The 132,047-nt window shown below is 33.3% G+C and overlaps 2 protein-coding genes across 3 annotated transcripts; one reads left to right on the top strand and one right to left on the bottom strand.

Moving 5' to 3' along the window:
- Nucleotides 1-11,149: 11,149 nt before the first annotated feature.
- LOC129222222 (sialin-like) lies at nucleotides 11,150-81,570 on the top strand. Its single transcript, XM_054856701.1, has 10 exons — nucleotides 11,150-11,387; nucleotides 37,710-37,891; nucleotides 40,508-40,741; nucleotides 48,713-48,896; nucleotides 70,354-70,484; nucleotides 72,819-72,968; nucleotides 74,031-74,163; nucleotides 78,590-78,745; nucleotides 80,223-80,308; nucleotides 81,229-81,570. The coding sequence occupies exons 1-10, from the start codon at nucleotides 11,285-11,287 to the stop codon at nucleotides 81,460-81,462; spliced, it is 1,593 nt and encodes a 530-aa protein (XP_054712676.1). The 5' UTR covers nucleotides 11,150-11,284; the 3' UTR covers nucleotides 81,463-81,570.
- Nucleotides 81,571-81,697: 127 nt separating this feature from the next.
- On the bottom strand, nucleotides 81,698-113,976 carry LOC129222221 (speckle targeted PIP5K1A-regulated poly(A) polymerase-like). Of its 2 annotated transcripts, XM_054856698.1 has the most exons (8): nucleotides 113,766-113,976; nucleotides 107,081-107,281; nucleotides 98,366-98,578; nucleotides 96,104-96,342; nucleotides 91,424-91,644; nucleotides 88,666-88,752; nucleotides 84,387-84,511; nucleotides 81,698-82,960 (listed from the first exon to the last, which is right to left on the bottom strand). In XM_054856698.1, the coding sequence occupies exons 1-8, from the start codon at nucleotides 113,901-113,903 to the stop codon at nucleotides 82,055-82,057; spliced, it is 2,130 nt and encodes a 709-aa protein (XP_054712673.1). In that variant the 5' UTR covers nucleotides 113,904-113,976; the 3' UTR covers nucleotides 81,698-82,054. The 2 variants fall into 2 exon arrangements, with proteins under 2 accessions (XP_054712673.1, XP_054712674.1); XM_054856699.1 differs by lacking the exon at nucleotides 88,666-88,752.
- Between the last annotated feature and the right edge of the window lie 18,071 nt (nucleotides 113,977-132,047).

Here is a 132,047-nt window from a genome sequence, read left to right as displayed (position 1 = left end):
AGCTAGAGGATTATTTGAATAGAACTTTTTAGGTTCTTTAATGACTTTTCGTTACTTAGCGACTTGTTTCACATTTTAATGAGTTTATTTAACTGTTTGGGGAGCTTTTTCCCCAGTTAAATGAAACTTTTAGTCTAGTTCTGTTTGAAAGTATATTAAAAAGGCGAATCTGCACTTTTTTTTTATCGAAATTGAGTTACGGTCACCTAGTGGTTTCTTGTCACACATTTCACCTAAATACAACGTTTTATGGTAATTTGTCAACGGGAAATATTTTTTTTCAAAAATCTGAAATAGTTGCATCTCAATCAAATACATAGAGACGCAAAACTTTAAAGGCAATTTCATATTTTGTAATTGGCTGCAGATACGACTTTTGCGCTTAGCACGGCAGTATATCATCGAACAAGTAATATCTATGCAACTTCGACCAAACGTGACGGCAATGAACAAAATGAAAAATGATCGCAAAGATCTAAAACGAGCCAAGTGAAGTACCGCGGAAAAGTTCCCAATTCTCTATGTTTACCATAATTTTATGTGTGTAGAAAAATGTCTAAAAAGCTATTCTTTTAAGAAGTGCTGCTTCTAACGCGCAAACATGAGTACGCTCACCCATTTTTTTGAGTTACTAAAAACGTCTATTATTTAATAGTCGTAAAAGGAGACAGTGTGGTGCCAACATCAGATTTTTTTAAATTGTGTTGATGCTTCCGGGTATTCTGTTTTCCCTAGACTGCAGAATCTCATTGAAATATTCATACATAATTTTTATCATTGTTAACTTGGATTTTCAGCGAAGTTTAGGTCTTTAAGGTCAAAATGTTTCAACTTCTCTTTCGATTTCAATTTATACAGGATTTTTACAAAATACGGGTGTGCTCATTTCTATAGAAAAAGAGTCAACGTTTTTACAAAAATATTAAAAAAAAGTAAGAATACAAAAAAGAAAAACAAGAAAGAGAAAAAAAAAGGCCTCCTCTAAAAATTCAACGGGTTCAAGTTGCAGCATATCCCCCCCCCCCCTGAGAAATATGTGACAAGAAGACGGGGTGCCCCTAGGAGCAAGGGCGTACCCCCTAAATATTGCGAAAGCCCCTAAAAAGCAAGAGCCCCCCCCAAGTAAAAAATACCTCTCAAAACACCCCGTAAAAATTTCAATGGCACAATCTGTGCCATGACCCCCCCCCCCCCACCCCCTTCCTAGGTGGGAACTCCTGAAGAAGGTATCTCGAATATGCACCCATTTTGAAAAAAAAAAATGCATCAAATGACCTCGATGGAGGTATATATGGCCCGTGGGTTGTGCAGTGAATGTCAATGGTTTTGGACTTTAAACTGGTTCTAGACTGAAACTTCCAACGTTTATTTTACATAAGTTTAAAATTCTATACTCATTTTGGGGAAGAAGAAGAAGAGAAAAAAAAAAACGTAGTAATGCCAATTCATAAAAAAAAAAAAAAAAAAAAAAAAAAAAAAAAAAACTGCCAACAAGAGTCAAGTAGTATTCTGCATAATAGAAGCATTGGATTTTTTAATCAATGAAGTAATTATTAAAAATGAATAAAAATGGATTATAACGAATGTAATATCCCCATTACCATGCCTTTCGAATGGTAAACTTATGATTAGTCCAGATTTCTTAAACTCCGTTTTTCAATAAACTGAGGAATGAAACTATTTCCGTTTTTATCTTAGCCGAAGAAGAAAATGTCAAAAACCTTGAAATTGTACGATTCAGTTGAGCTGCGTTATTGCTTCTAAAGACGTATCGTAAAACATAGTTGTTCATTTTATTCTCGTTTTATTGTACTTAAGTGTTATGGAAATATTTTGTTATTTTTTGCCACCTATTCTGATGCAAAAGACGTTTTGATAAAACGAACAAAGAAGTCATCTTTATAAACAATATTTTGTCGAATAATAGATGGTGCGTCAAATGTTTTCTACGTGATTCCAGCCTATCTGGAACCATGTAGAAAACTGTATAGAACGGGATCAATCGCTGATTCTCGTCTATTAAATTTTCGATTGAGTAAGTTATTTGTAATTTGTCAAACTCTAAAACTTTTAGAGCGTTTTCCAACCATATTTTTTCCCTTTGGGTTCCCATCAAATTGTCAATTACATACAAATTGTTATTTTTCTAAAGTTCAGTTTTTTTTTTTTTTTTTAAATTAACAGCTTAAGTTTCTTACTTTGATGCAACCGATTTTAACGCCTTAACACACCTGATTTTTAATTATTTCAGCACAGCTTATGTTTCTAATTTCCTTCTTTTTTGGACATAAACTATTTCAAATTTTTTAATATGGCTGTATTTTTATAGTTTCTTATTTTGATGCAAACGATTTCTAATATTTAACTAAATCGAACTAAAATGATTATCAGTGCTTCAGCTCAGATTTAAAATCATATTAATTTTATTTTTCTTCGCTTGGAACAGATGATAATTTTTACGAGTCGTAGACGATAAGAATGAAAGTAATTTTTAATGCTCAGCTAAAAATTTCAGAGTTAAAATATGCGGGTTTGCTTTTGCTGTGTTACTAACGATGGTATCTTCATTATTTTTGTTTTGGCGTTCCTACATACTCTTTCATTTCAATCCATGATGACACTTCCAGAGTAGGCGAGGGTATACGTTTCCAGCTCTTGTTGCATTGTAATGGATCATCGATCTTCAGTAAAAGAAAAATGAATGAATGAATGGGGTCGTTTCCGAAATTTTAGAAGTATTTTTTTCTGAAAGAGCATGCTTAAAAACATAGGATATGGCCATTTTTAACCGACTTCAAAAAGGAGGCGGTTATCAGTTCATCTCTACATAGTATAAAATGAAGTGTCCAAAAAGCGTCTGTGTGTCTGAACTCGCAAAACTCGAGAACTACCCGGTCGATTTTGCTGAAATTTTCACAGTCTGTTCCTTTAAGTCCTGAGAAGGTTTGCAGACCAGTTCGAAAATAACTCGATCAATACTTAAAATACTTAAAATACACCGCCACCGCCAGCTCAGTTATTCCATCCCAGGACTGCAGTTTCGTGCTTTTTAGCACTCATCAACCCAGAATAGGAATCACATGAGCTGGAGGCGAAAAATCTCTTAAGGGAGCCAACTTACTTACCAACTTACTCTAGGGAGCTGTAACTTACTACAAAAAAAAATTCGATCAATAGCTCTTTTTTTATTAAAATTTTGGCCCAATTTTCGCATAAATTCCCGAATATGGGGGTGAAAAATTACTCGCAAATAGTAATATTACATATCGTTGGAAAGGGAAGAATTTTCCGCGTTCTACGCAATTTGTCCCAATGCTCTAACTTAATTGTGGCGGGAGTTTTTTACGTTTTTAGCTCGAATTTTTTTAGGCTTAGCTGAAATTTAGGCACTACTTTCTTCATTAAATCCTCAATAAAAAGTGAAGGAATTGTCCCACAGTTTTTTTTTTTTTTTTTTTTTGACAGCATTGGAAAGAGCAGGTTTTTTTTACTCCAGATCTAACTCGACCTAAGGTCGAAAATTTAACCGTCTATCTCCGTTAGAAAAAAATTACAAGCAAATTAAATGAAGTTCAAAAATCTGTTCTCTATTCAAGCTTTTAACCATTTTATTTTGCGTTTCCACGGTAACGCTTTTTAAATCCATTGTTTATTTCAATCTTTCTCATTTTCAATTCTTAAACCTATTTTATTTTGTGTTTCCATGGTTACGCCTTTTAAATCCATCTTTCTCATTTTATTTTAATTTCTTAAAAGTATTTTAGTATCTGTCGCCATTGTTTGGCGAGAAAATTTTGCATGATGGTTTTTTTTTCTTCCATTTAATCCTGGTTATTGAAGATACTTCACTTGATGCAATGTTTTTTTTTTTTTTTTCAAAGTAGACCGGGCACAGCCGGACAACGCAGCTAGTACCGTATGTATGTTCTTTTTTTGTTTTTTTTTGTCCACTCACAGCGTCTTACCTAGTGAACCGATTTTGATGATTATTTTTTCAATGGAAATGGGATGGCTCAACTTAGTTTGACCATATTTGTTCTTTAGAAAAAAAGTTATGGTCAAAAAACAATAAATTTCATGCAATTTCCCTATTAAATGATTAAATATAAAACCCATTGTTACAAAAATTTGGTGCCATACAACAGTAATATTAATAGTAATTGCAGTAATAATTTTGAATGAAGGCTTCTCTGAAGCAAGCATCAAATTTTTTCAGTGTCATTGAGGTTAGGTTTGCCTCAACTATAGTAGTATTTTTATCGTTATCATCTATGTAAATAACAGATGATCTGGGCTAAGTAAGGAGATACAGGATTGCATCACAAGCAACTTGTATGCTGTGAAATATAAATTAGTAAGGGAAAAAATTTATTTAAATCGTTATAATTAAATTAACACACAAATAAATTCCAGAGATGAACAAAGATAAATTCTTAGTGCCAATCGCTTAAAGTTTAAGGCGTGTTTATATATATATATATATATATATATATATATATATATATATATATATATATATATATATATATATATATATATATATATATATATATATATATATATATATATATATATATATATATATATATATATATATATATATATATATATATATATTTTTGAATTTCATTCTTTTTAGTGTAAATGTATTTCAGAAATAGTAAGACGAACCTTCACCTTATTTTTGTCATAAAAATGCTTTATATATATATATATTCAAAATTTTGAAAAAAAAAAAAAAAAAAGAACCGACTTTACAAAATTGCTCTAAAAAGTGAAAAATAATTTTATTCTTTAAACACCATCGCTAATACTTTTAAACATAATTTTTGAAGTTGGCGCAAAAACGATAGATAAAATCATTCACAGTCATAACTCAATGTTTCGTTCGTAACTTTGGATGATTTTCTTAAAAAAAAAAAAAAGAAACAAAGTATGGTTACACTGGATTTTACTTTTTGTTTTTGCACCAACTTCAAAAATTATGTTTTAAAAGTATTAGTGATGGTGTTTAAAGAATAAAATTATTTTTCACTTTTTAGAGCAATTTTGAAAAGTCGGCTCTATTTTTTTTCCAAATTTTTTTTATTTAAATAATTTGTTTAAGTTTAATATTTTTAAAAAAATACTTAAATCGGTGCGCTTTCGTTGTTTATGTTTCTGCCCGATGACATCACAAATGATGAAATGCCATTCAGTGTTGCCATTCACAGACCATAAAATTTAATTCGCACCTTTACTCACGTGCATTGGCAACTATATGGTTGACAGCAAGCGTAGAGCGCAATTTTAAATTCGCTTGTTGATTATCATAACGTAGAACCGCGGTAGAAAGATGCGCCAAAATGCATCATTTGTGACGTTATCAAGACCACGCCTTGTTTGAAAAATCGGACATTTAAAAAAATTAATTAAAAAACAACTGTTGGGAAAATAAAAATATTTTCTGGGTCTATGTTTTTTTTTTTGCTTATTCTATCAATTTCAGTGATTAAAAGTGGTACTTTTGACTGAAGGAAACAACACCATTATATTCCAACCTAGCGGTACCCGCACGGCTTTTCCAGTAGTAAAAAATTAAAAGGTCACTTGTTTCGCCTGTATATTTACAAATGGATGATGAATTTCCGGCCAATATGCTATCTTAATTTGGTCGTCCAGAAAAATTTGCGCGTCCATGTTAGGGTAATTAGCTCGTCCATATTATAGTAATTTGCTCATCCATGTTGTACTAAATTACTGTCCATGTTGTAGTAATTCTCTCGGTGAAATGGGCTTAAAATTGGAATAGAAAAAGAACAGAACCGAAGTTTCCAAAAATCGCTTTGAGATGCTCACCCCTATGCTACAAACTAATTTTGTGCCTAATTTCTTGAAAATCGACCCAACGGTCTAGGCGCTATGCGCGTAACAGACATCCAGAGATTCAGATATCCAGAGATCTAAACATAGACTTTCAGTTTTATTATTAGTAAAGATGAACATTTGGAATGTATTCATTTTTTTTAAATACCTGTTCAGAAACCTTAGTGTCCTATTAAACGGGGCTAAGTTCGTACTGGTAATCTTTGCCCCAATCACGGTTTTAAGGCTAGAAAACACAAACACCCACAAAACAGAATGTCTTCATTTCAAAGCACTTGAAAATACATAAGCTGCAGTTTGAAAACACATCCTTAGGCTCTTTGGAATAGACTATGGAACAGTACTCCAAAATGAATCTGAGTATTTTTCTTTTTCTCATTGTGTATTTAGATAACTGAACTGGTTCTAATGTCTTATAACCATTTTTAAAATCCTGCCTGCAAGATTTAACATGTGCATCGGTTTTATAAGTCACTAGCAGTACCCGCACAGCGATGACAGTGCTAAAAATTTAATGGAAGTCCGTTGAATAAAAAAAAATTGACGCCCCCTCCCCCTCTCTTTTCAAAAAAAAAAAAAAAAAAAACCTATTAAAATTTCTTTGGAATTTAAAACTTTTCTTCAAATTATTAAATTAGATTTACAGTTGGCTTAAATCTCTATTTAACGTGTGAAGCGGTTTTTACTGCAATTTAAAATGTTTCGCCAAATAAAAAAAAGACATCAAATAGTATCTTTCAAATGTAAAAATAGTTCCGCAACTCCATTGTTTATCGCCAAACTCACCCAGCAGCCACGCCATCACAATCCATCCGTCTAACGAAAAAAAAAAAAAAACATCCAGTGGAACATTTAAAAATCTTCGTCAGAAAAAAGAAAAAAAAATGTAGTACATTTCACTCGGATAAAAACAAATCAAAAGTTTCTTCTCTTTCTAAACAAATCGCCAAAACAATGAACTACATTTACGGTTGCTTTAAAACAATAATCCTAGGCTGAACTGCTCAGCGCCTAACGCGCCAAGCGACCACGCTACCGGAACCCAGCCCTTTTGCGAGTGAAGCGGATGTTTTTTCTTTGAAAATAATAAATGTTTCGTCAAACAAACAAAAAATTATAAAATCACATTAACAGTAGCTTTCAAATCTTTATGTATTAAGAGCTGCGTTGCCCAGCTTTGCCCGGTCTGCCTTGAGAATAAAAACTGTGTCATGTGAAGTATATTCAACAATCAGCCTTAAATAAAAGAAAAAAATTAAAAAAGACACCATGAAAAATTACCCTTCCAAACAATGACGACAGATATTAAAATACTTTTAAGACATTAAAATGCGAAAGATGGATTCAAAAAGCGTAATCGTAGAAACGCGAAAATAAAATGGTTGACAACCTGTCAACCATTTTATTGAATCAAAATGACATTTCTCGAATTTGATTTAAAAACGCTTGTAACTTTTTTCGTTTGAAGATAGAAGCTAGGTTTTTCGACCATAAGTCGAGAGAGATCTGAGTAAAAAATGTCACTTTTTCCAGTGTGTCAAAAAGAAAACTCCGGGACAATTCCTTCAGTTTTTATTGATAGATTTAATGAAGAAAGTAGTGCCTAAATTTCAGCTAAGCCTAAAAAAATTCGAGCCAAAAACGCAAATAACTCCCGCCGTAATTACGTTAGAGCATTGAAACAAATTGTTTAGAACGCAGAAAATTCTACCATTTTCAACGATATATAATATTAATATGTGCAAAAAAATTTTCACTCCCATATTCGGGATTTTATGAGAAATTTGGGCCTCAGTTGGAATAAAAAAAGAACTATTTATCAGATTTTTTTTTTTCGAATTATAGCCTATGTCACTCAGTAAGAAAACACCTTTCATATCGTGAAGGAATTTTTCAAATAGGTGCAGTGGTTCCGGAGATTACCTCGAACATATAACCACACAAAAATCCGCCCTCTTCCTTTATAATATTAGTATAGATATCAGCTGTTTTCATTTTACACTCAAAATCTTTAAATGCGTTATTTGTATTTTTTATCACTTACATGTAGTAAGAAATGCCTATGTTTTATTTATTAATTTATATTTAACACTGGGGGGGGGGGGGTCTCCGCCCCGAGCTCGCTAACGCTCACTAACCCCTTTGCAGGTTTATTTGCTACGCGAAGACTTAAATCTTATGGTGAGAAGAATCAAATTTAAAACTCGTTATGTTTAGAAAAAGAATGGAAATCCGCCGCCCCCTCCCCCCCCACACAGAATTTAATAACAGCGCTCATTATAATTAGAACAGTACGAAAATTCCGCTCTCACCCGAAGAAAAAATAAAAGAACTTGATTCCGTGCTTAAATTGCGTCCTTCCTAGGATTTTCGCTTAGTTCGAAACCCCTTTTGTCCCGCTCTAATAACTTGAGAAAGTTGGAACAAACTTTATCTTGTGAGGAAAAAAAGCTCTTTCGAGTGACACAGAATGTTCAGAGGTGTAGAAAATCTTTCATCTCTTAATGTGAAATTTTAGCGAAACGTATTAATTAGAAAAAACAATTTCTGAATTAAAAAAAAAACACGCTCTAAGTGCAAACTTCTATAGTTCGAATCAATTTTGTACCAAATTTCATGACATTTGGTGCTATGGGGTTTGCTGGACGATGGAAGCCACAGACCCAGTTCTTTGACAAATTATTTTTTTAATAATTAGAGACAATCTTGAAACATTGAACAAACTTGAACAAACAACAAGGCAAGCTTCACAGAAATTAGCATGGATTTATATTCCTGAAGCCTGTAGAACTTTTTTCTTTGTGTTAATTGAAGAATTTTTATCCTTTTTTCTGGCACTACAATAAAGATATTTATTCAAGTATCTAAATTTTCAAACTTTTTGTTCGTTAGTGACTTTTATTCTTCATTGCTTAGAAAGCTTTAATCGGAAAATCTCTTTTTTTTTTGAAAAAGCTAATTGAGAAAACAATGTTTTTTTTAAAAGGAAAAAAAACCGTTTTAAGAACTTAAAACTAAAAACTTATTTCAAGAATGTTCCGGCTTCCTAATTTTTCCAAATCGCAATTGGAGTTGGAAAACTATGGTGTGTGGATAAAATTTTGCGCCTGACCACTATGAGTAAGGCAAGTGGAAATCTTAGATAACGCGTTGAAAATTGTTTCCATATTTTAGATTACTTCAGTTTAGTTGCAGTTTTCGTCATCTTACGCCCCTGGTGCGATGTCAAATTCTCAATTTCCTCCATGACTTTCCGGGTCTTTTCAAAACGCAAATACAAACTTTTCTCTCATCAGCTACCTGTTGCACTGCTATGGATGCTTTACACCTCAGGTGCCCGTAAGTGTTCGAATACATACGTGACAGATACTGAAAGGTCAGAAAAAAGCTATAGGGAATACAGACTGATTGGCCTTATTAACCTCTCCCTTGTTTCAACATTTTATTTTATTTTTTTGCCTTTTATATATTTACAATTTTTACAATTTTACCTTTTAACATTTTATATTTGTACCTTTTTACATGTTACTCTTTTACATTTTATATTTGTACCTTTTTACATGTTACTCTTTTACATTTTATATTTGTACCTTTTTACATGTTACTCTTTTACATTTAATAGTTGTACCTTTTCACGTGGTACTCTTTTACATTTCATATTTGTACTCTTTTACATGTTACCTTTTTACATTTTATATTCGTGTCTTTTCACATTTTACCTTTTTATATTTCACCTTGTTACATTTTACGTGTTAGTGCTTCATGTGCTTCTGCTGAGTTCACTACCTATGTGCACTCTAGTCAATGATTTTTTCGATGTTCAAGAGCAACTGCTAAAATTAAAAAAAAAAAAAAAAGAATATAATAATAATAGTTTCATTAATAGGTACAAATGTTTACCTTTTTTGAAATTTAATGACATTTTTTTAACTTAAGTGCTTTTTTTTGTTCAAATTATAAGCATATCTATCTTCTTTAATTAATATAAGAAATATCTTTTTTGGTAAATAAGTGCATAAGAGTTGCATCTTGATTCTGGTGTAAAAAAAATACTGAATGTGTTTTGTACACTTTGAAGTCATTAATTTATATTTTGATGTGGCAGTTGGCTGGCAAAAGAACAGAGCACATTTTTAATCACCCCTTTTTGTTTTTGTTTCGTCATTTTGTCTTCCTATGGCCATTATGGCCACTCATTTTGCTTTTTGGTAAACTACATCCACTAAAGAAGGAGAACTGAATAAAAACACATAACCTGAAACGTGTGAGGAAAGCACAAGTGATTCACGAAACACATTTATTGTAAATAGTTAATGCAAATGAGCGTTCTAGGTGAAAAGAGGTTTTAATGTTGCTTGAAGTATCGCATTAGACATCTACAAACAGACTAAATTTATTCGACCGTGTTCTGCAATCAGTGCTCCGTCGGTATCGCATACACATCGTGCCTGATGTGGAAACCTCCAATTTCCTTAGGGGCCACCTTATTCTAAATTTTTGAGAATAAAAAAGCTCTAAATTCAAGTGAAATTTCGAATTTTATCTCGTGATAAAATACGATCGTGCACGCGAAATATGCCTACATTTCATCTATTGAAAAAGGACATTAGACATTATTGCAAAAAAATAACGAAAAAAAATAAAATAAAAATAAAGATGATAATAATAATAACAACCACAATGGTTGCAATTAAAAGATATTTATCTATTGTATTTTAGATATAGTCGCCTCTTGATAACTAGAAGCCCTGTAACACGAATGTTCCTTTGTCTTGAAGTTTTTATTGGGTTTCAAATTTTAAAAAGGTTGCGTGAACTTCCCATAGTTCGAACCATGGGTTCCCACCTAGGGCGGTATTGAAATTTTTAGGGGTGGGGTGGTTTTAAGGGGTATTTTCTCTTTGGAGGAGGGCTCTTGCTCTTGAGGGTGTTCTCAATATTTAAGGGGGGCGCGCCCTTGCTCATGGGGGGGGGGGGGGTCGGTAGGGGTGCAAGTGTACTCAAGTAAAAGTTTCTGATGACAGTCTCAAATTTTCAGAAATTATGAGGGAGCTCGAACCTCCCCCCCTTCACCTTAAAAACTCTTCAAATACGTATACAAAAATCATTGAAATCATGAAAAAAACATTTAAAAAGAATTAAGTTCTGGAATGTGTTGTCAACCGAAAATTTTCGGAAACAGCAAACAAAAATTTTCGGAATTTTCTGAAATTTCGGATCACACACACTTCTAGGTGGGGGAGGGGGGGGGGGCACCTCCGGCTTGAACTACCAATAACTCGAAGGTTTCATTCGGTCCCTCGTGACTTCAAGTTGTCGAGAGTTGACCGTATTAGAAATTATTTGTTTGAGACTTATTTCTTCTTCTGATAATAATCCCGTTTAATGCAAAACTATTGCTACAGATCAGTCTTCGAACATGGCTCCTGGTTATGGTTCTTGTGAAACGCGGAACAGCCAAGTGCGGAAGATTTCAAGGGCAGAAGAAGAGCCGCCATTGACACCGCTACTCAACAGGACAGGTATGAAGGTTCGGTTTTTTCTTGAACAATGTTATTCATAAGTATATTTTTTAACTGAATGATTTATTCAAGGACGCCCAGATCATTCTTTTGTGTCATTAATAAATCATAATGAAGGTAATGCCGGAAGGAAGGTAAGTTAAAACTACGGAGGTTGAACAGGTAAAAGAAAAGAAAAACTAATTACGGTTTGATTTTTATTATTTACGGGACTAATTAGCGTCCCAAAGTAAAACAATTAAAAAAACTGCAGTTATTAACCGGTCGATACCGGTTAGTAGTTGGATTTCGCGCATGGAGAACGAGCGTGAAATGAGACATCCTGCATGTCATTTTTTCTGTAAGTTTTTTTTTTTTTTTTTTTTGTTAGGCATTAAGATGTTACTGATAAAAAAATATTCAAACCTAGCGATTGCAATACCAGACCAAAAATTCAATACCGATATTCGGTATTGTTAAAACGTGCTACCAGAATATCGATATTTGAAATTTCTCAAAAACTGTTTGCAAACTTATTGTTACATTTGCTATATTTAGTAATTTTGCGCAAAAATTGTATAAAACGTATTGTAAGCATATATAAAATGAAGGAAAAAATGTCATAAAAAACTCAATAATAAAGAAAAATAATGCAACTATTGAAATGTCAAAAAGTCTGGAACTCAATTTGGTGCACAAATTTCCAGCACTTGAAAATACTTTTTCTGATTTCACGCTGGTCAGTGGTACTGTTTACAATGCACGATGCTACTTCTCTAAATGTCTAGAAGTCCTTTACCTACAAATAATTCGGTTTTTTGAGTGTTAATTTGAGAAAAAAAAATCCTTTTTGTATGTGTGTGTGTGTGTGATTCTTTTGTATTGTGTAAATTTTGATTACTATTATTGTTTTTTTTTTTTTAATTTATTCTTAGTTGTAATTTCTCTTCGACAGACGATACTTTTTCAATTTTTATGATTTTGTCTTGATTAAAATAGATTTGTGCTTGCTTTTTATTTGCTTTTTGGCTTGAAATTCACGATGAACTTAATTAAATTTGATCTTGTAAGTTTCTTTTATTCGTTTTCGTTTCCTTTTCAAAATTCTTTACAACTCAAATGATGTAAATTGATCCAGCTGATTATGTCCTTCCTATATGCAAATTTTCAACGCACTATATAATTTCTAAATATTATCTTGCTAAGTATAAAGCTAAATAGTGAGACAGGATAACATACCAATACCGGTGAGAACAAATTACCATTTGTTATACTAACAAAAACCTTTGAGAAAATTCAGTACAGTTGAGACAAATATTTAAAAACTATCACAAAGTATTACTTCAATAGATGGTTTTAATGAATTATTCATAAGACAAATGCATTCAACATTGCACCTCAAATTAACTTTTACAAACGGTAACGTGAAATCAGGGAAATTGAAAAATAAAAACATGATAGGCGCACTAAATTGAGATTTATCTCACCATCTGGTAATAAAAATATCATTTTGCATTCTTTTCTTTCTGCTCCTTTTGTTTAATAATTTGCTATTAGTTCGTGCTTTTGAAGCCAAATTTTTTATCAACAGATTGATTTTGGTACTGCATCATGGAAAAGAAATGTACATTTAGAATCAAAATAGATATCGAATAAGTTAAATTGAAAACTTTTTAATTCAAACTATTTATTGTTTTCAGCTAGTACCGAAAATATCGGGATTCTATCTCAGTTAATACCGGTAATATGAAACTTCAGAATAGGTCAAAATACCGGCATTCGGTATACCGGTATCGCAGTCATTAGTTATCTCTCTTCATAAAGTATCGTAAATTTCGTTATCATAGTTATTTGTGGAAAAATGAGGAAACATTTTTCTACATATTCAAAAAGAATAATGGGTTTAGTTTTCATGTTTTTTTTTTTTTTTTTTTTTAATGTCGTCTGCCTTTTCTTCCACCCAAACAGCTTTTGAGGAACAGAATATGTTGGTAAAGTTCTGATAAGTTGATGTGCGTTAGTTTCAGGGGCGTAGCTAAGGGGTGGGGGGACAACTCCCCCCCCCCCCCCGAAATGTTAGTCTCAAAAAAAAGGAGAGAGGGAGAAAGAAAGAAAAGGTAAGAGAAGAAAAAGGAAAAAAGTCGAAACGATTTTTTTCTGAATAATAATGGTCAAAAATTCACTTCGCTCCCCCCCCCCCCCAAGTGCCTTTGAAAATCAGCTCCATGAGTGACCTTCAAGCGTAAAGACGCCTCACTCCTCACTCTGCTGCGACATTCTTTTAATAATTGAGTGAAATTTGACACTTCGCTTTAGAAATGAGATTGATTTTTTAAATCCACGTATATGTAGCCTTTTTTTTTTTTTTTTTGTCATAGATTCTGCAAATTGTTAAATATGTTTAATTTTATGAGCGGCGCTGTGGGAACATTACAAACAGTTGAATCTGTATATTTCGAATTTCACAGGAAGGAAAAAATCGAGATAAAGAGGTTTTAAGATACGGGGGCTTTAAGAAACTTTATAAAAATTTGGAATTAGATGGTGAAAATTTGAAATCGATACTAAAGACAATATGGGCTCTAGATCAAAATTACCCCGTATTAGTTTTGTTAGGTCTGTATTCTATTATTACATTATTAAGGGGAGTCAGAGCCCTCTATACTGTCAGTGTTAATTTACACAGGTTTTCTGAAAATCTATTAAAGATACAATTAAGAATTTTTTTCTGTACCTTAAGTAGACTCTTTTCTCTATACCGAAGTAAAATTTTACAGAAAGAAAGCTTAGTTTTTTTTTTTTTTTTTTTTTTGTTTTTTTTTTATTCTAATGTGTAAGTCAATGTTTTTTTTTTTTTTTTTTTTTTTTCAAAAATGCTTTTTTGCAACACAAAATCAGCTCTATAAAAAAAAATTTTGGAATATGAGAAATGAGAAATACAGTAAAACCTGTCTACAACGATAATGTTGGGACCTAAAAAATATCGTAATAGACAGATTATCGTTATAGTTTGATTATTCATGCTGACAATTTGCAGGGGCCAAAAAAAAAATATTGTTATAGACAGGTTATCGTTATAGACAGTATCGTTATACAGAGGCTTCACTGTATTTTACTTCAGTATATGCAATTAGATGTATGGAACAGTTGGTAAAAATTTCAAAGCCTAACGCAATTTAGTTTTTGAGAAAAAGGAACATTTAGTTTCAAAAATACCATTTCGAGATATTGTAATTTAAAGGGGAAAACCATACCTCATCAAAATAGGTTGATACTTTTTTAAACTTTATTTTAACTTACTTCTAATGTGAGCACAATCAAGAAGTTTGTTTTATTAAAGTATAAAAATAAGTACAACAGTTTTAAAAGTATTGAAATGGAGTTTCAAAATGTATAAAAATAAAAAAAAAATTGAAATTTTGAAAGTATTTAGGGTACTGACTCCCCTTAAGTGCATAATTGCGAGTATAAGGAATCATTTTGACAGTAAAAGAAACTTTAAGCATATCTTTTTCAAGAAAAAGTCTTTTATTGCTTATTGTGCCTGATTTTTTTTTTTTTTTATATTATTATTATTCATTATTTATCCTCTTGAGGTTAGCAATTGCTGCAAATCTAACCTGGCCAATATTCTAGGATTTTCCTTTTTTCATCACTTGAAAAAATATTAAACTTTCTTTTCACTTCTATCATCTCGGTATTCTATAAGGAATCACAATTTTAAGAAAGAGAGCGACCAAAGATCAGTACTAAACCAGATAACAGAACAAAATGGCTTTTAACTTGAATGACCTTTAACCATGAACTTGAAATACTCATCCATAATGCAACTAATACTCAACCTGTGAATTTCATCCCTTTACTCTTCTTCCAAGAAAGTGCTCGAAACGACTGTCCTTTTGTTAATCTTCCTAGAAAACCTATTCGTGGAACGCATTTCTCCCTTTTTTGCCCCCTCAGCCCCTTCTGTTTCGAGTTGAAGAAAATGCTTTTGCTTGCTGCTTTAAAGATCATTGGACTTCGAATCTGAAAATGATAGCATAGCCGGAATTCGAGACATAAGGTTTTTGTTGGCGTTGTGCAGTCATAGTCAAAACTTTGTTAATCAGAGTATCCACCGCAATCACATTGATCTGTCGAAAATGTCAGCCAGTAGTAATTTGAAAATGTGCAGTCTGAACTATTTAGAATAGTACATATTCCAAGTGAACGTTGTTGTATAATGAAGCAAGCAAAACCGATAACAAGATTTTTAAAACCCAAAGAAAAAATTGTAAGTGTCGAAAATGGTTGCTCTAAAAAGAGAAAGTTAACGTCGTCTGAACAAAACGGAGTACAGTCTGCTGAAGCAGCATTAGTCCCATCGAACCCTTCTGAACGAAATTTTATTTTAATTTAAAAGAAAAACTGCATAGCATTACAGGAATAAAATATTTAAAAACGAAATGAATCGTGACTGTTCTGTACTATTTCTGTTAGCTTGGTTCGCATTAAAAAGTAGAAAATAAACAAGACTTCTGATTATGACACTCGAAAATTGTCATTGCTCTCTCAAATAGATATTTATGTAAATTCTAAAGCAGCTAATAAAATTAAAAATAAAAACTCGAGAAGAGAACAGATGGTATGCAGCTTTGTGCAAATCACTTTCTACCGCCTATATTACTTTTTTATTCAAATTTTATTTTTTTATTCAAATTTATATAAAATTTAATAAAATGTAATATAAAATTAAATAAAATTTAGTATAAAATTAAAATAAAATTTATATAAATTTAATTATTTCTTTTATTCAAATTTTATTAACTGCTTTAGAATTACCATAAATGTAAATACATATAAAAAGCAACATATAAATATAACAATAAGAAAAGCCATTTCATTTTTTGCTGGTTATGATCAAGAAATCTTTTTTTATTTTATTTCGTGCTTTTAGTGTGAATCAAGTTAGTAAAAATAGTCTGACCAACAATGAGATTGAAAGTCAAACATCCAGTTTATAGGCAGAAATGGATGCTTTCAGGGATGCCAGCTTTTGTAGATGTGTGTTAGCCTCTAAATTAAGCAGTCACACAGAAATGAACGGAACACGCTCATCAGATATTTGATTTTCCCCCTGATTTGGATAGACTGGTTTTGACTAGACGTTGCTAGAAAGTTTCACTTTAAATTAAATGGAGGAAAAAGAAAAAAAAAAGTTAAATTTTCCAAAACATTAAAAAAAAATTAAATAAATAAATAAAAATTCTTTGCTTTTGTTTGACACAAGTATCGAACTTGGGACACCCCATTCCAAAGTATGTAAGATTCACGTCCCTCTTACTATTGTTTTTTTAATACTAAAAAAAGTTTACACACACACACACACATATATATGTATACATACAGTTGGGTCTCTGTTCAACGACTTTCAAGGGACCACAAAAAATCATTCTTAAGTAGAAAGCGTCCTTAAATAGAGCATCGTTAAACAGAGAGCCAACTGTATATATATATAATAAAAGAAGTAACCGCCCCCCCCCCCCCCCCGAAACTCGGGTCTAGCTACGCCTCTGGTTGGTTTTAGAACTCCTTTTAGTTTAAGACTTTAACTTTTTTTCGGAGATGTTCAGAACTTAGCTGTTGTTCACGTGGAAAGATCGTGTCGGTTGCTGGTTAAAAAGATCCAAAAAGATTTAAATTTTAGTAATAAAATTGCTTTTTTCTACACATTCACGGGAAATTTTACGCTTTTTTTTTTCCTGATTGCGGAACATGCATCAATTTTGATTTTTGAGCTAGACCGTGCAACGCCGGGCAATGCAGCTAGTATAATGGCTAGCATTTTTTTTGCGAACAAATTTGAAACATTTTGTTCAATAAATAAAACATTTTTTTTCTCTAAAAAAGGTTTGCCATAGGGGTTGTTCACAAACGATGTCATACTTTGAGGGGGCAGGAGGCCGGGCCACCGAGAGTCAATATCGGCCGCTTATCAGTTTGGTCGCCTGGCCCCATTCCCTCCATAAAGCGTATGCTGATTAAACTAATCTTATTCGATCCGGGCCCTCAGGTTCCGACTGCGCTGACATGGCCTCTCGTCGGCCCTAGGAGGGCACCTGCTCGCGAAATTGTGAATTTTGACAAGAAGAAGGTAGGGAGGAGTAACAAGAAGTGTGACGTCGCGCATTTTTTAAATGAGAATATGTTTATGAAAAATACTGACACTTTGTGGCAAAGGAGGAGGGGTCAAAAGTGTTAAAAACTAGTGTGACGTAATTAATGGATATCCCCCCATAGTTGCTTTAACTCTTTAAGTGATAAGTTTGAAATAGGGTCATTCCATATCAAATCGATCAAAAAAGTAAGATTTTTAAGTTGATCCCTTCCGATTTTTCTAAAACTTTATATAAAGGTAGTGTTTGGTAATAAAAGTAAAAACCCAAATTTTTAGATTTTTTATACAAATATTCTTTGATAGGGGGTCATCACAAAAAATCGAATTTTGGTAGACGGAGTTGCTTTTGAACTCACATAACTTTTGTTCTATTTGCACCACATGCAAAAACTTGATTCCACTTTAAAGCTCTTAAAACGCGCTTTAAGATGATATATTACAGGATACAAAAATGCAATTTTAAATTTTGGTCATTCTAAATTACTTTTGACTTTGAATATTTCCAAAAGTTATAATTTAAAAAATATGAAAATATATGTGTATTTTGTATACACTATTATTTTCTGAATTTGTGCCAAGTTTCATGTTGGGACAACACTGGGATCATGCATAATTTAACAATTTTTTCATTTTGAAGGTCATTTGAAATTGACCTTTGACCTTGAGTATTTTCAAAAGTTATAATTTTAAAAATCTGAAAAAAAATGTATATTATACACACTATTTTGTTTTTTATTTGTGCCAAGTTTCATTTTGGGACAATCCGGGGATCGGCTATAATTTAATGTTTCATGCAATGGATGTTTGACGATAAATTGAAAAATAATGATATAGCAACGTTTGGCAGACGATAAATTAGAAATGTAAAAATATTTTAAAATTATATTTGCTCTATTCTAAATATCGTCTGCAGACTGACTTACAGATGCTATTTTCCCTGCCTGCGATAGGATGGTTCCGGGTTCGAATCCCGGCTCGGGCATGGATGTACTTTCTCTCTCCTGTCCTTGTCCTTCCTTGGTGTGAATGTGTTGTTATGCTGTGAATGGTTGCCTACCCTATTACGGGTCCCTATGGCATGTGTGTATTGTGGAAGACGGACTTCACACCAAATTACGGCACAGTTGGAAAAGTGAAGCAGCGCACCCCAAATTGCCAGCCTTGCTGGAACAAGACAACAACAACAAGGTTCTCATCCCGATGAGTTGAATCAACTTTTTAGTTGATTCAACTCTTACGGAAATTGCCAAGCGTTCGCTTTACACACGAGTAAATTGGTTGAGTCAATTCGATTCCGTTTTAACAGCGTTGTGGGATATTTTTAGAAAAAAAATTGAATCTACGAAGTTGCCTCGCGTGAAGACAATGGAATACTCCAGTCAACGACTGCCATAACATTGTGTGCGTGAAGACTTAAGACCAGTTTTTACTCAAGTGCAGAAACTGGAAGGAGATATAAAATTGCAGAAGCAGAAAGCAACCTAGCAAAGAATTGTCAGGAAGAAGTATATAGCTGTTAAGTCAAGTTTGACTGCATGGATAATTTGTATAATTATTTTATGTAATTTACTCATTGTAGATCAAAACGAATGAATTTTTCTAATGTTGTATTATCAGCATGATTATGACACTTTTGGGCACACATATTTGACTTTCAATTGATGGCAATTGATTTTTGGCCACTCGATGTAACATTAATTTTAAATTATGCATGATCCCAGTGTTGTCCCAACATGAAACTTGGCACAAATAAAGAAAATAATAGTGTATACAAAACATATTTTTTTCAGATTTTTAAAATTATAACTTTTGGAAACACTCAAGATCAAAGGTCAATTCAAATGACCTTCAAAATGAAAAATTGTATTTTTGTATCAAGTAATATATCATTTTAACTACAACAGCTAGAGGCTCAAAATTTGGTTTTTAATACCATTTAGTAAATGGATATGAACCTGGAAAATATTGTTAAAATCTGTGAGCACTCACTTTTTAGGTGTGTGATTTGACATGGAATGACCCAAATGAAAACTTCTGCTTCATGAGTATGAGTGAAAGAGAAAACTAATGTTACAAATTTGATATTGGTAGTACACAGGCGCGTATGCTCGTTTAGCTCTGGATGAAATTCTTGTTTATGATTGTACAACACAATTTCGGTCTGCTTAAAAGAGAGAGTTTTTTTTTTTTTCAATTATTATTATTATTGCATTATTTCGCTCATTTTTTTCTCACTTTCGTTACGTAACACCCAATAAGCTATCTGACCTTGGTATCAACGTGCGAGGTCGTCTGGTACTAACAAATGCACCTTCAAATTTTCTTTTTTCAAGGTTTCAGCAGTCATTTCTCAGTTCTTATTCTCCATTCTATTAATCACAGAAAAGGCTTTGAAAAATTAAGTTTGAAGATAGGTTCAAAAATCACAAGTTTTCTTCTGAATATTTTGAGTTATTATTATTATTTTTTTTTTTTTCTGTTTTTTGGTTACTCGTTTTTTCTAGAGACGTTTCCAGAGGTAGATTTTTATATGAAATAGTTTGGTTTTTGCTCTGAAGGTGTTGGCAGCGACTTCTTTACTTTTGCAAACGAAAATGTTATTTCGTACCCCTATTAATTCCTTCCCCTCGGCATCGTTGACCAGAAAAAGGTCGAAATTTACCCATCATTTTTGTGTTTTAAATGTGCAAAATTGAACGGACATACTGTAATTTTATTATCTAAAATGTCAGGGGTGCCCACGTAGGGGGGAGGTCATGGCGCAGAATGCGCCATTGAACTTTTTATTTGGGGGGGGGGGGTGTTTTGAGGAGTATTTTTCACTTTTTAGGAGGGGCTCTTGCTTTTTGGGGGGTTTTTGAAATAATATAGGGAGTGTGCCCTTGCCCTTCGGGGGGGGGGGCACACCTTAAAATGTTGACTCCCACTTCTCTTAACTCGCCCTTGCATAGCCGTTTCATTGAGCAATGAAGAATGCTTATTCTCAGTGTACATAGCACACCCGCGGCGCGGGAAGTGCAAGAGGTGTGAGGGCGCACTTTTTGAACACTATTAAAATTAAGAAAAAAAAAATTCCTAATATGGGGCGCACTTATAGATCTGGGGGGGGGGGGTGCACCGAAGTCTTTGTGCGCTACTGCTTATTGTTCTCAATTTTGATATGCCACAATCCTTTTTTCATTGCAAATAAACAGTTTTTAGAAGCCATGTAAGTCCTTGTCAAAAATATCGTCCGAGTTTCAAAAATGATTTGATAAAAATAAATACTAATTAAATCAGGGGTGCCCATCCCCCCTAAGGACTAAGGCAAACCCCCGCAACATCGCGAAGACCCCCCCCCCCCAAAAAAAAAAGCAAGAGCCCCCCGCCCCAAATCAGAAAAATACCCCTTAACCCCCCCCCCCCTAAAAATTTGAATGGCGCAGTCTGCGCCACGACCCTCTTCCCTAGGTGGGCACCCCTGATTAAATAAATGGAATTATTCTATCGCTAAGTTTTTTATTCATTTATTTTTTATTGTCGATAAATATTTTCACCTCTTATTGTTAATTTTGCTTTTTACAAATATGTCATTTTTGGGAGTATTTGTTTCTAGTTTTCGTACTTTAAGACATATTCAAATTAAAATTGAGAGGAAAAAAATTGCTCTTTGAAAATGAAAAATTGTAGAAAAGGCTTAATAGTTAAAGTCCCGAAGAAACAAAAGAGGAAATCTAAATTTTTTTTTTTAAATAAACATAAGAAAAGGAGTCCTATTGAAAGATCTTTCTGGGTTTTAGGGACAAGGGGAAAATGTGTGAAAATGTTTTGAAACAAGGGTGCCCATATGCACAATTTTAAGGGGAGGGCTCAGATATTTTTCCCTTTGAAACTGATTTCAATACAGATTAGAGTTAGTAAAATTTGATACTTTCAATAACTTATTCATTAATTGCTAGGGAAGAAACGTTTTTGCATTTCTGTAAAGAAAAAAGTACTAAAAGCAAGGAAGTTCTAATTTGAAATGGGGAGGGGGGGCTTGAGCCCCCACTTGCCTCCCCCCACCCCAATATGGGCGCTTTTGTTTCAAAAAGCTTCCTTCCTCGGGGAAAAACGTAAAGAATCAAGTTTAAATATTTAACTGGATCAAAGGAGGAACTAAATCGCAAATAAATGTATCAAATGCAAAATTCAAAGTGAAACAAAAAAAGAGTACTTTCACGAAAACATTTAGAGTAAAAGAACAAAAGTTATTTTCAAAAAAAGTTCCAAAAGGGTGAAGTGAATAAGTTGTATCAAATGTAAAATAAAACCCCAAAAGGAAAAAATTAACCTTATTAATTTGAATTCGTTTCTAGCAAATTCAAATCACATTTTTCGCAGTCAAGATTGACATACCATGGCTACCTTCGCCATACTGCCATGACATACGAACCTCGATCTTTCTTTTTCTGTTTCTGTAAATAGGTCTGTCTTAATCTTGATTACGAAAAATTTGATTTGAATTTGTCAAAAACGAAATCAAGTTGATTAGTTTCTTTTCTCAGCTCTCCCCCCCCCCCTTACCAGCTGACAAGTGATGTATTTCGTGTTCTTTGCTGTGAAAGGTTCTTCTTTAGCTTCATTAATCACTAATTTTTATTTCTTATTTCTGTTGACTAGTCTTATCTCCCCCCCCTCCCCCCCCCCGAAGTCCAGAAAACTTTTCACATCACGTCCAGAAAGCTTTTTATGAATTCATGGTTGCTTTGTTTTTGTTGTGGAAGGTTAGATTTATGACCAATTTTTTGTTGAATTTGTTACTTCCTGTTTCTTTTAACTTTTTCTTCTCTTTTTTCTTTTTAATTTCTTTTGACCTACGCAAAGAAGTAGGTTTTCATGAATACATGGTCGTTTCGCTTCTGATACAGAAATTTTAACATCGACATCTTTTATTTTGTTCGCTTAAATGTTGATCCCCATTCCCGTTGACTTCCTCTTTAAAATCATTTCTGAATGCGAGTTTTTTTTTGCTGTAAAAATTTCGGAATAGACAATTTCAACTTAGCTAGTTCTACTTCTGTTAATTTCCCCCCTCCTCTCTGAACCTAGAAGTAATGGATGGTCGTTTTAATTTTTGGCTTGCTGAGTTATCTTTAATTTTATCAAACCAAACTTAATTTCCAGTTTCTGTTAACTCTGCAAGGTGAAGTCAAAGATTCTAAACTTGTTGATTTGAAGCAAAATGTGCGATAAAGGACAGCGATCACTGAGCGACTAAATGAACAAAAAAAAAAAATTATATGTCACCCGATCGTCACCACAAAAAATAAATTAATGACCTGAAGGCAAGCACAGATCCTGAGAGGGGTGGACCAAATTTTGCTTAAAACTGCGTTTTGGGGGATTCCAAGTATATTACGAAAAATTTGCCCCAGAGTCCCTACTTATGCCCCAAAATGACTTTTGAACCTACTGAAATGACCTCTTCCACCAGAAGCCGGATTCGCCTTTGCCTGAAAGTATACAAAAGGCATTAAGTAAATGGTAAAATCTTTTCACCAAAATCAAGATGTAGCCAAAGTGAAGGATATAATAAAACAACTTTGAAAAAAAAATAGAACCGACTTCAAAATTGCTCTAAAAAGTGAAAAATAATTTTATTCTTTAAACACCATCGATAATGCTTTTAAACATAATTTTTGAAGTTGGCGCAAAAACAAAACGTAAAATCCAGTGTAACCATGCTTCGTTCATATTTTTTTCAGAAAAGCATCCAAAGTTACGAACGAAACATTTATATCGCTATTCAAATATGCTGTCATCAATGCATAATGTATGTGATAGTGAAGAAACTGGTCCTGGTGAAATTTATAGTTGTATTTGAGTTATGGCTGTGAATGATTTTATCTATCGTTTTTGAGCCAACTTCAAAAATTATGTTTAAAAGCATTATCGATGGTGTTTAAAGAATAAAATTATTTTTCACTTTTTACAGCAATTTTGAAGTCGGTTCTATTATTTTTCAAAATATTTTTATTTCATTCTTTTTAGTGTAAATGTAGGTATTTCAGAAATAATAAGAAGTTACCATCACGAAACTTCACATTTTTTCTTAAAAATGCTCCATACTAAAAAAAAAAAACTATTGACGAGCGTTAAACTTTAAGCGATTGGCACTAAAAACTTATCTTTGTTCCTCTCTGGAAATCATGCGTAGTTAATTTAATTATAACCATTTAAGTATTACGTTTTTCCTAACTAATTTACATTCCACAGCATCTAAGTTGCTCATGATGCAATCCTGTATTTTCTTACTTAGCCCCGATCATCTGTTATCGGCATAGATGATAACGATAAAAATACTACAGAGTAGTTGAGTTAAACCTAATGGTAGCATTGTGAAGGCTAAGCAGATCCTAATCACTGCATCACCTCGCTTCCAGGTTAAGTTTACCCCTACTATGGAGCAATAGCACTGAAGAAAGGAAGATTTTGATAATTCACATAGGGTTACTATAAATCAGCAGGGTTACTAAAATAAAATTATTTACGCCAAAAATGAGACGACAGTGCCAGATTCCCCATTATCGAAATATCCCTTGAAGAAATTTGATTTTTGCTTCAGAGAAGCCTTCATTCAAAATTATCATTACAATTACTATTAATGTTACTGTTATATGGCACCAAACTTTTATAACAATGAGTTTCATATTGTCGCGTAGATGAAGATAGCGAAGACAATGTGAAAGCCAAATGAAGCGAATACTTGTTAGTCTCAACTCGAGATCTTTATACAGAACCACGAATGAACGTTACATCTCCTTATATACAACTTGAGAAAGTGCTGGAACTTTCCAGACTTGGAAAGATACAGAAATTAATAGAAGATTCGAGAAAATACGGGAAACAGTAGAAACGAAATTTTAGTAAAATTCACTTTGTCCTAGTCGGGATTTGAACCCGGGTCGCTCGTGTGGGAGGCGAGAATTCTACCACTGAGCCACCGTTATCCACGGATGAAAAGTGCAAACTTCACTACAATATCATTTCAATCATTTAACAGGGAAATTGCATAAAATTTACTGTTTTTTGCCCATAACTTTTTTTCTAAAGAATAAATATGGTCAAACAAAGTAATGGGACCTAAGTTGAGCCATCCCCTAACGATTAAAAAAAGAATCATCAAAATCCGTTCACTAGGTGAGACGCTATGAGTGGACAAAAAAAAAAAAAAAAAAAAAAAAACATACATACGGTATGAATTGATAACCGCCTCCTTTTTGAAGTCGGTTAAAAATACATAGGAAGTTCTTAAACCTATGTTCGTTTCTTTTATTGAATATCGGAACCCAAGCTAATGAAAGAATCAAAATCGAACCAAAGAGAAGTTTTAAAGTTAGAAAAACGGAACATGAACTTGATAAAAGTGTGTAGTATGTACTAAATAGGCAGGGGAACAGTTCTAAGGGACTCGTTCTTTTGTGAGAATACATGGAAACTGACTGAGAGTTTTAAATTTTAGTGGAGTGAAGCACTACACTGTATTTAAATAATAATAATAATAATAATAGTAATAAAAAAAACATCAACTGTTTCGCTGTTGTCCGTTTTCTACGAGAAGGCACTTGACTTCACCTTCGTCACGTGGTATCCGATGATTCTATTTCTCTGTTTTCGGCAGAAGGCATATTCGGATCACAGCATTTTACCATAAAAGCAGCAGTTTTTAAAATGTAAGAATAACGAAAGTAGCAACAGGCAAGTGAAGCCTCATTTACAAGCACGGGGATATGTTTACCGATCACCTCCGCGTAAAATTATCTCTTGCTTTCGAGAAGGCGGGGCGAAGTGCCTTCTCGTGGAAAACGGACTATACCGTTGCGGTACAACTTCCGTTGCCGATTAAAATGATACTCTCATCTCAAACAAAACATCCGACCAAATTTTAAATTCATAAAAAAATAAATATAAGAAGTATAAGTTCTAGCCATTGTACATATGTACACGCTTTTTTTCTACCACACAGAAGCAAGTTTTTTTATGAACACGTCGTCAGTTTTTTTTTTTTTTTTTTTTTGCAGTGATTTCCTTAGAGACGTTTTTAGTTATCTATATAAGTAAAACAAAGAATATATGTGCGTGTGTATCTTCCCTATACAAATACACAGTTTACGTCGGATCTCGACCGAATTTGGCAGGGAGGTACTTGGTCACCCGAGAAGGCACGTAAAGGGTTTTCGAACGCCGAAAAAAAGAATCAAATTTTAATTTTAGGACCCGAAAATGGCGTTTTTCTGTGATATGAGAAGGAAAAATGCTCACAAAAGTTAGAGTAAAATACCCATATAAAGCTCAGGCTTTTCTACATCAGATAAAGTGTGTTCCTATGTTCCAAGGTAATTAGAATGTGAATCATAACTGTTTTTAACTTACTTCATGCTAAAATGAAGGTAAACCTTCGATTAGAAATTCATTGTTAATCATGGTCATTGCTGAGCATTGCTTTCAATAAAATTTGTAGCGTGAAGAAAATCATTGAGAAAAAATATTTGTTGCCTTTTTCTTTCTCGAATATGAAAAAATTAAACTCTGGCTTTTGTTTTGGGTCTTTTCCTACAATCGGGAATTTAAAAATTTTCCTTTTCGGTTAGTTTTCCGCTATCTTTCGGGAAATTTTGCAGATTTTTTTTTTCTGTTCGAGCCGGATTGTTGAACACGCGTCACTTGACATAACTTTTATTTTCGAGGTATACCGTGTAAAGTTTGGCGACGTAGTTAGTAATATAATAAATAACATTTTCAGCGTAACTCCTTGTAACAATTGAAAGTAGGGGAATGTGGGGCAAAGTGAAATGGTTAAGATGACTGAGCTTTTTCAAAATGAACAAATTGGAAATTTATTTTGAAAATTATAGAACATAAAGAAAGAACATTCTATTTTATAATAAAACTATCATTGAAACAGTATTTTTAATTTTTGGCAGTAAATTTGCGCCTTCAAAAAATAGTGGAAAATTTTCACTTTTTTTTTCCATGGGGCAAAGTGAAAAATGAAATATTTTTCTAATGAAATACTTTCTATTCAATTATAGAAAATATTTTTGATCAAATGTGTCAGTAAATAAAAGGTTTAATGAGCAAATTAAAAAATACTGAAACAATAAAAGGAAACTTAAATTAGTTAATTAATTAATAAATGAAGAAAAAAATGAACAAGTAAAAGAGTGAATAAATAAGAAAATGAGTGAATGAATGAATAAATATCAGTGAATTACTAATGTAAATGAATTATTCAATAAATGAATACGTAAGTGATTTAGTAAATGAGTGAGCGAGTAAACAAAATAAACTATTTCACTTTGCCTCATCCACTTTGCCCCGCATGTACTTGACTGATTGCAGAAAATATTTGAAATACAAATAAGCTTAATATTAACTAAATAAATATTTCACAGAGTATTAGGTAGGTCTCAATTAATATTTAAAATGTTAAAAACAAGAACTTTATCATTTTATATTAAAAAAATAATTTTTGACTTGCAACAAAATATTACAAAATGAGTATCAATTTTGAAAAATTGCCTGTTTTGTCATATGTTTTAATCGTCAGAGATATTTTTTCACAGACTGGAAAAGATTACATGTGCTACTAAATAGTTAAAATATTACTGGACAGGTGACGCTAAAAGCAGAGTAAATATTTCACCATTTCACTTTGCCCAGTTATTCCACTTTGCCCCACATTCCCCTACTTAATAGTTGCAGAAAACACAATTGTGGATATTACGTGTTGCACAAGATAGTTAACCTTTTTTATGCGGTCCTCTTTTCCGGTGCGATTTGTTTCTTGCATTTATTTTATGCGGTATATAAATGCCAGAAGTTTTGTCATTATAAAACCGGTGTACTCTTTTCTATCGATATTCTTATGTACACCAATACAATTATACAATTCTTATGGTTTATCTTTTTTATTGTTCACATTCAACCATTTCCAGTATATACAAGATGAACCCTTGAATCAACCGATGGTTTTCATCAACCCTGATAATAAAATCGGTGATTTTGGCTAAGAGAGAGGCCAACTACAACGAAATTTCCGTAGTTGCTACGGGAATTACTTAAACTCACATTCAAACAGTATTAATACTTAAAATAATTTTTAAACGCCGACGTTAAAATTATTTGACATTTTACGACATCCATGCTTGTAAAAGGTTATTTTTTTTAAGATGTCGGTTGTGTTTATGTTACAGTGGTCTTAGTACCGCGAGAGCTACGCATGGATGAGTGGCCAATCATGTCAGTCAATAACGAATCTTTGAAGGGCGAAGATATATATCTTTTGATCATTAAAAATTAAGTAGTAGGAATGGAAATGAAAACACGTTTTCATCATCATCCGAAATCTTCGTGCTGCCCGTAACATTTGCGGAAAATGTTTTGACACTTTCGACGAAAAAGGTGTTATTAAAATGATTGAAAACTAAACTATCAATTATCAAATCATTATCAATAACTTTACAGATAATGAAGATTTATGAACAAGAACTGGATTCCATGACAGCGAATAAAATGTATATAGGTATCCAGCTTTGCAACCGATTGAAAGATTTGCATTTTCTTAAAACAGATAACTGTTTCGAAATTAGTTTAAAATTTTGAAAAGAATTTTAATCGTGTACATCAGGCCTTTTAACCTTTGAAGGTGTTGTTTTAACGCACAACGGAATTGAACACGTAGGTGTTATTTCAAGTGATGTGAAACATTTTTGTGTATGATGTTGCAAATATTAGTGTTTTGTAAAGTGTGTACAAGAAATTTAAAAAAAAATGTTGCAAAAAGTAACAAAAATAAAAAAAGCATTAAAAAAGCACAGAACCTACAAAAGAATGCATGTACAATGTACATATTATTTTTATTTTTAAACAATGTGTATTTATTAAATAAACCTATAGAACATAAGTAATCTTCCTTTTGGGAGAATTGAACCGTTTATTTCACAAACCAGCCAAGTGCCAAGTTCAAGGCTTGATTACTGAATAGGCCAACTAAGCCATGGCTTAAGACCCCTGCTTTTTCGAGACCGCAAATCGGCTAAAATTATTTTAGCCAACGGCTAAAACTGCTAGGTTTGACTACAGGGAGCTCACAAAAAAAAAAAAAAAAAAAAAAAAATTCTACCTTGATATTAAAAGTTTTTGATTGGGATTACAATGTTTTAAACGGAAAGTGATACGCATTTAGGCAGTGCTGTAGTTGGAAAAAAAGTTGGGGGTACTCAACTTGGGGGGCGGGGGTACTCTGTCATTGCAAAGAGCCGGTTTTAGCACTTCCATTGACAATGATAGTCCTGCTTAAAGCCATGCTGAAAAAGCTCTACTTGTGAATACAATGTATTCATATGAAAGAATTTGAAAGCTTTCGTTTCCTCAGAAGTTTTTGATCGGAAAGATTGATTAAACTTTATAAAAACATTACATGGAGCATATACGAGCGTATAAAATATTTTGATGGATAGTTTCTTCACCATTTGAGTCCGACGAAGAGCTAGCGCTCTTCTCATCTGTTCAGTCAAAAATGCATAGAAGTGAGAACACGCTGTTGTGTGTTACTATGATTTTCATACTATGTTGACTTTAATTTACTTCGAGCTTTATTGTAGAAAAAGGGAAAGAATGACTAGCAATCCAAGAATACAACAGAGAGTATGAAAAATTAATTACTATAGAAAATTTTCGTGTTACAAAAATTTCAGTCAAACTTTTTTGAGCCTCTTTGTTCCACAAATATCCCATTTTCAAAATTTTTTCTAAGTTGATTGAAGCTCAACACAAAATAATCAATCTGTTTATTTTTTGGCGAATTTGTTTTGTATTAATTTTTTAGCGATCATTTTAGTTCGTTGCAATATTTGTAATTCTATATTTTGCAAATTTGTTTTCGTTCTTGTTATAAACTACGGAGCAGCATCAAACTAAAAATCTCCCAAATTTTATTGTCTATGCGTGTGTGTGTGTGTGTGTGTGTGTGTGTGTGTGTAGGCGCGTTTTTTTTTTTTTTTCCTTGTTACTTATTACCAATACCCAAGGGGTTCGCCAACTTCTTTCGGAGTCTAGAAGGGATTCACAAGGGGGAAAAGGATGGGAACCGCTGGTGTGCGGGAGAGCAAAGCTCGTTTAGTTCTGGACGGAACTTCTTGCTACAACTGAAAACGAGGTTTCGTGTAACGCGGAATTATGTGGCGTAAATTTTGATTGCTCTTTTTTCAAGTGTAACGTTCGTTACATTGTATCCATGCTTTGAGTTATAGCTTCGAGAAATAAAATGATAAAGCATAGTACAACGTGTCTAGCATCTAGTTAAGGTTCAAGGTTTATCCATTTATTCATTTCTGTCATACGTCTTTTTTTTTTCTACAATAAAGTAGGCTGACATTAAGTGAACGAATAAGTTCTAAAAAAATAATATTTTCACACCAGAATGTAAGAGTACTAAAAGGAATTTGCTTTTAATGTTTTGGTGTATGCTATTTTTTTTTCTTTTTTGACTTATTGAAAAAAAAATATGAACGTAATTAAGAAATAAATAAATATCTTTGTGTGGAGAAGTAAATGGCAATCAACAATGTTTTGACGCACAAAATTAGTAAATTACTGCAGACACGTGTTTCGGGGTTACGGCGAACCCCCTTTTCAATGTAAAATAGTAGTCGCATTGCACCTTTACTTGAAAATTCTTCGACTATGTGTTGTATGGTATCACATTATTACTGCTGGTTCTGATTTATAACATTAATATTTCTTTTCAAATAATAAAACTATTTTTCATTAAACTAATTTCAGAAAGAAATGTCCACTTTGTCTTTTGTTTAAATTTTATATAGTTTACGGTTTGGTGCTTGATTTATTAGTAATTGAATATTTTAATAACCAAGTATTGTACTGCTGTGGGCAGGTAAACGGCAATTTCTGCTTAAATGAGTTTTCGAGATATTTGAAGAAACGTGTTTTGGATTCAATTTATTATTAACTGAATGCATTAATATTATTTTTCCGCATAACCGAACTGTCGTAATAAATTTAATTTAACTTTTTTAAATTCACAAATCTAAAAGTTATGCTAATTTTGGCCACAGGAGGAAAATTGCTACTTTCCTTGATAGTAAAATCATGGAAGTAATAGGGCGGATGTGACGTCATGAATAGTGAGCATTTGAAGACAACTTACAGAGATCTCAAAAAAATTTGAAGCCGAAAGTGATGCGTCAAATTCAGAGAAAAGAGTACATGAATGTATGCAAGATTTCTTATTTAATTTTTCACGCAAAAATACAGTTGTTGACGAAATAGAGGCTAAGCAACGGGTAGTCGTAAGGGACGAATTTTCAATTCTACCTAGGATCTGGAAAAACAATATTACTGAACGCATAACAGAAGTTACCTTTTCAAGCAAACTATAAATGACTCTTTATTTTTTCTAAAATTAGAGTCCCTTTACTGAAGAGGGACTCTACTAAAACGGGCAAGGCTGTGCGGGTGCCGCTAGTCATTAATAAGCTTTCTTCTTCGTATGTTTATTGCGTTGTTTTCTCCACATCTAATTTTCGCTCAAAGCGAAACATTAACTATATTCGTCCACCTTTTCCGTGAGATATTATTATCGAAAAAACCTTTTAATTTTTTCATTAACTACAAACGTTACAGATTAAGTTGTAAAACAATTTTAAAACATTTTTTTGATTTTTTTTTTTAATCATTAAAAAGTTGAAACATTCCTGCTAAATGTCGAAAAACCCCGGAAAGATCTCCAGTATTAAATGGATATTTTCTACCCGGAATTTACAAAAAAAAAAAAAAAAAAATCCTCGATTTGTCAAGTATGAGTTTATTTCATGTAAGCCATCAAAGTAACATAAGAAATTTTTTTGTCGTTGCATCGAAGTTTTCTCACACTATCTGAGATAAAAACTCAGAGCGTGCGAGAAAACTTCGATGTAACGTAACGAAAAAAAAAATGGATTTATCCGAGCTTGATATAAGCGAGTTCGACGTTTCCTTTTTCTTTCTTTCTTATTCTTTTTTTAATATTGCCTTGAAATAATTCAGATCAAAATCACTGCCTTTTGTATTTGTATGTACTCACGCGGACGACTTCTCAAGTCAACTTTACATAGCTCTGTGTTAATTTTTAAGAAGGTGAAATATCATCTTGCTTTTATCGAGTTGATTTAATCAACCACAATAATTTATAAATATTTTCTTTACTAAAGTATTTTTTCCATGATAATTGCGTATTTGTCCTTTCAAAATGTCTGTGTCTGTTACAGGAACTGTTCTAAATTTGGTTTTTAGTTGCTTGTTTTCTTCAACAAATAAAACGTTTTCCTTAGGGTGTAGATTATTAAGTGCAGATCATAAAAACAACGTTTAAATTGCAGATAGGAGTACAAATTGCAGTCATGGTTTTTTTAAAAGGTTAACCCCCCCCCCCCCCCCCCCATCTTTTCAATGAAGAAAAAAAGCGAAACTCACTATGTTCCTTTTCATTAAAACAGATGTCCCTTAAAATTCCAAAAAAAAAAAAAAAAAAAACTTCAATATAAATTTTTGATAATAATATGTACTTTACACGTACCAATAGCCCCGAAAAAGAGATACTCTACCTATTATCAGTTCCCCAACTGCGATACACCTCAATTACTTCCGCTACTACCACTTTTTTGACAGCAAATGAAGACATTGTAATAATGCACTCACGGAAATTCAAACTTGGAATAAATCTTGGTCATCGATAACCACAGGAAATTCGACCTAATCCTTTGTAGCCGCTCCGCGACAGAATTTCATTTTGATTTTTTTCGGCAGAGTGATTTCTAAAGTGGATATCGTAGCAGATGCAATTCCACCTGTTGCTGTCAAAGTGAGTGGATAGCTCAGCAACACGATATATTCTTGTAAAATAGTAGTCACCGATGGATGGCATGCAGGAAGCTTTTTTGCTCAATTTTTCATTCATAAAGCTGTAAAACTGGAAATCAAATACGTATTCACGCTTCGATTTACGAGGTCTCTCAGGGCATTAACATGTTTTTTAGCAGCATTTTGTTTTCGGTATTAGATGAAAGAGCCTAAAGCTATAAAGATCGACTTTTTGACATCAGGAGATCGAAGGAATTTTTTTAGTATCGATTATAATACGTGCTTTAAATATCTATACTTGGCACTTGACACCCTCAGAGACCACCCGCACCTACCAATTGCTCGGTTTACCGGTTTTAAATGCTCAGATAAATCTGAGCAAGTGGGTCTCTGAGGAACTACATAATAAATACATAAAACATTACATAATTATCTGTTACAATTTTGATTTGCTCTTGACAAAATTTCGGTAATTTAACATTAAGATTAGTAATAAAGTAGACAAAACCAATGCATAAAAGCTTTACAATATTACAATAAAACATAAACGACACTAGAGAGTTGTTGCTTTACAAAAGATGCCGTGTTAAAGTGCAGAAAAAAAAACTAAATTTAAACGATATTAACTATTGAAAATAGAAAAAATATGTGTATTAGTCAACGCCTTGAAACGTGAAGCATTCATCAGCCAAGAGACTGAAAATCGAGTTAAGTCTGATGCGAGTATGATGTTCTGAAAAGGCGATTAATATGTTTTTATTGAGTGAAAGACTATGATTACATCTGATATGCAAATGCGATGCTAGTGGACAGAAGAAAATGTAATGTTCCAGAAAGGTTAAATCTGTGAAGATATTGTGGGAATGGTCCATGGCCAGAAAGGAAAATTGTTTCAAACCTACTTTTAATGGCTTTAAATATCTATAGTTTGTAGGTTGTTATCCTTGGGCAATGAAACCATAGTAAAGCTCAGTTTTTCTGGAGAAAAATATGATTATCGAGACATGTATCATTTCTGTTACATGTATATATATTTTTACCCAACATAAGCTTTAAGTTTCTTGTCAACTTTTCCATTTTTACTTCAGCTTTTAAATTTCAGCACTGAGTAGTTAACACTAGGAAGCAGTGATTTAACTGCTTTAAATCTGACTTGTTTATGACTAATTTTTGGCCTCTGAGTCTAAAAATGATATCAGTTTTTAGTCTCCCTCAAGTCACGTTCAAACAAAAAAACTAAGCATGTGGTATCTTGCCGAGTCCCATGTTTTCCCAAACATATCCATACTGTGCTTTAAATAGTTCGTGTCCTGCAAAACTCCAAATTTTTTTAGAAAACCTTGAAAATGGATCTAAGTTTAATGGAAACTTTAATGAATGCTCTTAAAAAAAGGAACTGCTGTGTGCAGGTAAAGGGCAGTAACTGCAAATTTTTCAACTTTTTTTTTACATATTTGTTATCTATTGTACGTTATCTTTATAGTACAAGCTTGCCTATTTGATTTCCGTTTAAAAAAAGGCGCGAAAAAAAAACGTCTAATTCCAACATTTTCCAAACGTTAGTATTGAATCCAGCACACATTTCTTCAAGTGTCTCGAAAACTCATTTCTGCAGATACTGCCGTTTACCTGCACACGGCAGCATATTCAAGTTGGTGAAGAATCAAACAATAATGTTTACAGTCCAATCCCGACTTACGCGAGGGATGCGTTCCACGACTCCTCGCGTAAGTCGAAATTTCTCGTTGTGGAAAAGTGCTGTGTCATATTATTTTTTTTTTATTAACATACCCAATCATTTTAGGCATTCAAACACGTTTTAAACTGTTTTTGACCATTTGTTAACTATATATTACCGTTTCAAACATAAAGGGCTGAATTTTTCTCGTATTTTTTTAAAAGTTGCATTATTCAACATAAAATACTGTTACGATGCACAAAATCAATGATCAATGGGAGAGAGATATATAAAAATAAAACAGTACGGAACGTACAGTATGTAGTAATAATAAAGCACTGCACTGCAATAGTACTATACAGTAGATACAATAAGTTACATTTATAACTTAAAAATTGAAGATGATGATTTATCCTGCGAAATCTGATCGTCATTCTAATATATTTTTAAATACAGTAGCTTCGCAATTGCTTTTATAACATTTACATCTATGGTAATGCCCCTCTGGGACCCCTTGGACTTATACAAATTGCGTTCTCTTGACTTTCAACTATACGTATGAAATATTCACCCATTCTACCTAATTACCGTGCTACCTTCGACCCACTTTCTAGTTATTCAAGCTTATCAAGAACCTTTATCTTTTCTTAAATTCTCTCAAACTTTTGGTTTCTGTTTCCGTCTTCAAATTTTACAAGAAACAGCGTGCCTAAGTGCCACAATATTTCATCAACTTTCATATTTAGAGTAAATAAATGAAAAAAAATGAGGAGTGGTGATACATACACACTAACAATGCGATGTTTATATTGCGGTATGTGGGAACTTGCGCAGTCAGTGATGCTGAGAGGTGGAAGTACATTCACGAATTAGTGTCAATAACAAAACCGAAACTTAGCATCACAATTCCTTCCCAAATATTTTCGAGTTGAGAGCGAAAAATTCGCTTTAGCTCTAAAATTCGTTGCTCCGGAAAAACTCGCGTTATAGCCATTTCGCGTAAGTCGGATCGCGTTGTTACGGGAGTCGACTGTAGTTCAAAATTCATAACCATTTAACTGAGTCCCCACGAGTTAGTTGAAGGAATCTGGAGGAATCGCTGAGCAACCTTGAGAACTTATGTAAAAGGAGGGAAAAAAAGTAACGAATTCTGACCTTCAGATTCTCATAAAGCCGTGAAACATCTCAGTAATTGTTTTCTATCAAATATAATGATATGATTTATTATCCATAGCGTGTGTATATTCGATTTTTTTTAAGAGCGGGACGTGAACAGAAAGCAATACCCCGATTTAGAGAACTGAGCTAGGCGGTTTTTTATTTCCTATGGCGTGGTCAATGCAGAATGAGATCGTTCCCAAAAGTTAAAAGTATTTTTTTTTTCTGAAAGAGCATGCTTAAAAACATAGGATAATACCATTTTTTAAATAATTTGTTTAAGTTTAATATTTTAAAAAAAATACTTAAATCGGAGTTCTTTCATTGTTTCGGTTTCTACCGATGACATCACAAATGATGAAATGCCATTCAGTGTTGCCATTCACAGAACAAAATATTTAATTCGCATCATTACTCACGTTTATTGGCAACGATATGGTTGATAGCAAGGGTAGAGCGCAATTTTAATTCGCTTCTTTATTATCATAACGTGGAAACGCGGAAGAAAGATGCGCCAAGGAGCATCATTTGTGACGTCATCAGGACCACGCCGACGCCTTGTTTGAAAAATCGGACATTTTAAAAAATTAATTAAAAAATAACTGTTGGGACTATCAATTTAAGAAGGAGAAGGTGGTGCAAAGTGTGGAGTTTGCACCACCTTCAAAAGGATAAGTTTAAGAGTCAAAAGAGATTTTAAAGCGTAGAAAGAGAACGATGTATTTTACAATAAAACTTGCATTGAAACATTATTTTTCATTTTAGGAAGCAAACCTGTATTTGGGGGAGGCAAGGGTTCTGTGGGCCCTCTCTGATTGCACTTTTGAGAGGTACATTATTTCATTCGCGATAAAAATGTTTAAAAAAGTATGACATACATATTGCATTTTAAATGCGATTTCCTTCTTAATACCCAACTGAAAGGGAATGGTGCTTTTCCGAGTTATTCTTCTTAATTCTTTTTTAAAATCAGTTTTATTTGTCTTGTTAATCAGTTGGAATAATCATTGCATTCTAGTTAATACAGTGACATGACAGTTGTCGTTTAAGAAATACATTGGAAGTCGGTTAATTAAATCAGTGATTAGTTGAATCAACCGCTTCAATGAATCAAATCGTCAAAAACAGAACAAAATCCAGCTTTATTGAATCAGCCGCTTTCTTCAATCAGTTGCTTTATGGAATGAAAACTGTTCATCACAAGCGTGATACAAATAAGCGGCGACCACTATTTTGGAGCTTTCGATACACTTTGAAGGGATTACTTCTTTCAGAATGTTTCCCACTGAGCAAACCTTTCACTCTAGAAACAACACTAGAATCAGTACGCTAAGCTCAAATCATTGCATTAAAAAAAAAAAAATTAATTTGAATTTTGACATCTTGAATTCAAATTATGTTTTTTTTGCAATCACGAGTGCGTGTATGTAGGCGTGTGTGCTTGTGTGTGGGGGTATGTGTGTTGTGTGTAGGGGTATGTGTATGTGTGTGTAGGGGTATGTGTATGTGTGTGTAGGCATGTGTGTTTGTGTCTGTGTGCAGGCATAAGTGTGTGAATAGTTGTGTGTATGAGTGTGTGTATGCGTTTGTGTGTGTGTGCATGTGTAGGTGTCTGTATGTATTTGTGTGTGTATGTGTTTGTGTATGTGTGTGTAGGTATATGTGTGTGTATGTGTGTGTAGGTATATGTGTGTGTATGTGTTTGTGTGTATATGTGTGCGCGTGTGTGTAGTACATGGATGCAACCTGGAGACGGCTTTCGCTATAGGAGCAGCATCGTGAGGGCCCGGTCGACGGTGATGCTGCAGAGGGTAGCGGTGAGAAAATAAATTCAAAGAACATCAAAACAGTCAAGTGAGAACAATAAGCAATCGTGATTGCTCAAAAAATTATTTTCCATTTCTTAAGCCAGCTTCGCGGGCTAATCTCTCACGGGCCCCTCCCTACATGCAGTGCAAAAGGTTGCCCTCCCTCCCCCCCCCCTCTCGACGGTCTTGAGTATAATATCAAAGTTTAAATGAAATATTAACTCTGGTTGTACTTCACCTGTTTTCCATTACGCTAAACAAAATCACGAATTATTCAGTGAACCAAGATCCGAAAATTTTAAAGAAAAAAGTTACGTGCCTCAGAGGCGGAAGCTCCCCAGGGAAAAAATAAGAAAACAATGTTAATGAGATACATAAAATGCACTGCCAAGCTCATTCATTCCATCCGAGGACTGCAGTTTCTTTCTCCAGCTCAGTTACTTCCTATTCCGGGCTGATGAGTGCTAAAAAGCACGAAACTGCAGTCCTCGGATGGAATGACTGAGCTGGCGGTGTAATTTATGTATTTCTGAACTTAGTCCTGGCTTAGGGCAGTAACTTACTTCATAATACATGTTAATGAGAGTTAAACAAAAGGTTACTGTGTATTGATCTGAAATTTAACATTCCGTAATATCTAATTGCTTTTTTTCCCCTAGGTCCCAGAAGGTTCATTGCAAAGAGATATATTTTTTCGCTGTTGGCATTCACTGCGTGTTGTCTAGCTGTGTCTTTCAACATGAATCTCAGCATCGCTATTGTCTCTATGGTCAAGCGCAAGGTAGCATTCAATAAAACTACACCAAATACGACTGAAGTGCCCCAGACGAATGGCTCAGAGGTGAATAATTATTGCTTTAAAGAAGCCTTTCATGCTTAGATAAAACAATGCTGTAGTTCAGCAGTATGACATCTGCCTCCAGCTCGGTTATTCACTATTACAGACGGATGAGTCCACAACGAGGAAGAAAGTGCAGTCTCTTGGTATGATAACCGGGCTGTCGGTATCTGCATGTAATGCTGTAATGATATACGAGAGTGAGTCAGAAAAAATGTTTCAGCTTTTAGCTGATCACAGTTGTGAATAAAAGTCAAAAAATTGAATGAGGTATTAAAAATAAGACATACTTTATTTTCCCACATAAGTATTAAGGCTATTGAGTCTTTTTTCATACCGCTAGATGAGGTTCAAAAAGCCCTCTAGGAAAAACTCAGGGCTTTGCCTACGGAAGAAGCATTTAACGGTTTGTTTGACTTCAGCATTGCTCCCATAACGCCTTCAGCCGAGACTCTTCTTCCAAGCCGGAAACAATCGGAAGTCGTTTGGTGCGAGTTCAGGTTGTACGGTGGATGGTGCAAAAGCTCTCAACCAAGAATTACAATATGGTTTTACGTTACCATCGCCTAGTCTGGTCTCGCATTGTCATCCAACATCGGAAAGGCAGATCTGAGAAGAACAGACCGCTGCGCCATCTGTTGTGTCGTCTTTCGCCTATAGCCGGTCCACACTTCGTCCGTTTGAAAAGCCCTGATGTTTTCCTGATGTTGTTGATGATGATGTGATATTAAAGTGATTTCCCGGGCCAGAACACATATAAAATTTGTCACATAGTAAAATTTTCTAAATAACGTGAGAAAATATGGGAAAAGGAAAGAAAGTTATGTACCAATAAGTGTTGTAAATACTTCTTCTATTAATTACATCTGGTCTTCAGATACCAGTAACTGAATATTTGGTTCCAAATTTTGTAACATTGTCATCTGTCCGGCTTTTCGATTGGAAGCATTTAAACCAGACAACAGGCCACACAGATTAGCTTCTTGGGCCGGATGTGGCTCGCGGGCCGTAGGTAAGGCACCACTGGTCTGGAAAAAAAATCGTCAACTATGACATCTTCCGTTCACACTATAAAAAAAAAAGTAAAAGTGCGTTCCCCCAAATATATATTTTTTTCAACTACGGCGCTGGCAACACTTCGTGCTTTTTTGGGACAGCAAAAAATATTTTACCTATATAGTTTTATATTAGCAATTATACTTTTTAGTCTATTATTTTTTATGTAGATAATATAACAAATAATAGCTTGGCGTTCTTGGTTTTATATCAGCAATTATACTTCACAGTCTATATACTAATTTTCTTTCTTTTGTTTAAAGGTTGCTGGTACCAAAAAAAATAATAATAATAATAATAATAATTTAAGTAGATCATTGCACTTTTGCAGTTTGCAACGAGATGCGGCTCTAATTTACTCGACAATTCGTTTCACAAAGCTGATCCGCCATTTTGGGGCAGTTTTTGTATTCAAGAACTAACAAATAATGTAATACTAGAACGTATTAACAGCTAAAAGTACTTTCAGCTCCTAAAATTTCAGGCTTCCAGTGAGATAAAATTTTCAGACTATGAACATGGTCTTTCGTTCCATAAAGTTGATTCGCCAGTTTGTAGCACTTTTTTTGGATATCCTAGATACTCAGGATTTGGATCTCTGAAGCTGAAATTTTGCATAGGTTAGTTCTGCATCTCTATAAAATTTCTTCAAATTCGGAGATGGTCACGAGACGTTTAGAAAACTTGGGTCAGGGTCAGTTGACATGACTCATTTGAGATTCTCATTAAACTGAAATACGACAAACAGAGAGAGAACTTTTTTTAGTACAAGTTAATCGTTGTTTAATTAAATTTATTATTTTTTTCCAACTATTGTAAGTTAGAAATTAATTCATGTAGTGCAAAAAAGAAATTGAAAGTACCTTCAACCAGGACAAATTTATTAAGTGTGACCACTTTGCCCGTTTTTGAAAACGAAGATATTTGGCACTTTAAGTTCTAAAAACGAGCTAATAAATGCGATAGTGCTTTTGTGCAGTCAAAATATTGCAGCATCTATTAGCTGGTTTGTGAACTTACCAGGAAACCACACGACAGTGTCATTATGAAAAAAAAATTAAAAAATAGAAATCGAAAGAGTATTTGTAAAACATGTTTCTGGAAGCATAAATTATTTGCCCTCGTGTCCCCGTTATCGAAATGTAACGTCTTAAAGTCTGCCGAAATTTGAAGAAAAATCTCCACATTTAGCGAGTTTCAGGAGTAAGGGAGGCATTGTTCACACGATTTGTAGAGGGATGCAGACGGTGAAATTTGCGTGATCAATTTCTCGCCAAGTCTTCAAATTTGGCGCTTTTCTTAAGATTTCAGCAGACTTTAAGACTTAATATCTTGATAAAGGGCGGACGAGGGCAAAGCAGTTTTGTGATTAAAAAAAAAATATGTCTTTAGATGATCTTTCGAGAGATACTCATTTTTACTTCTTTTCACTTTTACATTATTCGTATGGATCCCTGGCTAGTAGAGCGCAAAGTGTCATCGTTTCCAAAACACGTCAAAGTTAACTCGGTTGTCGGTATGTTTCTTAATTATAAATTTTTACCAGCAGTTTGTATCTTTTAGATACCGAAGTTTAACTGGAACGCAGACATCGAAAGTTTGGCTCTGGGTGCCGTCTACTATGGACAACTGGTGTCCTTCATTCCTGGAGGTCGAATGGCAGAGCTGTACGGAGGCAAGAGGATGTTGTGCTTCTGTACTCTGATTGCATCATTGGCCACTTTGGTGTCGCCGTTGGCGGCCTCTTGCAACGCATATGCTTTCGTCATCACAAGAATTTTCGTCGGATTGGGAACGGTAAGTAGATAAAATATTGCAATACACAGAGTGGCCCGAAAAATGGGCGTACCCTCCTTCAGGGTCGCCCCAAACTTGAATTGCTGGTAGAGCAGAAATTCTCAATTTGTTGAATGGAACTCTAAATTTTGGCAAATGATGATAATTTTGCTGATTGGAACTCCAAATTTCGCCAAATGATGATAATTTTTCCGAATTGAACTCCAAATTTTGCCGAACCGTCAGCAGATAAAATTTGCCTAATAAGGAAATTTTTGGGAGAGCATGGTGACCTCCCAAAAAAACGGGCAGGGGCGCACCTGCCCTTTTTTTTTTCAACATTATGTTAGTTATATGGGTAAATGTTTACACTTGGCTTCAAATTTAATAACTAAACGAACTTGCTTGCATTGCTTTTATTATGGGCGCGTGAGCACAATAAAAACGTAAAGTGATAGCAAAGTGAATTGTATTAATTCTATCTGCATAATTATGTTAGAAAATACCATCTCTACGAAGATTTTTTTTCCGACAAAACGGAAGCTGCACGGATAAGTTTCATTATAACAATGTGTTATTGAGTTCTGAAATCGATGCTGCATTTTAAGGAGATGTTCATATTGAGGGCGAGTTTCTTTCTAAAAATTATTTCGTTGAATAGCTTTTATGGCTGAAAGATACAGGATAGGTAGGGGTTTAGTGACCACAGACTAATTGAGGGGAGTAAGTACCCCCTATACCGTCAATGTTAACTTGCACAGGTTCATGTACCTTTTTCTGAAAATCTATTAAAGATACAATTATGAATTTTTTTTCGGTATCTTAAATAGACTCTTCTCTACACTGATGTAAAATTTTACAGAAAGAAAGCTTAGTTGTTCTTTAAAAAAATTCTCATGTGTAAGTAACTATTTTTTTTTTTCAAAAAATGACATTTTGCAACACGAAATCAGCTTTATAAAAAAATATTTTTCGAACATGAGAAAAAATTGACTTCAGTATATGCAATTAGATGTATGGAATAGGTGGTAAGAATTTCAAAGCCTAACATAATTTATTTTCTGAAAAAAAGGAACATTTAGTTTCAAAAATAACCATTTCAAGATACTGCAATTTAAAGGGGAAAATCATACCTCATCAAAATAGGTTTACACTTTTTTAAAGTTTATTTTGACTTACTTCTAATATGAGCACGATCAAGAAGTTTGTATCATTAAAAAGGTATTTAAATAAAGTTTCAAAATATATAAAAATCAAAAAATCGAATTTTTGAAAGTATTTAGGGTACTGACTCCCTTTAAGAAAAAAAAGTAGGGTATAAGTTTAAAACAAGTTTTATATGCAACTTGTATGCGTCTGTCTTGCTCCAAGGACCATGAATAAATGTTGCCAGATAAAAATATCGAACCCATATTTAAATAATTCTATAAGACGATGCAAAGTCTTCGAAAAACATATTTAATATATGTTGACTCAAAATGATTTAGGCTTCAAAAAAATGTTGTGGAAAGTGCAAATCCGTTTACAACTGAGCCTACGCTGTCTTTTTCTACTTTTGATTATCGCTTTGTGTGTATTAAAGTTTTGAACCTTAAATTAGATTATCATAATTACCCCATTTTTAACCAGAATGGGGCAATAATAACCACATAAGAAATTAATCGAAAAAGGTACTGAATTTTTCCTAAAGGTAGTTTTGAAAATATAAAATGTTCATTTGTTGTTCAAATTTATTAATTTAATACTTTCGGCTAAAATAAGCTGAGAAGGGTTTGAATCAATTTACCTTGTAAAAAGGCAATTTTGCTAAATCTCACATTAATTATTCTTTCTTTTCTTTTTTTTTTTTTTAAATTTACACGTTTAAAGACGATCAGAGATAAAATGTTTACCATTATGCAACAGATTTTAAAACGTTATAGCAACGTTTGAATTCCCCTAATAGTAGTATAGAATTGAATAATATGTGATCTGTAATTCTTATTGCTATTCGTAAATTTTTAGACTACTGTATTTCAACGCAGATCATTATTTAAGCCCTTTACAAGTAGAGCTCGACCGATGGCATTTTTTGGCCGATGGGCCGATGCCGATTGTTGGCCGATTGTTCAAAGATGGTCGATGGCCGATTGTTTTCCTCCAAATGGGGCCGATTGCCGATGGCCGATGGTTGATGCCGTTGGCCGATGGCAAAAAAAAAATCTAACAGAAATAAATTGATAAGATTGTCAGGGATTTAAAGAATCATTGATTCATTTCACTTTACTTCCTTTCTACAAATAAAGAATTGTAATCACAAAAAAAAAAAAAAAAATCAGATTTCGACCTAAGTTTCTATTTTACGATCACCCAATTTAAACTTCACAAGTTTTTTCGGCACATCTGTACATGCATATGTACCTAAGAACATATAGATGACTGAAATATACATTTTGAACGCCTCCTTAGTTAATTATTGCAAATTCTCTTGTGATGTCTTCATGCGCGTAAGCTAGCGTCACTCAAAAACGTTATAAAATAGCAAGTTGAAAACTCATACGTATGTAGTATGATCTAAAGTTCGAGGACAAGTTGTATAAAACCTTACCCTGAATAGTTCACATTACCGAAGTACATCTATCTACAAAATAGTAACCTTGAACGACTATGCACTTCTGCCAACGTCCGTATAGTTTTTAGAAGGACTCCAGGAAGACATTTATCGCAACCTTCTGTATGGCCTCTTGCGCCGCTGCTTTAACTTCATCTTGGGGAAGAAGTCGACTTTCATGTTGAGGATGCACGGTTCGATTGGTCAATACTCTGATATGACAAACAAATAACATAACGTTTCTTCAGACTTAGCTCCGTGTGACTTTTACCTGTTTCCAGCAAAAAACATTTGCATGGACGCCGCTTTCTTCCATCAGGAGAAGATAAAGCTGCATCACAGAGGGTAGCGAAAAATGGCTTCCAGAAGTGTTTCCAAAAGTTATATGAACACTGGCAGAAGTACATAGTCCCTCAAGGGGACCTTTTGAAGGTGGATGTGCTTCGGTAATGTGAACTATTCTGGATAAGGTTTTATACAGCTTGTTCCCCGAATTTTTGGATCGTACTACGTACAATCTGAATAGGGTGTAGTTATGCTTCTCCTTTTTTGACTGCTGTATGACGGAAAACAAAGAACAACAGTCAGAAAAAAAAGAAAGAAAGAAAAACAAAGAGACTGTTTAATAACCAATTGTTTTGTTTTTTAATTGAACATATAATTAAGATTTCAATAATAATGTATGGATTTAGGTACACTAAACATAGTTTAAAAACATTAAATTTTGTTGTTTAATCATTCAAAAAACAAATTAAGAATAAAACTATGAAATCGTAAACAAATTACGCAATTCAAGTGGAAAGATTGCAGGTAGACATTTTTTAGTCATCAAATTAAACAAAAAAGGTAACAGATAAATTACAATATTAAATCATAATAGAAATATTTTTATATTTATTTAAAATTTATGAATAGAAAAGTTTACATTTTTCATAAAAGCTATAACAGTAACATAAATTTTGCGGAAAAAAGAAATAGCCATGAAAAGAGCGAGGTTCTTAAAACGCAGCTACAATAAACAAACTCAATATTTACACCAAGTTAATAACTGAATACATATGCTACTTGATCTAATGTTTGCACACGTAATATTGAACTTTTTGATTGTTTAATCTTTTATGACACTACAAACAAGTTCAAATTGAATTTTCCAATTTAACAATAATTTTCTGAAATTTAAAAAATTGCATAATAGAAAATCCTTGAAACTTTTCTGTAACATATTATTAAAAATATGATGAAAATGAAAATAACTTATTCATTGATTTTATATAAATACATAAAAATAGTTACTTACAACAGAAAAAAAAAATCGATCGCTATTAATGATGCAAAAAAGATGGCGCATTACGAAATATAGGGGAAACAATTATAAGAAATACGCAAAATGACATTTCTTGACCAAAATAAAAAAGCGCTAAATATTTAAGAAATGCTTGAAACGACCAGGGTGGGTTAAGGGGTCAGCCTCTGATTTTGGATTAACTCACAACATTAAACTTCGGCCTCATTTTTTTAGTACAGAACCGCTACCACCAACGCCTCGGAAGAGTTTCTGAATCTACTTCAGCACTTCTGAGGAAAACAATCAAAAGTCCCTTTGATTTCCGAATTATGTCACCATTCAAAAGTCTTTAATCAATTTCTTACATTAATGCTCTAAATTCTTCCTAAACAATAGATAAAGCTTGAAAAAAAATGCCTAATTTTATGAATGGTGTTAGTTTTAAACAACTCAGAAGTACAACTAGAGTTTAATTTCAGAAATTGAGGGAGTGGGAGGAGGGGTACAAAAGTTCTCGGAAATATAAAAAAAATAGTCGTAAAAATAGAGTTCAAAATAATCATAAACATTGAGCAAAAAAACCCTTTTAAAACTTGCACCCGAGTTTGTTTTGACGTGCTGTGGCGGATTTAAAATATAGTAAATCTTGCAATTGCACGAGAGGCCCCATAACCATAGGGGCACCGAAGGAGCTACAAAAACGGTTATGATAAATATTTTACAACTTCTGTGATAGAGGAATAGGGCCCCAAACTTGTAGCTCCTCAGAAGCGATACAGAAAAGACTACATTACTGTGATTCATATTACAAATATCGGAAAATTAAAAATTACCTTCGGTTCAACGGAAATCTAACAAAATGAAAGAAAACCGGTTTCGCCATCTCATATTTGTTTCCATGGTCTCCAATTCGGCAATATATCACCAAATAATCGTCAGTCTGAGACGCTATATTAGTTTTGCCTTGAAATAAGTAATTAATAGCCACAAAAAAATGAGTACATATGCCTTTTAGAACACCCGATCGAAAACAAAAAGAGAAATGCACAACTAGAACGTACGCACACTCCGCACATGAGAAAATTTAGCCTTCTACAGCTTACCATTTTTGAGTTATGACTTATGAGAGATACATACGTACATCCAGCCGCAAGAAACAACGCAATAATTAACTTGTTTGGTACCTGAATGCAATATTAAAAACTCTTTCAGCGGTGACTAAAATAGAAATTCATACTGAAGTTTAAGAGCCATTGTCTGTAAGGATCAGGCAAGTTGTGATTGTTGACATTTTTAATTTTCTTTATTTTTGCAAATGTTGTTCCTTATCATGAATGTAATGTTTGTGCAAAATATGAGCTTTGTCTGCCTCACCGTTTTTGGGAAATTAAATTTTTTAATTTAGAGGGCGTGGCACATTTTTGCGTGTTTTTCAAATTTGCAGATTTTAAAGTTCTTGTTGCTTGAAGCGTCCTTATAATGACATGGATTTTTAAATTCTATACTGTTATATGGTCTTAGATACTATTACAGCTGTCAAATCGGTGTCACAACGAGGGCGACGGCCACAAACTCCGTTTAAAAATGACCGAAAATGAATTTTTTTCTATATTCAAGGCCAATTTTCTCAAAGCGCCTTCATGATGACACCAACTTTTTTAGATCATTTTCTAGCCACACTTACATACATCAAAAATATGTATCAAAATCGGTGTCAATATAAGGGCGCCAGAAGATATTGAACTTTTATTCGATAAATTTCACAAAAACACAAATATTTAAAATCTAACTACAACTGTCGCCCTCATAGCAGAGATCTGATACTAAATTAGGTTGATAACCAACATGTTTGTCTAACATTTGCACAAAAAAAATCGGTGTCACTCCTATTATTTTTGGAAATATAATCGTTCGAAGTTAGTACGTTATGGCGTTTTTTTATATTTATTTATTTAATCTTTTCACCCCCAGATAGTTTTTTTGAACATATTTATTTTTAATTTAAAACAAAAATGTGTATCTTTTAACATAAATAGCTTTGGGCAGTAAGAGCGTCTTTTTCTTGAATAGAAAATGCCCGTTTTGATATAGGTACAGGCAGATGTATTGTGCATAATATGTCTAGATTATCATACCAATACTCATCTTGTTTTTTCGGCCAAACAAATCTATTTATTCCAATTGTTCTTGACATACATTTGACCTCAACTTGAAAATGGATTTTATACGAAAGATGTATAGAGAGAAGCTCTTACAAACATCTTATATAAATGCTTCAAATTTTCAACTAATAAATACCCCTGCATTGCCAAAAGTTCAATTTAATGAAATTGGATGGTCCCTATCTTTACGAGCTCAGTTCAAGTTTACTTCAAAGCAGAAAGAGTATTTATAAGAACAATTTACGATTGGTGAAAATACTGGGAAAAAACAACATCCCTGTCAAGTTGCACACTAGATGAGAAATGCAGTTCGTAACGGGGAAAAAACTGTTCGTTGCTTCAGAGTATTGTACTATGAAACAAATATTATCCTTTTTTTTTCGATGGAAGAAACAAAAAAAAAAAAAAAAAAAAAAAAAACGAATCCATTCGCAATACATCAAATGAGAACATTGAAGAAAGCGAACATTCAGAATCTGAAACTGAATTTGAGGATAACGTAGACCAAAACGAAGAAAACATTAAGAATCAAGTCGAACCAATTTCAGAAAGACGGTCATCTCTTATTGAAAACTGCTAATTTTGTAGCACTAAAGCATGGGAAAACATGGTATCCCAGAAAAAGAGTAGAAGTTGACCATTTGCAAGTTTATGTCAAATACATGTCAAGAACAATTGGAATAAATAAATTTGTTTGGCCGGAAAAAACAAGACGAGTATTGGTATAATAGTCTAGATATGTTATGCACAATAGATCCACCTGGTACCTATATCAAAACGAGCATTTTCTATTCAAGAAAAAGACTCTCTTGCTGTCCTAAACTGTTTATGTTGTGAGGTACACTTCTTTGTATTAAATTAAAAATAAATATGTACAAAAAAAAAATCTGGGTGTGAAAATATTAAATAAATAAATATAAAAAAAACGCCATAGCGTACTAACTTGGAACGATTATATTTCCAAAAATAATAGGAGTGACACCGATTTTTTTTGTGCAAATGTTATACAAACATGTTGATTATCAACCTAATGTAGTATCAGATATCTGCTATGAGGGCGACAGTTGTAATTAGATTCTCAATATTTTGTGTTTTTGTGAAATTTATTGAATAAAAGTTCCAATATCTGCTAGCGCCCTTATAGTGACACCGATTTTGATACATATTTTTGATGTATGTAAGTGTGGCTAGAAAATGATCTAAAAATGTTGATGTCATCATGAAGGCGCTTTGAGAAAATTGGCCTTGAATATAGAAAAAAATTCATTTTCGGTCATTTTTAAACGGAGTTTGTGGGCGTCGCCCTCGTAGTGTCACCGATTTGACAGCTGTAACAGTATCTAACAAGACCATATAGTAATATGGAATTAAAAAATCCATGTCATTATAAGGACGCTTCAAGCAACAAGCACATTAAAATCTGCAAATTTGAAAAACCGGCAAAAATGTGCCACGCCCCCTAAACAAAAAAAAAAAAATATTTTCTCAAAAATGGGGAGTCAGACAAAGCTCAAATTTCGGATTTACATTACATTTATGATAAGGAACAACATATGTGAAAATAAAAAAAAATTAAAAATGTCAACAATCACAAATGCTTTAAACTGCTTGATTCTTACAGACAATGGCTCTTAAATAAACAATTTTATGTGAAAACAATAAGTCCTTCAACCTCCTTTGTGTTAAAAAGTAAAACAACAAAGGTCCTTTTTTTTTTCAAAAACATCGGTCAATTCTATCGGCTTTTCGATGTTTTTTTAAGGCCGATGGGCCCGATGTTTCCTGCAAGTTAGCATCGGCCGCCGATGCCGATGGCAAAATTGTTGATCCATCGGCGCCGATGCATCGGTCAGGCCGATGCATCGGTCGAGTCCTAGTTACAAGTGGGCTTGGGTTTGTCTATTGTTTCTAATGGGAATCCACTATGAAAGTGAACTTTTCTCTTCCTTGCACAGGGTCCAATCATTCCTATTGTGTTCTACATGTTGAATCGGTGGATTCCTCACCGAGAGCGCAGCTTCCACGCGTCTTTCATTTTGTCCGGTTATGGGGTTGGATCCTTCCTGGCAGTCATCGTATCAGGAGCCCTATGTGGAACCCACTTCTTGGGAGGATGGCCGTCGGTCTTCTACACTGGAGGTATGTTAAGCATAAAGAGGCAGTGGATGATTAGGGAACTTTTTCAACTGCGATTGAAGTTACATGACTGGATAAGGACTAACTCATACACTGCTGTCATAAAATTATGGTTTTATGTTGTCGTGGGCAAATAAGGGGTATTAACTGCATTTTTTTTTCATTTTTTTTTTCTATTTGCGTTTTTGTCATCTATTTTATGTTCGTTTTCTTGTACAAGCTTACTTATTTTTTGATCCACTGGGAAAAAAATTTATAAAAAGGTAAATTCCAACATTTCCCTATTGTTCTCCTATTATATCTCGAAAACTCATTTCTGCATTCCATTTACCTGCTCACAGCAGTATGTGTCAGGTGACTTGTTTTAACTTTAATAAAATATTGTAATTGCCTTCAGAACAATGAAAAAGAGTCTGAGCTGGAAAAACTACGGAAACTTAATAATGTAAAAACTATTCACCATAGCAAATACTTTTACATTTAATTACTGGCAAAAGTTTACACAAAAGCACGGTTCTATTTTAGAACAAACAATAACACAGAAGTAATCGTATATCAATCCTATCTGATCAAGTGAACTACTGAGCATTTTGTGAATAAACTGCTGCACATAAAACTTTCAGTTGCAAGTAGGAATCAATTCATCCAAGAATCTTCAAAGAATTTCCTACTGTTCTTCAAACGGCTGCTACAGTAATATCTTGCTGTAAAACAATTCCAGCCAAAAGAAGACACATGTCTTCTGAAACACGAAATTTATTACACGTAAGCTTCCGCGATAATTGTACTTACGCAATATATACAGCTTTGCACGAGACTCAAAACACACAAACTGAAAATTTCCTCAAGGTTATCCCATCTATCGTTATATAGCAAGCATATTTAGCACCTTGCTTTCCATTTTATGCGTAAATCGGCCTAAAAAAATTACCACCACTAGAAAGATTCTAGTGCCTTCCTTGGTTTTCTGGAGACCAATTTTATTGCCAAATTCCTTGCTAATTCTAATAAAAACGAGGTATTTAAAGGGCGGGGGGGGGGGGGCTATTCAAGGAGGCAATATTATATTGAGGATATCAAAATGAGGTATAATTCTGTATACCAGGGGTTCCTAAACTTTTTCAATTTACTGCACCCACTGAACAATTAGCATTTTTTCACGGCACCCTAGTCTATCTCAGTTGTTGTATTTTTATATTGATACCATGGATATTTTGCGGTGCCGCAGCGCCCACTTTTGGAACTGCTAATGTACGTTGTTTCCGCTACGATACAATATCGATATAAAGAAATGCCTGTCTTTGTTACAATGTATTTACAAAAAACACGAGTCAGAGGCGATGTTTTAGCACTGATTAAATGGTCCAACTTTGGGACGACGGGTTGCTTAATGGGGTAGTCTTCTTACGAAGCGTACTTTTCTATTCGATTATTTATTTTATATGAAGCAGTAACTTCTCAACTACTTCCTGAAACGCAATATTATTTTCGTTCCGCAAGTGTAACATGAGTTGAGAGGCTATCATTATAGTACGCAGAAAATTTTAACCACATATCTGTCGATGATTGTGATCAAATAGCGTGCAATTTAGAGTCGGAAATTGGGGAGAAAACAATCGGATTACGGATAAATTAAAGAAACCCCGGTAGCATTTTGATGTCTTTAAAATCTTCCTGAAAAATATTACGAAATTCAAAATCATGGTCATCCAAAAATATCTCAGCAAAAAAGGAAGCTGTCAGTGAACGCTATTCTTAGACTTACTAGAATTCTCTCTCGTCCTTGATAAGAGCAAGCTATACCGTAACTCACCTCACCCAGCTTTTTTTTTTTTAAATCCTCAGGGAAAACATTTTGAAAGAATGTAATAATTTTAACTCAAATGTAAATTAACTTGGGGAGTCATAGCTTATCTTAACATAATTCATAATTTAAAATAATTCAGTTGTCGTCCTTGACAAACCCTTTTGTAAAAAATAAAATAAAATGAATGTTTAAATACATTTTGAAAATAATCTTGATGTTTTAGGAAAATATGTTTCAAAGATAATACATGCTGTGACGGAATTATTAATTTCATCACATTTGAATTTCACCATCCACACTGTTAACTTCTCCTTCCATAGACTCATTTCTTTTTCTTTTCTTGTATCTTTCTAGTGAAAATGTGTCTCCTTTGTCTATTTTTATAGTGGTATGAATATTCATTTAATACTTTCACTGCTAGTTTTCTTTTTTTCAGATAAATATTATCGCATTCGTATGTTGCAGTCAGTGATATTGCTAGGTTTTTTAGAATGTTTTCAATTCGTGAAAATGCTCCTCGACATTTTTTCGAGGGGTGAAGTACGTGAAAGAAGTAAAAATCGTAATAATGATTAATTCCATTAAAATATTCCAAGGAAGAAAGAGAAAATGGCAAGGGAGGCTAGTGTTGTTTTGAATTTTAATTACTGGGCTGTGACGGAGGAGGCAATAGTTAAAAGCTATTTCTGCGCGTTATATTTTCATGCTATTTGAAGCTATGGTTATATCTGTCACATAATAGTCATTGACGATATGTATTGTTACCGAATAAATTTTGATAGCCTGAAAATAAAACTAACAAGAAGTTCTGTCTAGAACTAGATGAGCCTACTTTCCCGTATACCCATACTACTTTCTAGTACCTGATCAATATTCTCAAAAATAGCTAAAATCGCAAATTTTTGCAAACATATTTTAAAAATACTTTAAGCTGATTTCTAGGAATAAAATAATCCCCACTCATCTAAAAAAATTTTATGCGTAAAAAAAAAAAAAAAAAAAAAAAAAAAAAAAAAAAAAAAAAACTTTTAAACAAAGCAGCTAATACACTTTTTTCCCATTAAAAAAAAAATCTTTAACAGCTTTCAAAACGAGAAAATAATAATTCGCAACTCCAACGAACTGTAGGGGGCACTGAAGTCACTGTCTAATGGCGGAATTGAAAACTAAAACAAACGCACATGGTAACGAAGAAAATGCTAAAAGTGTTGTGATTTTTGTTCGTACGTATGATTTTTTCGCTTTATTCTTTTTAAATTAATTTTCAAAGTCTTGTGGATATTCTGGCCCACGTAGAAAGAAATGAGAATTCAAGAAGCATTACTAAACGTCAAAGATTAATGCAAACTACGTAGTTCGTAGTTCTAAGCAGCTATTTCCATGATGTTGAATTCGATATTTATCAATTCTTGATAAAACTAAATAATAATTGTGGCCTGACAAGAACAACAATTAATGCTAGAAAATTCAATATGACATTACAAATTATTATCGAAAGAAGATGATACTTCTTTGCCTTGCTTGGCTAGCGCTTATTTTTTTTCCATTTGTAGCACAGTTATTTCTCTCGAATTCCCGAATCGGTTCATTTAAAAATTTTCTGTTTCGATTTTTCTAATTTCTGAGTTACGATTTAATTGTGTCATGTTATGCAAATCATCAACAAAATTCTCACGGATATATGGTGGTAGTTTTCTTTTCAGTTGATTGACCATTATTTCTTTTCACTTATCGAATTCTGTAATCTTACTACCATTTTATTCCACTCATGATAAAAATTAAAAATGGTTTAACTAAAAACGCGAAATCTCGCCAAGGCTACTTTGCTCGCACAATACCAAAATTATAACCTTAAACAAATTTGGCGAAACCTTTCAGCTGAGAATAAAAGGAATAAAGTAAATTCTTTCTAGGTTAAACATTTTTCATTTTGTTCTACGATAATAAATCCAAGAAAATATTTTGCATACTGTCCATTCCAACTAAATGCTGCTGTAAAATATGATTAGTTAAATTAATTTAAGATTAAAAAAAACTCATATTCTTACAAATTCATACAATAAAAAATTTTACCTGGTATAACGTTATCCAATTTTGTTAATCCAGAGTTTTCTTGTTTACGCGTCCACCATTTAATACTTTTTTGAAAGAAATAAGGAAAACTTACATTATTTTGAGAAGCTCGAGAATACTCTTAGGGGACGAATTAATTTCTGTAGCTGAAAGCAAACTAAGACACATCGATTGCGTTAATAAATACTCAGAACAAACTGCCTGTGTTTACGTCAACAGACACACATGGAACTAAAACGTGGCAATGTTTTAGTTCCATCGGCAGTTTCGTAAATCACCGCAAGGTAGCGTATTCGAGCGCTGGAGTTCCGAATTGATATTAATCAGCTCATTAAAATAAATACATCATATCAAAAAAAAATCGTTTCTTTTCCCCTGTTGCCAAAAAACATTTTTTTAAATGAATTAATGCACTTACCAAAACAACAACAACAACAAAAAAAAACAGTAAAATGTCAATTTAAAGAAATAATTTTCTTTGTCAAAAAAAAAATCGTCTGCGCATATCTTTATGTAGAAACATAAATGGCTTCGAGTTTATTCGCCAAAAACTGAGTACCTAAATTGAAACTTTAGCGTAAAAATAAAAACAAGTCATATCAACAATAATTATTTCACAGTTAAAACCACAGCAGCGGAGTCGGCGTCGGAGTCAATCTCATTTTGGGATAAAAGAGTCGGAGTCGAATATCCAAGAATCGGAGTCAGTCATTTGTCCTCCGTGTATAAATGTTTGCCAAAGCTACGAAGTCAGAGTCGAAGTCGGGGAGTCGGAGTCCGATTAATTGTCGGGCACAGGAGTCGGAGTCGGAGTCAAGGGCCCCTAAATTCTCGGAGTCGAAGTCTGGAGTTTGACGTCAAGAGTTATATCCAACAAAATTTGTTTGAAGTAAATCCGCCTTCAAGTACGGAATCTTCATTGACTTTCAGTTTCCCCGTAGGCACTATTGTTAAGGGATTTGAACTGTTCAAAATTAAACGGAAAATTGTTCAAATCAAAAAGATATTTTATATACAAGTTTTTCATCAAAAACTTTTTCCTACAAAGCTTGTTTGAAGCAAATTCGCCTCACAGTTCGGAATTGCTTTGAATTTCCCCGTAGGCGCTAATGTTAAGTTTTTTTGAACTGTTCAAAATTGAACAAAAAATAGTTCAAATCAAAAAGTGAAATATGGGAATGAGGTGTACTCGCCGAGATCTTTCGAACAAAAAAAAGTTTGTTCGAATCGGACTATTCATTCAAAAGTTATTAGGGTGGGACAGACAGACAGACCGACAGACATTTTTCCCCATCTCAATACCCTACTTTCCAATTTTTAATTTTTCAATATTTATTTATTTATTTTATTTATTTTTGACTTTTTTTTGTTTTTCACGATATTTTTAAGATGCATTAAGCCTTCTTTCATGCTTTTTTTCTTCTTTTTCTGACTTTTACTGGGAAAGTAGGATAAAAAATGTGTTTGTGTGACGGGAGAACGGAACATAAGCACAAAATAAAATTACAGGAATCAAGAAACCTTACCCAGAGTTATGTAAAAAAAGTACACACATGAAAATCGTAAATATTTTCAAAATTGTTTTGAATTTTCTAAATTATAAGTAGGGGAAAGTGGGGGTAAAACCGGGACCCTATGGTTTGCAGGCTTCCAGAAATCACAGTTTTTAGCGTAAAGGAACAAAATTTTGCAAACGTACGCACTATTTATCTGTTAATGCAACCACAGTTTCAAAACCATAAGTGTTTTTGTTTTTCAATTTTTATTAATTTATTTGTTAAAAAAAGTCATTTTACCCAGTTTTGTCCCACTAGTGGGGTAAAACCGGGTAGACATGTTATTGCTATGGGAAAATAAGATTTTTTAAATGTTTTCACAAAATTCTAGTTTATTTTGTGACATATGTTAACTATTGTCATAACATACTGGAATAAGTATAAAAGGACACATTGATGAGTTGACAGTAAATTTAATTGTCTTTACCTTTAATTTTTGCCGTAATATAAGGCCTATTGACACCAGTCGCAAGTAAAATAGTTTTCTTCCTCTTCGGCCCCAGAGCAGTTTTCATGGGCCCAACGACGACATTGGAAGCATTGGATCTATCCCTCACCACCCTTGGAGTCAGAATAAAGCTCATTGCAGTAAATGCAGACAGTATTGTCATCCTCTTCACTGGACTCATCCCTCATTTGCTCCTTGGGATTTTTTTTTTTTTTTTTTTTTTTTTGACCTTTATTTTCTGTCTGTTCCTTTTTGGCATCTTTATAATGTTGCCTTCTCTTTTATTCGTTTATCTTTTTTCGGGGTTTTTTTTCTTTCGTTCATCTTTGGTCTTCTTTCCATCATTTTTCTTTTTCTTCTCTTCTAATGCTGCCTAAAGATAAAGCTTGCATGGGGAGCCCGTCAAAATGAGTTTTTCCTTTTCTCTTGTCCTCCTTCGGCTCCGTCTTTCTCTCAGTGTATGGGGGTAGTTCCCGATTTCGCCTTTCGGTTAGTACCCGGTTTTGCCCCGCACATACAACTTTCATAAAAAATGCCGTCAGAACGCTACAGACAATTACTTAGAATGATAATGAATGTAATTATATGTCGTACAAAGAGAGCTACATACCTTTACCGTTGCAAAAACAGGAACGTTGTGTAATCGGTCTAATTTTGTTCAAAAATTTTAAGCAGAAACCACTCAAACAGTTTTCTTTACAGAAACGAAAAAAGCGAGACTACTGCGTTCTAATTTAATGGCCGCTGCTTTTTCATCAAAGTGGAAGGTATTTCCTCTCTTGTCCATTGAACTATATTGAAACGTAATAATTAGGCTGAAACGTAACAAAAAAACGAAAATTCCTATAGAAATCTCATCTTTCACCGAGGCTATTAGCAATTGTACGTGACTCAAGTTTCCAAAACAGGTGCCGATCGATGCACCAGTTAGTCAGCTATCATAGAATAAATTTTCATAAAAATCGGGTAAATTTTTAATTTTTTACTTTTGGCCAGGATTTTCAGTCAAATACTCCACTGTGCGCCGTTCAGAGGGCGCTGCTCAGCATACGCATGCGTTACCGGTCTGCAATTCAAATCATTTGCATATCATGCCCTACTTTACATTTCCTGCAATTTTCAGCTCACTCGCGTAAGTCCTTCGTGGTGTTGCAATTTTCACAATCAGGAGTGTATATATAAGCTGTGTCTAAAATTTTAGAGGCTGTTTTCTCGGAATTTTCTGGCTAGTGCACTTTTTTACTTTACTGTGTGGATACTCTCAAGGGTTACTACTAATCTGCTTAGTTTCATCCCGACTTGAACTTCCGAGACCGTATTGCTCCTTGTTAGTAATATCTTCAAAACGGATGAGCCACTTTGCCGTTTATACGCTCGCCCATTACAACGCCAGCGCCACGAAGGGTCTTTTGTAAACGAACACCACCAAAGCTATCATAGGCTCTAACATAGTATAGTATACTAAGATTTATTGGCTGAACCATCAAAAGATGACGTTACCAGCCATCTTCCCTTTCGCAGTTCGGATATGAGGCTAAAGGAATTTTTCTCCAAACTTCTGTACATTGACAATTAAGCTGCTGATTACAGGTCGTTCGGGCCTAAAAATTTTACAAGCAGAAATCCCGGATGTATAAGATGGGACTTTATTGCCCCAGGTTTCGAAACCGCGATCCTCTGATCTTGTTATTATGACAACAAGGCTTCTCTCGGAAGTATTCATTTCATTTTATTATTTAAAAAAAAGTGATTTTTTTTAAACTTATTTATTATCGTTGTTTTTATTATTACTTAATTTTCATTTATTTATCTAAGAATTTTGCACTGAAGTCTATGTAATTCTTTTCCCTTCATTCATACTCGGCGAAACAATGCATGTTATTTGAACTAATAAATGAAAATTTATCATATAAGCTTTGTGCTGCAATATGATTAAAGTGAAAAACCAACGTAAATAAAGCACAAATTTTGAAGAAAATACAGCATAAAGCTATTTCAAGGCTACAATGGAGCCTCTTCATCAGTGCAAAAAGCTCACCAACACAACCGAAAGTTGCGAGAGAATTGACAACAACCACGTGGACACCGGTATTTATACCAAAGTGGGTCAACCAATAGGAATTCAGGACACAAGGCATCAAACAGTCCATCAGCGACGACATGTCAACCCGGGATCAGAGTCGGGGGGGGGGGAGGCAACCAATCAGAAGCCAGGAGACAAAAAGAGTGAGAGACTACGAAGAAATTGAAAAAGCAATTATAAAGATTGCTTTTAAATATCATGAAAAAATGGAGTGCTGGAAAAATCATTGACAAGAGAATGAGAATTTTTCCAAATATAATAAGGTTCCCAGAGATCGTGGTCATAAACCGAAGAACATTTACAAATAATCTTGGCAGATGAAAAATTAAAACAGTGACCAGAAGTCCAATAATGCTGAGAAATGGAAGAACGAGCAAGTTCTTTATGTTTAACATTATTTTCGTGCTCTTTCAGACGGTGCTTGGGAGCACGTTTAGTCTGTCCAACGTAACCAAGTTGGACTTGGTTGGTTCCACCACTTGCAGGAGATGCTATAAATACCCCAGTTGCAATGGCAATCAATAGGATGCTCCAAGTTTATAAACTTTATCTTATTTACAGGAGAAAAATCTATATCAAAACCAAACTTATTCAAAATCTTTGCAACTTGATGACTGATTTTAGGATAATAAGGCAAAACAATAGTATAGGTTGCAGTTTAAGCAGAAACCTTGTCAGAATGAGAAGGATTAATTAGCTTATTATAAGTTGAATCAATAATGCTCAGAGAATAACCACGATCGAACGCCACCTGCTTTAAGATAAGAAAGATCAACATTTAAAGAATTGGAGGAAGAACAGATGTTCAAAGCACGAAACACAAAAGCCTTGAATGAGGCCAACTTTTGGTTAGGAGGATGAGAAGAGCATTTGTGAGTAGGTAGTCTAACAGGAAAATTCTTACCAAACACCGAAGTCATAAATTCATCATCACTTTTACTAATAAAGACGTCCAAAAAAGAAAGAGAACTATCAGTTTTCATTTCAATAGTGAATTGGATGCAAGGATCAATAGAATTTAGAGTAGAAAGTAAAAGATCATTATCAGCATGGTTTTGACCGAGCAAAACATAGCAATCATCAACATAACGAACATAGAACGAAAACGTTATGGTTTCAAAAAGCTTAGCCTCAAAATAGTGCATATAAATGTCACTTAAAATAGGACTCAAAGGATTACCCATTGCTAAACTTCAGACACACGAAAGTAAGTACCATTGAACACAAAAGTATTCTACTCAATACAAACACGAGTGAGGGAAACAAGTCCATCAATCTCAAAACTAGAAAAATGATATTCTTGGAGTCTCAATTTAACGCAATCCAATACCCCAATAACCGGTAAATTAGTGAAAAGAGATTTCACGTCAAAAGAAGCCGTCGTTAAACCATGAGGCTTAAAATAACGTAACTTCTGAACAAAATCAACGGAATCTCTGACAGTAAAAGAGTTGCTAATCAAAAGAGAAGAGAAGATGGAAACTAAATGCTTAGCTAGTTTATATGAAGCCGTACCAATGTTTGAAACAATAAGTCTAAGAGGAATGTCGGGTTTATGGACCTTTGGTAGAGCATAAAACCTGGCACAGTGTGCAACAGAAGGAGTTAAAGACCTTTTTGAAGACTCACTGATGATAGAAGATTTCACAACATTTTTAATAAGGTTTACCTCTCTATTACTACGGTCTTTGTGAAGTGTCACATAAGGACCAACCTCAATTAACTCATTACATTTATCTAAATATAAACTTTTGTCAGGAATAACAATTTGGTCGCCTTTGTCAGCCTTTAGTAACAACCAGATCAGGATCAGAACACAAACCTTTGATGGAAGAATTAGCATGCTTGCTAAAAGTATTTGAAGTCAATTTGGAATTAAAATCCGCAGTATTGGCAATGACATGCCTAATAGAGTCCTTTTGAGAAGCAGTGAGAGCACTAAATCTAAAGGCTTTCTCAATTGGAGCAACCAACTTACTGAAAGAAAGTTTTGAACAAGAAGCAAAATTATTATTCAGTTTGAGAGCATTAAGCTGATCTGAACCCAGTAAGCAAAATATCTTGCCTCAGTATTGCATAAAGGTTGACATGCAAGAAAAATCATCTTGCATTAATACTGCCTCAATGTTGTTATGTTACTCCCTTTATGCTGTCAGCAGGCTGCCACAATATTGACTGACAAGGTGTATGCAGCATAATATCAGGAAAATATCAAGGTAGGCTGCTTTTGTAACATTGCATACGTATTGATATGACAGGATAATATCAAGATGTTGTCATGACAGCATAAAATCAAGGTCTAGGCAAGATGATCTTGCTTTTGTAATCTTGCATACGTATTGATATGACAGGATAATATCAAGATGTTGTCAAGACAGCATGAAATCAAGGTCTAGGCAAGATGATCTTGCTTTTGTAATATTGCATACGTATTGATATGACAGGAAAATGTCAGGATACATTGACATGACAGTATGAAATCAGCATGTTTGCAAGGTGTTTTATCCATTTATTTATTTGTATTATTTTCACTTCAAACTCGAGAATTAAATTTCATTCTTTAATTATTTCTGTTATTCTTCAAGATAGTTTTCTAGCCTGAGAATATTTTCTTAAAGCTGACATCTGATCGGAAATTCATATAAAGATATTAATAGTACTCGCGATTTAATTTAAAAAATGAAAGTTTCTTCGTTTTGCGTAATACTTGACTTATTTTTTAAATTCATGCTTCTAATTGTATTATAAAGACATAAAATGCTTAGTTAGGAATAATTGCGGAAGTTTTTATAGCACTAAAGGTAGCAAAATAATAAATAAATAAATAAATACAATAAATAAGTACATTTTCAAATGGATGTCAGCATTGAAAATATCCCATAAACAAAACATATGAATTTATCTTAAAGAATAACATAAATACCATTGAATAAAATTAATCTTACGTGAGATTGAAGTGATAATACGAAATTCTGGGCTTCATGTCCTTTGTTTCAAAGTCTAGGGACGAAAAAAGTTATTTTCGCCATTTCTAACATTGATCGCACATCGTTTGCGATCAGGGGCGGATCTAGAGGGGGGCCATGGGGGCCATGGCCCCTCCCAAAGTCTTGCGATTGTAGGAATTTTTTTTAGAAAAAAAAAAGAAAAAAGAAAAAAAATATTATGCGAAGATAACAAAATTTAACACATGTGTTTTGCTGGAAAAGAAGTACAGGCCTTAATTGGGGGATAAATTATATCTCTTTCCTCAAAACAAAACTTTTATTTCGAAAATTTTTCTCCATCTTTTACATCATTTCTTGATTCCAACTACAGACACTTGGACGATCTCTAAATGCTGCTGTTCTCAGAGTATACCTATTGTTCACAAGACGAAAGAAAGCGTAAATTTTCGTTTTTATGGCTTTAATTTCTAAAGTAGGGGAGAGCCCCCTTTTCCCATACGTTTTCACAAATGCCTTATGTAGCAAAAAATTGCATTTTAAGTCTTTTATTTGGAAAAAATGTCAACGGAAACTAGCTTTTTCCAGCCCTTATCACTTAACTTGTTTAAAAGCAACTTAAATGAAATTTTTTAGGACTTCAATTACAAACGATTTTTGATAGGACCCCCTCCCTCCCTAGTTTATATCGTGATGATAGTTTTAAAAGGAGGTTGTTGGAGGAGCTCACGAATCTTCCATCCCTTTCTAAAATATGTGTAAATATAGTTAAAAATCGAATTTTTAGAGCATCAAAAGCAAAATATTTCCAAGAAGGAAGGATTCTAAGCACCTTCACACTTCCTTTAATGTAAGCAAACCTTACCTAAAGGTGCATTTTTAGGCTGGACAGCTGAAGAGCTAGAGAAGAGCACCCCTCCTTTTCTAACTTCTCAATGTATAATGACAGAATATTTTGGTTTCTAAGCTTTATTTTCAAAATGTATTTTGAAAAAGTATTTTGAGGCCAACGCCGAAAACCCGACCTTTCTCCGTACATCATCAAAAATAGACAAAATGCGTTTTTAGTTTCCTAATTTTCAAAAATTACGCCGAAATTTAAATTTTGAAACATTTTCGAGGGAGATTCCTAAATCCATCACCTCACCTAATGTCTCGATACCCCGAAAATTGAGTTTTTAAAACTTTATTTTAATAAAATTTTTGGGGAGTTCGGAGTTCGTTCAAAAATTTCCGATGGCCCCTCCCAAAACAATCGGCTGGATCCGCCACTGTCTGCGATATGACTTGTTTAGTACTATATTAATAAACAAATATAGTTATCAGTCATTCATAAGTTTTTCCTAAAACAATACTATTCCAGACTAATAACTAAGCAACCAACTTAACGAAGCCTAAAAGAATACAACGCCACGTGCAGCACCTCTGAACCGATTGAGGTCGAAGCAGGAAGTATGTGCCAGCAATGCGAGGGATGCTGGGTAGAAAGAACTGTGCGCATGCGCAAGTATCAACGAAGGTCCACCTGTTCTATTGTGTACTAATTACCTTGACGGCGACAGCATGAAATCAATATCATCTTGACGGTGACAACATGTATGCAATGTTGTTATTGTAAGGTAATATCAATATTGATATTTTAAGATGAATGCAATGTTGCATACGTGTTGTTATTGTAATATTGCTTTTTAATCTTTATGCAAGCTTTATGCAGTATGAAACACATCAATATTGACGCCGTCAGTATAATATCAAGATCTGTCAAGGTTGATGCAAGAAATTTTGCTAGTAGGGAAGTCAAGGGTTTGGAAGAAAGATTAAAAAACAGCATTCTGATTCACCTGAGGGAAAACATCAGAAGAATGATCAACATTATTTGCGAAAAGAGCTTCCAACTTCTTATGAAGAATGGACCTATGCTTGAAAGTAGACTGAAGAACCCTATTCCAACTTTTACTGTCAATCAAATCAAAATTAGAGATGGAATTCGAAAGTTTGAGATGTAAAGAAAACAACTCATTTCAATAATAAAAATTTTCCTACGAGTTTCCTGAATAAGAGCTCTTAACAGAACTAACTTGGAGAGGAAAAGCACTTTGCTAATTTTGGGAGATTAAGAAAGATTACATTTCAAAGAAATAAACTTGGGAATAATTTTCTTACGTTTACAACAACAAAGAAAGGACCAAATGATCCAAAACCCTATACTTCTTTAATCTAAGACTGCAAAACCTATTCACTTCAGACATAATAAATTCCATTTGGAATGGGATAAAATTGTAACCGCATTCACGACCGCATCCACACCGCACCGCGCCAATGTTTGTTTTGAAATAGAAAATCGCTATTCCTGCATTTATTTGAAATTATTTGGATGTCCTTGGTCAAATAACGTCAATTTAATGATAGCTAGTCCTCAAATAGCTTTGTATACGTTTATCTCCTGGCTTCATCAGCCAAATTTCTTCATTTATTTGTGTAAACGTGTCTTGATTTTTTACTAAGATGAGGTTAAGCATTTGTATTCACATGTTTGTATTCACAAGATTTTTCGTTGCAAACATAGATCAGATTACCTTTTACTTAAATTCGCTAATCGTTCGCCACAACGATTGACGTTTCTCGAAATGTGCTATGCAAAACTACCTTGTTTAACAGACATTTGAAGGTAAAAAAACTTACATTGCCCATTTTAAAATAATTTATTTCTTAGTTTTATAGCAACCAACAAGGAGAGAGCCATTAACTGAGAAGCATTTTCTAAGTCCTTATCGTGTACTCTTAACTTCATAAAAAAAGTCGTCTCTTTCTTTTATGACCTATTTGAAAAACCTGACACATGTGTACATATATATTTACAATTACTCAAAAAAAAGCAAACAGCTTGTCGCATTTGCTTTAATGCTGTAAAATATAAGTTTGTTAATATTGAGTTACTCCCCTAAATTAAAATTTTTCATTTCAATAAGTAATTATTTTACCTTCTCGTCCGCAGCAGTATTATGTTTTAATGGCAATTTTGTTCACTATGCATGCAACTGAAAAGGACGCATAACATGTTTATGGTAAGTGACATAAAGGGATAAAGAGAATTCGTCCCAATGGTCATACGATGGTGATTGCCTGTTAATTTAAATTTGGCTTTCGCTTTTGTTGGCTTTTAGGATGTATCCCTCAGTAGTGGAAGTAAAAAAAAAGAAAGGTTTGTATAATTTTTGTTTTGCAATAATGACTTTGCTTTATCATGCACTTTCATCAGTGGCGCACGCAGGAATTTTGCAAGGGGGAGGGTCCAAGGTCGAAAGCGCAATTCCTATCTCATACACCAATATGCCGTCAAACATATCGACTTGATTTTATCAGTGCCCGAAAATGGAAAACAGTAAAAAATAAACTTGAATAAGTAATTAGCATCATTGAATGAAATACACAAAATAACCAGAGAGCAAAATAATTTACACTTTTACATTTCTCATAATTAAAAAATAGATTCAAGTTCATAGAATCTCTTTTCAATTCTCTTTCTATAATGTCAAAACTAAAAACAGGGTTATTACAGTGTATTCATTTATAATCACCGTTGCACTTCTAAAAGGCAATGCATTATGTGAAAAGTGCATAATATTTTAAAAAATGTTTTAACACGAGGATTTTAGTTTTTCACTCATTGGAACTGAAACAATTGTTACCTGTGTTTGAAATTATTTCACATGCGGGGAATTTAATCAGGAAAAAAAAACGAGCTATGGGAGGGGTCCGGACCCCTTCCATACCCCCCTGGACCCCCTTGTGTGCGCCACTGACTTTCATACTACTTTTATATTTACTGTTTTGAAATGTTGAAGTTATGCAATTTTAATTTCTAGGAAAACAGTTTTTCTTCGTTTAATGATTTCTGCACAAAAAATTATCTTATAATTTTATGTTTCCTTTAGTTTGTGGTAGGGGCTATGATCACTTGTGATTGAAAATAGGACATTTATGAAAACTATTTTTATGCAATGCAATTTTTAGTTTTAATTTAAAAAGAAAAATTAGATTTGGTGTATGTACTTTATTATTTTTCTCTATGATATTGTTTCATTTATTACGGTCAGGAAAGGGTGGGGAATTGTCATAAAATCCTGCTTTTCAACTTATGTACGTAATAAATATTTAAGACTTCCTGTAAAAACTTCACATATGTTTTGAAACATTACATTAAGAGAACACATTGCATTAAGTTTTCAGAAGAAAAAAAAAATATTTTATTCACTTTCTTTTTCATATGTAGTTATGACTGCTTTACCCCATGTGGTGAGGTAAAAGGAGTGGTACATGGGGCAAGGTGGTCATAATTAAACAACAGATATACGACTATTTTAAAAGAACCATAAAAATTAAAACGCTCGACACAGCTAGTTCTTTGAAAGAAATCGGCTTGATTTAATTAAATTATATACATTTTTAATGCCCTGTAGTCATAAGTTGGCTCATTAAAGATTTATAGATGGCTGATGCACCAAAAAAGATGCAGGAAGTGATGATTAGGGTAAACTCTTCATCATCAACTTTTAATGAAAATTTGACTATGTTGGATTTTAACGTGATTATTAATTAAATGACCTTCTCAAATACATTTGGGACATAATCTCAAAAATCAAGGTGGATGACCACCAGTAGAGACTCCCTCCTTCCATTTCAATTTGTATAAAATTACATGAGAAAAATGTAAAACATATTTAAGTCTTTTTTTCTGTAAACACAATAGTCGATCTGTACTTTTATTTTACGATTAGTTAATAATTGTGAACTTAGAAAAGTGGAGACCAATGCGTCTTTACTTTTGAAAGTGTGGAAGCATTCGCTAGATAGAAAAATAGTAAGTAGTAACTGATTATCTTGATTATTTGTAGTTAGGTAATTAATATGAAATAGTTTTTGCTCTCATGCATCACTAAAATCTCCCGCATAGTGCTTAAAAATATTGATTTCTGTAAGTTTCAGTTGTTTTTCTTCGTTTTGAATACGTTATTTTTTTTATTATTCATTTGCAAATGTTGATTCGAAAGTTTGTTAGCTAATATATTTTTCAGCTTGATATTTTCTTTAGACTTATGTTTGATTTTTTTAAAAAAGGAAGAAATAATCAATGGTTTTGAAGAAAAATTATAAATTTTGGCTTTGTACGAGATGCCTCTGAGATTAATGATTTTATGGTACATGTGGGGACAAAAGGGGCGTCTTTTTATCCACTTGGAATTACGAATTTTCAAAAAAAAAAAAGGATTCCGATTTCCCTAGTACACAAGGTTTACCCTAGGTTAGCCTGGTACACAAGGCATACTGATTCACGCTTTTGGATACAAGTTGGCATTGATTGCCTTTGTTCACAAAACATGAAACTTTTTTAAAAAATGAAGCTTTCTACGCAGCCAATGTCATGAAAATTCTACAAAATTTGAGCGAAAATGAGAATGTTCCGATTTTAAAATGTTGTATAAGTAAATAACACCATTGCTTTTTCTAAGTAAAGAATTGTCTGCAGTAAAATTTGGAAATTGAAATTTAATTCCTTATTGATAAAATCTAAATATATATATATATTTTTAACATTCTTTCGACTATTTATATTTTAGTAACATAGTCTTTTATTTGATGTGTGCAACTTTACACCACCTGGCAATAAATGTTCACTTTAAAAGATTAATGTATATAAATGCTGTATGAATAAACTTATTTTGTTATTACGAGAATTTTTCTTATTTCAATCTATGTTTTTTTCTGTAAAGCCAGTACCTTCATAAACACACACAAATAATTAAAAAAAATCAAAAGCATTTGTTTTTGAACGAATAAAAGACAAATAATTATCATTAATATTTTCAGAATATTGACAATTAATGTTTTTAGTTTCCTCTAAAATTAAATTTTGTTTATAAAATTGACAGTGGTTCCATAAATCTCCTACTGAAAATAGAACACTGCTACAGTGTATAATTACTAGTGAATTGCCGGATCATAAAAATGTAGATCCGCAAATACATATATGGACCTTGAATTTTTAACCCAATTTGATCCTTGTCCAAGTGTAAAATTTGAGATGAAAGGTGTTCCCGTAAGGGTAAAAGCACGATTTATTTAAAAAATCAATCCGTAGCAGAAACATAATCAGGAATTTGATTTATTCTGAAAATAAGTTCTACGAAGAGAAGGGGAGTGTCGGTAAGAATGAGACTGCATTGCATTTAAGACGAAGTAAAATGTGAAAAATTATTTCTAGCTTGGTCTGTAGCTATTACTAGTAGCTGCTACATCTGCTGGCTAGAAATAATATTTCGGCATATAAATGCTGTTGTTCCATTCCTCTCGACCTGCCCTTACCGACATAGCACTGCCAAGAACATTTTTACGAAGAGTAATCGGAGAATTCTGTCTCAATTTTTCGAAGAATAGCTGGAAGAGTCGATAGGAGGAATAGTACAATTCCTAAATCAGTATAAAAAAAATGATGAAATGTTACCTTATAATATCTTTAAAAAATGTAAAGCTAATTCAAATTTAATTGTATGTTATTTTATAGTTATCCACATGTAGAATTTCAAATATGTAATAAGAGTTTATGGCTAAAAATCCATTTAAGATCTACTAATCATGATATGGATACAAATCTTTATTTTCTTTTGGATATCTGGCACATCGCTATCAATTAAAGACATACAGTTAGGGCAAACCTAACCTGGCAGTATTGTAAAGGCTATGCAAATCTCAATCCTACCATTTCATTGCTGCCAGGTAAGGTTTTTCATAACTAGTGCTGCAAAGAAAGTCGTGCCCCTTCTCCCCCCCCCCCAGGAACATTTGGTTTTAATATATATTGTCATTCCAAAACTGTTATGACCAAAAAAAAAAAAAAAATCAATCTGCACTAGTGCAAAATTTATAGCACACATTTTTCTTAACATGAAAATATGCACTTGATTATTCATTTAGTTGCAAGAACTTAATAAGGTCTTCGTAAGAAAATTTAGCTGAGTGCTAAGAACCATCAATATCTGCTCTTACTATTAATTTCAATGAAATCTTTATCACTAAGAAAAAAGAATTCATATTGTTTTGTTTGTGTGCAAAATATTAGAATGACTTTCTTTTTTTTTCTTTGAATTCAAGAATTTAGGCATGTAGGATTTTCTTTTTTTTTTTTTTTTCAATTGATGAAATTGAAACATATCAGAATATGCAGTTTTTAGTGCAGCATTATGTAGCACTAAAAAATGCTTACATTACAGTTATGAAAAAGATATTTAAAGTATGCTGTAAAAAAAGTCAGCTTTAGTGGTTACTAACTAAAGTTGATGAACAGATACGTATAAAATTTTTAGCTTTTTTTTTTTTTTGACAAGTATGAATAATGTGCTGCACCAGTTGGTTTTAGCCATATAAAAAAAACCTCACCTTGAGTACAATCTATTGAACCTAACAACTGTTGATAAAACCTATTTATTTCATATTGTTACTTTTATAGGCTCTAATTTTTGAAAGTAGTGAGATCATACGAGTTAATCTTTTTCATTTCCAATTTCTTGTTCTCCTACCTCTGTTTACGAAACGCATTTTCACAAACAGTAATTGGTTTAAATAATACTGCTTTTATTTTGCAATTTAAATACAAAATTCCCTAAGTATTATTCAGTTGTGAGAAAATTATTGAAAAATCTTTGACCCTTGTCAGATTCATTCTCATGCGTTTCATTCAAAACAAATACAATATGCATGTAGAACATATGACGCATTTCTTAAACGGCAACATTTTTATATTGAATTTGCTTTCTTTTCCAATTGCAGAGCTAAAAGTTGAAAAAAATATATCCATTACATGAGAGAACATGATTTCATCAACAAAAACAAATATTGCATCACGATTTTCACCCCTCTGCTACCTCTCTCAAACCCAGGGAGCTCAAATCTCATTGGTTGATATCAATTAGTCGCTTCAAGTACATACGATCTCGACTTCCCACTCCAAGCGGGTTTTCACATTCACGATGCGATGGAACGGTCGAAAATCGGCGCGGTGCGATGGATTTCAGCTCGGCTGGATATCCAGCGAGCCGCGCCACGCCATCCAAATGGATGAGGCGTTCGGCATTCACGACCGGATTTTGGAGTGGTGCCGCGCCATTCGGATGAATGGAGCGCCCGTGAATGGCGGCCCTAAGGCTCAGTTAAATGAAAAATCTATATATATAATTCTCTTACGTGCCGGCAAATGAAGGGGTGAATTTCTAAACCTCTGTTGGCAACACTTCGCCGATAAATCATGTAAACAAACTTCTACGTTGTTTTGAAATCTTGAATCACAGAATACTCAACGAACTTTTTTTTTTTTTGAGATGAGTTTGAGTCGGGCTGTGGCCCATTTCAACCTTAATCAGCAAAGAAAAGCTCAAAGAAGGCAGGAAACCGTTCTTGAATCCAATTTAAGACGAGCCATTTCCAGAGTTGTATTCTCTGATTCGCTGCCGATAATTTTTAGCGGCTGGGGAATTTTCAGTCAGCAGTTCCTTCAACAGATCAGGTGCGTCACACAATGCCGGTAACCGCACCTTTCCGTCATGGCAACATTTAGTATATTTATTTGCAGTATTACGCTCTTTCTGCCAATAAAGAGCACCACAAAATTCGCATTCTTCACACATTGCTCCACAATCATGTTCATCGGCAATGTTGTTTTGAACGCGTAGGCGCTTTGAGCGTCGTCTATTCTCTGCTTCAGTACGACAGTTCAGTTCAAAATGAATAACCGAGAAAGAATTTACTTTATTCCTTTTATTCTCAGCTGAAAGGTTTCGCCAAATTTGTTTAGGGTTATAGTAGTTTTAGTATTGTGCAAGCAAAGTAGCCTTGGCGAGTTTTCGCGTTTTTAGTTAAACCATTTTTTGTTCGTGACGTGGCAAGGATTCAGAATAACAACAAGAAGGACAAACGTTTGAGAAAATATGTTTGGTGCTCTCTGAGCCTGTTTTTAGTCATGGCCAGCTCTATGTGGCATTATCAAGAATGCCGGTAACCGCACCTTTCCGTCATGGCAACATTTAGTATATTTATTTGCAGTATTACGCTCTTTCTGCCAATAAAGAGCACCACAAAATTCGCATTCTTCACACATTGCTCCACAATCATGTTCATCGGCAATGTTGTTTTGAACGCGTAGGCGCTTTGAGCGTCGTCTATTCTCTGCTTCAGTACGACAGTTCAGTTCAAAATGAATAACCGAGAAAGAATTTACTTTATTCCTTTTATTCTCAGCTGAAAGGTTTCGCCAAATTTGTTTAGGGTTATAGTAGTTTTAGTATTGTGCAAGCAAAGTAGCCTTGGCGAGTTTTCGCGTTTTTAGTTAAACCATTTTTTGTTCGTGACGTGGCAAGGATTCAGAATAACAACAAGAAGGACAAACGTTTGAGAAAATATGTTTGGTGCTCTCTGAGCCTGTTTTTAGTCATGGCCAGCTCTATGTGGCATTATCAAGAACAAGATCTTTTGAAGCAGTGTCAGTTGTGGCTCCCAAACGGGACATTTTTAATTGTGTATATGAGGAAGTTTTCTCAGATTAGAATATATAAGAGTGTAAATATGTAAATATATAAGAGTGTAAATAATGTAAATACATCCCTCGGGGGAGCCTGTAACCCCTAGAGGGCGCGTCCCCAGGTGGCGGATAGGGGAATGCCTTCATTGGTTTTCCAATGGGTGGTAGAAGGGAAATAAAATACCTTCCGCGGACCAACAGGTAGAAGTGCAATCTCTCCAAAGCAATGACAGACACTTTTGTATCTATAATGGTAAAGTTGTGCACATTGCCAAGGCAGTCATCTTACATACAGCAAAGTTAAACTGTCGAAAATCTGGCTAAAGCAGACAAATTAACATTATGAACGTAATTTTCATATTGGTTAAATGGATGGTGACCTAAATGCAATTACCAACTTTAATTTTTACGGAAAATTTTAGCTAGGCTAATGTATTGGCATACAGCGAGCGAGCGAAGCGAGCATGGATCGCGAAGCGATCCACAGGGAACTGCGTAAGCAGTTCCGGGGGTTGGCGAGCGATAGCGAGCAGGGGGCGATAGCCCCCTAGTTATCATATAAGCTTTGTTCTGCAATATGATTAAAGTGAAAAACCAACGTAAATAAAGCACAAATTTTGAAGAAAATACAGCATATAGCTATTTCAAGGCTACAATGGAGCCTCTTCATCAGTGCAAAAAGCTCACCAACACAACCGAAAGTTGCGAGAGAACTGACAACAACCACGTGGACACCGGTATTTATATCAAAGAAGGCCAACCAAAATAGGAATTCAGGACACGGATCATTTTTTTGGATCATTTGTCCTTTCACTTTTACGTTTTTCACTCTAATCATATTGAACTATTATTCACAACAAAAATCCGATATTCATATGATAAACAATTAATTTAATCGAAGTATTTTTTTCTCGTTTTAAAGTCAAAGCATTTCGTTGTAGTTTCAGTCTTTTACATTTTTGTATTGCAACTTTTTAAAGGCCTTTGCGGTATTCTGTGGTGTCTGCTTTGCATTTTCATGATGTGTGAAACACCAGAAACTCATCCTACAATCAGTCAGGAAGAGCTTGAGTATATACAGATTGGCATTGGCACAGTGAAAAAAGAAAAGGTAAAAACTCATACAATATTTAAATATCTTATGTTGCTGAACAACTCATCAGCTAAATATTGTTGCAAGTTTTGTAAATAGTAATTGTTTCTATGTTTATTTATGCTTAATTTGGTTTGATCTGGCTAAATTTGGCGTTTCTTCCATTAACTTACCCTCAAAATTACCTTGGTTCTTGAAACTTTCCTGTATGTTGACTTTGCCTGCCATGCACCATTTCACATTGTGTAAATGGGATTGGGGATATATATACACTCAAGAGCAAAACATTATGACCACCCCTAACTTTTTCAAAGAATTTGTCTGGATGAAGTGGGGTTGGTGTATAACTGAGGCTGGAGTAAGTCATGCTTCATTCGAGCACTTTCTTTTTACATATAACCGATTCATATATATATTTGTTGATAAATAATGATGTATTTACAAGGATGTGTACATTAATTCTTTTCAAAATTTAATACGTCCAAAAACATCAATCAATTAAATTGTAATAGTTGAATTGATTTGAACTAACTGAAATTTTTGGATTTAATAAAAAATTTTGAAATGCATTTTTAAAACTTCCATTTATAATAAAACTGCATTCAAATATGCCCGAGCAAAGAACTGATGTGCAACTTACCTCGCTTAAAATTACATTAATACAGGACTGACGCGTTTTTTCTTTAGTTTAAGCTCAATGGTTTCTAAGTGTCTTCTGAAAATTTTCTTCGGCATCTAATGACAGGTAAAAAATTGCGATATGTACATACTGAGTGCTCACGTTACTTGCTTCATGTTTTAGTATCACTGTCGTAACACTCACTTTCTACTATTAATTTACTACGTTAATAGCAAAAATGACTTTTCACTTTTTAAGGATCGTATTTCGCGTAAAGTTCTTGGAAGTGAATCGATTATAGGCAATGAAATCATTTAAAGAAAGCAGACAAAAGTGACTTTATAAGCGATTAATGTATTACGACCTGACCATATATCCGATAATACATAACATAGAATTCCTATTCAGCAAGCCAGGACTTTAGAAAAGTGACCTTATATGCGGGGTGACCTTCAAAGCGGGTGACCATATATCGAGGTCTGACTGTATCTCAGAAACTGCAAGACTGGTAGGTTGTTCATGATCTGTCGTTGCTAGTGCTTATGCGAAGTGGAAAAAAAGACGGTGAAACCAACAGTAGGCGTAAAAGTGTTGGATGACCACGCGTCCTCAGAGATAAGGGACGTCGGAAACTAGGCCGCTTGGTAAAGCAAAATCGGAGGCAAGACAGTTGATCAACTGACAGCTCAATGCAATGCAGTTGCGAGTGAAAGTGTTTCCAAACACACAGTTCAGCGAACACTATTGGATATGGGACTGCGCAGAGACGTCCTACTCGTGTGCCTCTATTGACCAAGCATCATCATCAACTACGCGTACAGTTGGACCAAGAACACCGAGACTGGTCCTTTTTATGACTGGAAAAGAGTTGTCTGGTCCGACGAATCACGATTTCTCGTTCATCACTATAGGCGAACAGTTGTTCCCGTCTTGTACCGTTGGTCGTAAATAGGCTGATGGTGGCGTTATTATGGTCTGGGGGATTTTTCCTGGCAGACTCTGGAACCCTTAGTTGTGGTAGAACATACTATGAAGGCTGTGGACTATCTGAACATCGTGGCAAATCAGGTGCACCCGTACATGGCATCGGTCTTCACTACTGGAAATGGCATCTTCCAGCAGGACAATGCCATATGTTACAGGGCTATAATTGGGTTGCAGTGGAATCGGCAGCATGATGAAGTATTCCAATTAATGCAATGGCCACCAAGTTCCCCGGATTTAAGTCCTATCGAGTACATTCGGGATTTCACGGAAAGGCAGCTCAGAGCTGAAACACCCTCATGTCAAGAAATCTCAACTTTGCGTGACCGCTGCATTAACATTGGGTACAATCTATCTCCAGACGTTTACCAAGAGCTTGTGGTATCCATGACAAGGGGACTCGCAGCTGTTTTGTAGGCCAAAGGTGGCACAACGGGTTATTGACTGGGTGATCATAATGTTTTGTGTATATATATATATATATATATATATATATATATATATATATATATATATATAAGAATTCATTCGAAATGCAGGTTTGCTGGAAACAACAGGTCCACATGTTTAAAGAAAACAATTAATACTAAAATAATTTTGTTGGAATACATGTTTAACTTATTTTCAACTTAAGAAAATTAATCGATTTAATCATTATTCTAAGTTACCCATAGAGTGCCATTTTAGGTTCTTTATTGGTTGATTTTCCCAAAAGTATAATTTATTTATAATGCTTCATTTCTCCCTAGATTCTCAAAATACCATGGAAAGAGATGGCGCTCTCTGTTCCCCTCTGGGCTCTAGCAATCGGATTTTTCGGCCAGTTCTGGTTGCTTGGCTTCTTCTCTACTGTTCATGCATTGTACATGGGAACAGTTCTTAATCTTCCCATTGTTAAAGTAAATATTTCATTCTTTATATTTGAAGTCTTTAAATGTTCAAATGTGGCCGTGGTGGCCTGATCAGTAGGGCTTTGGTCTCGTTATTTAGTTCGATACCAGCCGGCTGAAGATCCTCCGAGTTCACTAATGTTGACTAGGGCATGTTAAATATGTTATGGTCACAAAGTCCTTTTAGTTCTTTTTTCAAATCAATATTCTGGGGCTAATGAACCAGGAGATGTTCGGCTTCTGGGTTGGATCATAGTTATCGAAATGTTGATAGATGGTACTGTACTTCCATTTGTCTTGAGCTGTCAGAGTTAATTCGTACTTCCATCTATGAGGTGCTCAATAAGCGGAAGCTGTGTATTTCTGCCTTAAATCGGATAGCATTGTCTACACGGGCTCTGCTACCATAGTGGTTAAAGCAACAAATTTTCATCTGTGTATTATTTTGGCTTATTATTCATAAACTTTAAACTGTCAAGTAGTCCGTTTTTAGCTAAAAGGTGGTTTCCAAATTGAACTAGCAAATTGTCAAACTAAATTAGAGAACTGTGTGTGTGGGTGTGTTTCACTATCTGAGGTAATAACGATAATGAGAGGGAGATTTATTGCTCTGGTTATCTATATTATCTAGTTACTCAATAGATGACACGGCTTAAACTAGGAACTACTGAATGTAGTGGCACCATCTATTGTAGAAATAGAGCCGTAGATAACCTGCTACAGTAATACTACCAAATTTGAGCGAAAACATACATTGGAAGGAAGTTATATGAGTGTTCATGCCGAATTAGAAGCAAAAGAAAGTTATACATTTCCTTTCCCTGACCTCTGGTGTGTATCAAAAGAAAAACATATATATATATACTCAACCTGTTTCAAATTCCATTAACAGTTACATATATCCATACATGAAATTCAGTGTCTGTTACAGGTTATTCATGGCTTACTTTTCAATTCATGAATATTTTTCCTGTATGTTTTAAGCATATTTTTCTATTCAACAATAAGTGACACTTATTTCCAACAATTCAAAATGTAACATTAATGAAGTTTTAAATTTTACTCTACTAGAATGGTATATTGTCTTGTTTGCCTCATCTTTTACGAGCTATTGCTACCTGTGCAGCAAGTTTCCCAGTTGATATCCTCCTGCGCTCAAGAACGGTCAGTGTTGGATGCGTAAGGAAAAGTGCAACTGTAATCAGTAATACTTTCAAATATATTCTTTTTTGTGTACACTATCTTAATATTTTTGTGTTATTATGCTTTCTCAGGGCCGCATTTTTAAGTCCCCAGTCATTTGGTCACTTTTTCACAGTAGTTTTTGAGCTTGTGACTACATCTTCTACTCAGGAAACCATACGTTAGTGTAACAATAAAAAATATTGCAGCAAGTAGTAATCAAAAGAGCATAGGGTAACAAATTTTTTGACACATAAATCATTTGTCCTCGTCTCCCTGTTATCGAGATATAGAGTCTTCAAGTTGGGCGACATTTGAAAAAACCCCAGCCAGATTTAGTGTATTTAGAAGATATCTTGAGTATTAATGAAGCTTAATGACTATTCCAGAAAAAGCTATTTATTCATTTCTTGTTTATTACACCACAAACTGCAATACTCAAGTGACGACATAATTTGCCATGCTTGGCAAAATTTTGGGTTTTGCAAACCAAGTACTCCCTCCATTTCAAACACTTTTGAAATTTTGTTTTTTGCAGGAGTGTGACAATTATAATTGCTGCATTAGATTTATGTCCATGAAATGTTATTGGTGCCGCAATTTTCTATGCTTCAATCATTCGTCTTTTTGCTCACAGTACCTAAATTATTTTGCCTTGTCTTCTCGTGTTTTCAAGACATTAATTCTTAACAATTCCTTATTTATTTGTTTACTTAAGAAAACACAAATAAAGACAAAGCGAGGTTCTAATTTATAAATTTTAGTAATCTAACTATTACAAAATACGATTTTTGATATACTAGTAATTGTAATATAAAAATGAAAGAAGCACAACCCCTCAGAAATTTTTTTTTATTAAAGTATGGAAAAGTGTGGTTCTAAGAACATTTTAGGAATCTTTAATTTAAATCTTGTGCAGCAATTACAGTGATAAACCTCTGCCGAAAAACCAAATTTCAAAAGTAGGGTAGACCGGAGCGCGTTTACGCAGTGTCCTTTTTTCAAAACGAATTACACCTGGGGAGCCAACATTCATAACAGATTGATGCTGCTGTCTAGCAAATATTCTCACAAGTCTTTAATCGTCAGTCGAACTTCGATCTAGCAGGCAGAAATAATAATCTGTTTTCTACCAAGTTGAGTAACTTTTGTGTTGAACGTTTTGAAGCTTATTGTGAATAAATAATGCTTAGTTAAGAAAAAAAAAATACATAAAAATTAGCAGAATTTTATCCTTTTTTTGAGTACTTGTATGAACTGAAATGTTATTAAATTTTTTTTTCACGTTAAAAATAAATCCAAACTTGGCGACGTGGTAAGTTTACGCGTTGACGTCGGAGCATTTTTACGCACGTTCTTACGATGTCTTACATCTAAACGTGCCCTGATGCTTTTTTCGCTCCGAACTGTCTCAAACCTTTTTAGTATTTTCAGGCTAATTAGTTTTGAAAATCTCCATCTATTTTTTAATTGCGTTACAAATTCGTATCTTATAAGTTATAATCATATAGTGCTGTCATCATGTCCATTCAGCTTTTACTTTATACATTATTCAGTCTGTAATAAATATGCTTTATTTTAATGATGGTAAGACATTATGTTTAAAACACTAACAGAACCCCGTTAGGTGTCAAAATCAATATGCGTAAATGTGCTCCGTGTCTGGGGCAAGTTCGTGCAACCGACTTACTCAAAAAAATTTTTTTTAACAGTTTAAAACACAAACTGAGCAACAACTGAATATACCAATTTGAACTCCATTAACTGCATCACAAAATCCAAATGTCTAAAATTTCCTAAGTTAAAACATCAAAATTAGAAAATTCATTGAAAAAAATCCTCGTAAACGTCCCGGTCTACCCTATTTGAAATGGAGTCGGCCGAGTTTTCAGTACAGTTGAGTCCCGACTTACGCGAGGAATGCGTTCCAAGACTCTTCGCGTAAGTTGAAATTTCGCGTTATGGAAAAATATATGCATACAAATTTTTTAAAGCATGCCAAATACTTTTAGGCACTTATAAACACCCCTCAAACTGCTCTAAACCATTCCTTAACCATTACAGTTTCTTAATCTTAGTCATAAAGAACTGAACTTTTACTGTATTTAAAAAACAAAAAAACTGTTATTCAACATGAAATACTTAAGATGCACAAAATGAATGACCAATGTAAATAAAATATATAAAATAAAACAACACAGTACGCACAGCATGCAGTAAAATTAAAATGATGCACAAAATGGTACAGTACAGTATAGATACAGTAGCTATATTTACGAGTTAAAAAATGAGGACACTAGTGATGATTTATGCTCCAAGATCAGATTGTTATTCTTATCTAATACATTTTTAAATACGCTTCACCTTTTATTTAAAACGTTTCAATTTGTGGCTACATCTCCTCTACCTGATCTTTTTATTACTCCACAACGCAAGAGCGCGCGTAGCTTCCATTTTCCTAATTTTTACTTTGCTAGACTGCTCCGCTTCAATATTGAAACTAAGTTCTAAACTTTTACGGACATCTTTTTGTTTTGGCTTTTAATTGTACACATGGAAGATTCACTCATACTTATTGTCGCGCTACCTTCGACGTTTTGTTATTGTTCCAACATATCGAGAATCGTAGCCTTTTTAATTTTTTTTTTATCAGAAACCTTCTTTTTCTTCACATTTGCAAATTTTAGATGAAGGTGACACTAAGGTGCTATCATGGTTATTTGATGCACTAGACTAGTTTGGTGTGGGCACTTTGGCTGTCAGTGATGCTCAAAGGGACATAATAACATTCACGAAATCAATATTTAGTAGCCAATAACGAAGCTGATACTTCCTTCTAAAAAAATTTATGTTGTGGGCGAAAAATTCGCGTTAGCTCTAAAATTCGTTACTCGTGAAAAATTCGCGTTATAGCCATTTCGCGTAAGTCGGATCGCGTTGTAGCGGGAGTCGACTGTAATCCAGACTTGTACCAAGCCTGGCGAATCATGTTGGCGCTCGCGATACATTAAACTGGAAATGAAACTATAGTTATGCAAACCTAACCTAGCAGCATGGTAATACTAATGCTGACAAGAAATTGCTTTGGACTTATAAAATAATTCCTCCTTTTAGTAGAATTCAACTCTTCCTAACTTACTCTTGTTTAAAGTCATTCATGCTTCTTGTTATCAAAGATTATTCAATTTAATAATACTTGTGTTCTATCTTAGTTGTAGTTCCTATCTGAGTTCTCTCAACTTTTCTTGTGCCTGGAAAAAGACCAATTAAGTCATGTGACCATACCGTTACTGTTAGTGGCTACTACATCTGGGGTGGGGGGTTGAAATCAACCCCGAATTATTCAACAACCTAAGGCAGGAACTTGAATGTGTTATCCACAACATTGATGTACATATGTGTCAGAAGGGGATTGAAAATTACACCAAGAGAGCATAGTACTATAGAGCAAGTCGTGGGAAGAGCCATGCCAAAATTTTTATTTTATGTTTAAATTGGAACGAGTATTGTAATGATGTACAAATACTCGATACTTTTTCTTATTCGAAAAAGTTTTTTTTAAATCTAAATGTTTCCCCTTTTTTGGGATATTGTGTGATATTGGCTTGTTGAAAAGAGCCCACTCTCACATTAAATTGGCAAGGAGTAAAATAAAAGGGCTCACTGTGATCCCAACAGTGTTGTTATATGGGTCATTCTCACAAAAAAACATTTTGAGATCAAGAAGGTCAGAGAAATTAATGTGGATGGAAAGCAATAAAACATTTTATATGGATAGATAAATGCAATAGCTTAACAAAAAAAAAAAAAAAATGTATGTTCTGAAAAGTATATTTAAAATATTTAAATAAATTAACTAATTTCAAAATCTAAATCCAGTCCTAGTTACAACATACACTTATTTACACTAAGCCTCTAACTTACAGCATGAAGCCTTAGGATTACAATATAGCATAATAACTGACACAACTTCGTTTACCATTGAAGTATCGCACAATTTATTAAAGCCGTGTATGAGTTTATGAATTCAACAGACCTTCTTCCTAAACTTAAATTCTAGATACGACACAAGGACTAGGTGCAGGGTTGGCTGGAGCCAGTATGGTCGCCAGGACCCCTTTTATCCCATAAAACATGCAAAGAATTCAGATAGATTTTAAATATTACCTCTTTCATATGGAATGAAATCTCATTACAATGAAGACCAATGTAATGAAATTTCTACTTAAGCAAAATTAATTTTCTTGCGGTTACACTGTGTTAATTCCTTTACATTAAAATTCCATAACAGCGAATAGAATTTGAGATCCCTTGAAGTTGTTTGTAATGAAAATTTCACTGTAGCTAAAAATTTTATAAATTATTTTATGAGAAAAGTTATGCACGTGTAACTTTTTTTTTTATGTGGCAGATAGAAAATCTCGTTTTAAATATATTTTCTATTGCAGATACAGTGGTGTCATGTGCTGCTTTCTTAGGCATAACAATGGTAGGACGCAACGTAACAGCAACAACTCTACTCTTTATTCTAGGCGGAGTTTTGGGAGAGTTTGTCACTTTTGGAGTTTGCCTGGCATGCATAGACATTGCACCTAGTCTTTCTGGTAAGAGATTTATCATTCCCATTAGATAATTTATTTTTGTACACTAGCTGATTACAAGCTTCATTTCTGTTTAAGTACTTTTCAAGGCTTTTGGAGCCCAAAAAGGGAACATACACTGAATTCTAAATAGTGTTGGTATTCTTAAGTACAAGGCACCTCATATTCGTTGAAATAGACCAAGAGAATAGCATAAAATCAGTAGATGATCTATTTAACTTTAACAAACGAAGTTTGAAATGACAATAATGCAAATTTTATCGGGCAATAGTAAAAAATTCTCACGTTTTGAAATCATTGCTAGAGATGGTAAGTTGGAATGGCGCCATTTGTGCAGGAGAAAGTATTCTGTGTTTTTGTCTAGTGAATTTGCACATAAAATTCAGAAAAGAACAACTGCATCATCACACCATCAAAAGGTGGGTGGAACAGTATCAGCACAAGGCTTACATGTGCAAAAAACACCCAGCTCAAGATAAACAGCTGCTAAAATCTAAGATAAAAAACTGCTTATGTTTTTATGAAAGAAGTCCCAAAAGTCAAAGTGCCTTGCAAATTCTGAACTCATTGTGCCTCATACAATGGTGTGACTTGAGTTTGGTCGGGTGTGTGTTTGGAAATGTCTTCAATTGTAATTAGACACTGCTTGTGCAAGCATTTCAAATCGAATTGTAGCTGTGATTTCATAACCAGAAGATTTTTGCTCTTGCAAGGTAAAACTTGTGTACATGTTGCTTTAGGGGGAACAAAAAACAATTTCAATTAAATAAATCAACTACAGAGAGAACTAATATTGTGCCATTCTTTATACCCAATTCAATATAAAACACCATGTACATTAAAATTTCTCTCTAGCATAAGGTAATAAGTATTATTGAGTTGTGTTATGTTCAGTAGTATAGTGGCAGTATTATACTATTTTGATCAGTGTAGCTATTGGAATTCATTCAGGAAGAAGGGATTTGGCGCACAACTCCTTACATGTATCTAAATTTTCTATTTACATTAACGTTCTGAAGATTGATAATAAAGTTTAAAACTGAAGGTTAAGAAGTAGATGTAACCATCCAAGGTCTGGTATCAGTGATTAGTAGTACTGTTAATATTAATAAAAACCAATACAGTGGCCTTCGCTTACATGAATCGCGTTTGTCCTAAGCAGTTTTGATTCCATAAAGCAGCTGATTCAATAAAATGGCTAATTCAATAAAGCTGGATTTGTTGTTTCTGTTTTTGACGATTTGCTTCATTAAAGCAGTTGATTCTTCAATTAACCGACGTCCACTGTATTATAACTTATGTGCACATTCAGTATTTTTAATAGCCCATTGAAGTTTTATTTAAACCAATAGTAAGACTTAGTATTTGGAAAATTGACTGTTTTCTCTATTTGGGTTTTTGACTAATGAATTCATTTTCTAAAATGTGAAGATCTACCACAAGCATTTTCCCTAACTATATGAATTTATTGTGCAAATAGGTACCGTCAGTGGCCTGATAAATATTGTGGGAGTGTTTCCATTTTTTCTGATTCCTGTGCTAGTTGGAGCTGTTACTCATTACGAAGTATGTGGTTTTCTTTTTCTTTCCTTTTATTTACAGGAATATCAGAAAAACTAAAAAGAAAAGAGGAGAATATTTGTGAAATTACACAACTTACTTTCAAAACTTTCTGAAACATATTTTGTAACTTCTTATATATGATGTTGAAAAATAACCCACGAAATAACTAGAAAATAAAGTGATTAAGATGTCCTTTATAATAGTTACAAGTGAGAAATTCTTTGAAACCAAATATGAATTAGTACAAACTTGATGAAATATGTTATTTAAATTTTTCCAAAAATGCATGAAAATAACTATGAAAAATAATGCAATAAAACATAAATTAAGAGCTAGTAGGTCATTTTCAATAAAATTATGGTGTACAATAAAGTAATTGGAAAAATGTACTACAATAATCTTTCAATGCAGAAAGCAAATATTGTAACGTTTAAATTAGTTCATGAGCAGAGCATGAAAAATAGTTTTACAGTCGCAGTCCAATACTTTTTGGCATGGGAAAGAACTTTATCATCTTTCCAATGCTTTTATATTCAGATTTCATTTTTACCTAATTTACAGAGTGACCATAAATATGGTGGTTTTTCCTGTTCATTTCTTTCAGGCGACATTTAATTTTGTGACAAACATTCTGGCGATAAAAACCCAACTATAGTAATCTAGAGTAACTAGATTGTGTTCTATGCTTTCAGTATGATAAGCTCTCGAACTGGAAACTGAAAATTTGATAAATTTTAAAAAGTAACAAAAACATAAATAAAAAGTTCATGAATTTCCAACACCTCTCGAAGAACTCAACTTCATAAGAAAGTACAATGACGCACAAATGTTTTCTGAATTTCATCATTAAGCTTGAATGATACATTATTATAAAAATGTTCTTTAAATAGGCAATAAATAATTTTGAACTTATGTTTTTTCAGAATTCAATAAGAAAGTGGAACACGGTCTTTTACATAAGTATTGCCATAGTTTCTGTATCAACACTGATCTTTGTCATTTTTGGAGATCTGAAGCCACAATCTTGGGGTGTGTTACAAGATACAAAACCCAGTAATGATGATGTAAATGATGAAGAACCTGAAGAGACAAAAGCAAAAGAAGTGGAACTTGAAGACAAAAGGGATCTTTTGAATTCTTCATATCATCGACTCTAGGCATTACCAAACTGGGTTTTTTTTAGAATGCACATAAGTTTGAAATGGACAGCATTTGTACATTTTACATGTATATATTCATTACATTCCATAAATTTTTAAAAAATAGTTTGTGCACAGTTTAACTATAGATTCTCGCTCACATAATTGGGTATGATTGCACAATGAACATATTGAAAGTTTAATTTAAAGCAGGTAATAGAACATAGTTTGATTGTTTAGAAATCAACATCAATGAATCAAAAAAAAATTTTTTTTTTCATCGAGCATTTAAATTTCATAATGCTAAGAAGTCTCGGTTCAGAAATTTGATTGAATTATTTTTTTATTAGTAAAAAATAGTTGCAAAACATAATTTATCTTATATCTCATGAAAAATAATAGATTTAATTGTAACTTAGGTGGTTCGTAACACTGTCAGAACATCCAAATCATGATCAGTGTAATAATAGAATTTTTATACTATAATGAATGGTTTAGTTTTTTGTCCAGAAAGTTGAAAGATAAGCAAAGAAAAAAAAAAGTGAAATCAGCATAAAAATATTTATTATACTATGTAAGTCAAATAATGTACAACAATAAATAAAAAATGCTAACAAACATTCACTTTTGTAACAAGTTTGGGTACATATTCCTTAAGAAATATTCCTAATACAGGATTAAAAAATACTTTCCGAAGAGGTCTAAAATTGACAACTAATGAAGCTTCTGGATTTTCATTAGAAATATAACATTCGCATAAGAATTCAAAAGGTTTCATTTTAGCTTCAGCATACAGTTCATTGTTCTTTGCAGTATTGAGGGAAATTATTTTTTCTCTTTCTAAGGCATTATCGCCTACTATACTTGCGTGCAAGTCCATTTCAGTCAAGTCTCTTCCAAGCCAAACATTATTTGAAGCCTTGCAGTGAATACAAAATATAAGTTTATGATGACTGTTAAATTTTGTGAACTGTTCAATATTAGACTCTTCGGGAAAATTGTCAAGTGGGAGGGAGGCATCAGAATCTTGTTTTGGGCCTTTTTTAATTTTTCTGTGGGGGAGATCTACTTTACATTCTGATAAACTTTGAGCTATTTTCTTTTGTTTTGCAATCCTTTCATCATCTTTTTTTAAAACATCAATGATAGCATCAGTGTCCATTTTTTGACATTTGAAAAGTAAAGCTTCTCTGAGAATCTCCATCAAAGATTCGGCAGTGTGAAGTGCTTTCAACTCTGAACTACAACTGTCTTTTTCTACAGTTTTTGAACTGTGAGGTAAATTCATTGACAAAATTCTTTCATTAGTAGATTTATATATATTGGCAATGCTTGGTCTATCAAGTATAGCAGCAAGGCCATATTTCTTTGGCGACACAAATATTTTTTCAGATTGTTCTAATATTTTATAAGACAATACCAATTCGGAAAGGAGCTTTCGGCAGTGTTTGTAATCAACAAGCTCTGCAACATTGTGTGATGTATCCATTGGGTCTTGGACACATATTGCATTCATCTGAAATAAAATACAACTTAAATTTAAAAGCACTAAATATAGTACTATCTTGCATCAACAATTTCTTTATTTACTAAAATGGCAACTAGGAAAGTAAAAGAATTTTAACTAAAAATATCCTAAAAAAATAGCATTAAAAATAGTCCAGGACCAGGAGTTGAATCTGACCAGGAGTTGAATTCGTCTTTATTTTAGCAATAAAATTGAACATATGAGGAAATTATAAGAAACAAGCATAGAACTCTTAAGAAATATTTTCAGGAGATCAAGTAAGAAAATTGAAAGTTAAAAATAAAATACAGTTGAGTTCTCTTAACATGAAGTGCTACAATTTTAGTTTTTCATGTTGGCTATTTTCTGTGACCACTAGGAATAAGTACAACAGTGGGGGGAAAAAGTAAAGAAATTACGAATATTGCAGTAAATACGAATTGGTTAGATTACACCCTTTAGCATACTTGTGGACAGTTGACACTTTTTTGGACAGTTTTAGATGATAAATAAACCACTTGTCCCATCCTAAACCAGTTTCGGACAGTCCTGATCATCTGTGCACCTCCTTTTTTATGTGTTGGTCATGTTCATGACATCATTTTCAAAAGTACTAGTCGAAGATATACAAGATAATAATAAATACTGTTCCCTCACTTAAGCATCACAATAACAGAGCATCTATGAGTTATGTGAGATACCATACATACGTACATACAGACAGCATGAGAAAACTTGTGATAATTAACTGGATAATTGTCAGAATGGATACATCGACTGTCCAAATGTTCTTTGGATGGGTAGAAAAAGCCACTCAACATTTTTCGGAAATGAGCAAAATGGAAATTTAGGCCGAAATTTGAAGGAATTTTTTTTGTGATAACAATACTTCTTTTATCATGTAAAAGGAAGTAACAAATGGAGAACAATTTTAGAGTTCAATAACTTTCAATTTAAGCGTCTCTCTTTTAAGTCTTGAAAGTTCTTTAGTTGCATTGAAAAGCTAATTTAATGCAAATAACCATGGTATTACAGTAATTCCAATTCTGAAATTGGGAGACGGGAAGGGGGTTCCCCAAAATGTTCAGTGAAATATTGCAAAAATAATGCAATTTTCATTAAAATTTGTTTTTAACCATATTTTTTTCCAATTTGAAAAACGAATGTGTGCTTTTTGAATAAAGCTAGCATAAGTAATCTAAACTGACCTTTTACTGCCTAAACAAAATCATCTACCATGACATCTACTCTATAAAAAAAGATGCATTCCCCCTAATATAATTTCCCGAATACAGCACTTGGTAATTTGATTCATTACCAAAGAAAAAGTTTAATTATTGTTACAGCATATGATTATACCATACACAAGTGATATTTTTATCATTCACCAGTGCACATGCAACACAAACATGCAAAAGGGTTAAAGATAACTTACTCTAAATTTCTTATTTCTTTCTTTGAAAAATTCTTCTCTGGGTACTGCTCTGGCAATGAGTGGACAAACCACTCTTGTAAAATCAAAATATAAATAGAAAAGGAGGAATTCCTTAAAAAGTTCACCTGAAATGATACCATACATCAATTTTTATTATTATGCAATCAATAAACATTACCCTTACAAATGAAACAAAAGAAAAAATTCTACTAGACACTGAATAACAAACAAATACCTGTACACTGAAAAGTAAAATGTTAACAACACTTTAAATGTAAATAATGTCCAAAAAAAAACATACATGTGTTTTTGGGTTATACGGAACTTCTTTCAATGCATTAAGATGTATGTTTACGAATGTAAAGACGTGTGACAAAAGCCCAGATTTGTAAACAGTATCAGCAGACAGAATGTAGGAATAATAAACAATTAATGGGAGCAAAAGAAATAAATAGACCCATAAGCAGTGCTGTACTTAAGGGCAAATGTGGAAGGACGCAGTCCTCCAAAATATTTTACCTTTCGTTGTAAAAATAATGCAATTATAATGTAAACTGATTTTAAACCACCTTTTCTTTTGGAGAGTTTCCCTAAAACCCAGGTTGAGATCCCACAAACATTTTTCTTTCAACTACAGCACTGCCTATAAGAAACATCAGAGTTAAAATAATAACAGTCATGCAAAACCAGTTTCATTTTCTAACATAAATAAGCATAACAAACAAACATTTCAAAATACTTAAAATAGGGGAATTTTGTTCAAGTTCTTGGGTTTTGAGTTTATTAATTGTCATGATGTGTCGCGTTTAATTTTGAAGAATTGTTCAAAAACCCAAAAAAGATAATCTAGTCCATGGAAGTGGAAGCATCGCAGCCGCACATAACCTCAGATCAACGACTGCCTTGAATGCCTAAGAAAAATTTTTTAAAGACTTACCCCATGTTGAATGTATGTGGACGATAGGAATGACACAGTGATTACCGTACGTTCTTTATTTTCATGCTAAATTTCGAAGCAGACAAGATGACAGGACTTTCGTATGGTGATTACCAGGAAAAAAACATTATTCACTTAATAAAAAAACACAAATCCGGGGGCGACATACTTAAAAATAATATAAGAAGAAAAAAAAACATGGAGCTGGAGCATTGCAAAGTTCGCTAAAAATCGGAAAACGGGGAGTTCATTCCCATAGTTTGTAAAACATTCAAATTAAAATGGGCGCAGGACGGGCAGTTCACATTGAAGATGGTGGGGTGTATACAGGGATGAAGCAGATATCAACAATGTCAGTTGCAGGCCAAGCCACGTCAAAAAAAAAGGCGCATCGGTTGGTAATTTCCATGGTGTCGGTGTTGGAAATCATCATATAATTAAAATTTGATCGGGGGTAAATGTAGCTCCGCATCATCGTTTACAGCTATGTTGATCATCAAAATATGGTCGTTAATGAAGGGCTCGATTCCGGCACATTCTGCGTGCCTCCTTCCGAAGTCATCATACACACAGGTGATACACCTCCTATGCAATCATCATCAGCCACGAAGTTTAACGTTCTGTTCTTGATTACATAATTTGGATGTTATAAAATGAAAGGTTTAACCTCATTTTGAGGTCATGAAACATGTGGTGGAGAGCCATGGCCGTCCAAGGACGCCGCACACTGATGCTTCAGATTCGCCATCGTTGGAGAAAAACCAGAGCCGCCAAAAACACGACTGTTAGCTGCAAGCAAAGTGAAATCGAGTGGAAAAAATGAATCGGCGAATGAGTGATCAGATCCGGGTACGCGGCGATGCGCGGGAACCAATGAGTGCGTTTGGCACCCAAACAACGAAGGGAAAGGACGCTATCACCAGTTTAATGGCGGACAAAAAGATGAAAAAAATCGGATCAACGGCCTAAAAATTGTCAAAAAGCTAGATGATTGGAAAAATGAATAAATTGCGCAGTTGATATCACAAAGTGCGCGAAATTTAAAGGGGAACGCAGGGAAAACGTGGAATGCACAAGAAAATAAAAAAAACAATGAAATGGGGGGAAAAAACGATTAAAATGACAGAAAAATGGTAAAAAAATAAATGGGTAAAAAAATGTGATATGCATTATCACATTAATGAAAAATATACATTTATTCAACAATTTACCAATATATTTTCAATATTTTTTTTCTTTTTTTGCGGAGCAATCTAGCTTGCCAAATCACTTGCCAAAACCTAGAGTGCAAAATATATATACAGTAAAATCCGTCTAATGTGGACACTAACGGGACAATTTTTTTTGATAGAGATGTGTCCACAGGACAGGGGTTTAACAATGTTATTTGCATTGGAACTGGAGAATTAAAAATTGTCTGCATAAGAGGAGTGTCCACCCTTGAGGGATGTTCGTTAGTTTTACTGTATAATCGCATAGGGAAGAAACAAAAAAAAGTTATTTCTTTCTTCAAGTTGTAAATGTTTCCTAACCTGTATCATTGCATCAAGACATAAAACAAACCTTTTATTTAATTATTTTTTTGCAGCATATATTAGAAATTATTCAAAAGAAATAATTATTAAGAGCCCCCCCCCCCCCCCCCCCGTTTTAGTATTTCTTATCACACTTTTTCCACTTTATCATTTTTAAGATTGATCAACTACAATAGTAGCAATTGCAAAAAAGTGCAAAAGAATTACAGTGAAGCACCGTTCATACGTTTTTGAAGGGGACTGTACGAAAAAGCATACAAATGAAAAAACCTACACTAGGAACAGGTTAATGTGTATTAGACTCTGCAGGGACCAATTTTAAAAACATATAATTGATAAAAACGTATAAAAGAGAAATGTATAAACAGTGCTCCACTGTATTTGTTACATGATCTTGGGTTTTGCAAACAATCCTAATAGCAGTCCTATTTACAAATCTCTAAAGAACATTAAACTGAATTAAAAATAAACACAAGAATTACCAAAAACATAGATTAAGAACACCATGAAAAAGGGATTAAATTTTGCTTGTGTAATATTTCTTGCATTTAACTCCTTTATAATGTTTAAAACTGCATTTTTATGGATACTGTTTTGAATGGTCTGACGCAAGTAAAGGAAGTGCAACATAGAGATGTAATTTTACAAAATCTTTTTCCAGCATGTTTTTCAAGGTCATGCAGCGCTTCTGTAAATATGTACTGTAGTGAAAAGATTTTATTTTGAAGGAGATTTAATAAACATCAACCAATAAACCAAACTTTTTCCTTTATAACATTATGAATTATACATTTTGACTAACCAACCAGTGAGAAACAAATACTCTTGCATTATTTAAAAACAAGCAATAATTTCTCAAAATTTTTAAACATATTTCAAGGATTTAAAAAAAAAGCATACTTTTAAATGCATAATAAAGAAAGGTTGGGGGGGGGGGGGGGGGTAGCCCTGAGAAACTAATTTCATTAAAAAAGGTGATTTTTAGGAACCAAAAGAGAGAAAAAAGCTCTAAGAGAGTTGGGGACTACACTAAAAGCTTAGAAATGTTGTGATTGTTTGGATAAAAAAAAGAAGAGAAACATTAAATTCCAGTAGCAAATCTACCACAAGAGCTTTCAATGTGAAAAGAAAACTCAGTAAAATCTGCTTGATTGTAAAGAAACCAAGTTTGAAATGCCATTTGTTGCTGGGCTTTTTATATTAGAGAAGTTTTTCATCACCTATACTGTGTCCCATTTGATAGCACAGTATCACCAAATGTAAGTGAAAGCACCTACTTTACCCTCTCCCCCCCAGAAATAAATTTTACAACATTGTTACATAAATAATGTATTATTCCCACCAAAACTGATACATAGATAAAACTGCCATAATTGGTTGAGTATATTGAAAGGTATATTGGAACGCTCCACTAAAACTATAAAATAGAACAAGTAGTAATAAAAACCTTGTTTTAATTGCACCAAATGAACTTTTTTCAAGTTGATCACAAATAAAATAAAAGTAATGAAAATAATAAAAAAACAACTACAGGTTGGGGCTTTTAGACCTCAGAAATTTACTTTAATTTTGCTCATTTTCATTTGTATGTTTTTAACTCATTTCTTTTCACATAAAAAAAGAATAATCTAGTTTTAAACATAAATGCTAGAATGCATTAAACATCAATATTTAAAAAAAAAAAAAAAAAACTTTCTTCTATGAAGGAAAGCTAATCACAGTTCAGTAGGATCTACAACCAAGGATAAACTCCATAGCAAATTAAGAGTGCACATTTTGACAGAAATTCAATTAAGATTCAAAATACCTAGAGATTGCTTATTTTCTGATGGTGGCAAAATTTCAGTTAATTTCAGAAAGCTTTTATCAGTCATATCTTCAATTTCAAGCGTATCTGTTAAAGAAAGAGAATTTATGTAATATACTTTATATTCAGTGCTTTGCTTGTACCATAACATCAAAATACATAATAAATACAGTACAACCTTGATATCTCAAATCTCTTGGGACAGGAAAAAAATTCGAGATATAGAGTTTTTGAGTTATCAAGGTTTTTTAAAATAATTACACTAGTAACTCTCACAATTACACACACGTACGCTATATGCATTTATATATGTACTATGGGACCACTTTGAATTTCGATCAATCAAGTCGTCTTCAATATTTTACTAGATTTGAAATTTTATAATTGTCGAAAGTGCACAGGATGAGACTTTAAAATGAACAAAAAACTTCAACTTGGTTTTTTCACCTAAAAATTAAAAAATTCTAATTTTATCCTCAACCAGTAACCCGGAAAATGAGGGACACATTTTCCGTTTTCACTTGAAAACTGACGGACGAAAAGTCGACCCCCTTTCCTCAAAGTGAACAACAAATGCACAAAGATTTAACACTCTGGGGGAAACACAGCACCTTCCTCATACCAACACTCCCCTATTATCTTGCCCCAATCCTTTATTCACAAAATTTCCAAGAAAAGGGATGAAAATGTTAAGCAATTGTCCCTGGAACTAGCTTTACTACAAAAGTTGCCAAAGAGAAACAACAATTGAAACTTGCTTCTATGCAAATATTTCGACGCATCAAGGGTTTCGAAAAGTAAAATTCGAGATAACTATGGAAAATACATAGGAGTTTTATAGAAAATGCTGGGGATTTTTTTTTTTTTTTTTTGAGACATCAAGGGTTTCGAGATATCAAGGTTTGACTGTACACATAATTAACTAGATTTTTTTAAAAACTTAAATTAAAAAATTAGTAACTTTCATTAAAATATTAACTGTGCTATACTGACAATTAATTGCTTAAAAGGGCATTTATTACTGATTAAGTCATATAAGTTTTTTTCCTGTTTGCAGTTTATATTAAAATTATTACAATAACCAATTGAGACTACAAAAATTACAACGATATGTAATCTTGTGCTTGATTTACACACTTGCATAAGTATCTCGAGTAGAACATAAGTTCTTGTGAGAGTTACTGGATTCACTTTCATCAGCATTGCCATTACAAAAACCCACAGCATTACTTGGATATGAAAATGATTTTGACATTCTAGTTAGATAAAGAAAATATCATTTCAACTCATCAAGTATTTTGCATTAATACAAAACATGCCCAAGGCACGAGTTTGCACAATAAACAAGTGATCAGACAGAAGTGTGTCTGAATTTAAGTACATTAAGAGATTTTGACACTTTTTTTTCCATTCTGAATCTGCATAAAAGTTTTCATCAATATTTTTAATGCAGTTTTGAAATGATATTTTTTTCCCAAATGTGATTCAACAAGGCCTTCTTGAAATAAACATGCAAAGTTTGCATTGGTAAGGTTTTCTTTCTCAAAAGGGTGTAGTGGGTTGTCTTTTGTATCGTTGAGGAAAGGGCTATGCAGCTTTTCAATCAAATCACGCTAAACCAAAGAGAATAATTTAAATTATATTTTTGTTAGTAATTACTAAATCATGAGCTTATAGAGCTGGCTGCAGCTTTCAAGTCTGTTCTTACATTGCCAACTGTGAGGCAGTCTGACCAGCAATTGCTTTTCTTCAGAGTTTCTTTCTCTCTCTCTCACAGATTGTACGACAGAATAGCAGGGCCGGATTTGGAAGTGTGGAGGCCCCGGGCCAACGAAGGAGTGAAGGCTCCTAATCAGAATTCGAAAAGATCATTATATTTTCAAAATTATCCGATACTTTGATATATATCCGAATATTTTGATATATATGTATATATCCGATATTTTCGACCAGTGAAAGGATTTTTTGTAAAAATTGTACTGTGGGGGCCCCTTTGTTCTGGAAGCCCCGGGGCAGCATCCCCGCTTGCCCTCCCTTAAATCCGGCCCTGCAGAATAGAATATTGAAAAGCTGTAAAATCAATCTATAAAATGGTGTACAGCGGATTTTATGTCGCTTATATTTTGTGAGCAGTATTAGTAAGTCAATTAGATAATGTAGTATGAAAATAATTATTAATTAAGATTGACTAGCTACAATATTTGTAACAAAAAGCATTTATTAGTTATAATTAATTATTAAGGGTTTTTATTTTAATTCTATGTAAATGAGCCTTTTGACTTCAGTTTTTTTAAATAGTGGAGACTAAATCATCAAATATTTGTAGTTTCCCTTGTAAATTAAGAGTAATGCTACTTGTAAAAATAATTTCATAAAGTCCAATTATGTATAATTTAAAAAAACACATTGAAAGTTAAATAACCTTTTTTTCTTAATATTTTAACCTATGTAATACTACCTATTGTGGGAAAAGGCAAGAAATATGCTGTTAGATGATATCTATCTCAGGTCTTCTGTTAGAAAAGCTTCTAGAGAGATACAAAACATTTACATTACTTGTTATAAAGCTTCATTTAGAAAAATTATACATCTTTCCTAGTCTGCACTACATCAAGTTTGAAGAAAATTTGGGAAGATTGGAGAACAATAGTTTTTTCATGTACAAAATTGGCAAGCAATGATCCAAGATTTTTGCAAATGCATTATTGAATTATAAATAAAAATGCACAGAGCACAAAAACATCAAAATGGCCAATACCTGACAAAGATAGAATTAGCTCAGCGCTTGGGAGTATAGGAGGTTTTCTTGACTGCAGAAAATAAATTACCAGTAATGATATAGTATAAGTGTTAAACATCAATCCTTTTCCAATAAGCTCAACATGTTTTGCCCAGTAACGAAAAGTCATCATGAGAGGAATTACACGTTCATCTAGTTTTCCAAATAAATACAGCAATTTGGTATTAGCATACGCAACTCTGAAAAGAGAAAGTAATCTCAATTAAAAATTTTTAAGCACGAAAATGATTTTATTTAAAACAAAAAAATAATAATAATAAAATAAATAAATACAAAAATGTCTTTTTAACATATGTACAAGAAAAAGCATAATTGCAGCTATTCACAGTCAATTTGAGCCACAATTTCTCTAATTTAAACTACCCCACTCCTATTTTAGTAAGGTGTTGCATCTATTGACATGAAACGAAAGAAAACTACAAAGGCATCATAACAATCGAAAATTCAGGACGGGCCCATTGCACCAAAGTTTGGAAGAATCAAAGCTTTAGCTAAAGCTTTTTAAAAAATCGAGTAATTTCATATTGCCCTATAACAACATGTAAATACTTAATATTAAAAAAAATTCTTAAAGTTTTAATCTCTATATGCAAATCCCAAATCCATTCCAAGCTTAAGGCTCACTATATTTATGGTATAGTCAAGCAGTTCCCAACCTTTTTTTCCTTGTGAACCCCTTCCAAAATCTGTACGAGTCTGGCGAACCGCTGCTTGTGCAAGAAGTACTAAGTGACAAGCAACCCCCCCTCCCCCCCCCCCCCCCCCCACACACACGCACAGTAAAATTTAGTAGTTTTTTTTCTGTTTGGTTGTGAAACAAAAATAATAATGGCAAAAGTGAAACCTGTGTAAGTTGACCACTCGCGGTGCAGTACTTTGGTGGTCAACTTAGACAGGTGGTCAACTTATAAAGGGGGTAATGATTTTTTTTTTTTTTCGTCATTTCTTGCACCATATATTCATTTTTTGACTAGTTGAGACTTACTCTTTCCGTTCAACTCACTTTCATTGTTTAACATTACTTTGAAACAATAATTTAAAATGTTATTCAAATATTTTTAGAGGTTTTTTTCTCAGACTGACGTATAATTTGTCATGTAAATTTAAAATTTCAGTAAATTGATCAAAAAAAAAAAAAAAAAAACATTGTCTATAAAAATTTATTTGATATTAATAGTTCCTAAAAATTCATAGCTAATCCAAAATAACAAGTTTTTCGCTTATTTTTTTTCTCATATACATTTAATACATTTATAACCATGATGATCTAGTTTTGGAAATTCCATATGTGTCAGCGAATTTTCTCTGGATTTCTCCCTTCTCACATAAATTTTAATATTTCATACTTTTTATCAATCTCAAGTTCAACTAACTTTCTTTTGAAGCCATTTTATATAAAACTATAACACAAAGAGCAACAAGCTGAACTCTCATAGTTCTAAAAGGCAGTTGAAAATGAAAATGTCCTATTTCTTAATCCCTTGCACCAGAAATATTTCAATGCAAGTAACTTTTTCTCTAGCACAATTCCAGTGTTGCCACAAAATATTGCAACTGGAAAAAAAAATACTTTGTACTTTTCTACTGACACATATTTTCATTGAACAGAGAGTACAAAAGGTAATCTCAAATAGAACAGCAAAAGAAAAACAAGTTTGGAGAATAAAGGGTTCTTAGTAGTTGACATGTGGTTAAACTCACAAGGAGATTTAGTTATGCTGCTGTTTTATTTAGTTGGTAAAATGCTGGTCTGGTATCAAAAATATTCTTGGAAAGCTATAAAAAATAATAATAAAATAAAATAATTTGTTAAATTAAGTTTTAAAAAATAAACGAAGTGGTCAACTTACAAAGGGTTTTTTACAATACTCCAAACCAAAGTTGGGGTACATTAGTGGTCAAGATAGACAGGTGGTCAAGATAGAAAGGTGGTCAAGTTACAGAGGTTTTCCTTCATTATACAAGATAGGACTAATTCGGTTCCTGACAAAAGCGGTCAACTTAGACAGGTGGTCAACTTACAAAGGTGGTCAACTTTACAGGTTTTACTGTACAAACATTGCTACAATCTAAAATGATTGCAAAAAAAATCGAAACAAATTCAACACAACAAATCAATTGATATTCCTTTGAGTTTCAGAGCATTTTGAAAAAATTCTTAATGGAATTGTTGTGGAACCAAAAATTTCAAAGTTTGGCTCAAATGCTTGTCTGACAGTTTCAATCTTACATTAGGTAAAGCATTTAATTTCCTCTTGCATTTATCACTATATGCTGAAATTCAATTTTCTTATAGAAACTTTCCCCAAAAGGGGGTAATAAAATTTAAATTCGCTTTTTCTGTCACAACAGTATACTTAATCATAAAGCTAAATCAGTCGATTAAGAAATAATCCTTCAAAATATCTTTTAGAGAAAACGTCTATGATTAACTAAATGATTTTTTTCATTCCAGTAAAATTAGAAAGTTTTCTAAATTTACATCTTTTTGGAAAAGATTGTGAATCTAGTCATTTGATAAGGATGCACTGTGTACATTAATCGTATGAGTGCTGAAAAATTTTCTGACGTTTGTTTCAAACGCTCTCATGTGCTCCATATAATGTTTCCATCAAGTTCCATCAAATTTTCTAATCAAACTGAGAAAACTGAAGCATTCACATGCTTTCATCTAAATACATTGCATTCAAAAATTGAACCTTTTCGGCACGGGCTCAATTTTATCCAACATTTGGATTCAAAAAGTATTGAATGTTCAAGAGACAAATAATAAATGATAAACAAAAAAACTTGAACTTGAGACTTCATCTCAAACAAAGATGCTGAAATTCCACCATTAAAATATTATTTTCGCGAACCCCCTTTGTAATCCTCGCAAAGCCCAAGGGGTTCGCGAACCACCGATTGGGAAACGATGGTATAGTCAATGTCAATTCAGGCAGGAGCTTACCTCCACAGTCTCAGAAATTTTGAATTTGAAAAGAACTCTGACTGAAATTTCTCCCCTTGGTGGGGAATTACTCTTCCCCAAATAATTTTTTTTTTTATTTGAAAAAACAAAGGTCATTTAAGTTTTCTTTTAATTTTAACTAAGCGATGATATAAACTTATTTTTAAGAAGTAATTTATATTTACTAATGCTAATATTGGATAATTGGGGACATTAGTTATTCTTTTAATGGATAATCAGCACCTTAACTTTTTACACGGTAGAAATAGCTGAAGTACAAGTAATATATGTCAACACTACACACATAAGTGTTTAAAGCAATATTGTAACTTAATGGAAATTATAATCCCTTAAACTAAATTTTAATAATAGTTTTATATTTTGCATATTTTTATGTAAATTTAAAGAAAACATATATTTTTCTTTTGCAAGAACAACTTGTCTAAATGCTATCTGAGGGGATAAAACCAATAATGTAAATTTGTGCATTTTTTATTTGAAGTTTTAGAAATGGTGGAATTGATTTCAGCAGTTTTAGAGGAATAGGGAAAGAATTAGATCGAAAAAGAAGGGGGAGGGGGTTGCATGTTTTGTTTTTGAAAAGTAAGGGGTATACTTCGTCTATCTTTCCTACATTGCTGCAGATGTAGTACTACTGGATATATGCACGTTTATGCACCAGAGTACAATTTATAAACCTATAATTATTTACAGACTGTTTACACAGGAATGGAAGAAAAGTAGAAAAAATCTCACATGTTAATTTTAATTTAAAGCCATCATCATGGAAAATATCATGTATCAGGATACTAAATAACAATTCTATCTCAAACAGCATGGGAAATTCTCAGATATGCAAAATAATTTTTCAGGAATAATAAGGATTTCATGGTTGATCAAAACGAATGGGTTAATAAACAGAATAATTCAAATTTAGATGATTCTCAGCTGAATGTATATTTTTAAAATAATAGCTTGAGATCAAGAAGCTGCAGGACAAGAAAATGAAAGGAAAACACAAATGTTTACAAGAAAAATATACATATTTTTCTTATTTCCAATGGCACAATAAAAGAAAACTGAAAATCTAAACATATCAATAAATCTGTAAATGAAAACGAGCAGTCCAGTAGCATTTTCAGATTGATGCCCGAGGAAGGGCAGGTCATCTATTGTTGAAGCAAACCTAATCTGGCAGCATCATAATGCTGCAATTAGGATCTGCATAACCTTCACAATGCTACCAGGTAAGGTTTGCAATAACTATAGACAGGTGAAACAAGTTCATTTCTTTGTGAAGATCGCACAATGTACAAAAAGAATCAAAAATCACTATGATGTGACATAGAGGCTTTCTTAGGCAATCATGGACAGAAATTAGATGAAACATGGTGACAGAATTTATCCTAGGCCACAGAGTGACATTGATAATCTGTTTAAGTCATGTTTTATTCAAACTGCAATTTTTTAGTTCCTCATGGAAAGAATCCCTGAAGATCCTTCTTTATTAAACATTTAATATCATTAAAATCATATTTTTCTTTCAAATTATAAAATTACAAGAGGCAGTTGTGAGTGCGCATGTTTGCCTAAATTTTAACAATCAAAAGTACAACAAAATAGGTTTCTTTAAGTGACATACTTCCCAATTAAACTATAAAGTTAGGCAATAATATTGAAAGACTTACTTGTTTCTACTTGATAAGTCACATTTCAAATTAAATTTATCATGATAGAATCTAACTAAGGAAACATGGGCATTAATAAATATTGATGGATCAGCTGATTCATGATAATATTCTTGAAATACTTGGTGTATAAACAACAACTGTTCTTTTGCAGGCAATTCAGATAGATCGTATGGTGTAACTTTTCCACACAGAACTTCCCCTACCAAGGGGACATCAGGCCTTTCTAGATATGGCACCTAAGATAAAATAAATGATCATAATTGACAGTATTAAATACCAGTTTGTGTAGAAATTAGACAACAAAGTGGGCAGTTAGAAACTAAAATTGTAAAACATCAGTAGGGTTTTTTGTGTTGTGACTGAAGCCTCTTTTATATTTTCAGAAGGTTTCATAAAATTTCATATGAGCATTAAATAAATTAAAATATTCCTACATAAAAAATTTGCTTTAGACAACACACACTTAGACTGCAAAACTAATATTTTTTCTGTGACCACAAATCAGTGTGTAAACAATAATATTGACAAACTGGAAATATTTTTAAACAAAATCAAACAATCGTAACATAAATTATAGCACAAAAATAGTTAAGTAAAAATATTTAATATTGCCTAACTTTTCTTTCAAAAATTAGTAACAATGTTCAAGTTAGACAAAAATAGATTAAGAATACTAATATCCATGGGAGAAAAAGTAAAAAAGCTAGTTGGTTGTAGCTTTTTTACCACCCAAAAAAAAGTATTTGTTCCTCAATAAATTTATAGCATGAACTTGTCCCAGAATTAAACAAGCCAACTTTTCAATACGCTAATGTGAATTTTTTGTATGTAATTTAAATCTTTGGCTTCCTACTATAAATACAAATGTGACTACCAGCAACAGGCTCTGGGACCAGCTAGGCTAGTCCTCGTCAGTTTATACGTCTCCAATAAAGATCAATGGTCCTCCTAAAGCTCCCCCCCCCCCCTGCTCATTACCGCCTCTTCTGATAAGCTGTTCCAAGTGCCCACAACCCTAGGAAAGTAGTAATTTTTCCTAATTTACAGGTTAGCTTGAGATTTGAATAGCTTAAAACAATGACCCCTCATCCTGCTTTCTGTGCAAAAATTAAACCTGTTAACATCTTTCATTTTGATAAATTTAAAGAACTGAATCATGTCCCTTCTGACTCTCCTTTGCTCCAGGTTATACATCTTAAGCCTATTAAGTCTGTTATCATAGTCTAAATCTATAAGTCCGCTTACAAATCTAAACAGCATACTCCAAATAAGTTCTTACTTAACTCCTATATAAAGGCAGAAGAACCTTCTTTGATTTGTTTGAAATAGATCCAGTGATAAACCCAAGCATTCTGTTGGCTTTGTTACTTGCAATGATGCATTGTTGACTAAACTTGAATCCCTGTCTGCCTTCAACAGGGCCAGATTTAAGGGAGGGCAGGCAGGGCTACTGCCCCAGGGCCTCCACAACAAAGGGGCCTCCACAATAAAATTTTTACAAAATATAATAACTTTCACAGGTCAAAAATATCGGATATATACATATGTATCAAAATATTCGAGTATATATCAAAGTATCGGATATTTTCGAAAATATGATGATCGTTTGGAACTCTGATTAGGGGTCTTCACTCCTTCGTTGCCCTGGGGCCTCCACACTTCCAAATCCGGCCCTGGCCTTCAAGGCTGAAAATAATTATTTAAAAATAAATTAAGTCTATCAAGTTCACTCCTTTAAATTTATTAACCCGTTTTTTATTTGTTGAGTCTTGATTTACGTGAATGATGCATTACAAAAACCATCACGTAAGTCGAAATTTTGCGTTGTGAAAAAGGGTATGCATACAAGTTTTTATTAACATACCCAATCCTTTTAGACATTTTTCAATACCTCTTAAACTGTTTTAGACCCTTTCTGAACAAAAGAAAATGGTTTCTTACATAAAGAGCTGCTTTTTTAAAAAAATTTACTTAAAATACTGTTACCATGCACAAACTAGATGATCAATGGGAGAGAAAGAGAGACATAAGATAAAACAGTACATTACGTACAGAATGTAGTAATAAGTAATAATATAGCACTGCACTGTAATAGTACTATACAGTAGATACAATAGTTATATTTATAACTTAAAAAGTAAGGATGATGATTCATGCTGCATAATCAGATAGCTATTCTAATATATTTTTAACACAGTTGCTTTGAATTTACTTGTATAAGCATACATGCAAATATGAATACTGAAAGTATTTTCTTACTTCTTTAACTTTTATAGGAGTTTCAAAAGACATGTCAATATCACAGCCTTTAAAACCAAATCCATTCATTGTCGAACCAAATAACTGAATTTTAATTTCAGAGAAAAATGGCTTTAGAAGCGATTCAATTTTTTTAGCAAAACAAATTCTCCTTTCTTTATCTTCTTCACTAAGAGCAAGAGTGTTAACAAGAATTTTCATTTGTTCTTCTACCTATAATGATTCAGAAAAAATAAAAGAAGAATATTATCTTTTTATTTCCGGAACAAATTAAAATGAACAAATAATCGTTTATTTTTCTGAATATCATTTTCAGGGGCGGATACAGAAAAATCTTTTGGAGGGGGCACAGGATATTGAATAGCCAGCTCCCCCCCCCCCCACTGCCTTCGATGTTTCATAACAAAGTTTTAATGACTTTATTTTTAAATATGCGTGTTTTTTTTATTTATTATTATTATTGTTTTTTTAGGATTTTTTTAGGTCAATGAATCAACTTCAAGTACATGAATAATTATGCACTAATATACTTTGAATGTGGACGGAAAACAACTTTAATGTTTCAAGTCATTTAAATATTAAACCCAATATAATGTCACTGAGATGCTAGACAATGAGCAGGAGGACAAGGTTATTAAATAAACTCATACCTCACTTGAGTTTTTTTAAATTGATTTATAAAGAAAATAATAACTTCATAACATACGTATGTTTTACTGAAGAATTCAAAAATTATTTCTGTGTGAATTTCAAAACAGTTGCTGATTTGTTTTTAAAGTCATGATACAGTGGAGATAACATGTTGATACTACATGCTGTTTCCATTAAAAATCATGGTTTTTCCAAGAAACTAACAAATGATTCCTTTCATTTGCTTTTGTTTCTATAAGCTGAAAAAGAAATTTATTATTTTGCAAATAGGTTATTGGATCAAAATGACTCTTTTAGGTGCGCCTACACATTAAAAAAAAAATGTTAATTATTGATTCCATCAAAGAAGAATTAGTGGATGAATCGCGATAATACAGTCCCTTGAATTCGAAACCAATGAGTTAAATGTATTCTGCAACTCTGGGCCCCTAACTCTAGTAATACTTCTTTAGCAAATAAAAATGCTTTTATTCAAAATATGCTGTGTGTGTTTTGTGTTCTTTTTATTCAACTACATAAAAAATGCAAAAGAAAGGTCAATTAAAAAGTAATAAATAAAATAGTGAAATTCATCCTTTGGAGGGGGCACGGGCCCCCTGGGCCCCCCCCTAAAATCCGCTACTGTAGTATTTCTACACTTTTAAATGAATATCATGCAATACTTCCACACTTTTATGTTTTTTGTCTTCTCTTATTTTTTTACTTTAACATGACAAAGGGGGAAAGGAACATGATGCAGAGCTCGGAATTAACAGTGGTCTGTTGGTCCAGGATCACAAAATCATCCACTGGACAAGCAGAATAACACATTTTAGCCGTCCATGAGACCAGAGCAGTTTCATTTCGCTTTTGCTATCAAAAATGTTAAGAATCATCATTTTTTGTAACTGCCGAGAGAAGGTGAGAAGGTTCAGAGAAGGTTCGCAGCTTTATTTGCAATGCTTAGATTTTCCATGAAAAAAGAAAAGATGTATTAATGCATTTCTGCAGCATACTTTTGCGTTTTTCTTAAAACAACAGAGATATCTTTTGTTTGCTCAATTCCTTTACCACTATTGGTTAACAGAAAGATGCCTATTGCTTCCTTCCCTTCCTCAGTTGCTCCGACATGTGGTAATTGACTCTATTTGTCATATTAATTTTGTTTTACTTCTGTTTGACTCCTTTAGTTAATTTTTCATTATTTAAAACCAGGAAGCGAGAATGAATCACTAAAAGTGCATATGGACCAGTGAAATTTTGTAGTTACTGGTCCATTGGAGAAATAATTAATTTTTCTGAATTTCTACCCCTAAACAATGCAGCTTGCAGCATTTGCCTGCTTTTCACCAACTGAATCACCAGAATTTTCAAAACACGTACCATAGTTCAAAGTGTCTACCACTCTTGGATTTTTGTAGGACATTCTGTGCATATTCACAGTTTAGAATACTTCATAGACTCTGGTCTCTCAGGAGGAAGATTTTGGGGGCATTAACTACAGCTTATACATGAGTAAGGTCATCAATATTGATTGTTTAACTATCCATATAAATTCAGAGACAAAAAATAATATTAAGAGTTCGCATCTGCTATTTTAAGGACCAGGGATTGATTCAGGTTTCATGTTAAGTTTGCATTTTGAAAAAAAAAGAAGTTTTTGAAAACCTTTTTATTTCTGTGCGAAAAAAAAAGGAAAAAGAAAAAAGAATGGGCTGGCATTATTCTTTCATATATATATATATATATATATATATATATATATATATATATATATATATATATATATATATATATATATATATATATATATATATATATTAGGATGTCCCAAGATATAATGGCGAAAAAAAAATTTGTGAAATCGAATACGCATACCCTCCAAATTTTTTCCATTTTACCTCAGAAACATGAGAAAAAAGTTATATTGCAGTAAAATATCGGGAACCCGTACCGACTTGAGGTCAAAGTTCGACCTGAAATCCTGTACGGCGACTACAGTAGAAAGATTGCTAACTGTATAATTCCTTACTACAGGCGACATTAATTTATTCAATGCAGATTAGTGATGTGGATCGGGTAAATACCCAGTGGGTAGGTAAATATTTTTTGGGTATTTACCCAAGGCCTGGGTAAATACCCAAAAACTGGGTATTTTACGAAAAAATGCAAAAAGTGAATGAGAATTTTTTTTTAAATCTAAATATGAAATAATTGGTAAAACTGATACATACATATGTATTACACAGTTTATAATATTTTTTATCGAAAGACTTAATGAAATTATGAAAGAAACATATCACGAACCAAAGAATCTTTCTTTTCAATGCCATAATTGAAGAAGATGTTTGCTTTTTTTTTTTTTTAAACCAGTTAAGCTTTTTACTTTTTGTAGAATTGCTTTTTATATGTGAAATTTGGCTATCAACATTGATTAGGCATATCCAACACATTTAATGTGAATATCATATTAGATTGCTGAGTTGTTTCACACAATAATTCTTTAAATATGTGATCAAAATACAAATTTTAGGGAAAAATTTATTGTTTTGTATATAGTTGGTTATACAAGGTGTTTCGTTTTAACCTGCAAGACCTTTATTTTTGCAACCGTTAGTCCTAGATGCTTACTTCCAATTGCAAAAATATTCAGATGCAGAGTAAAGATATTGGAAGTTTGAAGCAAAAATAAAAATGAGTCAAAAACTACAAAATTTAACTTTTTATACGGCTCTAGGTCCCCTAACTTATATTTAGAGAAATGATCTGAATTTAAAACTTACTGACACAAAAAAACTTAACATTTGTGCAATGAAAACTCAAGGAGATATTCCATTTGAAAGTTTTAAGGGACCATGCAGAAGAGGAGATTAGAACTTATTACCCTTTCAGAATAATCACAGGTTGGCAAAGTAAAAAACACAAGGTCCTGCATCATTTTTCATTTCTACCCAAAAATTCATGCAAATGTTATGCCGTGATACGCAAAACACGCTGCAAAACCTTGAACAATTTGAAAAATCACTCTGCACACATATAATTTTATATAAACACTCATTAACTGCTATATTTTCCCCCAAAAGATGTTACTGACGGCGAGTGTAAAATGGTGTAAGTTACAAAACGCTGCGTTTCATATCTCAGTGAATATTGGTCGTACTAATGTCAAACTTTTTTTTGTAATTGTTTTTCAGTGGAGATTATTTCCTTAACTATCAATAAGTCAGAGGATCTGGAACCCGTGTAAAAAGTTAAAATTTGTATTTTTTTACTCATTTTTATTTTTACTTCAAATTTTCAATATCTTAAGTCTGCATCTGATTTTGAACATTTTTGCAACTGTAAGTATGCATCTAGGACTAACAGTTGCAAAAATAGAGGTCTTGAAGGTTAAAACAAAACACTCTGTATATATACATAGTGGAATACATACAGAAAAGTATTTTAGTTGAATATAAATTTTTGAAATAAATACCCGGGTAAATACCCATTTTTGGGTATTTACCCAGGTATATACCCTGGGTATTTACCCCTAAAAATAAATACCCGGGTATTTTACATCACTAATGCAGATATTTACAACAATATTAGACTACAAGAAACATTACTGTACATATTTTTATTTCAATGCTTGCTTTTTGCAGTCAGGATAGAGCTTCCGGTGCTCTTGAACACAACGTAACATGAATTGTTTTTGTTCCTCATCAGCTGTTAGCAAACCATGAAAGTCCTGCATCATTTTTACCTCTCTTTCAGCTGCATCGTTTACTGCTCTAAGCATTGAGAGTCTTTTTCACATCAAGGAATGAAATATTATTGACCATACCATAAAAGCTGGATGAATTTTTGTAGAGCAGCCTTTGAGATAATTGGGTCCACATTTTCGTACACTTTTTCCAAAAGCACAAATCTTTGTTGGGTGCTTTGACTGCCAAAATGCATTGAAACCATGGTTTCGCGTATATTGTCACTACAAACAAGCAGACATGAAATATGCTTCAATTTTCCTTCGTATCTAATTTTAGTAGTGAACTAAATCGTAATAGTTTTAGGGAGTAAATCGCTCAAGCCATCCATCGAGCTTGGTGCATGGCTCCCAGTGGTCTTATTTTAAATTTATTTTCTGTATCTTCACCTAAAAATATGATAGGCGGTTCTATCAACTCTTGATAGTCATCCGTGACCGTAATATTAGTAAGTTCAGCACAGTAAAATTTTCCAAGTTAGGGCACAATTTGAAATAACTCCGCAGCTCCTCCATAGCACTGTATTTTAGTGGGATAGATCAGTTCATATATATGATGGTGGCAAGCAAAGGAAAGCATTTCTCTATCAAATTTTTGCTCAAGAATAGAACAAAAACCACTTAAAGGACCTGTTTTGGAAGCTGTAGCATCACAACAGAGAGTTTTGAACTTTGTGTTTGAGATTCCAATCTAAAACTACCTTTCAAACACAGCCTGTGCTTCTTCTTTTCCTGTAGAATTATCCACTTTAGACTCAGCAATGAGTTGTTCATCACATCCATATGAAATAACTATAGATAAGTGATCTTCTTTTCATTTTTGAGCACTCAAAGCAGGAAACAGTTTCATAGCCCAAGGTAAATGGTATCTCGTACTGAAAATCAATTTTTATTCCTTCCTCATGCTCCTTCCGCTTTTCGGTTCGAATTCTTCGAATTGACGATTTACCTATGGGAAATTCATCAATGTTACACCCAAGTGTGTCAATAGTAGCTTCAAGAATAAACACATAATCTCGTATACTTGGACACCTGTCCAATGCAGCAACTGACTTTGAAGTAATAAAATCGCTCCTCATTACATATTTACTTGTTCCAGATTCTGATAATACTTGTTCCAGGTTCTGATCATACTTGTTCCAGGTTCTGGAACACTTGTTCCAGGCTCTGATATAATTGTTCCAGGTTCTAATATACTTGTTCCAGGTTCTGATAAACTTGTTCCAGGTACTGATTTATATGTTTCAGGGAAATCTTCTGAATTAATATTTTCACTAGAGCTTGAAGAGGAATCTTCTTGTACAAGTTCATACAATTCCGAGGATGTTGAAGCGGAATCGTATTTCATGGGCCTGTTTTCTTCTTTGAAAGCTCTAGGTTGAGCGCTTTCCCCTTTGTCGGTCAGTTTTTTATTCACTCCATCTAAAGTGACCACGTCGGCCGGGCTCTCTTCGGAGTTGCAAGAAAATCCCATCTTCCTCTACTTTGATTAACCGAAGTGCATCAGCATGTGCAATGTTGAATAAATTGTTTAAATTACAATCAAATTCTTGTTGGCGCTGCCTGAATACTTCTTGCAGTTTCTTTGCAAGTCTCTCCAAATTTGATACAGTGCTTTAAGTTTATTTGCACAATTTGGCAACGATTTGGTGGGAATGCGTGTCTTTTTCCAAAAGATGATGCATTCCCGAAGAGCGAGATTTGCACTTTCACGGATGGTTAAATTTACTTCTTGAATGTCATAAAACAAAACAGACAGAACTTGTCCGTTAGAGGGAAGTTTCAAGCCCGTAATTTGGTGTTTTACGACTCCTATTAAAAATATCTCTTTTTTCGAATTTTGCAATTCCACTGCCATGTTTCGTTCCATATGGAAGGACTATACTGCTCTCGCTGACCGGAAGCTATTCGTACTGACACGTTTGACTGTTTGCAAATTGCTACAGATAAGCCCCCTCCCCAACATATGTTTTTCTGTTTTCCTTTGTTTTCTGTGCACTATTTTCAGCTCTTTTGAATTTCGCAAAGTATTGCGTCGCCAGCGTTCGCTTGCTTATGAATACACGTATACACGTGCTATTTACACGTTTAGGCCTTTAGGCGCAAGTCGGATTTCCGTGCTTCAAATTGCATGAAACTTTTTTTACAACGTTTTTGATATAAAAGGAAAAAAATAAGAGGGTATGCCTTTAAAAAAAACGACTTTAATTTTTTTGGGACACCCTAATATATATATATATATATTAATCCTGTTACATCATACAGAGCATGTTTAGCCATCACAAATCTAATCTAAAATCTCCCTTTGGCCTAAAAGACTTCATTGGGAATTATTTGGAAGCTGGAGCTTTAAACTGATGAAACTGCTTTCAGACAAATTTATTGAGTTTTAAAGTGATGAAAGAAGATTTTATGAATGAAATTTTTTGAAAGGTATAATTTTTAAAATTAAAAATTTTGTGAAAAGTTCACAGAGCGGACTGAAATTGTGTCAGAATCGACCCTTGAATAAGATAAAATCAGGTTCAGGTGCAGAAGAGTTATCGGTGCCCTTACTATTTATTGTCAACACCAAATCAAAGCTGTCAAAATAACTGTAATTTAGCCGCATCTCTTGCATTTTGCAGAAACCCATACATGATAGGTAATTGTACCAAAAAACTCCAATTCTTCATTGGTGGCCATTAGTTAATAAAACCTGATGAAATCGTAGCCAAATTTTAAAAAAATGGCTGCCAAGGTAGCCTAACAAAAAAAAAAAAAAATGCATGCACTGCCAATATCACAAAAACTCCAACTAATGAGGGACAATAAAATACCATTGGATTTGTTAACAATACTTCCCCCATACTTGCCAACTTTTAAAATTTTGGATCAGTAAAACTCCCGTGCACACCACAATCTCATCAGTTTACAAATTTGCATAAATTTAGTTGAGAACACACAAATTAAAAATGATTCAAAAATATGAGTGCAAAGCTTTAATTAGATAATATATTTAATTTTTTTTCACAAATATGATCACCAAAATTTTAAGTTATGAAGTATAACGAAAAAAATCCTGAATTTAAGTAACTCACAACATTTCCCAACTTTTGCATGATTTTGCAATTTCTAAATTCCCTCATTTCGATATACTATTGCCATCGCAAACATCTTTAATTGATGTTTGAAAAAATTTATAATTTAGCATGATTCAACTCGGATGCAACTGATTTGAAATTCCCTAGAGGACATGTCAAAACGCCTATCGTGTAAGTCCTCTGCTATGGAATATAAGATGTATAAAAAATTAAAAATAATGGTAAGCACAAAATTAGCCTTATCCATGCAGTAGAATCATGCTGCAAACCAAAACAGGAGAAGTTCAGAGAGACTGATGCAATTGGATTTCGAAGTGCTTAAAAAATTAGGACTAATGCAAGTAAGACCAGTGGTGTTCCCATAAAGTATACTCCATATATATGCTGTATACTCTTAAACATTTTTAGACATATAGCGCATACCGTCAAGCTTCATAAATTTTCATATGATGACATACTATGTATATGATTTCTTACACATATTTTAAGTAATGGATTACTCGGAGTATACCCTCAGAAAATTGATGGGAACATCACTGAGTAAGACATCATGATAAATTTTCCTCCCCTATCTGATAGCTGAATTTTTACTGAACAAAAGAATCTGAGAAAAGGTCAGATGTCAAGATTTTTAGTCAGGAAAGAGGTTTAGCATTTAGAGAATGATAGCCATATTGGCGACTTCAATGAAGATAATGGTCACCAAAATGTTAAATTGGTTACATTTGGTGACTAGCAACTGTAAGTTTAGAACTGTAATAGTAATTCTAAATCTTCATATTAAAAAGTAAGGAGCGTTGGGCGAAAAGTAACTAAATCTTCAGAAATAAAAAACTTAAATAAAATGTAGTTCCCAACCAGAACTCAGAACAGATGAAATCTTGAGGATAAGCATTTTCTTTCTAATTGCTAGCTGCTAATGAAATTCAAGAAAGTGCCAGTATGTATTTAAAATTACTTGAAAATTGCAATAAATACATCATGTAGTTACCTTTTTAGAGAGAGTAATTGAATGCAAAAAACTTTACAATACAAAAATTCAATTGCTTTTTGAAAGAAAAATGAATAACTGATGAATTTAATCAAGAGATATTCGCAGCAATTCATTTCTTTAATATTTTAACTGCAATACAGAAATTTATTATGACCTATTAAAATAAAACTCTTCTAAATTAGTAAATTTTGAATACATTTTCTGAAATTTTCAAATTAGGTTTTATCTTTCTATTTTTGGTGGAGAAAAAAAACAGAACTTACAGATTTGGATTGTTGAAGGTATGTTAATAATTCATCATGAGAAACTGGTTCATCAAATTTCATGTCTCCAAACTGAATTGGTTGGACATCAATTACATTATACTGCTGCTTTTTCTCAGCTTCTTCATTTGCAGCAGAATACAAGCGTGAAGTGCCACTGAACAAACTGGCATTCTGTGTACTTCCAACATGAGAAATAGTCTGTAGGAAAAAAAATGACAATTTAACATTAGTAGGAAATAAGGAAAACATTCATACTGATTCCCCCCCCCCCCCCTCTCCCAGACAAATGCATATTTATAATTTTTTTTAACAGACTAAGCATTTAAAATTATGTAGAACAATAAAAGTTGAAAATTGGAGCAGATAACCTTCAAGACAGACAAAACTAATTCATCCTTCCTGCAAGAGTTTTCTCCAACCACAGCAGCAAATGATTACACACCCCTAAACTTGAACATTTTAAAATGATTTGTTCTTGAATTATAGTCTGGAATATACAGTACATGAATCTGTCAAATGTAAAGCAAAAGGGCTTCAGTTCGTCTTGAAAAAAAGTTAAAACTATTCATTATGAATGAAGATCATAGTATTTTAAAGTGTAAAATTTAAAAAATTCTCATGATTATTTGGTTTGTGCCCTTCTCAAAATAAATTCAATATACACTCCTGAATTGGCAATTTAAAACTATACTGAGTGACATGAAACAATTTTAAATGACTAAGTTCCTTTTTTACCACATTCTAAATAAAAAAAATAATAAAACCTTTCGAAGGTTTTACTTCATTTTGAAATCATTGATACGATATTTAACTAGAAATTAAATTTATTACAAGTTTTTGTCTTTTATGGATCCAGAATCTGTGTAGAATGTAGGCATAGCTTGGAAACACAAATGGATCCCTAATCATCTTTTTAATCGCATCTTGCGGCCTCAACCTTCTTCTAAATGAACTAGAACTGCTACAAGAGCACTTTGTTAAACTAGGGGTTTTTTTTAGTTTAAATCAGGTTTTTTTGGTTTCACACTATTTGTAAGAAGATTGATTTCATTTTTCGAAAGTCATGAATATTTAATTATTAATGAATGTTTGTTGTTGTTGTTGTGTCTAATGAAGTGAAGTGCAGAGTGCGAAAGGAATGAATATTCACATTTGAACCTAATTACTTGATGATTAATTGAGTAATTAAAAGTAAAATCTTGTAATTTCTTTTCCTCATAAGTAACATTTTCTATAGGGGAAATATTGATTGAAAATCTTTAACTACTAAATAAGTACCATAAATTTAATAAATAGACCTTGGCACAAATGAATAATCAAAGCAACAGTTTACTATAAGAGTTAAGACATAATTATAAATAACCAAGAATAAAATCTTGTAAATCAATTTCATCATGATTACTGCTTTCTACAAAAAATATATAAATAAAAGTGAAAAATAAATAAAATATTTTGAGCATAGAAAATATTTTGCAATAATATCAACAAATGAATCACAAATCTGATGTACATTTCCCAATTTTAAAAATCAAAAGACCAACAGATATTTTGTTTAAAGATAAAAAGAGTTACAAATCATCTAATAATTTACGCAATGTATCATTGCGAAGACTTATACAAATAGGACAAATGGGAAAGCATAATGGTTTAAGAAAACCATTATGCTTTCTGTTGTCAGGGGCAAATCCACGATTTTTTTCTCATATTTATTTTTGTGGAAGTATTGTATCAATATTCTACTTTTGAGAAAGATTTTTTTTTTTTTTTTTTTTATGAGCATTGATTTTGTGATATTTTAAAGGCACATTCTAATTTTTGTCTCAGAAAATTAGAGCAATTTAAACATTAGTTTGAAAAGTGCAAATGCCATTAACTAATATTTTGAACATTTTTTTTTTTTGGGGGGGGGGGGGGCTAAGATAGGGAAAATATCATTGTATCTCAGCTTAATAAGTTTTGTACTGTGTACAATTCAGGAAATCACCATCCCCTAAAACTGATGCAAAAAGATTGCTTAAAAGCAATTTGGCGAAAAACAGTGCAACTTGAGTTTAATACTATGAAAAAATTGTTATCTAAGCGATTGTTCATATAAATCATCTTAGCATTTTATTTTATGAGTAAACTATGTTTTAAATAGAAAAACATGTTTTCTATTTTAATACACAGGTTTTTGTATTGTTTCTAGAATGTGTCGATTTTTAAAGTTAGTTTTGTGAAGCTGCTGATTTTATAACTTGATTTTTGTGAAAGTACCGCAATTTTAAAATAAGATTTTTGTGAAAGTACCGAAAAGCAGTAGTAAAATCAACCTGTATTGGGCCCTGATTTTAGACATTATTTCTCCTGGTTTAATGAGTTTAGGAATAGAAAATCATTTTAATTAAAAGACTCAAATAAAAAGGCAAGTTTTGAAGTTTTTTTCCATTCCTAATGCATTTCTTATTTTTTACAATATAAATCCAAATAATGAAACTATTCTTTAACATATGTCAATAATAAAGAGATTGCAATATTAAAAATTAATGTTTATTTATTCTTCTACCATTCACACATTATACATTATTCTTTTATTATATTCAGATTAAAAAAGTTCTTTAAAAGGGGTGAAAAATTGACATTAATTTTTTTTTATAAGGGCAAACAGTGGAACAAATCTGATATACCCCCCTCTTGGCGACTTTTTCCTGTTGGCGCCAAAAAAGCGTCGCCAAGAAAACTATGTATGACGTCATATGTCATACATCGTTCTTAGCGATGCTTTTTTAGCGCCAACAGGAAAAATTCAAATTATGTCATTAATTATTTAATGAAATTAATGCATTAATTTTTTTTCCGTTGTTTCTCCGGGATACGAGCCCTTGGTCTCATAGTACTTTCGTAATGAGACCTCGGCTCGCCGCCCCTGCCTCGGTCTCATTACGAAAGTACTATGAGACCTCGGGCTCGCCAGGACCCTCGCTGCCGCTCGGTCCGTTATCCCTCCGACTTTTAATATACATCACAGTCGGATATAAGTCACAGATCTCCTCCGTTCAGTATACAATAAAGTCACAGATTTTATGTGAAATTAACACCATTTTTGTGCTACAAAAATGCCAACCAGACCAAAATACAAACTACCAGAAACACACTAAAAACACAATAATTCAAAATATGTTCACTTACCTTTTTTACTTTTCTTTTACTTCCTCACGTGAGGCAGTGCACATATGTTCCGCTCTTAGGGAAATTATCCCATTTTTTATTATCATTACTTTACAAAAATATTTAAATTATGTTTGTTTTGACAAAAAAAATTCCAAAAAAACAACCTTATTTTACTTGTATTTTGTACTCCACCCAATTAATTTCGCGAATTATTTCCAAAAACTTTACAAACATATCCTCATTTTTGTATTCACCGGACGACTCCGGTACGTCCAAACGTTGGACGACCTGACGAAAAAGAAAAAGAAGATTCATTTAAAAATTTCAATTGATACATTTGGACAACATCACAAACCGAACTCATAATTAAAATAGAAAATTCAACTAAATTAACATTAAAAAACAACAAGAAAAAGAATACTCTAAAATAAAGTTTGAATTGAAACTTTATTTTAGAGTATTCAACTTAAAATCTCCCTAAGAGCGGAACATATGAGCACCTACCTCCTACCACACAGACACGTGAAAAAAGAGACTTCGAGAAACTACTTTCCAGCGTTCAAGTTGCAAAACCAGGGTTGCCAAGTTATCGCCTTATTGGCGATTTTCGTATCGAGCGAAAAATTAAAATCTCGCCAAGAGGGGGGGCATATCAGAGGAGAGCCCAAACAGTTATATGGGTATTTTCTGTTTTTAAAATTTTATACATCTTTTTTTTTTTTTTTTGCTCTGATTGCATCTTCTATCGTGGATGCCAAAAAGTGAGCTACGTTTTTTTTCTTTCTCTCGTCAATTAAATATTCTATGGAGTTTAGATTTATATGTAAACTACAGATTGTTTAAATGATACATGACATATTGCTATGAATCCTAAGTAATTAAGCAAATTAGGTAATAAAATGTAGTTTTGGCTAAAATCTGCTTTTTGGACTGTTTTGAAATGTAAAAGAGAAATAAAAGAAAAATAAATGAATACATAAAGACAACGAACTACTTGGATTTTTTCCCTATCTAATTTTAGAAAAACATAGTTGGTCTGCCATGTACCTAATAAGAAAAGTTGCATTGATTTAAGAAAGAAAAACTATTTAACAAATTTGAGTTACATTTTTTAAAAAAAGCCCAAAGTTTGCCAAATTATAAATCTGCAATTAAAATCTAAAGCTTTGCTGGTTACTTTGCACAGTAGACCCTCCTGTTTTACGAGGGTTCTTTTTACACGGTTTTGATTACACACGGCTTAAGATTTGACACCTTTGTTTTACAGTCGTCCCTCGCTACTTCGCGCTTCGACTTTCGCGGCTTCACTACATCGCGGTTTATTCTAGGGTTTTTTTTTTGAAATATATTTTCTTTTCTTATGTGCTTGTGTAAACTTTTTTCTACAAAAGAATAACAAAGTATATGTCTTTTAAGTAAGGTCTGAGGGTCTAGTTGTAAGTGGAGGTATAAAATCGCCGAAGAAAGTGTAGGGAATTGCTATCGCATTTTAACCGTTAAGCACTAACTAGAAAGTATAAATAACTGTAGGGGATAAATACATCTGTAAATGGTGTTCAACTGTACTAGCTTTTTAAGTTGTATACGTAAATGTAGAGGGAAGAACGGGGGCTCCTGCTCCTACGGTGACTAACGGGCAATTGATTCATCATCGAACAAGTTGAGGTTTTTCATAGACTAGTAGTGGTGTGTAAAAACTGCATGTGTGTGTAGTTTATTTCCCAATAATTAACTATGTGATATCTATTACATTTAACATACCTAATTTTCTCATATTTTGTGCAATATATTAAATAATACAAATGTAATGGTGGCTAAGGGTGCTGTTTTATGTCTAGGGGGCTCTAACTATGATAAAAACCTATTTAAATTGCCGCAAGTAAGTTTTATGCACTCTAAGTAGAAAAATATATACGGAATCCTACTTTGCGGAAATTCAGTTATCTTGGTAAAGTCAGGAACGAATTAACTGCGATAAACGAGGGGTGACTGTATTTTACGGTGATGAGTTTTGGTTTTACGCGGATACGGCAATGCAAATAGATAACATTTTCCCCTCTTTCAAAATCCTAACTTTTAAAGATTGCAGATTATGCATAATCAACTGCATTTTGGAACGCTAATAATCAGGCTTGGGTCACTGTAGACATTTTATGCAATTGGTTACAGAGCTCTTTCCAGAAGTAAAGTTATTAAACTCACTGGAAGAAGAGCTTTTAGGATTGACAGAGGAGTCCAAAACCAACGAGGATACCGACGTCAATGACGCACAACCAGAAACATTCTAATTGAAAATTTTGAGCCATTCCTAGACAATAGAAATGATCTTCCGGATTTGTTAGTGAAGGAAAGTTCTATCATGGAAATGATGCAAGTGATCATGGATGCGTTTAATGCTCTGCAAAGAATTACAGCGAAAAACTCTTTATGACTGCCAAAAGACTATCATAGCCAGCTCCTTTCTATAAACAGAACAGGAAATTAATTTATGTTTTCTTTATGCATGTTTTACATAAAAGTCGATATAAGTACACATTAAACTAAAACAAAATTAGTCATCACTAGAATGAAGTATTTTGTTATCTATGGAACCAAACCCCTATTTTAACACTGGTATCAGGTCTCAATTTACGCAGCATTTCCCTGGAACGTAACCCCCGCATAAAACAAGAGTCTACTGTAAGGGATTTTACACCTTCCAATCATATGCAAAATTTATGGAAACATTTGGGAGAAAACAATTAAGTTTTGCAACAAACATTTTCAAAAAAATCACATGTTTTTTTTTAAATAAACCACTTGGTTTAAACCAAACAACCCTGATTCCGAGAATGCTGAAGATGTGACCAGGTCAGTGCTCCCTATACCCAGGAGTACCCATCCCCCCCCCCCCCCACGAAAAAAAAAGAGAAAAACACCCCTTAAAAAACCTAATTTTACTTGTTCAATTATTTGCTTCAATCTGCATTGCAATCTGCTTAAAAAAAATTCTGCTCGTGAGTGGTTGATAAAGAATTAATATCACCCAAGCTTAACACACCAAAGTTATTTCCAATTCTGTGAAGAACAAACAAAATTAAGTTCAACAGCTATGCTACAGTGCAGAAAATGAAGATTCAAGGCATTGAAATTGAGAAAGTAAAAGCATTTTTTCTACATTCAAACCTTTTTTTGGATTAAAAAACCGCAGTCAAATTAACAAAAAAGTAAAAAAAGCATTATGCAACGAATTAAGCAAGTTTTTCAAAATGTGAAACGCTTCTCAAAACTAAGATTTCATTGGAACATCAGCCATATTTTAGCAAGCGAAAGTTATTAAACATGAGAGGAAAATTAAACAATGTACACAAACATTTTGTATTTTAGTTCAAACTTCAAGATGAAAAAAAAAACGCGGTTATACAATTTTATACTTGCTTCAACCTGTTTATTAATGCTTAAAATCGCAGTAATATATGACATCTTTAAAACAATTTGCATCACTATTTGAAACATGTTTATGATTTAAATTTGCATATTGCCACACACTAACCTGCGCGGTGGGCACAAAAAGTTTAACGTTTTTTTCAAGAACGTGAGCACGAAAAAAACATATTGTGTTTCGCTGATTAACTGAAGTGAGTTTTTGTAATTTCTCAGTAGCATGCAAAATTCCTCTTTTGAGACTCATGTTTACATGGACAACTTTTTACGCTTCAAATCATTATCATAACATGCTGGAAAAAAAGTTTGTTTTGTTTGTTTGGATTCGTAGTGATTACGGTTGCAGTTGCAGCAGATGCAAGCACTAATAAGTGCAGCAAAAAAAAAAAAAAAAAAGCATATCGGTGCAGCAATTAAATGGATGCTTTGGAAACGATCTACCGGTTACACCGCGTGGTTAGTCCGGTGTGGTTATGACGTATTTGGAATTTCTCTAGGAATTCCGGTAGAACAGCTGTGTTTCCGAACGCTCATGGTTAAACCGCGGTAGTTCTAGTTCAGCAGCAAACGACACTCCAATCAACGCGTAACTTTCATAATAGGCAAGTCACGTGCGTTCCGATCAAAACATGAAACACGACCGGATTGGCCAACACAGACTTTGTGACGTTTGTGATCTCGCTAACCGCTTCCAGACAGCGGTGCCACAGGTTGCTACCAAGTCGACCGCCAGAAAACAACCGCAGTGTTTCCGAACGCGGTTAAGTGACGTCACCGGTTCCACCGCAAGCGTTTCCGAACGCTTGCGGTTGCACCGAGGCGACCGATCCGCGTTTCCGAATGCACCCCAAGGCTGCGTTCGGAAACGATCCACCGGTTACACCGCGTGGTTAGTCCGGTGTGGTTATGACGTATTTGGAATTTCTCTAGGAATTCCGGTAGAACAGCTGTGTTTCCGAACGCTCGTGGTTAAACCGCGGTAGTTCTAGTTCAGCAGCAAACGACACTCCAATCAAAGCGTAACTTTCATAATAGGCAAGTCACGTGCGTTACGATCAAAACATGAAACACGACCGGATTGGCCAACACAGACTTTGTGACGTTTGTGATCTCGCTAACCGCTTCCAGACAGCGGTGCCACAGGTTGCTACCAAGTCGACCGCCAGAAAACAACCGCAGCGTTTCCGAACGCGGTTAAGTGACGTCACCGGTTCCACCGCAAGCGTTTCCGAACGCTTGCGGTTGCACCGAGGCGACCGATCCTTGTTTCCGAATGCACCACATGGATGGCTTTTTGATCCTTGAGGGTGGATCCTTTTATTTTTTTTTAAAGAGAGCCCACAAATCGGTATAAGGGAGGTAAGGCGCATTCCATGTAGTCTTTCTTTCTTATGAACGCAGCATTGTGTGGTGCTGAATTAGCTTAAAACTATTTACACAAAAAGGTCTTTCAAGTTTTGTACTTAGAAATGATATAAAAGAATGATGGACCATTTATTTGGTACGAAATACTCTCTTCAAAATCATATTTTCCTGATTTTAAACCTCTTGGCTCCTCATCAGAAAATAAGTGAAAACGCACATTCCCTTTTTTCCAGGGGATTGCATCATCACCACAATAGAGTCACTGCAGCTACCGTCTAATAATGGCGGATGAAAAAGGTAAAACAAACAAACGCCGTAGTGTAGCTTAAATGCTAATAAGCCTAATAATTTTTGTTTGTATGCACAACTTTTTTGTTTTATTCTTATTAAATTAATTTTTAAAGTCTTGGGGATATTCTGGTTCACGTAGAAAGAAATGAGAATTCAAGAATCATTACTTCATTCAAGATAATTTCATGCAAATGCGAAGTTTGTTAATCCAGAGTTTTCTTGTGTTTACGCTTTCGCCATTTACGACAATCAATGACTCACTTTTAAGTGGGAAATAATGAAAACTAACTTTATTTTGAGAAACGAGAATACCATTAAAGGGAAGAAACAATTTCTGTTGCTGAAAGCAATCTAAGACATATCGAATATGCGTTAATAAATACTCATTACAAACTGATTAGGTTTACCAACAGACACACGTAGAACGCAATGTTTTACCTTTTTCTTTAATTTTGTAAATCACCGCAAGGTAGCGTATTCGAGCGCAGGAGTTGCATCACCTGTATGTATGTAACGGAATCTTGCAACTCAATTTTTTTTCCTGCTATCGGATTCTTTCGAAATTTGAGATGCGATTTCAGACCCGAATACAATACAATATTCTATAGTCAAATTAATTAAATAACAAATATTAGTTCATTCCAATTTGAATCAATATTTTTGGATAAATATACTAATATGAGGACGAAAAATTGGAATTATATATCGATAGAAGCCCCTGATTTTTCTGCATTAGATAAAATTTGTTTCAATGTTTCAAGTTTGTGGCCGTGGTAGCCCGATCGGTAGAGTGTCGGATTCGGGGCCGGAGAGTCCTGAGTTCGAGCCTCGATGGTCGAAGATCCATCGTCGTCATTAAAGGGGACTGGGCGACGTTAAATATGCTCGTGGTCTCAATGTCCTCCAAGTGAAACGATACCTCTGGGGGTGCTAGCACCAGGTAGTTCTTAGCTCCTGGTCCAGTTCTAAATTCTCATTAACTGTTCGATCCGGTGATGGTGCTGCCATCTATCGGTATAAAAAAATAATGGAGGCAAGGCACTTAGTATGCAGTCCTCGACATTAATACAGTTGTAGTCAGTTGTGACTCGGAATCGAAATTGTTTCAAGTTTGGCTCGCTGGCTGCTAGTCTGCCTCCTGTTAGTGCAATGCAATTTGTAGTTACTCGAACTAGCTGCGTGCCCGGCGTTGCACGGGATACCTGAAAAATGAAAGAGATGTCCAGTGGATGTTATGTAGTACTCACTCTGACATCAGATGCGAATGCGTTAAGGAATAAATAAATGCTCGTAATGCAAGGTTTGCAAAACACCAATAAAGCATATTTTTAGGAAAAAAGTTACTAACGTTAGCATTAGTTATCAATGATACAAGTTATGAGTGTTTTCAATTAGCACAAAAGATGAAAATATATGCATTATCAACTACAACCTGTGCTCACGTTAAACTGAATTACATCTGATAGACTATATCTGAAATATTTATTTACAATAACAATCAGCTTTTTACATAAAATGACACATATTGCTTGGTTGATTACGTAAAACTATAACATCAAGATTTAATAAATACCAATAAGCATTAATTTAATACCAAGTCATCAGATTCCAATTAAGCTTTAGTTAAAATTATTAAAAACAACCTTTTTTGTTCAACTCTGTTTCGTTTAAAGAAATCCAAACAATCTTGATTTAACGTGTTCTTTTAACTATACAAAATGTTTTTTGAAAGTAAAAACAGGAAGGAAAACTAAAGTTATTATAATTCGAAAACTCATCCATGTGAAAGGAAAAAGCCTAACAAAATAAAAATAATTAGTCGCACATCCGAAATTTACCAAAATATGAGGCTGGTAATGATAAACTTACACTACAATGAATAAACTAATAAACGTAACGAAAAAAATAGCTTTTATATGCTGAAAAGAGTTAAGAACGTTGGCTGTGAAAAAAAAAAAGGTAGACGATAAATAAAGGTTAAGGGCCGTGGTAGCCCGATCGGGTAGAGTGTCGGATTCGGGGCCAGAGGGTCCTGAGTTCGAACCTCGATGGTCGAAGACCCACCGTCGTCATTAAAGGGGACTGGGCGACGTTAAATATGCTCGTGGCCTCAATGTCCTAAAAGTGAAACAATACCTCTGGGGGTGCTAGCACCAGGTAGTTCTTAGCTCCTGGTCTAGTTCTAAATTCTCATTAACTGTTCGACCCGGTGATGGTGCTACCATCTATCGGTATAAAAAAATAATGGAGGCAAGCCACTTAGTATGCAGTCCTCGACATAAATGCAGTTGTAGTCAGTTGTGACTCCTGATTCGGAAATAAAGGTTATGTCCGAATAGAGCAACCGATTAACCCGGTTGGTTGTTTTGATGACGTGAGTCTCACTTAAAAATTTTTTAAAATGTTATTTATAAACACACATGTGTAAAATGGAAAAAAAAAAGGAAATAAAAATCATTGTGCTTAGAATAAAAGAGAATGTGAAGGTCAGAGGCATTCTAGAAAGAAAACGAATTGCATTTTTTATTTCAGCCGGGGTTAGTAAGTTTAAACTGAAGTTTATTTAATAAACCACTTCATTTTACAGTCAAAAAATCAATCAAATGAATAGTAGTGCTTTTTGATACCAGTTTATCAATGTCCACTGTAAATTAATGATAAGCCGTTATAGAGAAAAAAATATATTGTGAGGTGCTTGCTGACGGAAATTAAAAATATATGTAAATATCAAGTGATGTTTCTGAAGACCTTAAAAGAATAAAAGATTTAAAGGAATTTTTTTTTTTTTCGCAAATGTTAAATTAAAATATTTTTTCGAATAAGAAGGGGGAAGAGCACAGACGAGCTGCGGATCCGACTACACTGATTTACATTGTTTAGAAATATACATACATACGCACACACTTTGTTGTGTCTGCTGTGGTCATGCCATTCTGACGCATTTGAAGAATGCCTTTTTACTTTACCAGCTATCCTTTGTAAAGCAAGTCATAAAGTTTCAGTAAGTTACCGCCCTATAGCCAGGGTCAAGGCAGAATTACATAAAATACACTGCCAGCTCAGTCATTTCATCCGAGGACTGCAGTTTCGTGCTTATTAGCACTCATCAGCTCGGAATAGGAAGTGACTAAGCTGGAGGTGGAAAACCTCTTAAGGATGCCAAGAGTGCCAAACAAACTGGTAGCTAATATTGGGTATCATAGGGGTATAATCGGATGGAATGACTGAGCTGGAATTGTATTTTTTGTAATTCTGCCTTAGCCCTGGCTATAGGGCGGTAACTTACTGAAAATACCACGCCTTGCTTTCAATCTTCAAGTTGAACCGAACCAATGATTCGGTCACTCGTCTGGTCAAGTGCTAATTCTATATTAGCTACCAGTTTGTTTGTCTCTCTTGGCCTCCTTAAGAGCTTTCCACCTCCAGCTCAGTCACTTCCTATTCCGAGCTGATGAGTGCAAATAAGCATGAAACTGCAGTTCTCGGATGGAATGACTGAGCTGGTGGTATATTTTATGCTAATCATAAATGCAATAACTGCAATAAATGATGTTTGAACAAAGAAAATATTTCGCAAGAAGGGGAGGGGGAGAAAGAAGAAAAAGTGAATGCGATGATACAAAACGTTTCATCAAAAAATTTTGCACGGATAAAGTCGTAAAAGGAAAATGTTTACTTTGAAATCTTATTTTTGTTTGTAACTAATGCCTAATGTTCTATCGCAGTTGATGCATCATTGTTTTTGTGTTTTCTACCGTGATGAGCTAAATTAAGGAAAATGATGCAGTGAAGCGAAGAAAAGGAAATATCAAAGTAACAATAATTGCAAAGCAGTACATTACGCACTTAACACAATTTTGGTTTTTTATTTACAATGTGCATTGCTACATTAAATTTTAGACCGAAGTTAGTCGTCAAAGTTTATGGGTTATGTAAGTAAGAACTGGTTTTTTAATTACGGATGCATAGTAGTATTTAACTTTAAGAATTTTGAAACTTTCTTAATAAGTTTTATCATTCTAAAAAATGCTCGATGATTTTTTTGCTTTTCTGTATCATAATTTAAATGTAATTTTTCGCGAAAGGAAAATTGATGATTTTCTCATGTCAAATAATTTCTTGACTTTCATTTAAAAAGCTTTTATCATTTGCTGAGTAAAATTTACTTAAGCGTACAAGTGGCTTGTATGGAGAATGCTTTTAACATACGAAGAAGAATTTCTTGAACTTTCTTTCCTTCCGGTCATGTACTCAAAACTTATCAGTAAATGCCGTTTTGTCACTAAGTTTGACAAAATCCTACATAAATAAATGACTAGTGCTTTACTTTTCGTTTTTCTTCCTATTTAATTTAGAAAATTTTGCTGTTTCTTTTCTCTGATGTTTTCTTCTTTCTACACAAAATAATATTTACATTTCAGACGTGTGATTAATATCAACTACAATGAGCAGGGACGGATAAATAAATAATTTTTGGAAGGGGCCATGGAAATCGAAAAGAGCAACCTCTTTCCTCCTCCCTTATCATACAATTTTTCTTAAAGTTTTCATGAGTTTATTTTGAAATGTTTTTTAGGATTCCTGCAAGTCTAGGCCAATTGATCTACTCTTAAGTGCATACAAGTTATGCACTAATATACTTTGAATGTGAACGTAAAATAGCTTTACCATTTCAAGCCAATTGAGTACTAAACTCTTTATAATTTCACCGAAATGCTATGAAAGGAGCTGTTTTAATTAGGAACACTGTTACAATAATTATAACCCGACAAGGTTATTGAATAAACTGATACCTCATTTGAGTTTTTATAAAATAATTTATGTTTTAACAACGAAATATTATGCAGTTAAGAAAATCATAGCTTCATAACATGTGAGTTTTATTGCAGAAAATTTACAAACTATTTCTTTGCGAATTTCACGGCAATTGCTGACTTATTCTTAAAACCATAATACAGTTGAGATAACATTTTGATACCACGTGCCGCTTCCATTAATATTATGGCTCTGCTAAGAAACTACAATGTAATTCCTTTCATTTTGCATTTTTTTACAAGCTGGAAAAGAAATCTATAATTTCGCAAACAGTTCCATGGACCAAAATGACTCTTCCAGGTACGTCTACACATTTTTTTAGCGTGAATTATTGAGACTCCAAGTTTACTTCTTCAATAAGAAAATTGCTTTTTGTTCAAATTTGCTTTGTGTGTTTTGTGTTCTTTTTAAAACTAAAAAAATTCTTTATATTGCAGAAAAGCCAATTAAAAAATAAAACATGAAATAATTAAAATTATTTTTTCCTTTTGAGAGAATCCTCATATTTTTATTAAAAAACCATGTAAATTTTCATTACAAATTAATGAATCTATATAACAAGTCAGCATCACAGTATTATATGCCACTGTTAAGCATTATCACAAAAACATGTTATTGAATATCTTCTGTTATGAAAATCATTGACTGCCAACACGTGCTTCAAAGCAGAAAATATTCGCTATTTTAGACAAATTTCTTGAAGAGAATAAAGGTACATATGTGAAAATGTAAAGGTACATTGATGTTTGCATTCATACAGCAAAAGCTATGAGTGTCGTAATAAATGGGGTTGTACTGTATGACCATCGATTACATGGAAAGGCTAATATCCGGTTTATAGACGGAAATGGACGTATCTATTAATTTATAGGGGTGTTAGTTGGTTTGTTACAGATGTGCACTTTTGCTTCTCTATTATTTAGCCTTAGTTTTGTAAAAATGAAAATTTGCTCTCAGCAACATTTTTTAAATCTAAAGTATATTCGACCTATATTCTCTCGGCAAAAATTAATTGATTTATTTATTCAGAACAAAGTTTTGAGCTTACCATTTTACTTTTACCATTTTTACGTTTCTAAACGAAATGAAAATATTTTCTTTTCTTTTTGTTGTTTCATGGTTACTATTTCTGTTTTCCCTTATTTTATTTTATAGTATGCAATAAATGAATATAAGGCACTAGTGACATTATGAAAAGCGTGCACTAAAATCCCTTCGTTCTTTTCCCTTCTCCCTTGCTAGATTCATTCAGATGGAAGTCTTTACTTGGCAGATTGCCAAATTACATACAATCCGCGGTTAAAAAGTACTAAAAAATACAAGTATATCCTAAATCTAATAACCATTTCTTATGTTCTAATAGCTAATCACCATTCTAATAACCATTCTAATAACCATTTTATGATTCATGGGCAAGCATTTGTTGAAAAATTATTATTCCCTAGTTATAAGATTGCTTTTGATAAGTTGTCAAAATTGTTAACTTTATGAAATCTCTGCCATTAAATATTTGTTTTCTTCGAAATTCTAAATTACTAGCCGGAACTTTTGAGTTGAGAAACGAGCTACATGCATTTGTTTTTTTTCAGAACCGGATTTCGAATCGGTTTTTGACAGGAGGCTAATTAAAATTGTCTATATTTAAGCAACATTTATGAAACAAAAGTGAATTGATTATTTCCTTCAAGACAAACATGTAAATGTATTGACAGCTAGAGAATAAAAAAAAATTTCCAAGGGGAAAAAATAGAATTTTCAAAAACTTGTGTGCGTTAGAACGATTTTGATGAAATTCAAAAATTTGGTTTGCATTTGTTTGGTTAGATATACAACCTCAGCTTTACTTCTTCCAACCTTCATCAATCTGTAATCAATATTTACTTTGGCAAACAATCATTTCTTGTTTTTCCTCCTTCCAGGTAGACGTCACAAGAGGACAAGATTTCTGCTGAAATTGATAAGAAAATATTTACCATGCAGATACGTTGCTCCGAGTTATCGAGACTTGCAGGAAGGAGATCGTGATGAAACGCAGCCCTTTTTGAACGAAACGAAAGTAAAATCTGTGGATTGAAAGAGTGATCATGACCTGTTGCAGAATCCTATTTTGTAACTCTGAACTATAAAATAATTTTGCATTAATAGCCAGTTTTTATTTACAGACGCGATATCTATACCACTCTGTTTCGTAGCATAAACTTTAGTAAATAAGTACCTTTTTCTTAATTTAACACACGGCAAAACACAGTTGCACCAACAAACGTCATACAAATGTTTCAGAATTACAAAAAACCTCTTCTTCAGTGAAAATGAATGGATTTACGAGAGAGAAAAAAAATCTTCCCTGGCCCACATTTTTGTTTTATTCAGACACATATGCACGTAATGTATACCAATTAATGTTGGGTTTATTGTTGCTGTTGCTAATATTATCTAGTAAGCCAAAGGTCTAGTCCAGATCCACGGAGCCATAAACGGTCAAAAAGTCTATAACGAGTTTTATTGAGCAATCACGAACTGCTTATTGTTTTCACCTGACCGTTGAATGACATCCGCGTCCTTTGATTTTGTTTTTCTCTTAGATCATTGAGTCTCAATGGTCTATGCTTATATTGCAGACGTCCATGTGCCTCGGAATCGAATCATTTACGAACGACTTTACACAATCCATTTTACGTGAAAACATCATCCAGCACACAGCATCCAGCACATAATATCCAGCATTCAGCCCCTGGCATTCATTTGAATTTTGACGTCTTGAATTCAAATTATGGTTGCGACAGAAACCTATAGTAAAAACAAGAAACTAAACGAGTAGGGTCCTATCGCAATTCATGGCTGAGAAAAACATAATTTGAGTTCAAGATCTCAAGATTCAAACTATTTTTAATGAGTACGTTCATGTTAGATTTTTTTAATCAGTAGTGTAATATCCAGTGTTTGAGCAAGTTATCTTAATGTGAAAGAACCACACATAATGAATTCAGAGACCCAAAGAAATGACGTTAACAGAATCTCGCAATTTATTTCATTTTAGTTATTTATTTACTGTTGAAAAATGTTCTTGAAAAAGAAAGATAAAAACCAAAACAGAAGACTGACTAAGGAGTGCAGCTAACTCAAAATAATTTATTACAGCTGAGTTTAAACGAAACGCAAAGCTCAAGTGAGAAGGAAAATGATTTTCCTTCTGATGTTAGATTTAGGCACTGCCTACACTATACTGAAGGTATTTTCTCACCTAACGCAACAGATTTACCAAACGTTTTTTTAAAATATTGCACTTAGATTCATTTTATAATTATAAATTTTGATCAATATGGTTACTTTCATGGCAAATATAAAAATGATGCATTGAAAAGGTACGCACTAAGTAAAATGTCTGAGCTCTGTCATTCCACAAAACGTTACACCCTGTCCTGGAATTTCGAACTTTGTTAATACTAATTCGTTTTTTATAAACTGTGAGGATTTTTTTACAAAAGATTTTGTTTAAGAAAGGAAAGGTTATATAATGATGTGTCGAAAGAAATGAAATCAATCTCTACCGTCTGCTCCTTAATTTTGAAGAAATCAGCATTTAAATTGAATTTTTGTCTTAAAATTCATTAGAATTCTGGTTTGTTCTTTGAAAAACGAAATATTTGTAATTCTGTCACGAACTTCAAGTGTTTAAAAATCTAACCATTTTCGGATCTCTGGCATAGGATATTGCGTCATAGCTACAACGCTATACTAATAAAGATTAGGGTAGACCGACCAGAGAGTGAACACCACCCAGTGAATGAACAGCGCGTCATTTTTTTTTTCTTTTTAAATAAGCTTCCAAATTTTTTTTCTGAATAAATTCGCTGCAAAAGTGTTCTTTATTGATATTCTAAGCTATCTGACACCTGATTGGTTACTTTGGATACGAATTTTTTTCCTGGAAAAAATTTGAAATTTTTACTGCCGTGAATCGCTCTTTCTCTCTTTCAAAATAATAAGGCTGGTTTCGTGCTAGCAATTCTTTTGATACATTTGGGGGCACGGCAGTGCCCCCGCCAAGTCGAGTATTATTTTTATTGATAAATTTTATTTTTTAACTCTAAAAAAGAAAAATTAAGTATACATATTTAGGCTATGGATTTAAATTGTTTCAGTCAATGCAGAATGCGTAGATTTTCAGGTAGAGGGGTGTTCAGTCACTGGGTACGAAAAATTGCGAAAACCCAGTGAATGAACAATGGCAAAATTTCTTTTGATTTAAAAAGAAATTTGAAGTTTCTTTGAGGAATTTTCATTTTTGTACTTTTTTGTAATGCAGATAGTTATATATGCTTATTTATTTATGTATTTCATTATATGTTTTATAATTTATTTATTTTTATCTTTGTAAACAATGCACTTTTACTGAGTTTTATCTTTTATCTATCTATATCTCTATCTGTATATTAACCTACCTACCTACATCTATCTTTCCATATCTTTATCTCTCTTGATAGATAAACAGGTAGATAGAGAGATAGAGAAATATAAATATATATACAAAGAGAGAGAATAGATAGGTAGATATGTATGTATGTTTGTATATAGATAGATAGATAAATAGATAGAGGAAGATATAGAGATAGATATATAAAAAATAAGAGGTAAATAGATATATAGGTAGATAAATATAGAGATAGAATAGGTAGATAGATAGATAGATCGATAGATTTATTGACAGATAAGTGGTAAGATAGGTAGTGGTTAATAAATATATAAGTAGATACAGAGACTAATACAGAGATAGATAGCTAGGTAGAGAGACTGATATAGAGATAGATAGTAGGTAGATATATAGACAGGTAGATAGATAAGTATATAGATAAGTAGATAAGTAGAGAGATAAGTAGATAGATAGATACATACATAGATATATAGATAAGTAGATAAATAGATAGAAATAAGTAGATAGATAGATAAGTAGATAGATAGATAAATAAGTAGATAGATAGATAAGTAGATAGATAGATAGATAGATAGATAAGTAGATAGATAGATAGATAAGTAGATAGATTGATCGATAGATAAGTATATAGATAGATAGATATGTAGATAGATAAGTAGATGGATAGAAAAATAGATAAGTACATTGATAAATAGGTAAATAGACATAGAGTAAGACCGATAGATGTGTAGATAGAAAAATAAATAGAAAGGTAGATTGATAGATGGATAGAGATATAAAAAGATAGATATAGATAGATAGATATAGATAGTTATATAAATAGATAGATAGATAAATAGGTATAGATAGTTATATAGATAGATAGATCTCAAAGAAACTTAGTTTCTTTTTTAATCAAAATTTATCATGTTCATTCACTGGGTCGTTGTGCCATTTTTTCTTTAAACACCTAAAAAAGTCGGAAGCGGTACCATTTAAGTTCCCGCGATTTTATAGAGACATTTACATAGATCAATTAAAATGTTTTACCTATCACGATCTGTATAGTATAGAATTTAAAATTACTAGGATTTTTAAAAATGAAATTGTGCTTAACTGTTCATTCACTGGTCGGTCTACCCTATCTTACACCTTGAAAATATTTCCACACCTTTTAGGAATCCAAGAACGTACTTTCAAAATTTTGATCTATCGTTTCATTCACGTTTGTAGAAAATATCTGCATTTCTCTTGTACTAATGGATCTTCAAAAAATTCAGAAGAATTTTCTTACAACCGATCTAGAAATTATTTGTAGAAATATCTTTTAAGTTACGTGGAGTACTTCTTTAGGCCAAACATTGCGAAAATCTACAGAATAAATTTGTAGATTATTTCGTCAGATTTCTCTGAAGTAAATCTACAGATTTTTTTTCCTGAAGAGTCACTTGAATTTCAGCTTGTTTCATCAAATAACTTGCGATTTGTCAAGATTGCATTTCCTTAGATTTTCTTAAGTACTTATTTTTCAGAAAATTTAACTTTTTTTCTTAGAAAATAACCTTAAAAAATGACGTAAATTTTCTTGAGAACATATCTTGAACGCTATATTTTATTCAATTGATCGTCAGAGCATGGGCTTAAAAAAGCATTTCAAATAATACACTCCGAACTGTACATTTAAAGTATAAATGTTATAAAGAATTTGTTTCCACAGACACTTAAATTCTTGGATTTACTGAATATAATTCTTACGTTATTCCAGATGATTATTCTTTAGAATTCATAAAGTGCTATTTTGCATCAAAAAAAAAAAAAAAAAAAAAAAAACCATAACCTTCAGGAATGATCTTTTACTCACACAAAAATGTTTTGTTCATTATTTCCGCTTTAATAAAGGGGGAGAATCATTAAACAAAAATGTAGAGCGAAACATTCACAGAAATTTTTTAAATCATTTCACCAGATGGCACTACTGCTAAACAAAATCTTTTCTGCTCCCTGTCACCACGCAGGCTTGGTCGAGTGGTTACTTCGCTTACCAGATTCAAACCCCAAACAGAACTGACCACTGGCGCTGTCCTGTGTTTTGCTTTTGGGTGACAACATCATTCTTATTTTTTATGATAAAAACCGTGTAGGGAGTTAGCTTAGTTATTAACGAAAACAATTTTCTTAGTTTTGACTACATTGGTTCATGATTTGGATTTCAAGAGAAAGTTCTAGAGTTCGATTCCCGCTGTGATATTATTTCTTTTTTTTTTTCTTGTTATGCGGAAAATCGTTGAACTGAAATACGGAAATAATGACGGTAAAAACGAAATTCTGCATACACCTATTGCACACTGAATACAGTTTAACAATCTGCAAATAATAAATGTTTCGAATTGAAATTAAAAATGATGTGAGGTAGCAAATTTAATCAAAACAGAAATCCATTTTTATAAGGCAATCTCCTAAAGTTTTTGACACCATACCATTATTACTGATTCCTATAAAAAATTACCTCCTGAATTCGGATATGATCACCGCTTTCCCCCATCACCAACCCCTTCTTAACGAAGGTCTTGTTGTCGGCGGCCAAAATGATATGGGGCCCGTGGCCCGTCTTGGCTTTCGGCGGCCCTGCACACAAAGCAAAACTTCTGAGCCCTGTCATTAAAAAAAAATTTATACCCTATCCTGAAATTTCTGACCTTGTCGACAATTAATTTTTAACCGACTTCAAAAAGGAGGCAGTTATCAGTTAATACCGTATGTATGTTTTTTTGTTTTTGTTTGTCCACTCACAGCGTCTCACCTAATGGACCGATTTTGATGATTCTTCTTTTAATGGATAGGGGATGGCTCAACTTGGGTCCCATTACTTTGTTTGACCATATTTGTTCGTTAGAAAAAAAGTTATGGTCAAAAAACAGTAAATTTCATGCAATTTCCCTATTAAATGATTAAACATAAAACCCCTTGTTTCAACAATTTGGTGCCATACAACAATAATATTAATAGTAATTGTGGTGATAATTTTAAATGGAGGCTTCTCTGAAGCAAGCATCAAGTTTCTTCAGTGTCATTGCTCTACAATGGGGGTAAACCTAACGTGGAAGCGAGGTTTATGCAGTGATTAGGATCTGCTTAGCCTTCACAATGCTGCTAGGTTAGGTTTGCTTCAACTATAGAAGTATTTTTATCGTTATCAAGTATGCCTATAACAGATGATTTGGGCTGAGTAAGGAGATACAGGATTGCACAAAAAGCAACTATGCTGTGAAATGTAAATTAGTTAGGGAAAACGTAATATTTAAATGGTTATAATTAAATTAACACTCAAATGAATTCCAGCGAGGAACAAAGATAAATTTTTATTGTCAATCGCTTAAAGTTTAAGGCGTGTTTTTATTTTTTTAGTATGGAGCATTTTTATGAAAAAAATAAGGTAAAGTTTCGTTATAGTAACTTCTTAATATTTCTGAAATACATTTACACTAAAAAGAATAAAATAAAAAAATCTTGGGAAAAAAAAATACAACCGACTTCAAAATTGCTCTAAAAAGTGAAAAATAATTTTATTCTTTAAACACCATCGATAATACTTTTAAACATAATTTTTGAAGTTGGCGCAAAAACGATCGATAAAATAATTCACAGCTATAACTCAGTTACAACTATAAATTAAATGAGGCCCAGTTTCTTCACTACCACATGCATTACGCTTTGATGACAGCATATTTGAGTAACGATATAAATGTTTCGTTCCTAACTTTGGATGATTTTTTGATAACAATATGAACAAAGCATGGTTACAATGGATTTTACTTTTTGTTTTTACGCCAACTTCAAAAATTATGTTTAAAAGTATTATCGATGGTGTTTAAAGAATAAAATTATTTTTCACTTTTTAGAGCAATTTTGAGGTCGGTTCTATTTTTTTTTTTTTCAAAATTTTTTTTTTTATAAATCGTCAGGATTTTTCAGAGATTTTATTACAAAAAGGAAAAAAGTTATAGATTCCACTCATAAGTTACGTTTTCAAGGCATTAATGATGTGTCGACTGAATTGAAATCAATCTCTACCGTATGTTTTTTCATTATGAGTACTACTGAAGAAAGAGGTATTCAAATTTAATTTTTTTCTTAAAATTCATTAGATGTCCAGTTTTTGCTCTAAAAATCAAAATATCTATCATTTATAATGTAATGTATAATAGCCCAACGAATTTTTAAAACAAATTTCTATCATTGCATCCGAGCTTGAAGAAAAACATCTGCCTTTCTCCAAAACTAATGATTTTCAAAAAATTAAAGAGAATTTTTTTTTAACCTCTTTAGAAATAATTCTGATGAATTTCTTTCAAGTTACGTAGAACACCTCTTAAGCCCAAATTCTTTAAAAAAAAAAAAAAAAAAAAAAAAATTATATTTTTTTACATTTCTCAGAAGAAAATCTACAAATATTTTTTGAAGAGTCTTATAGTTTAAATTTGAGAGGTCAAATAACTTGGGATTTTGTCAATATTGCATTTCCTTAGATTTCCTTAAAAAGTTAATTTTCAATAAAATTTCTATTTTTTTTCGAAGAAAATAGTTTTAAAAGAAAAGACGCAAAAACGTGAGATTTTCTTGAGAACATATCGCCACCCGGCAAGGAAAGTGAAAGAACTGATAAAAAAAAGTCCGAATACGTGAAAATCAAGGTTTTATGGAACAGTAGATTTTAGTGATTTCTCTCTCTCTCTCTCTCTCGCCTCAAATATTAGAATACGCCTGAAAACATTTTGATGTGATGTTTACTGGTTAGTTTTTGTTGCCTAAATTAATAATGCATACCAAAAGTGCAAAAATGTTTCTTCTAAATTATGAAATTCTTATAATCTGTCACTATTGATTATGTCGTTTCTATGCAATCACACACTAGCTATGTAAGTTAACATAGTGCGAGTTTTGTTGAAAGGAAGAGCATTAAATTTAGATTTAATCAATTGCTAGTTCGTTTTCCCAAATTGCTGAGTTGTGTCACTTTCTTTGCCGCGGTGCGATATTTTGAAGACTAGAATTTATTCTGTTGATCGTCCGAGCATGGCTTAAAGAGCATTTCAAATCATTGAGATACACTCCGAACTGCACATTTGAAAAGTAAATCGTAAATGTCATACGAAAATTCTTACACGCCATGGACCCCGGACCTTTAGATTTTTGGACAGTTTACTGAACATAATTTTTACGTTATTTCAGATGGTTATTCTTCAGAGTTCATTGAAATACACATTTACATTTAAAAAAAAAAATTCTTGAGGAAGATTTTTTTACTCATATCAAAATACATAATTAACGCTACTCCACTTCATTAATATATATATATATATATATATATATATATATATATATATATATATATATATATATATATATATATATATATATATATATATATATATATATATATTTATATATATATATATATATATATTGTTACAAATCCTGTAAATAGTAATTATTGTAGGAACGTAACCTGTAAATAGTTTCCCGTAATGAAGATACAACCCCTTTTCATATGGCTAAAGTATACGACTCCTATTTTCTTTTTGTTCATTGATAAAATTTGATAACGGTCTACTACTTTACAGAAGCGTGTGGAATATTTGAGAAATTTCTTTTCGGTGTCTATATAAGCCGTTTAGCGATGGATAAACAGTGGAGTTTCGATTGCGAATTTGTACTAAGAGTGTGTATTAGCTCTGTTTATAGCGAGGCATTTCGCTGTGTTGTTTTCGTATTTGAAAATAAATACGTGTGTAAACGTTGAGTTTACGGTGTTGTGTGATAATTGCTTAATTGCTGATGAATAATTTAGCTGTTGTTGACGATCTTCCCTGTACATAGTGTAAATAAATTTCCTGTGCTTTTATCAAGAACAGTGTTTTCATTTCAAGAAAGTGGAAGTCGCACCGAATCCGTTACAATTTGGCGCCCAACGTGGGGCTTCTTCTGGACTTTCTTGGAGTAAGTGTGACTTTGGACATTTTTTCATAAAGACTTTTTTTGAATTAGGACTTTATTTTTATGTTGATTACTCGCGCAATGGATGAACAATTAAAACAACTTCTTGAAGCAATCACCTCTGTGAAGAGTGATATGGCGGCTAATCAAGAACAATTAAAAAGTGACTTGACTGCAAGTTTTACAGCTAATCAAGAACAATTAAAAAGTGACTTGACTGCAAGTTTTACAGCTAACCAAGAACAATTAAAAAATGATATGGCAGCTAATCAAGAACAATTAAAAAATGATATGGCGGCTAATCAAAACCAATTGAAAAGTGATTTAACGGTGCTGAAAAATAACCTAGTTTCTAACCAAGAGGAAATTAAAAACGATCTTACTTCGGTAAAGACTGTGATGGAAAATAAATTTAATGAGATAGAGCATCGAGTTGATGCTATTGAAGGAAAGTTTGAGGCAGTTGAAGGCCGATTCATCGCAGTGGAAAATAAAATCGAAGAGAAATTTGAAGAAAAATTAAGTTCCGTTGAAGGCCGATGCAATGCTGTAGAAAATAAACTGGAAGAAGAAGATAGAAAATTTCATCACCTTAAAAAAGACATCTTTAAAGACCTGGAAAGGAGATTGGCGACCGCGGAAAGCAGCTCTGTACAGTTTGGCACTCCCACATCGGTTGCTCGACCGTCCATTAAACTTGCCACCTTTGATGTGAAAACTTCGTGGCAGGTTTACAAAACTCAGTTCGTGATAGTGGCGGAAGCGAACGGATGGGACTCTGCTACCAAGGCCTGCCATCTTGCAGCATCCCTGAGAGGTGACGCAGCGGACATTCTTCAGACCCTTCCGGACGGCCAGCCTGGATTTCGCCGCCCTCACATCTGCGTTGGAGCTTCGCTTCGGTGAGAAGTGCCAGAAAGATTTCAGCCGACTCCAGTTGAAGTCCCGTTTCCAGAAAACCGGGGAAACCCTGCAAGAGCTCGCGGCGGGCATCGAGAGACTGTCTCACCTTGCTTTTTGCGACTGTCCTGCGGATGTTCGGGACAACCTGGCACTCAACTACTACATCGACGGGGTTCGAGATCCGGAAATCCAGAAAGCTCTACGGATGGCGGATGTCAAAGACCTGAGTTCTGCTCTTGTGTATGCGATGAAGTTGGAGGCCGCCCAGCAAGCAACCCGCAAAGATCGCCATTCAGTCCGCGGCGTGAAAACTGATGAGTCTGATCCGGTTTCGTCACGCTTTGCTGAACTGGAAAAGCAAATAAAAGAAATTGCAGGAATCCTCAAAAGGACTTCGGCTCCCAAGTATCAAAATGGACAATCACTTAAGTGCGGGAAATGTGGCGGCGAGGGTCACTTACGAAGAAACTGTGAAGCTCGCCAAGAAACCAGAGGGAAGAGCACCTCTCCCTCCCAGGTCCAGGAAAACTAAGCCATGGCAATCTCGCGGGGCGGAGGTCGCCAAATTGGAATGAGCCCCATCTTAAAGTTTTCCAGATTTCATCGACGAGT

This window comes from Uloborus diversus, chromosome 5 (assembly GCF_026930045.1).
Source record: "Uloborus diversus isolate 005 chromosome 5, Udiv.v.3.1, whole genome shotgun sequence".
Classification (NCBI taxonomy): domain Eukaryota; kingdom Metazoa; phylum Arthropoda; class Arachnida; order Araneae; family Uloboridae; genus Uloborus; species Uloborus diversus.
The sequence above is the reverse complement of the archived record's forward strand: the minus strand, read 5'-3'. Positions and strand labels throughout refer to the sequence as shown.

What these genes read in the sequence shown, in the direction of transcription:
- LOC129222222 (XM_054856701.1), top strand. Translation starts at nt 11,285, where the DNA reads ATGGCTCCTGGTTATGGTTCTTGTGAAACGCGGAACAGCCAAGTGCGG. An exon ending in GTCGGTCTTCTACACTGGAG is followed by an intron (nt 48,897 to 70,353) that starts GTATGTTAAGCA and finishes AACTTTTTAAAG; the next exon opens with GCCTTTGCGGTATTCTGTGG. An exon ending in TTAATCTTCCCATTGTTAAA is followed by an intron (nt 72,969 to 74,030) that starts GTAAATATTTCA and finishes TTACTCTACTAG; the next exon opens with AATGGTATATTGTCTTGTTT.
- LOC129222221 (XM_054856698.1), bottom strand. Translation starts at nt 113,903, where the DNA reads ATGAGTCTCAAAAGAGGAATTTTGCATGCTACTGAGAAATTACAAAAA. An exon ending in GCTAATTCTATCTTTGTCAG is followed by an intron (nt 88,753 to 91,423) that starts GTATTGGCCATT and finishes TTTCTTTAACAG; the next exon opens with ATACGCTTGAAATTGAAGAT. An exon ending in AAAGAAATAAGAAATTTAGA is followed by an intron (nt 82,961 to 84,386) that starts GTAAGTTATCTT and finishes ATTTTATTTCAG; the next exon opens with ATGAATGCAATATGTGTCCA.